Genomic DNA, 144,179 nt, shown 5'->3' on the forward strand with positions numbered 1-144,179 from the left:
GGTAAAACCTGCTTACCGCCGCGCAGAAGACCGCCAACATACTGCTGCAGCCGCGAAATTCCGCTACAGGTATTATGACCCAAAGCTTAGAATCTGCCACAATACAGACACCCACACAGGTCTGCCACACCAAAGGTCAGTGATAAACTGGCGATAGCAAAACCGACACCGTCAAGCCAACAAGAATACGCCCACACAATCAAGACCCACGAATCAACAGAGTGGTCTTTTAACCGCGGTAAACCATTGGCGGTACACACCACCGCCCTCAAAATACACACACATTTACAAAACACAACCACATCGGACAAATCAAAATACACACACCTGATACACATACACACACGACACCCACACACCCAATCCAATATAAAACACACACCCACATTACCCACAAACCCTTACTACCAGAAATTTGAAAGCAGGCCAGAGAGAGACACTACCTGAAACTACACCAGCATCCACAGACACACAACACCATCATTTACACAACATCCACGCACCTCAAACAACACACACCAACACATCCCCTCACACATCACAACAGACACCACCTCACACATCACCCACACCACATCATGGCACCTCAAAGACACCCCAGGTTCTCTGAGGAGGAGCTCAGGGTCATGGTGGAGGAAATCATCCGGGTAGAGCCGCAGCTTTTCGAATCACAGGTGCAGCAGACATCCATTGCAAGGAAGATGGAGCTATGGCGCAGAATTGTCAACAGGGTCAACGCAGTGGGACAGCAACCAAGAACACGGGATGACATCAGGAAGAGGTGGAACGACCTGCGGGGGAATGTGCCTTCCGTGGTCTCCAGACACCAGATTGCTGTACAGAGGACTGGCGGTGGACCCCCACCTCTTCCCCCATAACTAACAACATAGGAGGAGCAGGTCTTGGCAATACTGCATCCTGAGGGCTTTGCAGGAGTAGCAGGAGGACTGGACTCTGGTAAGGCAAATCTTTACTACATTATCACCCCCACCCCACCTGCATGCCATCACATACTCCCACCCTTACCCTCACACCCATCACCCCAACAACCCACAGATACCCCACCAACACAACCCACACATCCCAAAATCAAGCCCTGCATGTAACACCAATGCATGGACACCCATCACCCAAGCATGACCAGTACACAGACTCACTCATGTCCCAAAATCACCAATCACACAAGGACCAAGCCAATAATGCAAGCACAGGAGTAGAGGGTTACTCATCCATTGCACACAATGGCACACACAGATATAATAACTATGCATTTACACCCCAAGAGGACCCCTACCCAACGTCACCGGACAGGAGGTGCCAGACATATCTAGTCGCCCCACAGAAGAGGCCCACAGTGATGACAGCAGCTCTGCACGCCTGGATCAAGATAACCAGCCTGGCCCATCTGGGACCTCGGGACAGTCAGTTCCCCTGCCACTGTCACAACCCACCACAAAGCCTCCCCCTCAGGAAACACCAGCACAGCACCCACCCAGCGGGCCCATCCCTCTGACCCCAGGACACGTCAATCAGCAGTGTGTCCACCACTAAGGGAACCCAGGCAACCCCACTAACACAGGATGATCAGGGACCTGGGGGCAGTGGCAGTGGGAACACGGTTCGGGGGACAGAGGCACAGAATAACAGGGAAACTGGGAGGACTGCTGTGCGACGGGGGACAGGACCAGGGAACGACACTCCACGAGGCACTCTCCAACATCATGGGAGCATACCATCATTTCCAGGAGACCATGGCAACGGTACTGGCCAAGTTTCAGGAGACCCAGCAGCTGCAGGAGGAACACTATCTTGGGATAAGGGAGGACTTGAAGTCCATTAACACCACCCTGGTCACCATTGCAGGGGTGCTGGCAGACCTTCTCAACACCAGAAGGGACACAGTGGCACAACAAGTGGCCCCTAACACTAGCCTGGACGATGAATAACCCTCCACCTCCGCCGGCACTAGTGGACAGGAGGCACCGCCACAGGAACAACAGGACACCAGCACCCCACCCCTTGCAGATAGAGAACCACCCCGCAAACGGTCCCTGAGATCCAGGAACAAGACAGAGAACATTGCCAAGACCCCCGCCAGGAAATGAGACCCCCCAGAATGTCACCCTTCTGTCCCACTATGTCACCCTGTCCATCCTTAAACTGCCATTGCTCCACTTCCTATGCCCCTTTGGACAATGCACCTGTGAAACAAATAGACTGGACTCTGAAATGGACATACCTCCACCATCACCCTAGCCCATTTTACAACCCCCTCCACTTATTTGCACAGCAATAAACACACTTCAATCACAAAACAATCTGGAGTCAGTCTGTGCTTTCACAAATGTGTAATTGCCATAACTATGGAATATAGCAATGTCAATTTACTTGTTCACATACCAATGTAACACAGCTGTAGGCCAGGAGTAAACAGAGCAGAGGGCACACAGTGGGACCCAGATCTGTGAAATGGAAAGGCAAAGTAACAAGTGAGGGTCCATACACTGAATGAAAATGACAGTCTTATGCTAGCTCAAACAATAGTATGAGATGTGGGAAGCAGTGACATCTACTTACCTGTGTCTCAATGGAAGTATTGCATGATTCGGTTGTCGATATCCTCTTCTTCTGCCTCCTCTTCTTCACTGTCCACAGGCTCCACAGCTGCCACAAGACCACCATCTGGCCCATCCTCCTGCAGAAAAGGCACCTGCAGTCGCAAAGCCAGGTTGTGCAGCATGCAGCAGGCCACGATTATCTGGCACACCTTCTTCAGTGAGTAGTATAGGGAGCCACCTGTCAGATGGAGGCACCGGAATCTGGCCTTCAGGAGGACGAAGGTGCGTTCGATCACCCTCCTAGTTCGCCCATGTGCCTCATTGTAGCGTTCCTCTGCCCTTGTACTGGGATTCCTCACTGGGGTCAGTAGCCATGACGGGTTGGGGTAACCAGAGTCACCTGCAAATGTCAAGGGACAACTGTTAGACACACACTAACCCTAAGGGACAGCCCCATACCCAGAAACCTATGTCAACTGTACTGGGACCTTGCCCTCACCTATTAGCCACACACGTTGCCTCTGGAGTTGCCCCATCACATAAGGGGTGCTGCTTTTTCTCAAAATGTAAGCGTCATGCACAGAGCCAGGATACTTGGCATTGACATGGGAAATGTACTGGTCTGCCAAACACACCATCTGCACATTCATCGAATGGTAGTTCTTCCGGTTTCTATACACCTGTTCATTCCTGCGGGGGGGTACAAATGCCACATGTGTCCCATCAATGGCACCAATGATGTTGGGGCTATGTCCCAGGGCATAGAAATCACCTTTCACTGTGGGCAAATCCTCTACCTGAGGGAACACGATGTAGCTGCGCATGTGTTTCAGCAGGGCAGACAACACTCTGGACAACACGTTAGAGAACATTGGCCTGGACATCCCTGATGCCATGGCCACTGTTGTTTGAAAAGACCCACTGGCCAGGAAATGAAGTACAGACAGGACCTGCACTAGAGGGGGGATTCCGTGGGATGGCTGATAGATGAAATCAGGTCTGGCTCCAACTGGGCACACAGCTCCTGGATTGTTGCACGATCAAGTCTGTATGTGACTAGGATGTGTCTCTCTTCCATTGTCGACAGGTCCACCAGGGGTCTGTACACCAGAGGATGCCGCCATCTCAACACCTGCCCCAGCAGACGTGCCCTATGGAGGAGAACAGCGAGCAGAGAGCCATCCAAAACTGAGGTATCACAATTTGTTATTTGCAGAAACGTTATTAATCCGCAATGTGTCGGTATCTGTCTATATTCCCGGCCTAGATAGGTGTGACGCAGTTAACATCCATCCCATGTGGCCTCCTGAAATGGCGGCTGCCTGACCTGTAAAGTGGGACAAGGGGAAATGAGGTAACTGTGCTGGCGTTGTACACTGTTGCGGTGGGGGGTCGAAGACCGCGGCGCAATTCTGCATTGGTTAAAATTGGGCCCTATGGGTCCCAGGAGCCAATGACGATGTGCGCCGGGGTGGTGACGGTACGCACCGGCGCGGACGTGACCGCCATTTTCTCTCTGTTCCCTCACTTGATACCTGACCCTCAACAGGAGAGGACCTACACTGCAAGTGCTGCTGTGACCTGTGTCTGGAAGCGACAATGGCTTGAGTGTCTGTGGAAAGGGCCTCTGCCTTCACTTCGGAGGAGTTAGAGAAACTAGTGGATGGGGTCCTCCCCCAGTACACGCAACTGTACGGTCCTCCAGACAAACAGGTGAGTACACTGTGAGCATGCTGCATGGGCAATGCTTTTATTGAGTGGTGTGGATGGAAGATACATGGGGGGGCTGAGGCCTGCATGTGCGGATGGTGAGTGTATGTGCGTCAGGGTATGGGTGGGAACTGGTGGGCAATGAGTATGATGGTCCGGACAGGTAAGTAATTTCCTTTCCCCCTGTACCATTCCTCTAGGTCAGCGCCCACCAGAAGAAGGGTATTTGGCGTGCCATCACCAAGGACATCTGGACCCTGGGTGTCTACCACAGACGGAGCACCCACTGCCGTAAAAGATGGGAGGACCTGCGCCGCTGGAGCAAGAAGACGGCGGAGGCCCAGCTGGGGATGACCTCCCAACATGGGAGGGGTGCCCGTCGCACCATGACCCCCCTGATGTTCCATATCCTGGCGGTGGCCTATCCGGAGTTGGATGGGCGCTTGAGGGCATCACAGCAGCCACAAGGGGGTGAGTACACTCTCATTCAGCTGACTCTGCGCACATTACGAGGTGTCTGGGTGGGGGAGTTGGGCTGTGGGTTTCCCTAGGCCAGGGCGAACTTGATAGGCAAGGTCCCTTGTGAGGCAGGCTATGTGGCACCCCAACCCCACCAGTGGTAAGAGCCATCTACACCTAGTCAGGCTCCTGTGACTTCCAGGTGTGCAGCAATTGGTCTTAGGCCTCGTACCTAATGGTCAGCTGAAATTTCTAGGAACTGTCAGTGCATGGCGTAGTGCAGAGGGCTGCTCCATGTGTGTTGTGTCCGCCAACTGTATTGGTGTTGAATGCACTGAACATGTCTTTCTTCTGTCTTTCCCCCCCCCTTTTTGTGGTCTCCCTGGTCTTGTGTGCAATAGCATCATCAGGCAGAGGAGCATTGGCACCGGAGCAGGAGGGAGCTGCAACCCACTTGGCACTGGAGGGTGAAGCAACGGAGTCTGAAGCCACCAGTGGGACAGAGGGCGAGGGGAGCTCCAGGGCGGGGACAGGAGCAGACAGCAGTGACAGTGACTCCTCCTCTGATGGGAGCTCCCTTGCGGTGGCGGGCACCTCTGTGCCCACTGCATCAACAGGTACAGCCGCCACCCCCCCTACCAGCACCACCCTCCCAGCAGCCCCTCAGCGTGTGTCCCATGCCCGCTCACCCAGGAGGGTGGGCATCTCCTTTGCCCCAGGTACCTCAGGCCCTGCCCCAGTCAGCCCTGCTGCCCTCAGTGAGGAGGCTATTGAACTCCTGAGATCCCTCACTGTTGGGCAATCTACCATTGTGAATGCCATCCAGGGTGTACAGAGGCATTTGCAACAAACAAATGCATACCTGGAGGGCATTCATTCTGGGCAGGCAGCCCAACAGAGAGCATTTCAGGCTCTGGACTCAGCACTGATGGCAGCTATTGTCCCTGTGTCCAGCCTCCCCCTCCAACTTCCTCCACCCAGACCCAATCCCCTATACCTCAGCCTATCCCAAGCACACCATCAGACTGGCATGCACACTTATCACCACACAAGAGTTGACATGGCAAACATAAGCACCACACATCCCACAGGCACTCACACAAGCACCATCCCCATGCAGACATAGCAACATCCACTGCCTCCACTGTGTCCCCCTCCTCCACATCCTCCTCCTCCCTCCCTGTCTCGTCTCCACCCACACCTGCATGCACTACATCCTCAGCCACTACCTCCATCACCAGCACACCCATCTCCACACACCGCTCATGTGCACTCACCACCCCCACTACCATTCACACATCCCCAGTGTCCTCTCCCAGTGTGTCAGTGAGCCCTCTGCCCAAAGTACGCAAAGGCAGGCACACACCCACCCAACAGCCATCCACCTCACAACAGCCTCCGGCCCATGCACCTTCACCCAAATTCAGCAGACGTACACCTCCTACAACCACTACCTCTACCTCCACTCCCAAACCCCCTCCATCTTCCCGTCCCAGTGTTTCTAAAAAACTCTTCCTGGCTAACATTGACCTCTTCCCTACACCTCCCCCCGTCCTTCCCCTAGGGCCAGGCTTTCCAGGTCCCAGCCCAGCACCTCAGCCACCACATCCCCAGGCACAGTGGTGCCAGCAACTGCGGGGTCATCGAGTGTGCCACCAATCAGGGCTGCCAGTGTGCCACGTAGTGAGGGCAAGGACATTCCGCCACCTGCCAAGGTGAAAAAGGTGCCCACATCCCGGAGGGAGAAGCCGAAACTGCCAGCCACCAAGGGCTCTGCAAAAACAAAAGGGGATAGTGGCAAGACACCTGCGGCACCATCAAAGGTGGGGAAGGGCCAAAAGCAGAAGAGCAGGTCAGGAGAGGGCATGGTGGCACTGACTGAGGGACCAGTGTCACACCTTCTGTCCACGACCACGCCTACCTTTACGGCTGCGAACACCGCTAGCTGCCCCGCCACCACAACCGCCACCTGCACCGCCACCTGCACTGCCCCCGGCACGTCTACAGCCTCAGTGACAGTCCCCAGCCTCTTCCCCAGTGGGCAGCCATCCGAGGCTGCAGGAGACGTCCTGCTTTGTCCCTTAGCAGGTGCTGACCCATGCACCGCCGCCAGCACTGCCACCACAGACACCGCCGCAAGCACCACAGACACAGCCGCCAGCACCGCCGCCACAGACTCTGCCACCTGCACTGCCACCTGCACCGCCCCCCGCACGTCTACAGCCTCAGTGACAGTCCCCAGCCTCTTCCCCAGTGGGCAGCCGTCCGAGGCTGCAGGAGACGTCATGCTTTGTCCCTCAGCAGGTACTGACCCATGCAACACCGCCAGCACCGCCGTCATAGACACCGCCGCACGCCCTGCCACCACAGACACCGCCGCAAGCACCGCCACTGGCCCGCGGCGTCCTCAGACAGTGGCACCACCACTGACATGGCTACCATCCCCAGTGGTCAGACGTCTGAGGCTGGAGGAGAGTTCCCGGACCCTGGGCAGCTTCCATGAGGCATGACTTCCATCACTGTTTGCACCTGCAGGTGGAAGGCGAAGCCACAGCAGTATGGGGTATGCCGCTGCCTCCATGGCGTATCATGCTACCTGAATCTCACCAATCTCGTGGTACGCACACCCAGGTGAGGGAATTGTACAGGCCACACTGCATGTGGAGCACTCTGGGCACCAGGCCCCCTCCAGAACCATTGGAGACTTTTATCCACTTGAGAGACTGTGGCTTTGCACTCCCCAGGATAATGCAGTGGGCAAACCACCCACTGGAGAGCCTTGAGAGACTATGGCTTTGCACTCCCCAGGATAAAGCAGTGGGCAAACCACCCACTGGAGAGACTTGAGAGACTGTGGCTTTGCACTCCCAGGATAAAGCAGTGGGCAAACCACCCACTGGAGAGACTTGAGAGACTGTGGCTTTGCACTCTCCAGGATAAAGCAGTGGGCAAACCACCCACTGGAGAGACTTGAGAGACTGTGGCTTTGCACTCCCCAGGATACAGCAATGGGCATGGAGCCCCCTCCTGCAGCATTGGCGTCGTGCGTTCATCAGGCTGAGGTGCCCCCAGCCCCCTGAGGTGCCTGTGTATTTTCGATCTGATGCCCCTGTGGTGTTCTCTCCATTTCCAGTCAGGTATCATGTGTGGGCTTTGCCCATGCATTTTGGGCCCAGTGGTCCATGGACAATGATTGGTACACTATCCGGATGTGTGTAGTTGGTGTACATATTTGTATATACTGAATTTTGACTTTTGACTAATGGATTTTTCATGATTACACTGGTTACAATTATTTCCTTTTCTCCTTGCGTTCTTCCAGGGGGTGGGGTGTGTATATGCAATGTTGATGCATGTATTTGTGTGTATGTTGTTGTGTGTGAGGGTGGGGGTGTTGCGTGTGTGTGTGTCACTCTCTTTCCTCCCCCCCTCCCCTGTGTTGTAGGTGCAGTACTCACCATAGTCACCGCCACCGCCGTTCATCTCCTGGTAGAAGAGGAGGTAAACCAACATAGGTAACACCTGCTCCATAGCATCCTGGTTCCTCGATGGGTGTCGAGAGGTGCATGGTTTCCCTTCTGTGTACTGTTTCCGCCGTGCTCTTGATAGCGTTGGTTCCGCCCCGGAAAAGGTGGCGGATAGGCGTCTTCAAATACAGTGGGCGGTACTTTGTCTTCCGCCTGTCTGTTGGCGGTTACTGCTGCGGTGTTTGTTTCTACCGCCGTGGCGGTCGGAGTGTTAAAGTGGCTGTCTATGTTGGCAGTTTCTGCCACGGTCGTAATCCCATTTCTTTTCCGCCGGCCTGTTTGCAGTATTACCGCCGCTTTAACACCGACCACCAGGGTTGTAATGAGGGCCTTAATTTCTGAGGGGATCTGTCATATTTTTTAGAAGGAACTAGAGTTGCTCTTGACATAGAAGGACCAAGCATTAGAATTAGAATGGATGTTGTACTGGATTGTGTCTGTGCACTTCCAGATTCAGAATTCACACTAAATTTCTGTGATCTTATTTTATTAGAAGGTTTGTTGTCTGGTTAGATCCAAATCTGCTTGGATATTATAAATAGCTTTTGTAAGAGTATGGATAGGATTAGTTATAAATCCATTTCATTTATGGTCTCACATGCTGTGAGGGTCTGATTTTGACAAGAACAACTTGTTGGATAGGGATGCTAATCCCCTAGCATCCACATCAGGAGAGACAAAGTAGCCACAAACTTAGAGTAAGATTAAAAACAGTGCAGTGCTCTCTATTTGCTGAAGTGGGTGTGAGGGGTCATGAGAGAGAAAAAAATGTAGGTGTCCTCACTAATTGTATTAAGGCATAGCAGGTAGGTCATTTCTCATCAGGCCACAGGTCATCAAGCTAACACACTTTTCAATGATTGTTGGAAGGTGGGTCATTATTTGTGTGGCCTGCACAAGTAACGAGTAGGGTAGCGTTGCAGAGCAGTCCAAGGCTTACTCAAGGGAGGTGGTGTGGGCTAGTAATCACCATTCACAAGCACGCAAGCATGACTCTTAATAAATGAATGTCCAGTCTGTGCTTTTTCTTTTGATAAAGTAAAAGTACATTTATTTATCTCACACACTACTCAATACTATGCAATAATCTACAAATATATACAAAGAGATAGAATCACTCTGGGCAAACAGTATGTAATCTCTCAGGTCTCCTTAAAGGAGAATATAATCCAACAATCCACATGGCAAAACAATCCCAGTGCCCCCCTTGAGACATTTGAACATTACAGTGCAATGATGACACCTACATTTGTGATTAAATATTTTCATCTTGCCAACAGATGACTGTCAGTATCATTATTCAAATTAGCATAATCAGGGAACCTAAAAGACCACATTCTAGCATTTTAACCATCAGATTACTCCTACTTAACCATACAACAACAGTAGAATACATGGGGCCATGCCAACCTACACCTATGGAAGGCCCCCTTGCACAAACAGGAACAAAAGTTCACTGAAGCTTGTGCTTTAAATATCCATCCAACCCTTGAGGGGTTATCTCTCATGTGTCCCACCCTACCTAGGGTGGGGACACCAACAGATGTTGGGGGGAGGCTGCACTGCTCCTGCAGCTCCCCCTGTCTCCTACTACTCCGTTGATGGTGGCCCCCATCTCCCTGGGACCACCACAGGTTTTTTAGGGGCTCAATAAGCAGCCCCGGCCCCGCAAAGCATGCTGGGGCGGCTGCATAAATGATTAGCGGCTCTCCCGCTGCGCTGGGGGGAGCCGCTGTGCCCTGTTCTTTCTGTTTTTCCTTTTTGGGGGTGCCAGTCCCACCCGGACACCCCCACACCACAAAGCGGATCCCTCGTTGGAGGGCGGCCCAGGGAGCCCACCCATGGCCGCCCCCGCCGGCTCCCCGCACGGCCAGCACCTCCGGGTGCTGCAGCGGGAGCCGGGCTGCTGCATTGGAGTCTGCCCCCTCCAGCGGGCAGACTCAGGGATGCTCGCGGCCGCTCGGGCCACGCGGGGGAGTGCAGCGGCACTCCCCCCCTTCCTCCTCAGCTCTTCGGGGGCCCCTCCTCCTTCGGGCGGGGAGCGCGACGACACTCCCCGGAGTTGGCCTCTTCTCAGGGCCCCTGGATGGGGTCTGGGGCCCCTCTCCTCCTTAGTGGGGAGCGTGACGGCGCTCCCCCAGGCCCTCTTCTGTTCGGGGCCCCGGGATGGGGTCCGGGGCCACTCTGGCCACATTCATGGGGAGCGCGGCGGCGCTCCCCCACTTCTCTTCGGCTGGGGGTGCGCGACGGCGCACCCCCACTCCTGCCTCGTCTCGGGGCCCCGGGATGGGGTCCGGGGCCCCATTTGAGCCATCTTCACGGGGAGCGCAACAGCGCTCCCCGACTTCCCTTCTGCTGGGGGGTGCGCGACAGCGCACCCCCCCATAACTCCTTTCTTCGCGGGGAGCGCAATGGCGATCCCCGGCTTGTCTTCGCCGCCGGGGGCCCCGGAATGGGGTCCGGGGTCACCTTTCCACAGCGGCAGGGGGGTGCGCGACGGCGCCCCCCCCCATTTAATGCCCAACACGGGACCAGGCTTCACGGGGCCCCGGGATGGTGTCCGGGGCCCCTTCTTCTGCAGAGAGGGGGAGTGCGACGACACTCCCCTGTTCTCCTCTTCTTCCTGGGCAGCCCCCAGGCCCTGGCCCACCCTGGGGGCACAGTCTCAAGCAGCTGCGGAGCTCCACGCACTTCGTAGCTGCTTTCCCAAAGGTCAAAGGTCGCCATCCTTTGTCTGGTGATATTTCGGGCCCCCAAGGGCCGATTTTCATCATTCTTGTGTCGTTCCGCTCCTGGTGACAAGCTCTTGCCACCAGGAGCACTCTCCCTAGGCCTCCTGGCCTGGAAGGGTCCCAGATCATCAGGGAGCCAGTCCCACTGACTCCTGCGCCAATCTTTCCTCTGGGTTCCCAATTTTCCTTCTGGGCAGCGCGCTCTCCTTGCGCTAGCCCAGTCCTTCCCCCAACTAGTCCTCTGGGGGGGTAAGGGGGCCAGCTTGCCTGGCCCTGGCATTCGCCTTGCTGACCTGGGATCCTTCAGGGGCAGAGTCCCTGCCCCAAGGGCAGTCAGGAGGTTCTTCCTTCCAGTTGTCCATAACGCCTGTCTGCAGTCCCAGTGTCCAGCAGTGAAGCACAGCCAAGAGAGAGAGCTCTCCCCTGTGCAGGACCTTTTAAGTTGGGGCGGAAGTGTCCAGCAGGTCTGCACCCCTGGCCTATCCAGATGTGCCACATCACTTCCTTGCCCCTGTCCCCTCCTTCTTGCACAGTCTTCTGGGATAGCTCAAGATGGCATCCTCCAGGAGTTAGTTGCCACATGTGCTCTGAAAGTCTCAGCCCCTCCTCCCTGACATTCCTCGCAGGGCTTCTTCAGCCTGCTCCTGGCACGGAATGAAAGCTGGCTTATTGATGCTAGGCCCTGCTCCAGCAACTTGACAGAGCAGTGATTGGCCCTAATCCTGAGCTGAGGCAGAGAAAGATGACATCCCTGGATGACCCATAAGCTGTACAACTATGCTCCTGTAACCTACTGCATCATTCTTTTCTTACAGGTTACAGTGTACTTTGGTGTGACTCTGGTCTCGGTGGACCCCAGAGAACTGGAGTTGCACCCTAGGCCCTCCTTTCCCATTGACATTCAGTGGGGTATCCCCCCAATGCAAATATCTTAAGCACCCGGACATTGGCATTGAACTGGGTGTCCCTACAGTGAAAAGACAGTAAGCACACTGACTCTCCCTCACATGTATACACCCCTCTCATGAGACCTACTCCAGGTCACCACCCACTCTGCATAGTTCCTCCTGCACCAGGACTACCTAAGGGCAGTTCTTGGGCTGCGCACACTAGGAATCCTCCTCCCACAGCCCTCACATGGGTGCACATCCATGCACACACATGATCACATGTAACCTGCCCGGGGCCTCCTGCCTTGCTGCGCCACAGCAGCCTTTCCTTAGCACGGCGACACCAGCGGTAACCACGTGCAGTCCATTTTACCAGGTGTTTATTGTGCGGGAGTCACCTCATAGGAGGCTTCCTCACAGTAAACAGTCAAAAACCAGGTGGTCAAAAATCGAAAAATCAGGGCAGACCTGATGGTCAGAACCGTCCTCTAACAATGATACATTAGTAGATGGTATTAGTGAGAGCAATCCAATTAGGATTCTCTTATATGGCACTTCAATTCAGCACTTACCAGATCTCATCAGAAGAGTGCCAGTAATGAGCCAAAGATTGCCAGTAATCCTTTCTGCAACTCCAAGAATCTGGAGGCTGAATACGATTGTGGTCAGGTACTTGGATGGTATTTGGACAGGAAGATGGTAAGACTGGAAAATGCCAGCAAAAATAATAAGTTCGGTCAGCAGTGAAGGGTCGTCAGAAACCTTCATAAGCACAGGAGAGCTTGTGTACATTATTCCAAGTACCAGAAGTAGAATGGGGACAAACAACAAAAGTTCGTGAAATGGAACACTGTTTTCAAATTATGATCGAGGAAACATACAACTGAGCAGTGGTAAGGCAAATGATTACCACTACTGCCTCTTCTTAAATTCCCCAGGAAGTGCCAGACTTAACTCAGGTTGGGAGCAATGCATACTCTGTTCCTAAAAGCTATATGACATCTCTTTTCTTTCCTTACTTACCTGCTAGACATCTTTGTTCTAGCTCACTACGCTTAGTAAATATTCCTAAATTCAGTAGCTTGGGCAGACACAGGGCATGCTTTCTCTGTTTTGACCATTCAGGCTTGTAACAGACTTCAGCCTGCCATTCATGCAGAACCCAACCTTCTGATTTTGCTCAGGCAAGACCCATCTATTTCTGCTGTGAGCAGTGCATCTCTTTCTTTTTATCTCACCAGGACACTCTTCTGGGTGTTTGCTTTATGTATACATTTCAAATCAGTTTAAAATAATTTTTCTGATTGGCCCAGTTGCTAGTGTGACCTGGAAGCTTTACTTTGTCCATGTGGGCCCTCACTGCCATAGTCCCGCCATCCACATTCGCCATTCTCCTTTGTCCCTGCACGGTCCTCTCCTGATGTGTTTGTGAATTCTGGCGAATGAGATAATATCTGAGCTCCTTCCATATTTGTTTATGAGATTTATACTGGCTATACCTCCAATTCCACAGTCACCTTTCACAGGGTGAAGGCTGTGGGATAGATTCCTCTTTGTAAATGTTATACCACCCTTGTAGGATCCTCGTATCTGTTCATTGTTTTGCATTAGCAGTCTAAAAGGACTGACACATCTCATCACTAACAATGGGGAGAAGGGATGACCTTTTCAATCCCCTCTTTCTTGTGATTTAGAATCAGGTGCAAATTACCATTGGTGCATAGTGACTTGAGATTTGCTGTTGGAAACCATGTGATTTTGTAAATGACAGGCTTTGTGACTGCAACAGGAGAATGTACTTCGGCCCCAAGATCTCTTATAAAATCTGCTTGTGCTATTCTTTTTGTGTTTTCAGAAAAACTATAAAATATGATTATTTTATTAAAATTTTATCATTGTTTGCCTTGATTTACTCCTTTGTTTTAACATTTGGATGCAACTTATTTTACTGTTTATGCTACACAAATTTGCAAAATCAAAATGAAAATGTGTGAGTCAAATTGTGAATGATTGTGTGAGGGATACTAGAAGTTGAAGAGACAGAGGATGGGCATGAGGGGAAGTTCATATTCACTTATCATCATGCCTAAAGGTAATACAAATAAAAAATATAGACACTGAGGGGTACTTGTGTGAAATAGTTGAGGAGTGATTACGTATTTGTGAGTTTTTGCAACTCACAATTAGGTCATATACAATGTAAGAAATTGGTCAGGGTTGTATTAGTGACTTAATATTTATTCAGACCACTATTCAGGGAGTGCCAAACAGCGATTACCTAAATAGTGAATCAGCTCACCAATAGCGAATGCTACCTGTGCCACTCTTTGATTACATCACATTCAGGAACAGTTCAGCAGTGAACATTAGATAAGATCGCTGTTGGAAGATTGGCTGAGAATCCGCCCTGAGGGCTTTCCATCCACCCCTAAAGAAGTAGTAATCATGTCACATAAGGACACTGACAAGGAGGCTCCGACCATAAAACAGAAATTAAAGTTTTCAGAAAAGAAATTGGAGATCCTGACAGAGAAGTGTATGGCCCACCATGATGAACTGTTTAAGAAAACCCACCTTGCTGTGCCTGATTCCAAAAAAAGTAAAATATTGAAGGCAGTGCAGGAAGACATTAATATGATGGGAGTCACACAGAGGTCCATTGAAGAGATTAGAAAAATATGGTATTACCTAAGATCCAGGACAAAGAAGAAGGCTGACTAAGGCCAGAGAAATGGGATGAGGTTCCCTTAATGTTAATGCACTTGAGTAACTTGTTGAAACAACATTGGAGGCTGTGGAAGGCTTTGCAACCATTCATAATTCTGAGATGCTAGGTATCTCTCAAGGTAAGTGTACTACAAAATTTTAATCACCACACCAAATAAATTTTAAGCACTAACCTTTAGCACATGATAGTGAAAATGTGTATGTATCAAACATTAAATTCATATGTTTTGTTGCCCACACAGAAATGCCAGTGTTATTAAAATATCCTTGCACATGATAGTACATCATGGGAGATGTAGTATGAAGGAAAGTGCCCCTTTATGTATGGTCACCCCCCACCCACCTTTTGCCCCCATAGTTGATGTGTATGACTCTGTTAGTGCACAGGAAGCCTGCTATCCAGACCCCGGTGCCTGTGCTCTCTCCCTAAATTGTTATGTTGACATGGTGATTCCCTGATTGTCAAGGCTTTACCCCCTTAAAAGTCCCTAGTAAATGGTACCTAAGGTACCCAGGATATAAGTGGTAAAGGGGCCCCCAGGGCTGCAGCATGAGTTGGTGCCACCCCAGGTGACCCCCATATATATCATGGAGGGCAGGCCTGCCATTGCAAACTGCTCAAGCTCGACTGTGCTCTGACCATGAGTTGCATAGTTCCATGCACTGTCTTAGATGTATTTCAGACATCCCTAAGGTAGGCCTCTGCAACCCAGGAGGCAGGTTGCATTATATTCAAGGTGCTGACATATAAGCACAAGCTTATATGCTTATAGAGCATCCTTTCCATTAATGTACACTATAAGTGCAGGCCAGTCCATAGGATAACATAGGACTTAAACATGGGCGGACCCAGGCTGCTAGCTCCATGATGTCAAACAACTTGCTTTCTCTCTTCCAACACAAATCTAGTTTTGAGGTATATCTGTAATGTACCTAGGTGGCACACTAGTGGTTGTCCAACTTTTTGACACCATTCTTTGTTCTCTGGCCAAACAACCCATGCTTTTTGCACATATGCTGCCAGCAAGGCCTCTGACCTCAAGCAAGGCCACCTGGGTGCTTCCAGAGGTCAGGAACAAAGGCTGAGGCGGGAAGGAGGTGACACCTTCCGCCGCCCCCCCCCAGCTAGGCTAGTGAATAGAGCCATCAGGACAGTGAGCTTCAAAGGCTTCAATGCCCCTAATAGCCATCTCCGCTATCCCAAAGTGGAAGAAACAGCCCTCCCCTGCCCCAGGCACATTTGCCTGTGTTCAGGCCTGAAGTTATCTATGGAGGTCAGTGCACTCCTCCAGCAGGCTGACCACAACTCTAGGGTGAGCAACATGGTCTGTGCACAAAATGTTGATTTCTGTCATCTCAGGAGTGGCATTATAGAGGATTCTGGTTAACTAAGTGTGACCTGTCCCACGGGATGTGGTCGCCTCAGGGATGGATTAGCTATAGGCGCTAGCAGCCTATTGACCACTAGTCACCACACCTCTAACTCCTCTATCCAGAATTTGAGCGTCACCCCTGACACCAGAAACTCAGTTCTAACTGACCAACTTCAAAGAAGGACAACAAGAAGCTCTGCTCACCAACTGGATTCTGACCACTGCACCAAGGCAAAAGAAGGATACACTGCCCCTGAGGCAAACTGGGAACTGCGTGGTTGACTCTCATCCTTGGCTGAAATGCATCACTCCCGACCAGAGGGACACTTGTGGAAGCCAGCAGAACCCTCAGGCTCCCCTGAACTGGTGGCACCAGTCCCCTGCAAACTACAGATAAAAACACTTGCAGGAACCTAATTCTTAACGGCCATTGGGCCCGCAGTGGGACCGATGAAAGCCAGGTGGTCCAGTGTCTTCTGGGAGTTGTAGTCCAGCCTGCCTCCAAGTTTCAGGCCGATACGCCATTCCCTCGGGCCCCGGGAAGTTCCCAAATTTTTTTTGCACCTTTACCATTGCCAAGGCTTATTGGTTACCAGTCTGGTAAGGAACCCCCACACACGAAGCTGCAGGTGAATGGCACAGCGTTCAACCTGCATTCAATTTCTGCAACCCAGCCCCAGCTGTGATTTTGCATCCTCTTGCCAGCACCGTTGTGTAAACTGTAAAACAAGCACAAGTCCCGTTCAGCACCACGGATAGCCAGGACAACTCTGCACTTGTACCCCCAAAGACCAGGGAGAAGTGAACTGACTGTTGTGGTCTAGTCCTAGGACCCGCACAACCTTAACGCTGCATGGGTTCCCCGCAGCACAACCTCCAGTTGGTTATTTGCCATGAGTGGCTCTCTGCCATTGACTTCAACGCGAGTCCAATTCAGTACCACAGACAGCCACAACAACTCTGCACCCGGATGCCATGGGCCAGGTGCACTGACTGTCATAATCTGGCCCTAAGGACTGCACAAAATTACTCCTGTAAGGGTTCCACGCAACTTGCTTTCTAAGTATGTTTTTGCAACCAGTGATATTTCTCCCGTAGACTTCAATGCAATGTTTAAATGCCAGTTCTGTTGTAATGTAATATTTCTCCTAGAATCTATAACTTCAATTATACCTATTTATTTCGGTTTGTTTTGGTGCCTAAAACAAGATAAAAATAAGCTCTATTTTACTTCCATGTTTGTGCTGTGAAATGCTTAACACATATTCCTCCATGTAAAGCCTGACTGCTCTTTGCCACAGTACCAGGACTGAGCTAAGGATTTGCTAATGTGAATCCAAAAACCATATCTGGGTTATAGTCAGAATATAACATGGTGAGGACTAACTCTCACACCACATAATACTCTTCTTTCCTACATTGATGTTTCAACGGTGGGATCTTGAACTTGTGTTTCACACTACCACTTGGTCATAAAAGTATTTTGAGCAAGAAATCCACTAAATTGACTTTAGCATCAAAAATGATTTGTGCAAAAGTCTTTTGATTCTTTTAATTGGCCTGCAAACGTCTTGATTCTTCTATTTGGCCTGTAAGGGCTCTGTGTAGACCCCCCATTCCAATAAACATTTAAATAGGCCTAGTGAGTTTGCTTTCTTAAAATGTTTTAATAAGGTCCCAACTCTTAGGTTAAAGAGCTCAATGGATACTGACAAGAGCCTCGACTTGTCTATCCTGCCAGCCCTCAGGATCAGTAACCTGATAGCTCTGTGAAAAGCTAGTGGCATTTTCTGTAGAATTACAGCCAAAAAGGAGGAACTGGAGAAGGCACTCAGCCTCTATAAAGAAGAGATCCTACAGAGGTGAAGGAAGATGCCCTTGCCCCAGAAAATGAAGGGGAAGAAGGTGAGGACCACAGTTCTCAACTCTTCGTCAGGCCCCTACTCACTGGTAATAGGGTAGGACTCCTAGAGGAATAGTTAGATTTAATCTCCTTGGAGGAGAAAAAACTTGAACTTGAGGAGAGGACACCAGCCCTAGAGGAACGGAGGGCTAAGTTAGGCCTTAGGCCCTAAGATGGTGGCAGCAATAATAACAACATGGAGGAATCCTTAGACCCAAAAATCCCCAAAGAGATTGTCCCTAGGTATAGTGATGGAGTTGACACTGGCAAAAGGTTTGCAGCCTATGAGAGGGCTTGCAGAATGAGGAAGGTACCATCTCATCACTGAGGCTTTCTTCTTTGGGAGTTATCCCCAGTTAAGGGCAAAGATAGACTTCTAACCCCTCCTGAAGAAGTGGCTGGGTTGTACACGCATATGAAGGACACTCTCATAGAAGTACCCTGGCCTGAGAGCTCCTAAGTGAGTTCAGAGGGGTGCCCCTCCATGTGCTTTGCTGAAGCGTCCCCTCACGTTTCATTATGTCACTGACCCAGAAAGGTCAAAAACAGACCTGGGTGGACTTTGTGAAGTGCTCAGTGAAAGCACTAGAGGGCTGGATTGAAGGCAATAAGGTGGACACTTATCATGTTGTACAATTTGCTCATGAAATAGCACATCCTAACTAATTGCGCCACAGAGCACTTGTGTTAGCATCTAGTAGATTCTGAGTTGTCTTCTCTCAGAGAGCTGGGAAAGATAGTTGGCAAATGTGTCAGATCCAGGGTACCTAACAAGACCAAGGGTGGAGGTGACCATAAGAACGTTTCACAGGGTTCCCAGGAGGAGAAATAGGTGAGGAAGGAGGAAGATAAAAATGAGGAGTTCTCTAAAGGACCCTAAAAGACTTGTCAGGAGAAAGGGCCCCAAGACTTCTCACAATCCAAAAAAAAGAGGTATCAGGGTCAAAACTGGGACCCAAAGAAGGCTCCTGGGCTGTGTCATGACTGTCATCTGGCAGTTAATAAAAAGGAGATGCAGCATGCTCCAAAACATCCCACTATGGAGGACTATCCCAAGGGTTGGCTATTATAGGAGTAAGGATGGAAGTGTACTCTGGATGGGCCAGAGCCTACACTGAAGCTTCCTTAGTGTCCGTGGGTGGGGTGAATATTGAAAGCCAGGCTGTCTCATCTCCCATCATGGAGAAGTACAGGCAATGGCCGAAGATCAATGGGACTGAGGTAGAGTCTATGAGGGATACAGGTGCCAGTGTCACTATAGTGCCTGCTAGACTGGTTTCCTCAGACCAAATGTTGCCTGGTGTCAGTCACCAGTTCACCAATGCTGACAATGAAACTAAGCTACATCCCATGGTCTTGGTGAGCTTAGAAAGGGTAGGGGTTACTCGCCTAAAAAGGTGGTTGTGTCCCCTGCCATCCCAGTGGAATGTCTGTTGGAAAATTATCTAGAGACATCTGCTTGGGTGAAGTAGAAAGGAAGGCTCATGCAGAAATGCTGGGTCTCCCTTAGTGGGTGTGTATGTCCACCAGAGCACAGGCAGCACATCAGGAAAGGAAAGGGTAATTGAATCCTGAAATAGTGGACCAGGTAGCACCTAGCAAGAGAAGGGGCAAGAAGCCTGCTAAGGTGGCTTCGAAGAGGTCACAGGACCAGGGGGAGACTTTTCCAGAGTGAGATGCCCTGTTGCCTGAGGAGGGAACTACAACCGAGGGGGCCTGGCTTGACCCACAGAGCTTCTCAGGGCAGGGGACCACTCCAGATAAGTCCTTTCCCAAGGGCAAAGAGAATGCCCTTCTCCTTAGGGCCTTAGGCACTAGCTGCGTGGCAAGAGGAAGGCGATATCAGTAGTACCCTCAGGATTTACTGGAAGGATGGACTTCTCTACATTGAGGCCAGGGACCCCAAACCAGGGGCATTCAGGATAGTGGTGGCCCCCTAAAATTACAAAGAATTTATCCTCACATTGGTCCATGACATCCCCTTAGCTGGACATCGGGGACAACCAAAACCTGGGACAGGTTGGTTGCCCATTTTTATTGGCCCTAGATATCTGGAAAAGGGAAGGAGTTCTGTCACTCCTTGTGACCTGCCAAGCCAGTGCCAAGACAGGCACACACCCAAAGGTGTCTTTAATTCCCCTACCTGTGGTTGGGGCACCTTTTGAGTGGGGAATGATGTTGTTGGCCCCATGGACCCTCAGACTGTATCTGAAAATCGTTTTACCTTAGTGGTAGTGGACCATCCAGCTAGCTTTCCAGAGGCAATTCCTCTTAGGACTGCAACTGCTCCTTTAGTAGCAAAGGCCCTACATGGTATCTTCACCAGAGTTGGGTTTCCTCAGAAGTAGTGTCAGATAGAGGGACTTATTTTACTTCTGCCTAACTGAAAGACATGTGGTATGAATGTGGGGTGAGATACACGTTTACCACCTCTATCACCCCCAACACAAATTGCTTGGTTGAGAGAATCAACAAAAGCCTGAAAGGCATGATAATGGGACTCTCCCCTGTTACCTTGTCTGTTGTTTGCATATAGAAAGATACCACAAAATGGGGTTGGATTCAGCACTTTTTAACTGTATTTGGTCATCCTGTAAGGGGTCCATTGATTTTTGTTAGCAGGATGTAGTGGAGTATGTACTAGGCCTTTATTCACACTTGCAGAGTACATGAAAAAGCTAACTAGAACCTCGAGACTGGCCAGGAGCTTATTAAGCACTGGTATGATCAGAAGTCACCACTGGTGGAGGGCCCTCCAGAGCAAATGGATTGGGCCCTATCCGGTTTTAGAGAAAAAGGGGGAAGTCAGCGGAAGTCACCTACTTGGTAGACTTAGGCACTCCCAGGAATTCTCACAGGGTGCCACATGTAAATTGCCTAAAACCTCACCAGGACAGAGTTGATATGGCCATGATCATGGTCACTGATCAAGGACAAGAGGAAGAAAGTGAACCCCTCCCTGACCTTCAGTCAAATAACCCCCAGAATGGGTCAGTGGAAAGTGTGATCTTGCCTGACACCCTCACTGCCCAAAAGCAGACTGACTGCAGTCAAGTCCTAGGCTAGTTTTCAGATATTTTTTCTTTAACCCCTGGTCATACAACATGGTGTGCCCATGATGTGGACACTGGTGACAGTCTCCCTGTCAAGAACAATATATAGAGACTGTCAGACCAAGTTAAAGCTTCCATTAATACTGAGGTCAGCAAGATGTTAGAACTTCTGACAGTCCCTGGGCTAGCTCAATGGTGCTGATCCCCAAATCTCATTCAAAAGGTGGAAAACCTGAGATGAGGTTCTGTGTGGATAAGAGAGGCCACAATGCAGTTACCAATAGCAAAACTGATGCTCATCTCATCCCTAGGGCAGATGAGCTGATTGATATGTTGGGTGAAGCCAAATTTCTAAGTACCTTTGATTAACTTCAGGGTACTGGCAGATTAGACTGAAGAGAGGTTTGCATTTTCCACTCCAGAGGGCTACTCCCAGTTTACGATGATGCCTTTTGGTCTGAAAAATGCAACTGCCACCTTCCAAAGGTTGGTGAATCGAGTTTTCTCAGACCTGGACGACTTTAGTGTAGCATACCAGGATGAAATAGCTGTCTTTAGCTCTACCTGGGGGAATCCACCTGAAGAAACTGTAACAGGCCCTAAAGCAGGCATGTCTAACTATCAAGGGCAGTTAAGTACCAGATAGGGCAGAGTTCTGATCTGTACCTGGGCCACCTTGTAGGTGGAAGTTAAGTACCACCTCTCCAGCCCAAGATTCAGACCATTCTGCTTGGGGAACCCCCTACAGCCCAGACTCAGGTCATGGTCTTCTTTGGCGTGACTGGGTACTATAGGTGGTTTGTGAAGAATTATAAGACCATTGTGGCTCGCCTAACTGAACGTACCTCTAAGAAACAGCCTAAAAAGGTCATATGGACTGCAGGATGCCAAAAGGCCTTTGATTCCCTGAAATAGGCTATGTGCTCAGTGCAGGAGGCTGGCCCTCTATGTTGTATGCAAAGCTAGACACACTGTGCAGATGGTCCAGGCAACCACACGTTGGTTTACAGGGGGTAAAAACTAGACCACCTAATGCTCTAATTTTTATGGTAGCTTGGTCTAGTAGTTAGACTAATCTTGGAGAAGTGTAAAGCATTTGTTGTACTCACAGTATCAAGAAATCAAGGCACACACTCAAAAGAATAACTCAAGACCCTTGACCCAAGGGTAGGTCGCTCCCCCTGCCACTGCAGCTCCTCCAGCTCCTCCAGGTTCCTGAGTTCCTGAGACCCACCTCACAGTAAGTACCCCCCACCCCCAGCCCCTCGCCCTGCCCCGCGCTACTCACCCTCTCTCCTGCTCCTGCTTCTTTTCCTCCTCTCTGTCTCTTCCTCCTCGCTCCTCCTCTGCAATCTTCTTCTGTACTCTTCTTCTCCCCGTCTTCTCTCTTCTTCTGTGTGCTCCTCAGCCTCTCCTGTCGCCTCTCTTCTTCCTCATCTTGCTCTGTGGTCTTCTGCCTTCTGCTCTTCGTCTTCTGTATCTTCTTTGTTGATATTCTGTTCGTCTGCTCTTCTGCTTCTTCGTCCCCCGCATCTTCCTCTGTGTTCTTCTGTTCTTCTGTGTCCTTCTCTTCTGTTCTTCTGTGTTCTTCGGTTCTTCTGTGTTCTTCTCTTCTGTTCTTCTGTGTTCTTCCGGTCTTCTGTGTTCTTCTCTTCTGTTCTTCTGTGTTCTTCCGGTCTTCTGTGTTCTTCTCTTCTGTTCTTCTGTGTTCTTCCGGTCTTCTGTGTTCTTCTCTTCTGTTCTTCTGTGTTCTTCCGGTCTTCTGTGTTCTTCGCTTCTTCTGTTCTTTGGTCCTCTCCGACTCCTGTCTCTTCCCGCCCCTGTCTCTGCCCTCCTGCCTCACCCCCCTCTATCTCTCCACCTATCTCTCACTATCACCCACATCTACCCTTTCGCTACCTGCCTCCCTCACTCCTCTACCTATCTCTCCACCTAACTCCCTCACTCACCCCCTCCTCCTATCTACCTATTTTTCTATCTCTCCATCTATCTATTTCCCTATCTCTCCCCCGTCCCGACACCCCCTGCGTTACCTATCTCCCTATCCTCTCACTCTACCTCTCACCCTCACCCACCTCTACCACCCCCCTCCCCTATCTTTTCAACCCTACTCCTATCTATCTCCCTATTCTCCTAAAACTCTAACACTCACCCCCCACCACCCTTAAACCCCCCTCCCCCAGCTCTTCTCACTCTACCTGTCCCCCCTCCCTCGCGCTTTCCCGCCGCGACCTCCTGCACGCCCCCGCCCCCCCCAGCTCCCATTCGCCCCCAGCTGACCCCTCCCCCCCTCCTCCCTCTTATGGCGGCCGCTGCGCGACCGCGCCGCTGGCGCGCCGGAGGCGCTCCAGAGGCAAGCCCGTATGCGCCCGTCTGCGCCCGTCCGCGCCTGGCCCGCGCCCAGCGCCACGACCCCTGGTCCCCAGCCCTCCCCTACCCCGCTGACCCGCTACGACCCCACCACTCTCCACGCCCTCAACCCCGGGCGCTCCAACACCTGCTTCCAAGCCCACCCCAAGCGCACCCATGGACCCTTTGCCTGTAACTCCTGCAAACGCATCTTCCACCACGCAACTACCACGACCACCAGCCCACGCGCCATCAACCACCTCAAGTGCATCCTATCAACGCTCGCTCTGTCCACAAGCACGCCGTTGAACTCTGGGACCTCCTGGACTCCACAGCTCCGGACGTCGCCTTCATCACGGAAACCTGGATGAACGCCTCATCAGCTCCAGACATCGCCACTGCCATCCCCGAAGGCTACAAGATCTCCAGAAAAGACCACACCAACCAAGTAGGAGGAGGTATCGCCATCGTCTTCAAAGACTCCATCAGCGTCACCACCTCCACCGAAGACACCCCTCTCGCCGCTGAACATCTGCATTTTCAAATTCGCACCGACCCCAGGACCACCCTCAGAGGATCCCTCGTCTACCGTCCCCCCGGACCGTGCGCCCCTTTCAGCGACGCCATCACCGACTTCATCTCCCCGCACGCCCTCGCCTCGCCGGACTACATCCTCCTAGGCGACCTCAACTTACATCTGGAACAGAACAACGACCCCAACACCACCGCCCTGCTCGACAACCTCACCAACCTCGGCCTCAAGCAAATGGTGAACACCGCCACCCACATCGCCGGACACACGCTCGACCCTATCTTCTCCGCCAGCAAACACATCTTCTTCAGCCACACCTCCGCTCTACACTGGACCGACCACAGCTGTGTCCACTTCACATTCCGACGCGAGACCCGCCACCTCCGCACTCAACCCATCCCTCGTCGACAGTGGAACAAGATCCCCGAAGAGCAACTCTTCTCCGCACTCGCCGCCAACCAACCCAGCCTCACCACCGACCCCAACGACGCAGCCCTCAGCCTCACAAACTGGATCTCCAACTGCGCAGACAACCTTGTTCCCCTCAAACGCACGCATCGACAGACCAACACCAAAAAACCTCTCTGGTTCTCTGACACCCTCAAAGAATCAAAGAAAACTTGTCGCACCCTCGAGAAGGCCTGGCGCAAGGACCACACCGCTGACAACATGACCGCCCTCAAGAACGCTACCCGCGAACACCACCACCTGATCCGCGCTGCCAAAAGGAACTTTTTCACCGACAGACTGGACAAAAACAGCCACAACAGCAGAGAACTTTTCAGCATCGTCAAGGAGTTCTCCAACCCCAACGCCAACGCCGTCATGCCCTCACAGGATTTGTGTGAATCCCTCGCCACCTTCTTCCATCGCAAGATCAGCGACCTCCACGACAGCTTCGGACACCAGACCCAACCAAACATCACCGAACCCGCACCCCCGGCCTTCACCCTCAACAACTGGACCCACATCCACACTGAAGAAACCAAATCCATCATGAACTCTATCCACTCCGACGCCCCTTCGGACCCCTGCCCTCACTTCATCTTTAATAAAGCCGACGACATCATCGCCCCGCACCTCCAGGCCGTCATCAACTCTTCTTTTTCTTCTGCTACCTTCCCCGAATGCTGGAAACACGCCGAAGTCAACGCCCTCCTAAAGAAACCTACGGCTGACCCGAGCGACCTGAAAAACGTCCGCCCCATCTCTCTCCTGCCTTTCCCAGCCAAGGTAATAGAGAAGACCGTCAACAAACAGCTGACCACCTTCCTGGAAAACAACAACCTGCTCGACCCTTCACAAACCGGATTCCGAACCAACCACAGCATGGAAACCGCCCTCATCTCAGTCACAGAAGACATCAGAACCCTGATGGACAACGGTGAAACAGTCGCCCTCATCCTCCTCGACCTCTCGGCTGCCTTCGACACTGTCTGTCACCGCACCCTAATCACCCGCCTCCGCTCCACCGGGATCCAAGGCCAGGCCCTGGACTGGATCGCCTCCTTCCTCTCAAACCGTTCCCAAAGAGTTTACCTCCCACCGTTTCGCTCAGACCCCACCAAGATCATCTGCGGCGTACCTCAAGGCTCATCGCTCAGCCCGACACTCTTCAATGTCTACATGAGCCCCCTCGCCAACATCGTACGCAAGCACGACATCATCATCACCTCCTACGCCGACGACACCCAACTTATACTCTCCCTCACCAAGGACTCCGCCAGCGCCAAGACCAACCTACAAGAGGGGATGAAGGACGTCGCAGATTGGATGAGGCTCAGCCACCTAAAGCTGAACTCTGACAAAATGGAAGTCCTCATCCTCGGCAACACCCCGTCCGCCTGGGATGACTCCTGGTGGCCCACGGCCCTCTGCACCGCACCGACCCCCACAGACCACGCCCGCAACCTCGGCTTCATCTTGGACCCCCTTCTCACCATGACCAAGCAAGTCAACGCCGTGTCCTCCGCCTGCTTCCTCACCCTCCGCATGCTCCGCAAGATCTTCCGCTGGATCCCCGACGACACTAGAAAAACCGTGACCCACGCCCTCGTCACGAGCCGCCTGGACTACGGCAACACCCTCTACGCTGGGACCACCGCCAAAATCCAAAATCGCCTGCAACGCATTCAAAACGCCTTGGCCCGCCTCATCCTCGACGTACCCCGCAACAGCCACATCTCCGCACATTTGAGACACCTGCATTGGCTCCCAGTCAGCAAAAGGATCACCTTTCGACTTCTCACCCACGCACACAAAGCCCTCCACAACAAGGGACCGGAATACCTCAACCGACGCCTCAGCTTCTACGTCCCCACCCGCCTCCTCCGTTCCTCTGGCCTCGCGCTCGCTGCCGTCCCTCGCATCCGCCGCTCCACGGCGGGTGGGAGGTCTTTCTCCTTCCTGGCAGCCAAGACCTGGAACTCCCTCCCCACCAGCCTCAGGACCACCCAGGACCACTCCGCATTCCGGAGACTCCTAAAAACCTGGCTTTTCGAGCAGCAGTAACCCCCCCCTTTCCCCTAGCGCCTTGAGACCCGCACGGGTGAGTAGCGTGCTTTATAAATGTTAATGATTTGATTTGATTTGATTTGATTTGAAGACCAATTTACAAAAATACTTCAGATTTTTATAAAATGTTTAAGAACAAGATCATCTAAATTGGGTAAGCACTTTTTAAGTTATGAATTTTTAAAGTTTTAATAAAGTTAATCCTTTTGTGAGTAATTATGCAATGTAGGAATCAATGGGGAAAACTTTGAAAATTCACAGTAAATCAGGCAATGTCTTTACCAATATCTCCTTTTCCAGGTATGTTGAGGTCATTAATGGGTACCCTGGACCAGCTAGAGAAGTTCAGGCAACTCCCGGCTCTGGCAGGAGCAGCTGCAGAAAGTCAATGGAGCTGGTGTCAGGCCACTGCAGGGGACCACTCGGAAAAGCACTCCACAGGAGGAATTAAAGGTAAGTCCCGTGGCTCCCCTTGGGGTGTCGAGGTCGCAAGGGGTGTGGGACCCTTAGGGCAAAGCTGGATATTTATTACAGGGCACAGAGCGGCCAGGAGAAGAGCAAATTGGAGAGCCAGGAGCTGTGCACTTAGCTGCCCTTGGAAGCATGAGGTAGGTCACTTTGAGGGCTGATTGCAGGTGAACATGAGCCCTCTGGTGGGAGGTCCAGGGTGTTGCTGAAGTCTCTTGACTTGGGCTACCTCCTAGTCCATTTTTTTTAGTCCAGTATGGACTGTCCTTCTGGGTGTCTGACGTGACCAGTACCTGCTATTGGACCGTATAGCCGTTGTAGGTCACAGTGTCACCAAACTTGGCACACTGGTATGTTTTCTCCTCACAGTCCCATAGGTGGAGTTTGGTCTGGCTGCGGCATCTGGTCCTGGTCTGCAGCCTGTCAGTGAAGTGGCCTTCACTGGGTCTTTGGTTCCTTGGGGTTGCATTGTGATGCCTTCACTCTGAAGGGAGATCTTTCATAATTTTTGAAGACTGGAGATCCTCTGGGGGTTTGTAGAGTCCATCCGATGTCCAAGCAACCCCTCAGTGGTGATTGTTGAGTCCTGGGTGCAGCAGGCAGGGTTTGGTACCTTTTCTTGGTGTAGCAGGGCTTCATTTCTTGAGCCTTGGGTCTTCTTTGTTGCTGGTCTTCTTTGGTCCTTAGAATCTGATTTCGTGGCCTAGGGATGCACACTAAATACTGCACACGACCGCGGGAGCACCGCCAACAGGCTGGCGGTGCTCCCAAGGGCATTCTGACCGCGGCGGTATGGCCGCGGTCAGAAAGGGAAAACCGGCGGTGTCCCGCCGGTTTTCCGCTGCCCTGAGGAATCCTCGATGGCGGCGCAGCTTGCTGCGCCGCCATGGGGATTCCGACCCCCTCACCGCCATCCTGTTCCTGGATGGCGGTGAGGGGTGTCGTGGGGCCCCTGGGGGCCCCTGCAGTGCCCATGCCAATGTACTGCAGGGGCCCCCGTAAGAGGGCCCCACTAAGATTTTCAGTGTCTGCCTTGCAGACACTGAAAATCGCGACGGGTGCAACTGCACCCGTCGCACCCTTCCCACTCCGCCAGCTCCATTCGGAGCCGGCTTCCTCGTGGGAAGGGGTTTCCCGCTGGGCTGGCGGGCGGCCTTCTGGCGGTCGCCCGCCAGCCCAGCGGGAAACACAGAATAACCGCGGCGGTCTTCTGACCGCGTGCGGTATTCTGTTGGGGGAACTTTGGCGGGCGGCCTCCGCCGCCCGTCAAAGTTGGAATGACCCCCTAAATACTGTATTTTAGTTTTAGGGGGGAACCTAGTGGTGACCAATTGCTACACCCACTAAGTGACCACTTCTTGTGGGCAGAGGTCACTTCCCAATACCTGATTGGCTATTTTCCATCCATGCAAGATGGAGGAAAATGAAATGGAGAGGTCACCTCACATGCAACACCTTAGGGGTGGTGCAAGCCAGGACTGACCATTCCTCCTGTCCTTTGTCAGGTTTCCTGCTTTTGTTCCTGCCAAAATGGGGGTTTGCAATGGGGGTGGTCATCTGCTGCTAGCAGATGGCCAGGGGGTTGAGATTCAAGGGCAGTAAGCCCTTTCATGCTCGCCAGCAGGGCAGTGCACATTCCTGAGGGAAGGGGTATTAGCACCACCACCCAGGAAGAACTTTGTTCTGAATCCCAGAGAGCAGGATCTCTCACCCTCAGGGATTCAGACTATTGCCTGGTGGTGGCAGGGTGGTTGTGACTGGTCAGCAACCATGCCAGGGTAGTTAGCTTTTGCAGGGGCACCTCTAAGGTGATCCCTGGGTATATTTTGCAATAAATCCAATTCTGGTACCAGGTTGGATTTATTATTCTAAGTTGTTTGATACCAAACAACCCAGGGTTCAGAGTGGCTATCATGTAGCTGTGAATCTCGTATTGACCAGTGTCCAGCACAGGCACTTAAAATGGTTGCTTTGTTCACTCACTATGTCCCAGGTTTGGCAATAAAACAGTGGGGGCATATTGCTCATGCAGCTATGCTCTCACACACAGTGTAGTATACCCTGCCTTAGGGCTGGAAGGACTGCCAGAGAGGTGCCTTACCTATACTGCATGCAGTGGGTAGTGGACAGGGCACACAGGCAGTGTGCCATGTTGAGTTTGTCTTTTGGGATTGCATCATGACACTCAATGGCAGTCCTGGGTGCATCTGAATACATGGCCCTAGAGGGTGGCACAATCAGTGCTGCTGCCCTGAGGGGCCTACCCTTAGTACCCCATGCCCTGGGCACCTAAGTACCATTTACAAAGGACTTATAGTGGCAGCTAAAGGTGTCTCCTATTGTGCCAATGCATCACAACAGTTTTGGGGAAAGAGATCTGGCCCAGGGAACCTGGTGAGCAGGGGCCCTGGGCTCTACCAACTTAGAGGCTACATAATTTACCAGGCAAAAGGTGGGGGGCTAGCAATGTCGAAAGAGGCCTTTTCTCATACTCAGCAGCAGTACTGAAAACACCTAACTATACCAAGGAGTTTATTGTCCAGACAGACACTTCTGAACTTGGGATTGGGGCAGTGTTAGCAAAAACAAATGATGAGGGCCAGAATCAACCAGTTGCCTGTATCATCAGGTGACTCCTCCCCAGAGAGCAGCATTGGAATGCCATTAAGAAGGAAGCCTTTGCTGTGGTTTGGTCCTTGAAGAAGCTAGACCATACTTGTTTGGAACCCACTTCAACGTTCAAACCGACCACAAGCCTCTCAGATGGCTAATGCAGATGAGAGGGGAAAACCCCAAACTGCTGAGGTGGTCTATTTCCCTACAGGGTATGGACTTTAAAATGGAACACAGACCAGGGACTGACCACGTCAATGCAGTTGATTTTTCAGGTATTTCCACTTAGATGATGAGAACTACCAGGGAGTAGGTTAGTTGCTCATCCCCTTTCGTCTGTGGGAGGTCATATAGGAAAGTGTCCCTTTTTGTATGGCCACTTCCCCCCCACTTTTTGCGCCCAATACTGATGTGTGTGATTCTGTTAGAGCACTGACAGTGTTCTCTCCCTAAAATGTTATCTCAACATGATGATTCCCTGAATGGCAAAACTTTACCCTTTTATAAGCCCAGTAAATGTTACCCAGTGTATCCAGGGCATAGGTGGTATAGGAGTCCCTAGGGCTGCAGCACTAGTTGATGCCACCCTACATGACCCTCACAAATTGCAGAGAGCAGGCCTGCCATTGCAGACTGCCAGAGTGGTGCAAACTGCTTGTGTTCGACTGTGACCTCACCATGACTGGCACAGTCCCATGTGCTGCCTTACATGTATGTCAGACACCCCTAAGGTAGGCCTCTGCAAACCAGGAGAAAGGGTGCATTATATTTAAGGTGCAGACATATAAGCATGAACTTATGTGCGACTATAGGGTCATTTTCGTTAAGGTACACCTTAATTGCCGGCCAGTCCACAGGATAACATGGGACTTAAGCCTGTGCACACTCGGGCTGCTAACTCCATTATGGTACTGCCTAGATATGTCGAGTTTGGTGTAAAAAAACGTGCTTTCTCTCCTCCACAGGAATCTGGTGTCAAAGGACGATTGACATGCACCCAGGTGGCACTCTAAAGGTTTTCCACCTGTTTGACACACTTCTTTGCACTCTGGCAGAGCAGCCCATGCTTTTGCACATGCTTGCTGCTGTCAAGACAGGTTTCCGACCTCTTACCAGGTAGTCTGGGTGCTCCCAGAGGTCAGGAACAAAGACTTAGGCAGGAAGAGGTCACTAGCTGAGCTAGTGAACAGAGCCATCAGGGCGGTGAGCTCCAAATGCTTTACAATCCCTGATAGCCATCTGTGTTATACCCCAGTGGAGGAAATAGCCTTTCCCCTGCCTCCAGGCACATTTGCTTATGGTCAAGCAGTGAATTAGCTATGAAGGTCAGTGCACAACCCCAGCAGGCTGACCACACCTCTAGGGTGAACAGCCCGGTCTGTTTTTTTGATTTCTGCCATCTTAGGAGTGGCAGAATAGAGGGTTCTGGGTAGCTAGAGGTGACTTGTCCCACCCAATGTGGTCACGTCAGGGGCAGATTAGCAGTAGGAGCTAGCTGCCCATTAGCCACTAGTCTCCACATGTCTAACTCCCCTAAATCTAGGATTTAAAGGACACCCCTGACACCAGAACCTTACTTCTGACTGACTAACTTCGAAGAAGGATAAGGAGAAGCTCTGCATCACCGACAACCGAACTCTGCCCACCGCAACAAGGCAAAAGAAGCATACTCTGTCCCTAATGCAACAGACTGGGAACTGCGTGGTCGACTCTCGTTCTTGGCTGAAACTGATAACTCCTGACCAGAGAGACACTTGTGTAAGCCTGAAGCACCCTCAGGCTCCCCTGGACTGGTGGCACTAGTCCCCTGCAAACTGCAGGTATAAACACCTGCAGGAACCAAAGTGTCACAGGCCATGGGGCCCGCCGTGGGATCAACGAAAGCCACTCCCTCAGACCCAAGTAAGTTCCCAAAGGATTTCTGTACCTTTACGGCTGCCAAGGCTTGTTGGTTACCAGTCCAGTATTTAACGCCCATACTCGATGCTGCAGGTACAGGGCACAGCATGCAATCTGCATCCAACATCTACAACTCAGTCCCAGCTGAGATTTTGTATCCTCTTCTCAGCACCGTTGTGTAAGAGGTAAAACCAGCACCAACATGGGTGGCGTTCAGTACCACGGATAGCCAAGACGACTTTGCACCCAGGCCCCACCAACCAGGTAGAAGTGGACTAACGGCTGTGGCCTAGTCCCAAGACCTGCACAACCTTAACTCTGCAAGGGATCCATGCGACTTGTGGAAGTACAGTCACAGTCATCCAAGGTTATGGGTGCAGGAAGTACTCTGAGCCTAGAACCTGTAGTCAGGCCATGAGAACACTAGGGAAGATGTAGACGTCACACTTGCTAAGTGTCCACTAATCTACCCCCATGCAAACCTTAAAAGTAGTGACCTCACAAAGTGTTATGGGGTTTTGAGAATTGGAGGTATCAGTTCTGAAAGTTCAACACCTACAACTGAGGTAAGTAAAGCAGATTAATAGCAAATTTATTAATAGTGAGAATAGAATGGCAACAAGTTTGAGGAACATTGCAGAAAAATGGGCTGATCATCAAGAGCACTTGAATGCTGAGGTTGATGATTTGACAGAAGTTGTTGAAGATCCTTTGTCTAGATATCAATGCTGACCATGTACAACACAGAGGTATCAAGATGTATTTCCAGTTTGAAATTGGATAATACAGCAGGGATGTAGCCCTTGGACTGATGGAGATAACAAATGCTGTTGAGACCTTGCAAACCACTCAGATAGTATGTGTGAGTCAGGTAGTGTCACTCTACTATGTCTGTCAGTGACAGCATGTGTCATACTGCTGCAGGTGAAAATCTGTGTGCCAGCACTTCTAGTCATTCCAAACGGAAGTCCTAGTCTGATATCCTTGTGCTTATATTGATTGTACTATTTGTCATAACCCACATGTCAAAATATATCTCTATACTACTGGTGACATAAAGTAATGTCATTTTCTAGTCCAAGTAAAAAGCAGTATTAAAAAATTGATTTTTGGTTACCTGCACAAAATGGCTTTGAGTTTTATTTAGTATTAGTTTGTCAAGAATTCACTCACAAGTAAAATAATTTTCAGTAATGTTGACCTTCTGCTACTCCCAATTCATCATGTTACAGACGCTGTGGTAGCACTTTTTCATCCTCATCAGTTTCAGAGTTGGATACGGTAACAGTTAAACCTCTGCTTTTTGCTACATTGTAAAGAATTGTACACTTTGCAACAATCTAGCAGTAGATGTTGGGAGACTACTGTAGGGCACCACCACTCTTATGCAGGCATCTGTCTTTCTTTTTGAGATTCTCAATCAAACTTCTGGTTTTTGTATGTGCCACATTGTTGTAATACTCACTGTGTTTATGTGGATTCATATATGGAGCCATTATCCAGGGTCATAGGGCATATGCGCTCTCACCTGAAATAGTAATGTATATTGTTACACATCACATTTAAAAACAAGCATTTTCAATGCAACGGGTCCCGCATTTGCCCGAGTTAGAGCTATTAGCATTGTAAACTCCTAACTGGACTTTTCTTGCCACACAAATTAAAAGAAAAGAAAACGCAGCGTGATCACACTGTAAAATGCAGCGCAATTGTGCTGAAATTGAAAACGGAAAAACAGAGCGTGATCACGCTATGTAAACCCCAGCGCAATCACGCTGCATGGAAAATAAACAGAAAAAGTAGTCCGGAAACCATGCTGAAAACCTCGAGCCTAGTATGTTTTTAGTAGTTTACCGGTGCTGTGTATGTGGGCCAAACACCAGAAAAGGCATGACGTATGCATGCCTTTCACAAATGAAAGCAAGTAAATTTTAAAAGGCAAGCCCACGAACCAATGAAAGTGACTGATGTGACATGGGTGTGGTTGGAAGCCCAAAGAGAGATTACTACAGGGGACGGAGCGCTTTGCGCTCGCCCCTAAAGATGTTGTGCCAAAAAAATAACTTAGGCTTATTCTCCAAAATGTGTATGTTACCAAACTCTCCACTTTGTTGCCTTTCATGGATGCCATTGTGTCGGAAAATTAATGAATCATGGGTGCTACCAGGAAAATGTGCTACTATGTCTATGATCACATGTTTTGCATCACACAGAACTTGGATATTCGTAGAATGAGTATTTTCCTGTTGTGGAATAAATACTCAATAGTGGAAGGTGGGCAGATTGACACGTGTACCGTCTACACATCATAAGGCATTTTGGAATGTTGCTATCCTGTAACAATGAAGCTTGGTTGTATGCAGTTTATGATCATTTCTAGGCGAATATATGTAGGTATTGATTTGCGTTAACAAAGAATTAAGGAATGCATGGAAAAATCGCAACAGCGAACTCTGGGCACACCACCATCTGCTACAATCACACTTTGATAGATACCGGACTCTAATTGATGCAAACTGCATAACACCTGCAAATGGGTGGTGATGGACTTACTACATAAGGTGTCCCTCAAGCTGAGACTTAAATTCAGCAATTAGATGTATGTTTATTTCCCTACTTAGCCGATAGTTGGTGTATATTTCTTCCCCTGTTAGTTGAAATGGAGTGACCCTCAGTCTGAAAATCATCTCCTGTCTTCTCCCCCTTCTCTCCAAACCAGCCAAAATCCACATTCTCCGTGCCATGACATACAGAGCAACCATTTTGGAAAAACTCTGATGCATTCTGGGGCACTTCATATAGTTTGCAAATGATTACCTCCTTGCTGGAGGTGGTGGTAAATTGCATGTGCAATTTGCTGTTTGCAACTTTGATGAACGTATGAATAGCGAATCGATAATCGCTTATAACAATTTCTTATTCATGATTTGCTATGTGGAATCACTAAATTACCAACTCGGAAACCATTTGCAACATTAACTTGAGGACTGCCAATGGGTTCCATACATTCCATATCTGCTATTTAGCGACTGGTATTCAGTTTGCGACTGAATACTGATTTGCTAATGTTCTGTACATATGGCCATGAGTTATTCCAGTATGTCCAGTACATAACCGTACCCCTGCAAAGTACCATCAATTAGAGAGTCTTGTCACTACATAAAAAGCTATTATAGATACCACCTAACAACCCACAGACACTAGGATTACAACTTTTAATAAACTACATTAAACATGACATGGTTTAGAATAATTATTGTGTGCTAAGTGCATCAAAGGAACACTGTGCAGAGCAAGCACTACATACAGTACCTGCATTACAAAGATTAACAGCTACTGCACCTTTTTCCATAGCACAACATCCCTCCAATCCAGCAGTAGCAACATTCCATCTTATTAACCACCAAAAAGCAGATCTCTAGCAGTAGGTAGTAATAAGTAGAAATTGTGAATGTGCTCCCATCTCAAATCCCACCTCAAATACAAATTACAATGCCATTTTTGCAAACAAAACAAAAAAAAGAGAGAGAGAGAGGACAAAAACAATAATTATTAAATAGCAACATTATAGGCTTGATTTAGATATCAGCGGAGGGAATACTCCATCACAAAAGTGAGAGATATCTCGTCCACTGTATTACTCTCCTCATAGGATAGAATGGGATCATAAAACAGTGAACGGGATATCCGTCACATTTGTGATGGAGTATTCCTTTCTGCCGACATCCAAATACGGCCCTATGTTTCTTAGGCAACCTTTAACAAGAAAAGATGATGTTCCTAAATAAACTAACAGAAATCTCTGGCAGGTGACTAAGAAGAATTTCTGCTGCACTAACCGAAGCCAATATTCTCCCTACTCCCATCAAGCGAACAAACATTTCAAAATGATTCTTATAACCAGCATAAAAGCCGGAATTGTTCCTTTGAATTTATTGAAAGAAAATATTGATAAAGAAAGTGCCAGCTACAGAAAGGGATAGTGAAAGTGGTTTATACTGATAGGTAGCTGTCAACTAGCAACGTAGCAGTTCACTAGTTCTACTTGCCAAGTTACACATCTAGGCCAACAAATCCCAAAATGCTCTGTGGAAAAACAAAACATGACTACTGATTCTATTGTTCAGTAGTAACGGTTTCCTGTTGAGGATTAATTGCTACAGTAAGAGACCCCAGCATCATGTCACATTGACATCATTCATGCAAGTTATTCAACAACATCTCTTTGCTCTGAAGATGCACATACAATCCTATTGATAAAACCACTTTTTTTCTAATTGACAGCGTAATAACTCCGATGACAAGCCAGATCAGATGGAATTCTAATGTGGAGATCAGGTGGCATTCTATTTTAAATCGGGCAGGGATGAAATAGTGGTTCCAATATTAACTATTCAGTGAGGGTGAAGCCATTGTTGGAGTGTAGCTTTTATAATCAAAAATTAACATGAACTGCTTGCAGAATAGTGTGTTACGAAGCTGCATAGAAAACGCATCAATATGTTTCTAATGTACGCATTTGAAATGTGCCCCGGGGAGTGGCCACCAATGTATATGATGATTAATTAAATTGACTAATAATTAATTATTAATGTACTAATGTATGATTCTGTTTTAGCATTAAGAGTTATATGTTAAGGTTTTGTTGAATAAAGCATTAGGCCTTAGATAGCAAGAGCCTGGGCCTAGCTGCCTGGTCTCATATTAAATTTGTTTTTTTCCTAACGTGCAATGTGCTGGCTTCCTGAAGGACATAAAGCTGTACTTTTCCAGAAGTTAGAGATGTGTGTAACCGTAGTAAATTCTTTCTCATGAGACCCGACTTGCTCAAGGAGACATTTTTGTTCAATGCAACAGTGCAATTCTCAACAGGTACAAGGTCGCCTGAACTGATAAAGACAATGGAGCTACTGACTGAAGTCGTGCGTGTAACTTTTCCTACCTGCCATCTCACCCGATGAAGACGTAAATCACAGGAGCCAATGAACTGTATGAGAACTGTCTTAGGTGAAAATTCTAGTAAGGTGAATACTCAACCATTGGATAGAGATAGTGGTGCACCAAATACTGACCAATGGGGAATTAGAGACTTGTATGGCAAATTCAATTTAACGTTGTGTCACAAGGAGACATCAGCCATTAGAGAAACACCTCCTGCTGTTACTCTGATATTCTGTTTCTACCTTTGCTGTTTGATTCTTTAAAACCATCCTCACTTTGTCTTGCCCGTGATCCTTTTCTCCTCCTCCTTAAGAGGGAAGAGCTTTCTGCCCTCTTTGCTGAGACTTTGCTGTTCTACCCTGGCTAATGGCGGATCGACTACTGTCCTGAGGATGAAGACTGACTCTGTATGCTGACCCACTAAGGAGGGTAACAATATGATAATGAAATTGTAATTGTCTACTTGCCTTTCCTTTCTAGGTACCAACTGCTTTTGACAGAGCCATAGTTAGATGTTTTCCACATTTGTGTTACTAAATTGTTTTGCATGAAGCCCAACATGCTGATGCTAATTCGAGGTTAGTCAAGGAGTTCACAAATATTGGATGCAAACAGACAAAACGACTGAATCTTTGCTGTGTTGAATAGATGCGCTAATGATACTCTGGTAAATAGATACATGTTGATGCCGTGTTTTGTTCTAATGTTTTTAATCTTTGCTTTGCTCAAATCTTATTCAAGTTGCCACATTATAACACTGTTGATGTGTTTTCTGGTGTTGAGACTAATAAATTTACTAGTAGAGTGTAACTAATAGGGAATAAATATCATCAAATTTACTAAATTTGTGTGGTTATTCATGGCTGAAAGCTCACTTTGCATTTCAAATTCATATTGGTGTGATTAACTATTTTGATTGATGTGCTGTTGTGAATATTGATGAGACTATTGATCTATTGATTGACATGCTGGACAGGGATCTCGTCTTAAGGTGTCTCCAATCAGGGTCAAAAGGTTCATTGGCTTAAAACAAGTCCCAGATTAAGTAAATTACCTAGGGCGGGACGAGTTATCAGTTCTGGTAGCAGAGGACGGTTTCGGCCCTTTGGGGGCCCTAGGTCGAGGGTCCATTGTTTTAGGATTGTTTTTTAAATAATGCAAATTGGAAAGATGATGTTCCCCTAAGCCCAAATAACTTTCCCGGGACCCCGGAGCTTGCCGAAGTGAGTTGGGTATGTTCTCGGCGTTCTAGTGATGGTGTGAGGGAGGTAGAATTTGCGATTGCACAGCTTATGCATATCGCAGGTGTATTGTGAAGTTTGTGAGAATTTTAGGCCAGGTGATGTTTTAGTAGGAGTGGGCGTACTCCGCAGGATCAGAGTAGGGAAGCCGGCGAACTTTATGTGAGTGTGGCGCTTTGTGCTCAAAAATTGTTCACGTGGTTGTTGGTGATGTACGGACCCTGCGTGGTCTAAGACTCCGGAGTATACTGATGATTGTATGAGACACTTGGTTTATGTTGTAATTTGCGCGGTTTAATAGGTCAATCGGGCGTGGTTGACGAGTCGAGTTTGAGTCAAAGTGTGTGAGTGAAAACCTTTGATGGAGATTTGGTAAGTTCAAAAGTGCACTAGAATGAGCCATTGACAAGTTGAGAGTAGAATTTGCGGGTCAAATTTTGCTTGTAAGTGCGGGATCTGAGAAGGAGAGAGTAGCGGCCGAGGCTTCAAGTGAAATCTCTGTAAAGTTCTGAAGCGATTGTGTTACCCTTCCTGTAGTAAACCGGCAAATTTGAGTTTTGTTGTTAAAAGTGCTCGCAATATATTGCATTAGTTTTGCATGAACAGAGAGTGAGGAAGACAAGCCGCAGGACTTTGTCAGCCTAAGTATGTGTGAGTGTGACGTCATTGGAGCCGCACTGGGATAGGTCAGTTAGTGAGAAGGGTCGCGCACGGATTGGCAGCAGTCCGTGAGAGGCAATTGGTTGAGAAGGTAAGCGAAGGTGTTCTGGGAATGAAAGTCATTTCCTGATTCAGTTATAAACGAAATAAGAGATGCAAAAATGAAGTTCTTCAAGGCTTTAAATAGCGCTTTGAGGAGAGATGTGTACATTACAGCGAGTGTGGGGGAGCCTACACCGCCAGAGGATACCCCGGCTTATGCCGTGATGGGGAGAAGGGAGTCACGCCATGTCTTTGAATTTGGCGAAAATTCGCTTTGGCGAAAGCAATGGTGCAAATTAACAGAGAAAGATGGGTGGTTGGCGTTTCCAGAGAATGGGACGTTCAACATAGGGGTTCTAGAGAATTTGCGGAAGGCGTTAAATGAGCAGAAGCCGCCTCCAAGGCCAGCACAGTTCGAAGCGTTAGCAATTTGGGAATTAATGGCCATACGACAAAGGCAGCAAAAGTTTGAGAGGAGAATGAGAAAAGCAGAAAAGAAGCTAGTGGAGGCTAGGTGGGATAGCGAGACCAGGATGTGGAGAAGAGAAATAATAGATGGGGTCAGAATGTTTCCCGCAATAACTAAAGAAGCCGACACACAAGGAAGAAAGGCCACTTGTAAAACAGACAAGGGTTTGAGTAGAGGGAAAGAGAATAACAAATCTTGGGCAGACGCAGATGACTCAGATGATGATGAGTTCCTTAATTAGTTGTTACATGATCGTCCACCGCCATATGCCATGAATGAGAACAGACCAAGTACTAGTGCAGGTCCTGTAAATTCAACGCAGAATCAGGGAACAGAGCATACAGCTCAGGTAAATGCAGTGGCGACACCAGCTCCAGTGCAGAATAGTGTCAGCGTATCCACTGCGTCATGGATGCAGACACAGTTGCAGCCACCTCCGGTTCAGAGGCTCTACCCCGATGTCCCAATATTACAGACCAATATGAATTTGATGGTGCCGCCCGATCAAGCATATGCAAGATCAAAGGTGGTACAGATGGAGCCAACTCCACTTCTGCTGCCCTAGCCGCAGCAACAGATGGTTCCGAATTATGCTTCGGTCACAGGACCACAGTCAGTCACAGCACCCGTAATGAATCAGACGGTGGGAGCTAATGCTCCCCAGGGTTTGGGAAACAGGCAGGCGCCAGTTGCTATATCTTTGCCGATTACAGTCGGTCCACCCGTACCTTTGTATGCAGAGGCAAAGCCTAGTGTATGTGACCAAGGGTTATTGACTCAAGAGGTGCTAAGAGGAGGGTTCACAGGAAGTTCTCAAGGGATGACACCAGGAGAACAGATAGCGGAGAGATCTAGGTCCTTGTTGGATTTCAGTCCGATTGGGGTTCCTCTAGAGACAATGAGACAGGCTGGGTTGGGACTACTAACTCCACAGATACCCAGTACGAACGTGTCGCAACCACCAATGATGCAGGCTGGAAATATTTTGTTGCAAGGTCTGACTGCGCAACAACTGAAAGAATGGCTAGACAAGCTGAGTTCACCGCAGACTACCCCTGCGACAGCAGAGCGATCAGAGAGAGAGGAATACCTGAATTTTGTCAGGTTGGGTGTGGAAGCAGCCAAGTTAGTTGAAGTGAGCATGGGAGTGAATAGGCTAGAGTCGTACAATGAAGCAGAATTGAGGTACCTGTGTCCAAAAATAACTAAAGAAGTGAGCAAGGTGCACCAAAGGTTGGCGAATCTAGCAGACAAATATGGCGTAGACTTGGACAATACTAAGCATCTAAAGAGGAGTTACAGATTAGACTTTGAACCTAAAGATTTTGATCACATGTGGTCTACTGGGATGAAAGCACACCTTAAAGAAATTTTACAGAGCGCGCAGGTTTGGGGAGCCTTAGAGAAGTGGGAAGGCAGACGGGCAAAGAAGAGAGACAAAAGGAAAAGTGACTGCTTGGAGCAGCAACAGCCGCAGGCAAAACCGGTGCCAGATACCGGTACCATAAAGATGTTACCCATGAGAGAAACAGCTGGAGGGGTTCTTGTTCATGTACCATGGTCCAGGGGTGACATTCTGTCATTCACAAATGACTTCCCCAGGCTGAGGGAAAAGCTGATAGAGTGGTATCCGCAGACAGATAGATTTCTGAAGCTTGCGATGTGTCTTAGGGAAGACTTAAATACGTTGTTTGAGATTATCGTTCCTGCTGATTTGTGGCTCGAGTGCAAGAGAAGTGTTGACTGGCTGACCGCAGAAACGGCAAAGGATAGGGCTACTGGAGCACCCTCTTCGGAGGTCATGAATCATTACTGTAAGGTAAGGTTGAGTTTTTGAAGCAGAAAGTGTCACCGCAGAATATTGATTGGCAAAAGATTGATCGAACGGCACAAGAAGGTAAAGAGTCGATACATGCTTACTATGAGAGATTGTTGAAAGCATTCAAGCATTACAGTGCCATGGAAGACATAGAGCCGAAAGACATGAATCACCTTGTGTTCAGGTTCGTTGAAGGGCTGAGACCAGAAATTAGCCAGATGATTAAGAATCATTTCATTTGCTGGCAAGTGAAGCCGATTGATGAGGTGTTACAGTATGCAAAATACTGTAGTGACTAGATTGAACTGAAACAGAGAAAGTTGAAGGAGAAAGTGATGGTGATGCAAATTAAGGCAGTGCAAGCAGGGATGCAGGGAAACAGAGTACTCTATAAACAAAGGTGGGGACTGGGAGATTATTGGTCCAGTGCACAGTCTCCCAAAATGAACCTATAATATCAAAACAAGTGCACTGTTCCACAAAGGAGAGAAATAAGGAAACTAATCCAGTTTGGAAGTGGCGAATCTGTACTGAGTATTCTTAGGAGGGCCCTCAAGCACCCATTTGGGTGACAGGTATCATCATCGGGCTCACTCCTCGCCAGACTGGTGCTGCAATGCCTGGCGGGCCACCCAACATTCTGGGTGGCACTCAACCATTGTAAAATTGCTAACAACAAGGGTCTGGGAAAGAAACTGAATCGGAAACGGAGAGTGTAGAAAAAAGAGACAAAACTCTAAAATTGGCTCTGAACCTGATCCACTATTTTAATGTGATAGAAATTGGGTTCAGGCCAAGATTAAAAGCAAAAAATATTAGAGTGTTACTGGAAATAATGTACCGTTACACTCTATAATCTAGGAAGGTAGTTCGCCTAATCCTACATGGTCAACATGTTTCGCGACTGTGTTTGGTCACAAAGTGATCCAGTGACGCTTCTTCAAGGCCCACGAAAAAAGCCTTTGATTATTAAACTACTTCTCCTATGTGTCAGTAATTTATCAAGTGCACACCAAGTCACTTACAGTGTAGAAGACAGAGTATGTCTAAGTCAGTCGGTCAGTATAGTCGCCCTGCATATAATCAAAAAGACACAAAACAGTTAGTGCCAATAGTCAACACAGAAAAAACACAATTGAAAACAATTATAGTGACAACCACCCTTAATCAGTGTATAATACATAAAGATGAAAAGGTTTTTTGCGATGCTTACCATCCCATATTAGAGATTGGGCTCCCTAGGTCTGCGCTAGCATCAACCAAGGAAAATGAACTAAATAAAAATATTAATGATATGTAATAATGTAGCACCGCATAGTAATACATGGAGACATAGTATCGAACAAGTCTGAGTATTTCCGTCTGAATTTTATCACTAAATTCGATATTAGATACACCTGTGCATAAAGATGTATGTGTACACATCTATAGTGTTTGTTAAAAAGCAGTTATATGGAGAAAAGTGACTTCTAATGCACTTGATGGAAATATCTCTGATCTTAAAGGTTTTACTGCTATTTGGCTTCACAGTCCTCTGGAAGTAGGTTACCCTGTAAATATACCTGGGTTATATTGCCAAAAACACATATAGCAAACACACACCTGTTTTGTCTATGCCATAATTGACCTTTAATAAATGTGGTATATGCTGCAATGCCCCAGAAGGGACTAGTGCTTATTGCCACACGTCCATTAATTATTTTGAATGGGAAAAATATAGAGTATCATGATCTTAATCAATCATGGCGGTCGGTATATGCTGCAATGCCCCAGAAGGGACTAGTGCATATTGCCACACGTCCATTAATTATTTTGAATGGGAAAAATATAGAGTATCCTGATCTTAATCAATCATGGCGGTCGCCCGGTAAAGGTAGAGGGACCATGCAAGTCATAAATCAGACTACGTGAATGTTAAATGGTCTAATATGCTCGTAAAGCGCAACAGATCTTGCCCGTTTTCCCCTGCTTACTTTTTCGATCCTCAGTCACGTCCGGGAACCTGCCCCCTGCTGCGCGCCTGAAAACGGCGTGTTGATGAGGCAGGGGGTTATTTATGCTAGCGCTGAGTAGCGCGAATCGCCCGGAACATACCAGCCGGTTGTTCCGGGTACTGGAAATAAAAGAAGGACTAACGTCTCGGCGGCCATCTTACGAAGTTAATCAGTGAGACAATCGAGTGGTTGTCGAATGTTGTTATTCCTGTCCTGGTACCCATAAAAAACGGGGGGGGAGTTTGGGGGTTATTATGGGGGCCATATTTTATTAACAAAAAGTAGTAAAAAGGACCATGTAATAGAACTCGAATAGCAAAGTAACCGGAGGCACCCTTTCTTTATGTAGTTCAAGACTGGGATAGACTCTCCTCTCTCAAACGCGATTTAATTAAAACTGTCATGCAGGGCACGATAATGACAGAATATCTGAGAGCAAATATTGCTCCTAGCGGTCTCTTGGTTGCCAATATACCCAGGATCTTTCTACACGATCTGGCATTTAGAAAAGACTGGGCACAGATCGCTTGGAAATGCACCAGAGATTGGCTAGTATTAATCATCAATGCTTCAAAGCGGCTGGCCGAATCAATTATGATACAAATCACCTGCATTGAAAGCACCATAAAAACAACAATAACTCTGTCTTCTTTAAAAAGCCGTCTTCTCGAGATCAACACAGAATTGAATGAGACGAGGGAGTTTTTAACTCAGCAGAAAATAACAAAACTACAGAAAGACATTAGGAGATTCGATCGTGAAAAAGTCTACCCTTATATTAAGGAGGACTACGATACGGATACACAGTCTCGTTCATCTGATGACTCTACAATTCCCAACAGAAAAACTCGCAATTATAGTAACAGTTCTTCATCCGATGGATGGAGCACTGATGACGGGATGCAACCACCCGTATACAACCACCCACCCATATATAACCAACCACCATATAACCAACCACCATATAACCAACCACCATACCCCCCTAACCAACCTCTGTTTTGGCAACCACCTTACCCCTTCTTCCAACCTCGCCCTATGCCACCCTATGTACCTTTTTTAGGCCGCGGCCAGGGCAGAGGAAGAGGAAGAAGGAGAGGCAGAGGCAGACGGGTCCACTGGAACAGAGAAGAACCTCAAATGGTTACTCGAAGTCAGGGCAAAACTCCTCCTCCACCGAGAACTTAGTGGTTAATCTCTCCAATAAAAACCTTTCTATTGATGAACTTTCAGCCCTGAACAAAGGCTTGGGCTTCGTCCCCACTCCATCTGAAGACACCTTTCGTCTTAACTGTGAACTTGCGCAATTTTTCAGGAAAATACGCCTTCACTTTTTCTTCTTGGATAGGCCGGTTTCTTCAGGGAATAACGATACGGGTCTTAGAAAACCATCGACTTTTATTCCCCCCACACATTCCCTCCCTGTCGAGGTGTTGACTTTCGAAAAAGCTGTCATGGCAGATTTAGACACCATTACTCCCAACAGACCGTTCATGAATTTGCCTGCCACTGAGAAGAAGGCTCTAAAAGATCTAGCCTCTGATCAATCAATCACTATCAAACCAGCTGACAAGGGTGGAGCGATCGTGATTATGAACACTGAAGATTATAGACAGGAGTGCCTACGACTTTTAAGCGATAGAATTCACTATGCCCACTTGACTCATGACCCTACTACAAATCTACAGAAAAAAATCAGAAGTATGATAGAAGAGGCTAGGAACAACACATGGATCTCCCCTAAGGAAGCCGAGTTCCTAGATACTACACACCCTAGGACTCCATACTTCTATTGCTTGCCAAAAATACATAAAGGGATTCTCCCACCTCCTGGGCGACCCATTGTATCCGGCATTGGATCTGTTCTAGAACCCCTCTCCGCTTTTTGTGACTTCTTTCTTCAACCACTGGTAAAAGAATCAAGCACTTTTTTGAAGGACACGACTCATGTTCTTAACTTGATTGAGAACATTAACTTATCTAATGAAGCGAAAGCCCTCATCACACTTGACGTGGAAGCTCTATACACGAACATTCCACAGGACTCGACCTTACAAGTGGTGGAATCCGCCCTACTTGCTAGTACTTGGACATCCTCCACCCCAGTCCATTTTATTATGCAGTGCGCTACTCTAGCAATGAAAAACAATTTTTTCCAATTTGAAGATTCCCTATTTCACCAAATTCAAGGGACCTCAATGGGAAGCACTTTTGCCCCCAGTCTGGCATGTTTGTATATGTATAATTTTGAGAAACTCTTTATATTACAAACATCCAATCCATTCCATAATAAGATTTCTTTATGGAAGAGGTATATTGATGACATTCTTATCATCTGGGATGGTCCTTACGATGAAATTGACGAATTCACTATTTGGATCAATTCTCTGGATCCATTCCTAAGATTCACTGCCCACTCATCTCTCACACAAGTATCATTCCTGGATCTGGTGATAAAAATTGACAATGGCATACTTACCACCACTACTTTCCATAAGAGTACTGATCGTAACAGTTTACTTGTGTACGATAGTCATCACCCAAAAGCATTGCGAGATAATCTTCCATTTGGGCAATTTTTGAGGTTACGACGGAATTGTAGTACTACCCAAACCTTTGATATTCAATCCCGTGATTTGAAATATAAATTACAGGATCAACACTATCCGAACAAGATCATTAACGCAGCTTACAAAAGAGCTCGCAACAACCATAGGGAGGCTCTGTTAACTTCAACACCTAAAGATCCGGAAACACGTCTGACGTGTGTCTCTACTTTCACTCCATTGTCCAATACCATCAAAAAGTTGATCAATAAACGATGGAATATACTACAGAGTGGTGGAACGGTAATTCCCAAACCTCTTTTTGCTTTTAAAAGATCAACAAATATACAAGACCTACTTGTTCATACTCGCCCCCGTATGCCCAATGAGACACAGACACAAACTACATTATGGAATTTACCTCCAGTGATGGGTCACTATCCATGTGGCACATGCAATGTATGTCCCCTCACTAAACGCCTAGACAGCATTGACCTCAATCACTTCGGGATTTGGCATCTGAACAAACATACTAATTGTAATACACGACAGTGTATCTACCTAATCTCCTGTCCTTGCAAATTAAAATACATTGGAATGACTACCCGTCCAGTTAAATTACGCATTAATGAGCACCGGAGTAATATCAGATGGTCCTGCATTACCACGAAGCTCAGTGCGCATTTTTTGGATGCTAAACACGGCCCTGACGATATGTGGTGGATAGTACTACAAGTACCAAAATATGACAGCAATAACCCTAACTATTTATTCAAGATCGAACAGAGATGGGTTTTCCGATTGAAAACTCATAAAGAAGGACTGAATGATGACATACCTTGGAATTTATTATCACCTTAATTTTCGAAAGAACAAGGGTCATTATACTCCAGTTACATTACGTTCAACCCTGACAGATCATTGTTCACCAGTTATTTGCCCCCTTTTTCTAAATTCAATTGAAATGTCTCAAAACTACTAGTTGAGAGATTCTAACAGATCGGGCAGTATATGTATATATATATTTTTTCATCAATATGGATGATTTACTTTTTTGATTATGATAAGGATACTTTTTCATTGCTAATTTAATCATTTTTTGAACTACATAAAGAAAGGGTGCCTCCGGTTACTTTGCTATTCGAGTTCTATTACATGGTCCTTTTTACTACTTTTTGTTAATAAAATATGGCCCCCATAATAACCCCCAAACTCCCCCCCCCCCGTTTTTTATGGGTACCAGGACAGGAATAACAACATTCGACAGCCACTCGATTGTCTCACTGATTAACTTCGTAAGATGGCCGCCGAGACGTTAGTCCTTCTTTTATTTCCAGTACCCGGAACAACGGGCTGGTATGTTCCGGGCGATTCGCGCTACTCAGCGCTAGCATAAATAACCCCCTGCCTCATCAACACGCCGTTTTCAGGCGCGCGGCAGGGGGCAGGTTCCCGGACGTGACTGAGGATCGAAAAAGTAAGCAGGGGACAACGGGCGAGATCTGTTGCGCTTTACGAGCATATTAGACCATTTAACATTCACGTAGTCTGATTTATGACTTGCATGGTCCCTCTACCTTTACCGGGCGACCGCCATGATTGATTAAGATCAGGATACTCTATATTTTTCCCATTCAAAATAATTAATGGATGTGTGGCAATATGCACTAGTCCCTTCTGGGGCATTGCAGCATATACCGACCGCCATGATTGATTAAGATCAGGATACTCTATATTTTTCCCATTCAAAATAATTAATGGACGTGTGGCAATAAGCACTAGTCCCTTCTGGGGCATTGCAGCATATACCACATTTATTAGAGGTCAATTATGGCATAGACAAAACAGGTGTGTGTTTGCTATATGTGTTTTTGGCAATATAACCCAGGTATATTTACAGGGTAACCTACTTCCAGAGGACTGTGAAGCCAAATAGCAGTAAAACATTTAAGATCAGAGATATTTCCATCAAGTGCATTAGAATTCACTTTTCTCCATATAACTGCTTTTTAACAAACACTATAAATGTGTACACATACATCTTTATGCACAGGTGTATCTAATATCGAATTTAGTGATACAATTCAGACGGAAATACTCAGACTTGTTCGATACTATGTCTCCATGTATTACTATGCGGTGCTACATTATTACATATCATTAATATTTTTATTTAGTTCATTTTCCTTGGTTGATGCTAGCGCAGACCTAGGGAGCCCAATCTCTAATATGGGATGGTAAGCATCGCAAAAAACCTTTTCATCTTTATGTATTATACACTGATTAAGGGTGGTTGTCACTATAATTGTTTTCAATTGTGTTTTTTCTGTGTTGACTATTGGCACTAACTGTTTTGTGTCTTTTTGATTATATGCAGGGCGACTATACTGACCGACTGACTTAGACATACTCAGTCTTCTACACTGTAAGTGACTTGGTGTGCACTTGATAAATTACTGACAGATAGGAGAAGTAGTTTAATAATCAAAGGCTTTTTTCGTGGGTCCTGAAGAAGCGTCACTGGATCACTTTGGGACCAAACACAGACGCGAAACATGTTGACCATGTAGGATTAGGCGAACTACCTTCCTAGATTATAGAGTGTAACGGTACATTATTTCCAGTAACACTCTAATATTTTTTGCGTTTAATCTTGGCCTGAACCCAATTTCTATCACATTAAAATAGTGGCTCAGGTTCAGAGCCAATTTTAGAGTTTTGTCTCTTTTTTCTACACTCTCCGTTTCCGATTCAGTTTCTTTCCCAGACCCTTGTTGTTAGCCATTTTACAATGGTTGAGTGCCACCCAGAATGTTGGGTGGCCCGCCAGGCATTGCAGCACCAGTCTGGCGAGGAGTGAGCCCGATGATGATACCTGTCACCCAAATGTGTGCTTGAGGGCCCTCCTAAGAATACTCAGTACAGATTCGCCACTTCCAAACTGGATTAGTTTCCTTATTTCTCTCCTTTGTGGAACAGTGCACTTGTTTTGATATTATAGGGAAACAGAGTACAACAGATGGTACAACAACCACAGGGAAACAGAATGTTTCAGATGCAAACGAGAGGCAGAGGTCGAGGAGGTTTAGTGAACAGTGGTCCAGATTTGAATACCGTTGTGGTACAAAATGATGTGCAAGGGATGAAGGAGGTCTTACCATGCCATGCGTGCGGGGGCGTGGGACATTGGAAGCGGGAGTGCCCGATGATGGTGCAGGAGGGTGCTGTTCAGCAAAGCAATGATATCAGTGCATTTCAAAATGTTAAAGGACCAAGAATGAGGGGTCCTAAACCAAATTTCCAGAATAACATGGTTCATATGCAGGGTCTTCAACCCATGCAACAGGTGCAGATGCCACGTATGCAACCAATGCAGATGCAGCAAGTGCAACCGCAGATTCCAGTGGTACCTAAACAGCAAATGCAGTTGCCCTTAGCGCCAATGGGACAGCAACAGGTGATGCTTCCTCAACAGGTCACAAGTCAAGGAATGGGTCAAACTAACACAGTACAACAGTTCCCATTGCGTGGTGAGAATGGAATAAATGATGAATGGTCGGATGACAGTTCAGATAGTGAGGAGTGAGGAGTGCAGGCTTGCAGCGTCCCTAGAAGTAGATCAGAGGGGACCCTATGTGCAAGGGAAGGTGATGGGTCACAAGGTCTCATTTTTGGTTGAGACAGGAGCCACACGCTCTACAGTCAGAAGTGCAGAGGTTCCGAAATTGCCCCATTCAGGACGCACAATTAAAGTAGTGGGAGTGGCAAACCAGCTCCTGACCAACCCAATCACAGATCCGGTTCAAGTCAAAATTGGTACCTTTCAGGGATTGCACAGGTTTGTAGTCTGTGATTCAAGTCCCATGTCCCTACTGGGAAGAGACTTAAGGCCAGATGTAGCATTATCCGAATTTGCGATTCGGATGCAGAACGGTGTCTCAGATACCGTCTGCGAGTCGCCACGGGGTCGCAAAGACCCACCTCATTAATATTAATGAGGTGGGTCTCATTTTGCGACCCCATAGCGAGTCCCTGCAAGACAGCAGACCTCCATGTCTGTGACTCCTTTTTAAACAAAGCAGTTTTTTTATTTTTATTTTGCAGCCCGTTTTCCTTAAAGGAAAACGTGTTGCAAAATAAAAAAAATTACGAAACTATTTGGTTTCGGTTTTTCAGAGTAGGCAGTGGTCCACTGGACCACTGCCTGCTCTGAAAACCCCTTTTTGGCAACATTCACAAAGGGGAAGGGGTCCCATGGTGACCCCATCCCTTTTGCAAATGGGTTACCACCAGTGTGACACTGGTGGTAACTGCGAATTGCTTTGCGACCGCATTCGTGGTCACAAAGCAATTTAGCATAGCGATGCGAGTCGCAAAGAGGAAGGGGACACCCCTTCCTATTTGCGAGTCACATTCACAATTTTTCGCAAATTGTGAATGAGCATCGCATTCGGCATTTTGCATGGCGCAAACTGCGATTTTTGCAGTTTGCACCATGCAAAATGCTTGCTACATCTGGCCCTTTCTGTGTAAGACGAGGTGTTCTATCACCTGTTCGAAAGAGGGAATCGAGGTGCAGACAAACAGTGATGACGAGGGGGATGATGGTCAGATCTCAGAGCCAGAAACAGAGACTACAGATGAAGAGTACCCCTTTATAAGCTTCTTCCCGATGTTCACAATGACTGATTTGCCCGCAGACCTGCAGGGGACAGTCACAGAGAAGGTGTGGGACTTGACAGGAAAGGAAGTAGGATTGATAAAAGCAGTAGAACCAGTCAAAGTTGATGTGAAGCCAAATGCCGTGTTTCCCCAGGTTCCGCAGTACCACATGGCACAGGATGTCCTTATACAGGTGACGCAGATAATTGCAGATTTTGTGAAGCAGGGAGTTTTGAAAGAAGTAATGAGCAGTCCATGTAACTCACCTATAATGGGCCTAAGAAGGCCCTGTGGGAAAGTCCAAATTGTTCAAGACATGAGAAAGATCAATGACATAGTGGTAAAGTGTTGCCCAATAGTGCCAAATCCAGCTGTGATTATGTTTCAAGTTCCATGCTACGCAGAATGGTTCTCAGTCGTTGACTTTTCCCAAGCATTCTTTTCTGTGCCTCTTCATGAGGACAGTCAATTTCTCTTCAGTTTCAAATTCCTGGACAAGGTCTACAGTTGGCGTCGAATCCCTCAGGGGTTTTCGGAGTCACCATCTATTTTCAATCAAATTCTGAAGAAAGATTTGGAGTCATTAGAACTACCTTTCCAATCGACTCTAGTGCAGTATATTGACGATTTGTTGATTGCCTCCAAAACAAGAGATGATTGCAAATACAATACTATTGCCCTATTGAATCACTTGGGAAAGAATGGACACAAGGTGTCCCCGAAGAAGCCACAGTACTGTCAGAAAGAGGTGAAATATCTAGGCCATTTAATTGAGAAAGGGTCGAGGAAGATATCTAAGGAAAGAGTGACTGCCATATTACAGATGAATCCACCGACATCCAGGAGAGATGTCAGGATGTTTCTGGGAATGGTGGGCGACTGTCATCAGTGGATCCCGAATTTCTCCATTATCTCCAAGCCCTTGGTGAGACTGACAGCTAAGGATGTTAAGGATGGCCCAGATATCCTAACTATGTCAGAGAACGAGATAAGGGCGTTCATTGAGTTGAGGGTGTGTATGTGTAGGGCTCCAGCTTTAGGTATGCCTGATTACACAAAGCCTTTTGTCCTCTTTTTTTATGAACGTGATGCTTGTTCTTTGTCTGTCCTGACCCAGGTCCATGGAGGTGCAAACCGACCAGTAGCATATTTTTCAGCTACTTTGGACCCAGTAGCAGCAGCCTTACCGGGTTGTCTGCGTGCAGTTGCAGCAGTTGGTCAAAGCATCACTCAGTGCGAAGGCATAGTGATGGGACATCCCTTAACAGTAATGGTCCCACATTCAGGTGAAATACTATTGACCCGAACTAAGACCCAGCACATGACAAATGCTAGATTGACCAAGTATGAGACAATTATATTGGGGTCACCAAATGTGTCACTAAAATGTTGTACTGTGTTGAACCCGGCAACTCTGCTTCCCAATGAAAATACAGATGTTGATGATGCTGAAGAGGTAGAACATGATTGTCTTGAGGCAACAGAACTGTGCACCAAACTGAGACCAGATATCAAAGACACCCAATTGGAAGAAAATGATTACATTATCTTTGTTGATGGCTCATGTCTGAGAGACTCAGTAGGAGTACTGCTAGCCAGATACGCTGAATGTACAATCACTGATATTCTAGAAGCATCTTGGCTTGAAAGAGTATACTCTGCTCAAGTGGCTGAGTTGATTGTTCTTACTAGGGCATGCCATGCCGCTGACAAATTGAAAGTGACTATCTATACTGATAGCAGATACGGATTTGGGACTGTCCATGATTTTGGCCAGCTGTGGTCCCAGAGGGGTTTCATGACCTCTTCTGGCTCTCCAGTGAAAAATGGTGAAAGAATTAAGGAGATGTTGCACGCAATTCAGTTACCTCTTGAAATTGCCGTGGTGAAATGCAATGCTCATGTGAAATCACAAGATTTTGTGTCAATGGGAAATGGATATGCAGATCAAGTCGCTAGGTTTTGCGCATTGAACTGTATATCGTTCATGGATCAATGGAAATTGTTACCTGAAACAGAAAATGAGACATGCACAGGTTACGCATTGAGGGTGGTTGACATGATGGAAGAACTAAAATTGTTGCAGGGACATGCCAGCAGAGAAGAGAAAGGCTCTTGGCTTAAAATGCAGTGTATACAAAGACCAGATGATTTGTGGGTTTCAGACGAGTGGAAAATGGTTTTGCCGAACAGTCTTTTGTCTCAGTTTGCAAGGTTTTACCATGGTCAAGCGCATATTGGGAGAGACGCCATGATCAGATTGTTCAAAATTGATTGGCTCAATCCAAAATTCAGACAAGCTGCAGAAGTGATCTGTCACAGATGCATCATCTGTCAGCAGATGAATGCGGGGAAAGGGACAGTGGTGAATCTGAGCCACATTGGGAGAGCTGGAGGTCCATTTAGCATGATGCAATTGGATTTTATTTTGATGCCTGCGTGTGGAGGTCTGAGATACGTGTTGGTGATTGTGTGCATCTTTAGTCACTGGATTGAAGTTTACCCTACATGTAGGAATGACAGTCTCACAGTAGCAAAGTTGCTGCTTAGGGAATTGATACCACATTTCGGGTTTCCAATCTCTTTAGAATCAGATAGAGGAAGTCACTTCAGCAATGAGGTGGTTAAGCTCTTGTGTGCTGCACTGAACATTGAACAGAAGTTGCATTGCAGTTACCGCCCTGAAGCATCAGGACTAGTGGAACAAATGAATGGTACTCTGAAGTCTAGAATGGCAAAAATGTGTGCAGCTACAAATTTGAAATGGCTGGATGCATTTCCCTTAGTGTTGATGTCAATGAGAAACACACCCAACAAGAAAACAGGACTGTCTCCTCATGAAATTCTCATGGGCTATGAGATTGCTCGCAGTACCTGCAAATGCTCTTGTGAATATCACAGATGATATGGTGTTGGACTACTGCAATGGTCTGGCTGATGTGGTCCACTCTTTCTCTCACCAGGTGGAACAACCACACTGCCACCGATAAATGATCCAGGTCACAACCTGAAAGCTGGTGACTGGGTTGTTGTCAAGAAACATGTGAGGAAGTCGTGTTTGGGGTGACGTTGGAAGGGGCCGTATCAAGTGATACTAACAACTACCACTGCTGTGAAGTGTGTGGGAATTCCAAATTGGATCCTTGCCAGTCACACAAAGAAGGTGACGTGTCCAACTGATGAGGAAATTGAGTTATTGAAAATAACAACTACAGAAAAGGAAGTCTCAGGGCCGGAGAGTAATCAAAGGGAAACTGAGACTGGAGGAGAGCCCGTTGAGGACGGCTTGGTCACTCAAACAGCAACAGGTATCCAGAGGGGTGACAGTGAGCCTATCTCAACTGAGGCACCAGGAGGACCGACGCAAAGAGACGTTCTCCCAGAAGCAGACGGATACGGGTTTGAAGTTGAACCCTTGACAGATCCAAAAGGCGAAGGACTTGAGACAGAAGGAGGTCTGGGTATCCAGACTCCTCGTGAGCCACTTGCAGATCCAGCAAGAGAAAACACCATAGCACAAGAGGAGGACATTGGACAGCAACCAGAGAGGCCGAATGATAAAGGGACACTTCAAGGAGATAAGTGGCCAGAGTCGCGAGTAGCAAAAGGAAAAGTGGTCATTGGTGAGACAATTGAAGAGGAGATAGATACAACGAGAAAAGAGGACCTGAGCGAAAGAGAATTGAAAGGTGGTGGCAAGTTGAAAAGAAAGAGAATAGAAAATCGAAGATACGCAGGTCCTGAATTGGCTTATGCAACGTCAGCTGAATGGCATCAAGAGTTCTTAGCATTCTGCTTTGATCGAGAAGTTCCAGGTCAATACTATGGCACCTGAATTGGCCACCAGGAAATGAGACTGTGTTAAGTTGGAATCAAGTTGAGAAACCTGAGGAAAGAGATTGATAAATTACCGGATGTGTCATTGTTAACCTGAATTGACTTTTAAAAAAATTGATTGTGACAAGCTGCTAACTGGATTGACAAAGGACCCTGGGAGTGAACTCTGTAAATACTAGCTAAAGAGAGACTTTGCTTAAGCCTTGTTGTAAAAGAAAAAAAAAAAGAAAAGAAAGCAGAAGGAAAAAGAAGCTTTAGCCATCCTCTGTTGATTGTTATTTGTAGTTCTTCACTTCTGATTCTTAACAGATCATGCCTAGTACAGGAGATGATAGTGAGGGGAGTAAGCGTTGTAAATATTTGGGTGTTGCTTTGGGTGTTGTGTGTGTGATATTCATTATAGCTTTATTTGTGGAGATGCATTTGTGGATGAGAATGAAGCTAACACTGCTACAGTTTCTGAGACCGCTACACTAACACCTTGGGAGAAGTTTGAGCAAGATACAAAGTATCTGCATGACGAAACTTATACAAAAGGTGAGCTGTCTACTAATATTTTCTATCACTTGCTGAGTGAGTATGTTTACACTATGGATGCAAAGGTTTGTTATGTGTGTATACAAATTCCTCTTTCAGTCCAAGAGGGAGTGACATATCACAGCTTGCCACTAACCTATGGGATTAGTTGTAGTCTGCAACTAACACGTTTCTATAACCAAGAAGAAGTGCAATATTTTTACTTTAACTATGATCTTGTATTCTCTTATGTGCCTATCATAGAAGATCTGAATAGTGTAGCTAAATATTATGCCATAAAATTGATTAAGGGGTTCTTTAAACCTAGAGTAGTAATTAGTACATCATATGCACACCGCAATAACTTGACATGCTTGCTTACACCCGTAGAGAAAAGCTTTCTAGATCACACTGAAGATAGAAGGAGGGTTTTAAAAGGGAAATTAGAAAAGGGCTTGCAGCAACGATCATTTCTTAGTAATAGCAACAATGGGATTAGGGAACAAGGGAAACTAGCTTTAGATGCGAAACATGTAGGTAGGCTTTGCATAACACAGCCAAAGTCATATTAAGACAATGGGGGTCATTACGACCTCGGCGGTCTTTTCAAAAGACCGCCGAGGCCGCGGGAGACAGAATACCGCCATTGCCGGTGGTATTTCTGTCTCCCTATTATGACATTTCCACTGGGCCAGCGGACGGTAACAGTGTTACCGTCCGCTGACCCAGCGGAAATGTCACATCAACATTGCAGCCGGCTCGTAATAGAGCCGGCGGCAATGCTGATGTGCAGCGGGTGCAGTAGCACCCGTCGCGCATTTCACTGCCCGAAATTCGGACAGTGAAATGCGCGACGGGGCTATGCCTGGGGGCCCCTGCACTGCCCATGCCAAGTGCATGGGCAGTGCAGGGGCACCCCAAGTCCCCTTACCGCCGGCCTTTCCATGGCGGTGTGTACCGCCATGGACAGGCCGGCGGTCGGGGACTCATAATCCCCAGGGCAGAGGTGCTGGCACCGCTGCCCTGGGGATTATGACCGCCAGGCGGAATCCTGGCGGGAAAGTGGAGGGGCCGGCGGTATGGCCGTGGCAATTCCGCCACAGTCTTAATTGCTGGCGGAACACTGCCAGCCTGTTGGCGGTGTTACCGCCAACATACCGCCGGCCGCCAGGGTCGTAATGACCCCCAATGTGTTTGTGGGAATGAGTGAGTGTAAGCATGTGTTTTTGTTTCAGAATAAATGGACGTTCATGCTAAATGGAATGGATCAAGCGATCCCAGGGGTTTATTATATTTGTGGACTTAATGCTTAATACCATCTTCCAAAGGGATGGTATGGGACATGTTACTTGGGAATAGTTTTCCCAAAGATTTACCAGCTAGAGGACTTAAAGAAATTTCCGAAAGTTACAGAATTACTTCGTGCTAGACAAGAGAGAGACTGCTGCTGGTGTAGTAGGAGACATATTTGGAGCGATAATTCCTTCAGTAGGAGTTATCTTAAACTCCATAAAAATACATAAGTTATCTACTATTGTGGATAACATGTTGACAAACTTCACAGGGGCTATACTCCTGATGGAAACTGAACTTGCTGCGGAGAGGGCTATGACTCTTCAAAACAGGCTTTCGTTAGACATTCTTTTAGCAAAAAGTGGCGGAGTCTGTAAGATGCTTAATGAGCGTCACTGCTGTACCTACATACCCGACAATAGTAATGAGATTAGAAGTATGCTTACTAACCTAACAAGAGATAGTACAGACTTGAAGGAACTGAAGGAACCCGTTTGGGAAAAGGTTGGAAAAGTACTTGCTAGTGTGGGAAGTTGGTTTAGTAGTCTTTGGCATGGGTTACTGGGAACATTAATACAGGGAACAGTGATTATTCTGGCTTGTTTATTTGGACTATGGCTATCTTGCAAATTTACCAACAGGCTTAAAGCAAATTTGGCAAAACATAAAGAAAGGGGGGAAGAAAAGAAAAGGGAGAAAATGTTCAGAGCAAAATATGAAAAGGCAAAACAAAAGGAAGAAATTGTGATGAAGGAGATAAAGAAGTGAAAAAGGTTGTTGAAGGAAGGAATTGTGTGATGACAAGAGTCATCAGAGGAGGTATTGTTGGAGTGTAGCTTTTATAATCAAAAATTAACATTAACTGCTTGCAGAATAGTGTGTAATGAAGCTGCATAGAAAACGCATTAATATGTTTCTAATGTACGCATTTGAAATGTGCCCACGGGGAGTGGCCACCAATGTATACGATGATTAATGAAATTAACTAATAATGAATTATTAATGTACTAATGTATGATTCTGTTTTAGCATTAAGAGTTATATGTTAAGGGTTTGTTGAATAAAGCATTAGGCCTTAGTTAGCAAGAGCCTGGGCCTAGCTGCCTAGTCTCCTATTAAATGTGTTTTTTTCCTAACGTGCAATGTGCTGGCTTCCTGAAGGACATAAAGCTGTACTTTTCCAGAAGTTAGAGATGTGTGTAACCGTAGTAAATTCTTTCTCATGAGACCCGACTTGCTCAAGGAGACATTTTTGTTCAATGCAACAGTGTAATTCGCAACAGGTACAAGGTCACCTGAACTGGTAAAGACAATGGAGCTACTGACTGAAGTCGTGCGTGTAACTTTTCCTACCTGCCATCTCACCTGATGAAGACGTAAATCACAGGAGCCAATGAACTGTATGAGAACTGTCTTAGGTGAAAATTCTAGTAAGGTGACCACTCAACCATTGGATAGAGATAGTGGTGCACCAAATACTGACCAATGGGAAATTAGAGACTTGTCTGGCAAATTCAATTTAACGTCGTGTCACAAGGAGACATCAGCCATTAGAGGAACACCCCTGCTGTTACTCTCATATTCCTTTCCTATCTTTGCTGTTTGATTCTTTAAAACCATCCTCACTTTGTCTTGTCCGAGATCCTTTTCTTCTCCTCCTTAAGAGGGAAGAGCTTTCTGCCCTCTTTGCTGAGACTTTGCTGTTCTACCCTGGCTAATGGCGGATCGACTACTGTCCTGAGGACGAAGACTGACTCTGTATGCTGACCCATTACGGAGGGTAACTATATGATAATGAAATTGTAATTGTCTACTTGCCTTTCCTTTCTAGGTACCAACTGCTTTTGACAGAGACCATAGTTAGATGTTTTCCAAATTTGTGTTACTAAATTGTTTTGCATGAAGCCCAACATGCTGATGCTAATTCGAGGTTAGTCAAGGAGTTCACAAATATTGGATGCAAGCAGACAAAATGACAGAATCTTTGCTGTGTTGAATAGATGCGCTAATGATACTCTGGTAAATAGATACATGTTGACGCTGTGTTTTGTTCTAATGCTTTTAATCTTTGCTTTGCTCAAATCTTATTCGAACTGGAATTATGCAGCCAAGAAGAACCACATAATGCAACAAGAAAAGGCAAATTATCCATGCTTAAGTTGAACCACTGGTTGCAGGCAGGGCTCACCAGCACTCATTTTTGTGGACTTGCACTTATTTTTCATAATCAGATATTGACCCGGAACAAGAGAGATAAATTAGAAAAGGAAGAAAGAATGAAGGAGAGAAATACGGGAAAACAGTGGTGAAGGGAGAAAGCAGGTATAAAAAATAACCTACAAATGTGACATAATGGGGATGGGAGTGAGCAGTGCTAGATAAAAGAGGCAAGATGTGAACTCAGTACTGGACAGCTTTGGAATCCAGCACTCTTGACATTCAGTAGCACAGATTATGGGCTTTTAGGTAAAAGTTTGGGCCCCTTCACTTTTTTATTTGTACAGTAGGCACTGCAAATTGTCAGGCCTAATGTGACACATTTTGGGCAGTTTTACCATACTGTTTTGTCATTTCTACACGTTAGTATTATATGGGCAAATATTTGACTTCCTTAATATCAGCTTAACAGATAAATACAGCAAAAATCAACTGAAAGGTGGCCTGCTTAGGAATGACAAAAGGTAACGTTTTATCCATGTGGGCTACAATTTTTTTTTTAAATCTTCAAATTATGCATTATATGATGAACTTATGTGGCAAGTTAGTAGTAAGTAAGTATACCTTTCCTCATCAAACTCAAAAGTGACAGCTGCCCCGCGCCCTCGGAAATGACGTCACATCCGTTACTGGGACTTTTGGTGCCCTAGACAGCCCGCCCCAGAACTGACATAGGTGTACGGGTGTCACGTGGGTTGTGACATCATGGGGTCACGTGTTAGTCATGTGCCAGGGTCCTAGCCCCTGTGTCTAGGACTGTGTAAAATGGGGGCCATGCTGGTATGCACCCTGTTCCTGCGCCCAAGAGTACAAGTCTGGACACGTCAGACATTCAGGACCAACTGGCTGCTTGGGTGCCTCCTCACACGGTGGAGCATTGGGAATGTAAGGCCAAACCTCCACACTGCTGGATATTCGAAAAAGAGGGTCAGGGCAATTGTTGCTTTTGTTAGAGCCAGCCAATCAATTTAGAAATGTAAGGCTAAAACATATGCTTGCTCCAAAATTTCCAGTACTAGGGCTTAAGGGTGTTCAGCAGATGTCAAAGTATAAAGTGACCACGTAATTTAAAACACGTTTTGAAATAGCCAGAAAACAAGCAATGCAAAACTAAAACAGATGTAGCCCTAAGAGTTCCCAAGTCAGGGTTTAAAGGTGTTCAGCAGATGTCAAAGTATAAAGTGACAAGGCAATTTAAAAAAAGTTTTGAAATAGCCCAAAGACAAGCAATGCCAACCTAAAACAGATGTAGGCCTAAGAGTTCCCAGGCCAGGGTTCAAAGATGTTCAGTAGATGTCAAAGTATAAAGTTACCAGGCAATTTAAAAAAAGTTTTGAAATAGATAGAAGACAAGCAATGCAAACCTAAAACAGATGTCTATCTGTAAGCCCCACCCAACACAAAGCCTAGGCATAATTAGCACAATGTGGCTGGTATAAAAGGCCACACATTCACAGACCGCTTTTTTTCTGCTACATATTTGAAGTTTGCGGAGAGCAGGTGCCATCAGGACCTCAAGGCTGAAAACATAATGTAATGATGTGTTCCATGTATATGTTCTATTGTAGTTTAACCTAAACGTTACCTCCACTGCGTTTCCAACTCTGCCCGGTGAGAGCATAACGCCAATGTTTTTACTCAGAGTTATCAGAGATATACGTTTATAAGGCGATGAAACAGTTGTTTAATTTGTAGAGGTGTACAGTATGTTTAAAGGCGTAAAAACAGGGGTTGTGGTAAAAATAGAAGGGTCTGAATTTATAGTACAATATACATGATAATTAAATGGTTTTTTAAATATTGAAAGCCCTAGATATATAGTTAGGCCCGTACAATATTACTACTATGCTGTTTTTTAAAAAGGTTTATCAAACACTGTGGCCCTTATTATGACATTGGTGGTAAATTCCACTTACCGCCATGCTGACTGGCGCCAACATACCGCTGCAGATATCCACCAACCATATTATGACACACACATACCAATCCGTCACTATACAGCCAAACACACAAGTCCGCCAGCCCAAAGGTCAGTGATAAACTGGCGGTATCCACACCCACACCGTTACGCCAACAGAACAACACCCACAAAATTATGACCCACGAATCACCACGGGGGACATTCAATGGCAGCAAACCATTTTCGGTACATACCGCTGCGCTCAAAATACACACACACATACATACAAAACAACACCACATTGGTCAATTTAAATAACACACACCTGACACCTATACACATACCACACCCACACCACTATAAAACACACACCCACATTACCCACAACCCTTTACGACTACAAACTATTGCCAACAGAGAGACAGCAAGAGCACCCACACAGCCAGTCACATACCACCATCACCTATGCACCACCCACGTACCTCACAAAATACACCCCAACACATCACCCTACACACCCTTACCCACACCACTCACACCACTCACACCACACTCATGGCACCACAACGACACCCCAGGTTCTCTGAGGAGGAACTAAGGGTCATGGTGGAGGAAATCAGCCGGGTAGAGCCACAGCTATTTGGATCACAGGTGCAGCAGATATCCATCTCTAGGAAGAGGAGTTATGGCAGAGGATCGTGGACAGGGTCAACGCCGTGGGACAGCACCCCAGAACAAGGGATGACATCAGGAAGAGGTGGTACGTTCCATAGCAGCAAGACACCAACTCACTGTACAGAGGACTGGCGGTGGACCCCCGCCTCCTCCCCCACAGCTAACAACATGGGAGGAGCAAGTCTTGGCAATCATGCATCCTGAAGGCCTGGCAGGAGTAGCAGGAGGACTGGACTCTGGTAAGTCAATTCCCCATTACTACCACCCCCTACCTGCATGCCATCACATACCCCACCCTCACCCACACTCCCATCACTCCACCACCTCCCACACACCCCACCATTACAACCCACTGATCCCAATGCCAAGCCCTGCATGCAACACCAATGCATGGACACCCCTCATAGACCTGCATGGACACCTATCACCACAGCATGCACACTAGAGAGAATCACCTAGCCAACCAAATAACAACTCACACAAGGAAAAGCTGCCAGAGCAAATCCAACCAAAGAAAGCAACACACCTATGCACAGTATGTCACACACAGAAACAATAACACTGCATTTACATCCCCACAGGTACCCCAGCCAATGTTACCAGCAAAGAAGTGCCAGCAACATCCAGTCCCCCCACAGAAGAGGCTCACAGTGATGACAGCAGCTCTGGTCGCCTTGACCTGGATGACCAACATGGCCCAGCTGGGACTTCCAGACAGTCGGTTACCCAGGCACACTCTTACACTACCACAGAGCCTCCCGCCTCAGGAAACACCACCACAGCACCCACCCAGCGGGCCCATACCTCTGTCCCCAGGACACATCAATCAGCAGTGTGTCCACCACTACAGGGACCTCAGGCCACCCCACAAACACAGGACGGTCAGGGACCTGGGGTCAGTGGGCACACGGTTCAGGGGACAGAGGCACAGTACAACAGGGAAGCTGGGAGGAGTGCTATGCACCTGGGGGAGGACTGGTCCAGGGAACCGACCCTCCAGGAGGCACTCACCGCGATCCTGGGAGCATACCAACATTCCCAGGATATGCTGGGCCAGATTCTAGCAGTTGCAGGAGAACATGAGGCTGCAGGAGGGACAGGACCTGAGGATCAGGGATGAGGTGAAGGCCATCAACACCACCCTGGTCTCCATTGCAGGGGTGCTGGCAGACATGGTCAACAATATGAGGGAGGAAGTGGCACACCACCGGGCCTCTGACACTAGCCAAATTACTGAACAGCCCTCCACCTCCGCTGCCGCTAGTGGACAGGAGGCCCCGCCACAGGACCAACAGGCCACGAGCACCCCTCCCCCTGCAGAAGAAGAACCACCAGCAAACGTTCCCTGACATCCAGGCAGAAGCCAGAGACTATTGCCAAGACCCCGCCAGGAAATAAGACTCTCCTGATTGTCACCCTTACGTCCCACTCTACCACCCTGTCTACCTTGAACTGCCATTGCTCCCCTTCATATGCCCCCTTGGACAATGCACCTGTGATACAAATAGACTGGACTCTAACCTGGACTTTCCTCCATTGTCACCCCAGTCCCATGTTGTGCAGGATTCTGATGTGAAAGTCCTCCAACCAAGCTAGTAGACATCCACTACTGGGCAGGGGTCTGTGGGTCTCAGGTATGCTGCAATTTGTGTTAGATGTCTCTATCCATGGGCTGGTGACAAGCTTTGCCTAATGCGTAGGGCTGTTCCCTGTGTGTGAGTGTGTTGTGTATGCCAACGGTGGTGTTGTTGCCGCCATTGACGAAGTGTATCCTTTGTCTCTTCCCCCCCTTTTTGTTGTGTCACCCTGTCCTTATGTGCATTAGCATCATCTGGCTGAGAAGCAGAGCCACCAGTGACAGAGGGAGCTGCATCCCACAGGGCCCAGGAGGCCGAATCCACCGACAGTGAGGGCACCAGTGGGATGGAGGACGAGGGGAGCACCACAGCGGAGACAGGAGGGGACAGTTCGGACACGGATCCCTCCTCAGATGGAAGCTCCCTGGTGGTGGCAGACACCTCTGTGCCCACCCCAGCTACAGGTATAGCCGCCACCCCGTACCAGCCGTTCCCTCCCAGCAGCCCCTCAGCGAGTTTCCCGTGCCCGCTCACCCAGGACGGTGGGCATCTCCTTCACCCCAGGCACCTCAGGGCCTGTCCCAGTTAGCACTCCTGCCCTGAGTGAGAAGGCTATTGACCTCCTGTGATCCATCTCTGTTGAGCAGTCAACCATTGTGAATGTCATCCTGGGGCTGGCAGCCCAAATGCAACAGTCCAATGCATTTCTGGAGGGCATTCACACTGGCTTGGCATCCCAACAGTGATCAATCCAGGCTCTGGCCTCCTCTCTGATGGCAGCCATTGTTCCGGTTTCCACCCTCCCCCCTCCAACTTCATCCACCCAATCCCATTCCCCTCAATCCCAACCTATTCCAAGCACACAGGCAGATGAGCAGGCACCCAGGACAACACACAAGAGTGGACATGGCAAACACAAGCATCACACTTCATCCCACAGGCACTCATACAAACAACATCCAGAATCAGACATACCAACATCCACTGCCTCCACTGTGTCCCCCTCCTCCTCGTCCTTCAGCTCCCTCCCAGTTGCGTCTACACTCACACCTGCATGCACCACATCCTCATCCATTACCATCATCACCAGCACACCTATGAGTACACACCCCTCACTGGCACTCACCACCCCCACATCAATGCACACGCCCCCTGTGTCCTCTCCCACTGTGTCTGTGCCCCCTCCCCCCAAAGTACACAAACGCAAGCACTCAGACACCCAACAGTCATCCACCTCACATCAGCATCCAGCCCATGCACCTGCACCCAAACACAGCAGACTGACACCTCTGACCACCACTCCCTCTTCCTCTACTCCCAAACTATCTCCCTCTTCCTGCCCCAATGTTCCTAAGAAGCTTTTCCTCACCAACATTGACCTCTTCCCTAGCCCTCTCCCCGTCCCTCACGTCAGGCCAGGGTGGTCAAAACCCAGGCAAGCACCTCAGCCACCCAGTCCACGGGCACAGTAGTGTCGCCCAGCTACTCCGGGTGGGAAAGGATCCCGGCCACCAGCTAGCCAGACGGAAAGGGTGCCTTCCCCAAGTGCGTTGAGGAAGGGCAAGGAGTCAACCCAGCTGCAGGAAGGAAGGGCATGGGGCCTGCAACAGCATGCAGTAGAGACAAGTGGCCTGGTGCTGGGACTCAGTCGGAGCCCCCACCACCAACCATGGTGATGCAGCTGTCCGAGGCTGCAAGGGATGTACTAGAGCCTCCCCCCACCACTGCCAGCACCGCCACCAGCAACGCCAGCAGCAGCCCCAGTGGGCAGCCGTCCAAGGCTGCAGGGGATGGGCTGGAGCCTCCACCCACCACTGCCAGTACCAGCATCAGCAGCCCCAGTGGGCAGCCATCAGAGGCTTCAGGGGATGGGCTGAAGCCTCCCCCACCACTGCCAGCACCACCACCAGCTCCACCACTGCCACCACTGAGCAGCCATCACCACAGGCGCACAGTGTGTAGTCCCGCGTCCATGGGCTGTTGTGCGGCCTGGCCCCTGAAAATCCTGTGGGTATGACACATCACAGGGCACGATGCCCCCTCCAGAACCAGTGGGCAAGTCACCCACTTGAGAGACTGTGGCCTTGCGCTCCCCAGGACAGAGTAATGGGCATGTTGCCGCCTCTAGAGCATGTGGGCAAGTCACCCACTTGAGAGACTGTGTCCTTGCACTCCCCAGGACAGAGTAATGGGAATGTTGCCCCCTCCAGAGCATGTGGGCAAGTCACCCACTTGAGAGACTGTGGCCTTGTACTCCCCAGGACAGAGTGACGGACAAGTCACCCACTTGAGAGACTGCGGCATTGCACTCCCCAGGACAGAGTGATTGGCATGTTGCCCCCTCAAGGACCAGTGGCGTTGTACCATCTTCCAGCTGAGGTACCCTCCCCATTCCCCGTCCTCCTGAGGTGCCTGGCTATTTTTGACCTGATGCCCCTGAAGTGTTCTCTCCGTGTTGTTGCAGGAGTGAGGTGGGGCCTTGGACTTTGTGATGTGGCCCTGTGGCCCACGAACATTGAGGACTGGGCATTGCCCCTTGATTTGTGAATATGTATATACTTTCTGATTTGGATGCTACTATATTTCTCCTATTACACTCTTTTTACTCTTTTGTAGTTGTCCTTGCATTATTCCTGAGTGGTGCGGGGTGAATATGTAATGTTACTGCATCTGCTTGTGTGTATGGTGTTGGGGGTGGGGGTGTTGCGTGTTGCGTGTGTGTGTCACTCTCTTTTTCCACCCCTCCCCTGTGTGCTAGGCGACAGTACTCACCGTGGTTGTCTTCGCCGGAGGCCGGGGACCTTGGCCACGTGTGGTCCGGCTCCCCGGCCTCCATTACAAAAGTGTTGTTAGGGTCGGGCCCCCAAACCCGGCCCTAACTGTGAATCTGTAATGGTGGCTGAGACCTGGGCCGCACAAGGTCCAGGTCCCCAGACGCTATTACAAAAGTGTTGGTAGAGCCGGGCCAAGGTCCCGGCTTTAACTGTACATTTTTCATGGAGGTCAGGGATCTGGGCCACGCGCGGCCCTGTGCCCTAGCCTCCATTTCAAAAGTGTTGTTAGAACTGGGCCATGGTCCTGGTCCGAACTGTGCCGAGGACCAGGGCCGCATGCGGTCCGGGTCCCCAGCCGTCATTACAAAAGTGCTGATAGGGCCGGGCCTGAGGTCCCGGTCCTAACTGTGCATTTGTAATGGAGGCCGGGGACCAGGGCAGTGAGTGGCCCGGGTCCCCAGCCTCATTACAAAAGTGTTGTTAGGGCCGAGCTGGAGACCCGGCCTGATCACCGCCCTAACAGGCATGTATGTGAGGGTGGCCAGGGACCCGGACAGCGCGCGGCCCATATCCACGGCTTCCGTTACATAGAAGCCTGTCAGGGCCGGGGCGAGGACTCGGGCAGAGCATTGCCTGGGTCCCCGCCCTCCATTATAAATGAATTGTTAGGGCAGGTCGGAAATGCCGACCGGCCCTCACACGTCGTTTGTAATGGTGGACAGAGATCTCGACAGCGATTGGTCGGGTCCCTGCCCAAACCCTCAAGCCCACCCATAGACCCCAGAGCCCCAGCTTACCCCATAGTAGAGGTCTAAATATTTAATTTAAGACCGAGTAGGGGCATGCATGCGTTTTTTAATCGTACCCTCTGGAGTGGGGGTTAAATACTAGACAACAGTGGGGGCCGCACAATGGGTATATGTTCTAATGTTTTATAATTATGAGATGGTGTATTACAAGGACTATAAATTATTATAGTAATGTGTGTAAATAAGGTTTTGAAGGTTCTGGAGCCACATAAATATTGTCCTATTGAAGGAGCCCTACATCATATGTTATGGATCAGCACCACCATGTGTTTTTTTTAAAGTTTTTTTTTAGTTTATTTATTTATTTATTTTGGATAAACAGCTAGATTGTTTGAGAAACGTAAACAATAGTTTTTTTTCTGTATTGTACTTTCAGAACCTATGTATGGATTGCAAGGATATTTAACATCGAGCATCATGCGATAGCATGCTTAAAATGAATTTTATTTTTAATTGTATATCTAAGTCTTGAATGTGACATATGTATTAGTATATACCTCTAAAAGTGTGTGTATACCCTGATAATTAATAAGGCTTACAGTCGTGAGGAGTTGTAACGCTTCAACTAATATTTATTTGCATGGATACCTTGCAATTATGTATATAACTTAAAAGTCATTATGGTTTAAAAGTCCTTTTTTTGTCTATTCTGTACGTAGGATCCCTACGAGCTAATGTTGTCCCCAGAGGAAATGGATGCCTTGCAACAAGGTATATGTATCTAGAGATTTATAGTTCAGACACCCGTGTCATCATCCATCCTAAACAAAGGTGTTTTGATTGTTATTTTTTAAATTTTTTTATTTTTTATTTTTGTCATTAATGGTTTCCTATGTGTTTGTGTGCTTTTACAGGTTATGATGCGGAACTACAGCTGGCAGTTGGTGCTCTACAACAAATCCTCCAGGCTCAAGATGGTCCAGGTACACTGTCTCAGGATGCAGCTTTTGCAGGTAAATAATATGAGTCCTTGTGTAAACGCTGTGAAAACCTAAAAATCCCCATAAAAACAGCATAGAAGGCACCTTCAGAGAGCATGTATAGTCTGTGTATTATATTGTAAATGTGACATTTTATTCCTTTTTTTTTCTCCAGATGCCCCTGAGGTACAAGCAACTCCCATGGTAACGACCCAGAATGTAGTAGGGGTCGCTCAAAAGACAGTCCACAAGAGGAAGTCCCCACCGTCTAAGGAAGGTCCACCTATAAAGAAAGGCCCCTCATATAAGAACACTGCAGGTGAGTTTTTAGAAACTGTAGAGCCAGATAAATTCAGTCCTTAGTGTCTCTCAAACCTCTTTCACCTTTAGGATATCGCTGCTATAGCAACACCTAATATGTATGTTGTTATCTTTACATCCTAGAGCAGTGGTTCCCAACCTGTGGTCCGAGAACCCATGGGGGCCCGCGAAGCCTCCTCAGGGGGTCCGCGACTGCTTAGAAAGTGTAATACTTTTAAGAGATTAGGTACTCAGCTTTGAGTAATAACTCAGTTGGGGGTCCCTGCATTCCAATAATGATTCAGTGGGGGTCCCGAGGTTCCAGAATTGGTTCAGTGGGGGTCCACAGAAGTAAAAAAGTTGGGAACCTCTGTCCTAGAGTCATCACAAAAGAGTTCTGGCAGAGTCTGCCATCAGGCTAAGCAGACGGCACAGTCTATAAAGGACAACAACGTGACCCTTCAAAACCCCAAGGCACCGGCAGCATCCGTGAACAACACAAGGCTTATGGACAAACCGTGCACCGGTTCTACAGATAGATGTCATGGACCAGGTAGAGCCCTTCCAACAGTAATAAAGGCTGTGCCCAGTACCGTGAACACTTCTACAGTCACTACCTGTATACATGGGTTTGGACAATCTGACAGCTTAGCACCAGCAGCCTCAGGCACACAACATCCTGTACCATGTAGAACCTATGGGTGGGACCCTAATCAGTGCAACACGCCTAAAATAAATCAGTTGTCCTTACAGAACTGTAAGAAGAAGCTGCAGACCCCTGAGCTACAAGCCTTCCCTTTAGACCTGTCTTTTAAAAATGTTGTTAAGGCTCAGACTGTTCCACCTAGCCCCCAGCGTTCTAAATGCTCAACATTTGAGGAGTCTAATATAGTGGGGTCTGTCAATGCCCTAGTACCACCAGCCTGTATAACTAGCCCTCCCAGTTTACATGTCACACACATGGAAACAGATAGCCCCATAGAGGAATCTTATTCTGGGGGTATAGGACTTCTAAAGGCACTAGCGGGTCTGGTAGAGAGTTCTGAAGCCATAGCAACGCCTTGTGACCCTTCTTATGCACTCACCAAAGGGTTGCAATCATAAGGGTCTTAATCACCCACACCCAGCCACAGCGCTTTCTATACATCAGAGACCAACATTTGACTTCCCCATGTCTGATGTCACCAATTACACCCCCTGGAGCGTACGACCCCACCAGCCTGACACCAAGTGCCTGCGCGCAATGGTCTTCACCCTCCTCCTCAATATATCCTGACAGCAGTACAGGCTGCAGCGGTTCACAAAATCAGAGTTTTGGAACTACATCTAGTGATGATCAGGCCTCCGAAGCACTGGGGTATTCACATTGGGGCCCTGTTCTTTTGACCCGTCCCGACCCACCCATTCAAAAAGGGCTTATTGCGGTTAACAGTGATCAGACCACCAGGATGACTAGGGGTAATATACACCACACAGCTAATGACACACATAGCGGAACAAAATGTGGCGCCCTGACTCCCAACAGAGTTTTGGAAATATACCTGAAAGAAATACAATACGCCGTTAAGAAACTAAAATCATGCCTGAACCTCAAGACCTCAAAACTGGGGAAGTTGAGGGTCGATACTGGGTCCTCCAGACCATCCCAGAGAGCGTTGATCCTGCAGTTAGCAAGGTGTAGAAGGGAGGTGTCATAGCTTGTGAATCAGCCAAAGCCGACATAGACAATATATCAGCATGACTAGGCAACTGTGTCCCCCTAAAGATTGTAAGATCCGCTTTTTGTAATAAGGGTGCCCATAGGTCTAAATACAAAAGCAAAACCCTAGGCATACTCACTAGGGCTCTACAGTTATTATGTGCACTCAAAAGCAATAGGCAGGTGGAACCCTCCAACAAATCCTTAAAAGCCTAAAAATCCAACACCTTGATATATAAAATGGTCCCTGTACTGTCTCAAGAGGTAAAGTTGCTGGTACACAGCCTGTAAATACAACAACTGCTGTTCAAACAGGCTATGGGCGCTTACCTATAAACAAGTGGTCTTGTAATAAGTAGAAGTGGGCTAGTAGGGCTAGACAGTGTAGGTGTCTAGTAAGGAAATTAAAGAAAGCCAAACTATGGGCCTGATTACAACTTTGGCGGAGGGGGTTAATCCGTCCCAAATGTGACAGATATCCCGCCCGCCGTATTATGAGTCCATTATATCCTATGGAACTCGTAATACGGTGGGTGGGATATCTGTCACATTTGGGACGGATTAACCCCCTCCACCAAAGTTGTAATCAAGCCCTATGTGTTACAAGGAGGCATAAAAACACTTCAGCACAGAGCCTTAGTCCGCTACCCCAAAATGACACTCAAGATACCATACCTGCTAGTAGTGATCCTCAAGCTGAGGATTCAGAACCTCTGTTTTTAGAAAGTGTTAGAAGGTACAGTCGTACTATAGAACGGTTTAGCACTACAGAACACTACTAGGAATTGCTGTTTGTTAACCTAGACTGTATAAATTCCTCTGATCATAGTGTTTTAGCCATCCGCCAAGCTGTACAAACACTAATAGAAAAGTTGTTACACAATGTGGGTCCTAATGATTACTTTCAACTCCGTTTCAGGGGGCAGGTATTGACAGTCGTTTGTTCACACGTAGAACTCCCAGGGATATGTTTGACGCTGTGGAATTTCTCTAGAATCTCTGTAAACTGTTGCAGAGCAAGGCAGAAATAGTAGCATACGGTACCTTCAGAGTTATAGCCCTCATTGTCAGGGGACGTGAGGGTGGTGATTCCAGACCTTTAAAGGGTATCTTGTATAGCCAGATCATTGGTAAGAAACAACGATGGTTGCTCAATTTTAACACAGGAGCAACCAACACCTCTCTGGCAGCCAGCATAGTGAGATTACTGTTAGACGGAACTACGGCTGATGCTCAAATAATGTCAAGAGCTGTTGAAGCCTACAGGGCTCTCGAAATGCCACACAACAGAATGGTCGGTTTCGGGGACCTAGGGCTTTTTGAGAACTATTTTGCAGTTATAGTGAAAGTTCGTTACCACAACGGTTCCTGGAAGTACTTCACAACAGGTGAGCGTGCGAAAAACAAGACGTTTATGTTCTCCATCATGAAAACCACTTTTATGATATTTTGAACTTGAAGGGTTTTCTAGGAGCCAAATACGTATGCCCCCACTGCGACCATAACTACAACACACATCAGTGTGGAATGCACTGTAAAATGTGTCAGCGGGATGGTTGTGTGGATGTCACTGAGCAGAAGGTCCAGTGTTGCACGTGTAATCTGTTTTGTCGCTCACAAAACTGCTTGAGCATCCACACCAGACTTGCACGTTGCATACCTAAAACAGACTGTAGGGCTTGCGGCCGTTACACCCCCTATGAACATAAATGTGAAGGCATGAAATGTCCCAGGCGTAAGGTGTATTTTCAGGTGGGAACACGGCACAAGTGTTACATAGTTAAAGGGCTCCCTCAGACCAAAACTGAAGACTACATAGTGTTTGATATAGAGTGTACACAGGAGACAGGTGTACATCAGCCGAATTATATTCATGCTCATCATCTAACTTCCTATGACAACTGGGAGTTTGAAGGGCGCACATGCATGAGTGACTTCCTCACCACTTTCATGCAGCCTAAATTCAAAGGGTATTCTATGCTGGCTCATAAATCTAAAGGGTATGACTCCTTCTTTATGCTACAAACCATGATTGGTGAAAAGATGGCTCTAGAACTCATAACCCAAGGCTCCAAATTCATGCTGTTAATGGCTGTGCCTTTTCAAATAAGGTTAATCAATACCTTAAATTTTCTACCCATGAAACTAAATAAATTACCCAAAGCCTTTGGTTTCACAGGTTATAAAGGTTATTTCCCCCACTTTTTCAACACATGGGCCAACCAGAATTATGAGGGTCCCACGCCTCCAACCTCCAGCCACAGTGTTGAGTATATGATGCCTGAGAAAGACAGCTTTCTACAATGGTACAGTGAAAAACGTGAAAATAACTTTAATTTTAAAACCGAGTTGAAAGTGTACTGTCAAACGGATGTAATGATCTTGCGAAAAACCTGTAGCCTTTTCAGAGATGTAGTGGTGGAGATGACCAAAAAGGTGAAGGTTTGGAAGCCCAAAATGCCCAGATGACAAAGACTCTAGAATACATAGACCCCTTCCAGAATATCACTCTGGCTTCCATGGGTATGTCTATCTACAAACTCATGTTTTCGAAACAATACAGCATCGCCCTAGTACCGCCAGACCTGTATAATGGTAAGCAGAAGCTCTATCGAACCCCTTCGATCCAGTGGGTCATGTATATTTCGGACATAGAAAACAGCCATTCAGCATGCATTACAGGGTGGTGAATACCGCTTGGGGCCTTAATATGTTGACGGTTATGCCATAATTAATGGCGTGCCAACCGCCTTTGAATACAATGGGTGTTTTGACCATGGTTGTCCCCGTTGTTACAAACCCCACAAGTTTAACAGGCCGTTGGGCACCAAGTTTGAGCACCTACACCATCTCATTCTGATGAAGGCGCAATATGTTAAAAACTGCTGCTTTGTCATGAAAACCCTTTGGGAGCATGAATGGTTAGATATGTTAACAACAAATGTTGACCTCGTGTCTTTCATTAAGAGTTGCCAGTTACCAGAGCCTATGGAACCCCACAACGCCTTATTTGGGGGGGCCTACAAACGCTGTACAGCTGTACAGGGCTGTGGGTGCTGGTGAGAAAATGCACTATTATGACTTCACAAGTCTGTATCAGACGTTATACCTTGTAGGTCACCTAATCATCATATACAGGGACTTTAAGCCCATTGGTGAATACTTTGGGATCATTAAATGCCAAATCTACCCACACTGCCGTCTATACTTCCCGGTACTACCGTACAGAGTCAACGGTAAGCTGATGTTCCCACTATGCAGTACATGTGCTGAAAGCAAAGAGATTAGCGTAAGTAGTCACAGTGAAGAGCAAAGTATACTGACCGGAATGTGGTGTAGCACTGAGGTACAAAAGGCTCTAGAGAAAGGATACAGGCTTGGCAAAATAGTGGAAATATGACACTTTGAACAAACAACAACACAGTTGTTTTCTAACTATATCAACCTGTTTCTAAGAGACAAACAGGAGGGTTCAGAGTTCCACAGTGATGTGTTGATGAGGCCTCTAAACAAAGATACATAGGTGACTACTGCACTCACGAGGGTATACGATTGAGACCCGAATTGATCGAGGTCAACCCTGCCCACCGCCAGTTAGCCAAACTACGCCTAAACTCATTATGGGGAAGATTCGCACATTGTACAAACTTGTCAAACACAACCATAATACAGATCTTGATGAGTTGTTTAAGTACCTTTTTGCCCCCAATTATGAGGTGTCCAGTTGCGAGTTTATTGATGATGAGACAGCTGCTCTGTGTTGGAAGTACACTAAAGAGTACCCCATAACGTGTAACAATATAAACATCTCCATAGCATGTTTCACAACCGCTCATGCCCGTTTAGAGCTTTACAGAGTGTTAGATAAACTGCAGGACAGGTGTCTGTATCATGACACAGAGTCTGTTATATTTGTGAGTAAAGTAGGTGATGAAGGCCCACCATTAGGCGATTATCTAGGGGATTTGACCAGTGAACTACAAAAGGGCGAACACATAGTGAAATTCACCTCATCAGGTCCTAAAACCTGTTTGTAGAAAACCTCAAACAATACTGTATGTTTGAAAGTCAAATGTATCACCTTAAATGTTAACAATACAGTAAAAGTAAATTTTGACAGTCTTAAGGACCTGGTGAACGAATGTGCTAAATCCGGTACCCGTGCAAATAATAAAACAATTGTTGTACATCAGCCGAGCATAGTGCGGTCCAAAAAACTGTGAGAAATCACAACCCAGCCTTTACATAAAACCTTATGTGTAGTGTTTGATAAATGGGTCCCGACTAAGGACTACAAATCCCTACCGGATGGTTATTAAAAGGACATTAGACTCTCGAATCCCCACGACTATGGACACCCGTTTGCAACATCCGTTCTCCTGCGTTCTAGCAGGGCCTTCAAATTGCGGTAAAAGTTATTTTATTAAGAAGTTGTTAGAAAATGCTCCCATGTTCTATCCCAAAATCCAAACAATATTGTATGGCTTTATTCATGCTGGCAAGATTGTTATACAGAACTATCCCTAAGATTTCCCCACATCAAATTTATAGAAGGCATACCTGATAATCTCAATGATGATGCACTGTTATCGACACACCTCGTAAACATGGTGATTGTAGACGATCTCATGCATGAGGGTGGGGATCATCCAGAGATGGAAAAAACCTTTACCCAATATTCACACCATCGTAACCTGAGCATATGCGACATTGTGCATAACTTGTTTTACAAGGGTAAGAGCAGTCGTTCTATAACTCTGAAGGCCTCATACCTTGTTTTATTTAAAAACCCCAGGGACAAACAACAAATAACGATCATCGCTCAGCAGATGTACCCTGGAAACACTCAGTTTTACTTAGAAGCCTGTAAAGACCTTTTGGTAGACTTAAAACCGAAGACTCTAGAAGACTACAGACTACGTGCTGATATTTTTCCACCAGATCTCTCTGTAGATTACACCCCTAAAATCAGACCCAAGGCGTATAAAAAGAATCACTAAAAAGACTTTTGTAACATTTACTTTCTAAACCGTATCATATAAGGTGTTGAGCATGCCTACACCTGTACGCCATAATTTAGCACTCCTAAAAATGATGGTCACAGCTAGCCCCCAACAAAGAAAGGCCATCCTTGGCTCGGCTTTGGATGACATAGTGACTGCTATTTCAGAAATCACCCTAAACACCCTAAAAGGTAATGTCCCTATATCAGAGAGGCAGTTCAGTGTGCTGAAGAAGAAGCGTAGCCTTATCAAAAAACTTAGTAATAAAAGGGCATCCCTTGTTTCTAAGAAAAAACTTGTAAGACAGTTGGGCGGCTTTATAGGAGCGATTCTGGGCATAACGATTCCTTTAATTACAAACCTCCCAACCGGGAACTAATGGATCACACCGAAAAGATGTACTTGGAACCGCACCAACAACTGGAACAGTTGGACCCTTCTACTAGCAACGCTTGGGATATACGAAAAAATGAAACACTGCATTTAGATGTGGAAATTAAAAACAGTTTGAAACCGAACTAATTTAAAACCTCACGACAAAGCTGATCTTTACTCCAGAGTTCTCCAAAACTTTCTGCATTATTACAAACAATGTCAGTCAGAAAAAAACACCCTGACTCTATTTACCCCCAACTGTGATCCGCCACCACCAGCCCTCGCCTCTCCTCAAGCTCAGCAGCCCCCACAGCCGTTGGTCCCGTCACCAAGGCCCGCAGACGTCTTTGTTGAAGAACTTTTAAAAAATGTAAGTCAGAGGTGCAAAGGTGCAGCGCAAATGTTACTAAGCACCATGGCTGCTTCTAAAGATCTAACCTCTTGTAATGAACGGGGTGAATTCCACTACAAAGGGCAGCCAGTTGCTGGGTCTCATTTGTATGACCTCATCAAAGGTTTCAAACACCCCAAAGCCCTACCGCTCCAGAAAGTGCCTAGAGGTTGGTACCCGTTTCTACAGGCCACTGCAGAACTCAATGTTCCTTCTACGCTTGTTGGTAATACCGAACACCGTAGGCTGCTTGAAAGTTTGAAAGATTCTACTTACAGCCCCCTAGGTACAACATCAGCGCTTGTTTTGAAACCAACGTCTGCCCCCAACTAGCCCCCTCATGGAGCACCACACCCCTACCTTCAGCGGCTAAAAACTCATTGTAAAAAAAAAGAAATTGTGGTTACAGGTGTGATACTTGTGACCCTCTGTATTTTGTTTTACAATGTCTGTGTTTATAGTTTTACAAATGTTAATATACTGATTGGTTTTCTTTCACCATTTATTTTCTTTAGTATATTTGGATACCTATTGCTTGTACTAAAATTATGTGTAATAAACACTTTTTAATGGTTTCATCACTCTTTTGTCCTATTTTAACATTTGTTTTTAATGTGCGTCTTCCCGTATGAATGAAAATGTATAGTCCGGTATTGAGCTTAAATTCTTTTATTGTAGACATTTAATGTTACATGTACATATGCACTACAAGGTCTTACACTTTTGACAAATGGCGTGTTCTGTTTGAACAGAGCGCGACGTAGCCTGCAAGTTTTCTTTTACATATTTCACAACAATACCATCATTGTTTACTATCTCATTCAAATACAAATTTAGAACATTTCTAAATGTCATACCCTCAGACATTTTAATAAAATATATACAGTGCTCCCCACAGGTGATAGCTAGAGGATCCTGCACCTGCATCTCGACCATAACAGCAGCTTTCTTTAGATACTTGAATACATGTTTTGTATAGATGCTATGCTCCGGGAAAGCTGCTGAACTGTCAAACACTGTAACCTTGTCGTTATCCAAAAACATTCCCACCCAGTGTGTTCCACCCTTGTAATGTGGATCTGTGTTAAAGACTAGCAATCAAGGTTTTTCTACACCCATTTCTGCGGGTTGCTTGGGAAAACATCTAAAAAGTATTTATTTGCATATTTATGTCTGCTTAAGAACTCACAAATCTGTACAGTGTCCGTTGTACAGTGCTTTAGAGATAGTCAAACGTAATCTGCCGTACGTGGTTGACTTGAATGACACTGTCAAACACCACAAATACAACCATGTTCACATTGGTAGCCAGGGGTTGACTAAAACATATTTCAGCTTTTAGATTTCTGCTTTTTATCAGACTATAGTGATCTCCGTCTTCCATGTCTGGCGTCAGATTAAAAGTGAAAAGGGTGTAACCAGCCCCATACCCTTCTCTTGATACGACAACTCTCAAGTCCCTCAGATGTTTTCCTATTATCAACACCAGGCCGAGATATTCCCTGATAAAATTAGATGTTCCAAAGCTCGGCGTGTACGGCTTTGCAGGAATCACAACACCATCATGTACCAGCGCCGCGTAGTTGATGTCGTAGTGCTTGAAATTGAATGGGTTTTGAGGTATACAGCCCACTAAATGCTGTTGTCCACAAACCCTATGATAATAAGCTTTGGTAGTTGAAACAGAAATACATTTTTCTGTTGGGTTAAGTGGGTATCTATGGGTCTTCTGAACATCTTCAGACCCACTCTTTCCACAGCGTACTTGGCGTCTGATAGCTGTAGTGCCTCTGCATGAGCCAGTCTGATGCTTGGTGACCCTTTCACTCTCTTTACAAACAAACTGGCTGACAGTATAACAAGCTTATACTGTTCTGTATTCCCACTGGTGAGACAGAATGAATCCTTGTTGCGGGTTAGTTTGATCTTAAGATAGATACCATAGGCGAGAAATTTATCTTGGTAGAAAAGGTCTGAATGTATGCATCCTAGGAGGTCAAACTGTCTACTGCCTGCGGCAAAGAATGCTCTTTTTATAAAACCCTGATTGTTACCATTCAATACCATAGCTTTGAAATGACCATAAGTATCTTTGTAGAAGAGTCCTGCTGAAAGCTGAGTGTCCAGGGCATTATGGGGGTCATTCCGACCGCCAGGGCCGCGAATGACGGAAGCACTGCCAACAGGCTGGCAGTGCTTCCATGCCCATTCTGACTGCGGCGGTAAAGCCGCGGTCAGAAAAGGGGATCCGGCGGTTTCCCACCGGATTTCCCCTGTCTGGGCTGAATCTCCATGGCGGCGCTGCAAGCAGCGCCGCCATGGAGATTCCGACCCCCTTCCCACCACCCTGTTTCTGGCGGTGTTTACCGCCAGGAACAGGATGGCGGGAACGGGTGTCGTGGGGCCCATGCACTGCCCATGCCACTGGCATGGGCAGTGCAGGGGCCCCCTAACAGGGCCCCAGTATGATATTCACTGTCTGCATAGCAGACAGTGAAAATCGTGTCGGGTGCAACTGCACCCGTCGCACCCCTGCAACACCGCCGGCTCCATTCGGAGCCGGCTTCCATGTTGCAGGGCCTTTCCCGCTGGGCCGGCAGGCGCTCCTTTGGCGGGCGCCCGCCGGCCCAGCGGGAAAGCCAGAATGGCCTCCGCGGTCTTTTGACCGCGGAGCGGCCAAATGGCGGTGACCGAATGGCGGGCGGCGCGGTCAGAATGACCGCCTATGTCTGTAATTCAGAATACTCTCAATGTATGCCCTATACGTGTACATGTTATCACACTGCGTGATAAATCGATCCCTGAGGGTGATGTCCACCTGATTAAACATGGTTGCTATGGGATAAGTAATCATCGCCACTTTAGCGTTGTTCTCTATATTGGAACCATCCGCGTTTACAATTTTACAGATGAGGTGCAGGAGTGTATTGTTGAGATCAGATACATATCCGTGGATCCTGACACATAAAACTCTATCGGCGCCAAAGGTGTTAAAGCGGCTAGCAGCGATACCTCCATGAAAAAAATTGTTTTGAATGGTGGTCTGCGTGGGTTTTAGAGAATACAAGTCTGACTCCGATTTAACGCATTCACCCGATGCACAATGTACGAAGACCATGTTTGCACAGTGTTCAGTTTTTAAAAACAAAAATATTTACATTAGCATCCCTTCTCTTCCTGTTCTTTGTAGCTCTCTTCCGAATTCCAGATCTTCGTTTGTGAGCGCTTTTTGAAGATCAGTGTCTTTTTTTATAGGGGCAGGCGGGCCCTTGCGTTTTAGAACACTACGCTTCCTTTTAACGCGTGTGCATGACTTGTACACCAACCTCGCTCCTTCTTAGGGGTTGTTTATTCATACGTTCAACAACCGCAGATGTCACGGAACCCACAACATCCTGTGTAATGTTCGTAGCAGCCGCTTTGACGTGTGGTTTTGCAATTTCATAGCCTCATCTCAAGAACAGCATAGCTCTTCTAAACAAACTACGGAAGAAACCCCACAGCCCTGCCCCGTACATAACCAGGGCCCCTTGAAAGTACGCCAGCGGGAATCCAAATCCAGGCTGGTTTCTGTAATAATCCCTATACCATATGTTTTCATGTTCACCATGATGACTCGTTAATAGTTGCTCTTGTGTCGCGGTCTTAACTGAAGCTTAACAATAACTTTTCCATATTTAAAGGACACCGGCTCAACCCGATCGTCGTAGATCATAATCATTATGGTGTCACAATTGTTTTTAGAAATTGATACGTAGTCTGGTTTGTTGTATTGGATATTAACCATTGTGTTATTTTCACCCTTTACCTGGATCCATCTGAGCAATGGTGAATAACAATCTCGTATCCTCTGGGACTCTACGATATGGCTATACATGTAGAGTGTATAGAAACCACCATTAATATCGGGGCATGAATGGTCCAGTTCTACATGACTTCTGATATGCTGCACTGTTCCTAAAACCCTTTTTAATTTACCCGAACAGAGAAACACAGACTTGCTATTTGGAGCTTCAAGAAACACCTTCCGTCTAACGTTATCTAACACTAACTGCATAGTCGCACACAACTCAATGTTGGCTATGGTTTTGTTGATGGCTGAGACCACCGATGCAACAGATGAGTAATAGCTGTGAGGAAACCCCGTACGGATGGTTAAAGCTTCCTGAGCACGCTTTATATTAAATACGGCGTCGTACATTGAAAACGTATTCCACATTCAGGGTATTAGATTTATGATAGGGCTACCTCCCAATCACCTTTCAGATCTACGAGTTTAGCCAATTTCACTGTATAATTAGTTATAATTATAATTAATTAGGAACATGTCCTTTGAGGCATTGGACGGCAGCGTGATATAAAATGGCGCTGTATCTATCTCTGTGTCTACAACGACCCCCATAGTACTCACACAACCTGCATGGAACTGGCCAGTACTCAACTGTTACATTTTTCAGGCCACCCCGGCCATTTGACAGAAACCTGGCAGCTAGAGCTGCTACCTTTCCTTTTCAGAATCTTTTCAACCCTTTACATCCTGTGCAGGTCATTAGGTACCTTCTGTAGCTCCTCCTTGTAAAGGACACCCAACACCTTTTCCCCATCATAGTCCTATACATCCTCTTTAAGCTCCACACTTTCCACTATAAATATCGCATCACTAAAAGTCTTTTGGTAACCCTTTGGAAAGACCCCTTTTAATTTTGAAACCCTAACATGGTTGCCTTCTTTTGAAAGTGGCTTCTTTACACCAGCGGCGATCCGGTTTCTGTACACCATTCTCCATACCTCTATTGACTTATCTGATGCTACATTTACGGGTGCTGTTTTGATAGTTTTGTGGTAAGTGGCGTTATAAACGTCTATGAAAGCCTGTAGAACATCCACGTATCAGTAAGTGTTATAGGCCGTTAAATATCTCCACATCTTATACTTTAAGGTTCTGTTAAAAGTTCTATAACAGCCGCTTTTACCTCAGTGTGCATTACAGAATGTTTAACATAGTGCTGTTTAATAATTTCTTAAATGTTCGGTTTAAAAACTATTTTCCATTATCTGTTTGTAGTTTCTGAGGTGTTCATCCGTTCCTGAAGTTGGCTGTAAAGGCATTGGTCTCACTGCTCCCACTTTTATGGAATAAGGTTTCTGCATGTGCATACTCAGATAAGACATTGATGACACCTAATATATATCAAGCACCGTTATTGTGTTTTGCTAAATCTTGAAGACTGATTATTTTTGCCTGCCATTGATAATCTACTTGAGCGTGAACGATTGTAGGTCTTCTGTTAAATCGTTTCCGGGCAGGTTTATGGAGTGAATACACCTCTTCCCCTGATAACCACTTCTTCACCTGGGCTCTGTTTAATGGCTCATTTTCAACTAAAGACCTTCTGAACAGTGCTTCGGTACCCCCGAAGCTACCGACACCCCTTGTATAGTAATAAAGCTTCCATAACCCCACCATCACTGGACATGTTATCAGCTGTTACAATCCTTAAGATGAAAGACAACTGGTTTGTGTGAGGCCATTTTATTATCAATAAAGAATATTAGCACAGCATAAAGACAACATACTTTACAGTTGCTAGCTACTGGTCTTATGAGAGGCATTGTCGTCAATATGTTGACTTTTCACTAGGTGTACATAGTATGAGAGATGTTACATACATTACTAGGACCCCACTGCTTCTCGGGTCTCAGCATCACCAGTTTTGCTATTTTTATAGATATACACTCAATAGCTCTAGACACAACTTCCCTCTCACCCCGCATATAACTACACTCACAACGCTGACAGCATTCATAAGCTTGTACAGTTCTAGGCCTGACAATACAAAACCCTTATTTTTGAAATAATCATCAGTCAGGAGCTCCAAAGCTGGGCATAACGCAGTCGTCAGAAAAAGTCTTAACTCATGCATACACCCTTTGTACACGCTCCAGTATTAATCCACTGTAGGCATCCATGCCTTGATACACCACAGCCCCGTAGTTTATGGCTCAGAAATGTTCAGATACTGCAGACTTACAGGGTGTATTTCAGCTATTCTTTCTTTAAGCAGCACATATACCATTCTGCAATACATATGTATCCAAGGTGTAACTCATAAACATCTTGCACCGCGTCATTCTGATTCTCGTCCTAAAAGTGAGTAAGTATGTAGCGTTAAATAACACAGTTATGGCCCACTACCCTTGACATTTTTTTTTTTTAACAACCTCCATGGTGCTAAAGACCCAATTCTTCTATTTTCATAATAAATATCACACATTCGTCTTTCTATGACCCTTTCTATCAGTCTTCTGTCAAACTAGGTACACATCCCTTGCATACGTTTGAGTTTTGACTAGGGTTCGCCAGCGTATCGGATCTCATTGATCGCTGCTGCTAAGACCTTAATCATATCAGCGTGGACATATTTCTTCACAACAGACAACCCTAACACAACCCTTCACAATTATTTACCTTATGCGGGTCTAACCTGCTCCATATGTGTCAAATTGTTCTTGTTCTATACCAGTGGTTCCCAACCTGTGGTCCGGGGACCCCTGGGGGTCCGCAAAGCCTTCTCCGGGGGTCCGCGACTGCTTAGAAAATTAAAAAATATTAACAAATAATGACAAATTAGGTCCCATGCTTCCAGTAATGACTCAGTGGGGGTCCCCGGATTCCAATGATGATTCAGTGGGGGCCCCTGGGTTCGATTAATGATAAAGTGGGGGTCCACAAAAGTCAAAAGGTTGGTAACCACTGCTCTATACGACTCGTATAGACACTCGTGAGCCCCCGGTTATAGTTTGTTAACTTTGTGCCCATAAAGTAGGTTATAATAGTCACATTTAACACATGTATTCACAACAGTCACCGCAAAACCTTTAACGGGCCATATGGTGTCATAGGGTACACCCGAAGTTTCCTTTTCAAAATCTGTGCTATTGTAGGTGCAAACACATTTCTAACGTGGCTCTTTGTTCTGGCTAGTAATACTTTCAGCCTGTTTGGAACACCATAAGCAGTAAAAATTTACGATGTTAACCTTAGATGCTGACCCCTCTAGCGCATCTCTTTTTGCGGTTGTTTTCAACAGATCAAACAGAAAGAAAAGACAAACTATTAGTTAAAAGTATGATATCAACGTATGCATGACAAGTGTCTATAGAGTTTTTCTTTTTGCTAACCTCAGCATTTTCGCTACACTCAGCGGCGGCTCTGAAATCTTGCGAGTCACATAGGTCCACTGTTGCATAAGTGGTGTCGGAGTTTACACTCAACGGGTATACAATCAGGGTCCTCCTGAACCCACATATCTTCATAGACAGGCGAATTCGGTGGTGCTATACCTTCTTCATCATCTTCAGTGTTGATGAAGTTGATTCCAACATTTAATTCATCTTTTGGGGCTTCGCTGTCACTGGTGTCAAACTTAATAGAGGATATCATTTGCGGCAAATCCTTGAGGCTGAGGTTTTCAGGCTGATGGCAGAGTTCCTCTTCAAAGTCGGTAACGTTGGAACCCCCATCTTTTTAGGGGCAGCCGGCTGTGAATTCTCATCCATCACCACAGGTGTTAAGGTACGATAATATCTATTGATAGTGTTCTGGGCCCCTGAGTAGATGTCTTTTCTGGTTAGAGGATTGTATCTCTTCATTGTGCCCTGACAACCTATTTCAGCTATGGTTCACGGTTTGGCACGCAGCTCTAGCTGACTCCTTTTATGTATTCAGTGGATCAAAAAGGACGTATGTCTCTACAACACATAGCAGTCACATGCTCTCCTTGATGGCTCTGATATGTTGAGGGGCTACACGTAACGCTAACCATGTGTCATGACCTTTGCAACATTTTGCCCAGCCCCTCTTTTTGGATTAGCCAGCAGTGTGGAGGTTTGGCTATACATTCCCAGTGCTCTGCCCTGTGAGGTGGCACCCACGGAGCCACTTGGTCCTGAATGTCTGACATGTCCAGACTCATACTCTTGGGTGCAGAAACAGGGTGCACACCAGCCTGGCCCCCATTTTACACAGCCTATAGACCTAGACGCAGGGGCTAGGACCCTGGCACATGACTAACACGTGACCCCATGATGTCACAACCCCTGTGACACCCCTAAATGTACATCAGTTCGGGGCGGGCTCTCAGGGGCACTGGATGTCCCAGTAACAGATGTGACGTCATTTCCGAGGGGGTGGGACAGCTGTCACTTTTGATTTTGATGAGGAAAGGTATCCCTACTTACTACTCAAGTTCAACAAATCCACAATTATACATAAAACACTGCACAATCACATCATTCCAAAGCACAAGAACCACAATTATTCACTAAATTAACCTATGCTTAACCCCTGGTAGCTTGGCACAAAAAGCAAACAAGCTTACCTTAGAGGCAATGTGTTAACTATTTATGCAACACAAAAAGTAATAAACTGAAAACACATCAAAAGAAAAATCCTACACCAGTTTAGAACATTTATGCAAACACTAGCACCTAAACGTTTAAACTGTCAACCATGGACATATAGGGGGTTATTCTAACTTTGGAGGAGGTGTTAATCCGTCCCAAAAGTGACGGAAAAGTGACGGATTTACCACCAGCCGTATTACGAGTCCATTATATCCTATGTAACTCGTAATACGGCTGGTGGTATATCTGTCACTTTACCGTCACTTTTGGGACGGATTAACACTCCTCCAAAGTTAGAATAACCCCCATAGTCGCATGAGACCGGGTCAAAGTAAAAAAATATGTTCAACCATGTTGGGGTATGTTTCAAGTACTAGTAGTGGATTGGGCCCGATTGGCCCTTACCTTCTTAGTTAGAAGAATCTTCAAGAAAACATCTCTGACAAGGTAAAGTTCAGTGGGGCAAGGCTTCAAGAGGTGTCCTAGGAGGAAGTGTCATTGTTGAGGAGCTGCTGGACAGAGTTATGCTGAATATTTCTACCTTAGAAATGAGTCCCTTTTTTGAAGTTGAAAATCTCCAGCAGGACGAGGCAGGAGGCTGAAGCTGAAGACAATTCCAGAAGTTCGGATACCCATTTAGTGAAGGACTGCTGAACAGGATTTGCGGCTGCAGAAAAGCCAGGAAGTCAGCCCGCCTGGCAATGCACCTTGTGTGAATTAACAAGCAAGTTGGTCCCAGTCTTCTCTCAGTTATCAGGGCAGTTTTTGGCTAAATTGTTTTAAGTCCAAGTTTGGGATATTGGCTACCTGGGCACCTTAAGCACCACAACCAAGGGTCCTGAACTGGTGGAACACCATTTGGGGGTTCAGGACTCCCTCAGGATGGGTCCAGGTTCAGGGTCAAGATGGTGGGAGCATTTATGTCACAAGCTGGTCAGCAAAGGAGACCCGTTTGGGGCCCGTGAATAATGCCTCCAGAGGGTGGGTCCAGAAAGCCGCAGGAGGTCTCAAGCCCACAAAAATGGGAGAAGGAGATTGGTTGACATTATTTGAAGCCACTAATCAGGTATCAGTACAATGGAGGCCTGCAAGGTCAAAAGGGGAGTGCAGGACGGCACCCCCAAACAAGAACTGACCTTGCAACTTCAGTTGGTATCTAGAGGGTAGTGGATTTCCTTGGCACGCTGCCGGGGATCACGGGTGAGTCCCATATCTGTATTCACTGGCTCAATCATGCAGCCTGTCAAAGACAGACAAACCCGCGATCGTAAAGGACTCCCTCAGTTTGTGTGTGGGAGGCGAAGTGAGTTAACATGTGAGCGGCGCCTAAATATTAGGGACAGTTTGCATACAAGTCATCTTCAAGGCTGCTGCGGCACACAAGCTCTGCATCGAAGGGACACGGCATACCGAGGGCAGGCTTGCACAAGAAATGGTGTTTGAGGCACTGGTACATAAGATATAAAGATGTTTCTCTCTTCTTGTTGATGTAATTCAGTGATCTTTATGAGAAAACGAGCAAACACTGCTGTTGGAGTCTGTATCCCATCAGGGCAAATACAGCATTCCATCTTTCCTGAGTCAGTTTACCTTGGGCTCTCTATAACAGGGTCAAGCGATAGCGGACAGGGCAATACAATTAGCCAGCGTCCATCCTCACTGTTTATTGTTTGTGGTTGAGGATCAGGATAGCCGGAAACATCATTGTAGGCCAAGTCCAGTCACGGTGCCATGATATGACCTAAAATGTATGTCGCACAGTAGGCAACGGAGCAAGGCACAGTTGTTACTAGTGCGTTCACCTCTTACGTATTTTAAGAAAGGGGAAAGGAAGCTCATCCCTGGTACTACCTACCAAAATGGGGCTCACATGGTAAACATTATCCCTACACTGGGTAGGCCGAGTTGAGTGTGAATGTTGTGCCTGATGCTTTGGAAGAACTGATGTGACATTACAGCGAGAGCTGATTATTGGCTCCTGGGGAACCAATGAATTATGGTTGCTGCCTTTTCAGCTCACGAAGTTGGCACCTGCCCACATGGGTAATCGAATCCTTTGTGCCAGTTCTCATTTTCAAAATGTAGTGAGTGAATTGGAATGAACTTGTAAAGCGATCTCATGTAAGATGTGAGCAGCAGATCCATACTTGTTTTTGGTGCTCCTTACACGTCGTCTCAACATCCTGTGATTCTGGGCAAATCACTTAATCTACCCATGACAAAAGTAGGAGATGAGAACTATGCTTCACTTCCAAGGCAGTGTAGCATACTGTGGCACTGGTTAGTGTATTCCAGGTGTAGTCAATATCAGTGGTTTGAGGGAAAGTGCAACAACCCTGGGCAAGGGAGTGTCGCAATTCCTGACCTCTTATTTGACTCTGGTTGTCCAAGTAAAGATGTGGCATGCTGAGGCATTGCACATTTCCTTTGACCGCTCCATATGTCCGAGCACACAGTGCTCCTTACTGACCATGTGTACAATGAGTTATGTTAGGCTTGGCATCCTTGTCATGGTTTGCCCTGTCTTTTTTGCCTCTGCTTCCTATGTTTTGATTGTGTGCTAGACTTTGTTTTTTGCTGGTTTTGGTACTCTGGGCACTTTACCACTGCTACAGTGCAAGTGCTCTCTGTGTAAACTGCATGTGCTTTTCCATGATTGGCATATTTGATTTACTAGTAAGTCTCTAGTAAAGTGCTCTAGAGTGTCCAGGGCCTGTAAATTAAATGCTACTAGAGGGCCTATAGCAGTAATTGTGCTACCCACATAAGTAGCCCTATAAACATAGCTCAGATCTGCCACTGTAGTGTCCGTGTGTGCAATTTTAAACTGCCAGTTCGACCTGGCAATTCTACCCACTTGCCAGGCCAAACCTTACCTCCCCTTTTGTACATGTAAGGCACCCCTAAGGTAGGCACTAGGAAGACCCATGGGCAGGGTGCAGTGTATGCGAAAGGTGGGGCATGTTCTGATGTGTTTTACATGTTCTGACAGTGAAATACTGCCAAATTCGTTTTTCACTGTTGCAAGGCCTATCTCTGTCATAGGTTAACATGGGGACTGCCTTTAAATATCTTTTAAGTGCAGTTTCCCATTGGGAAAGATGTGGAGTTTGGGGTCTCTAAGCTCACGATTTAAAAATACATCTTTTGTTAAAGTTGGTTTTCAGATTGTCAGTTTTAAAATGACACTTTTAGAGGGTGGGCATTTTCTTGTTTAACCATTCTGTGCCTCTGCCTGCTTGTGTATTCCACGTCTAGGTCAGACTGACAGTTGGGCTGTTGTGAATTCCCTCTAGACAGTGACACAATGGGAGCTGGGCTGTAGCCTGCGTATCCGGATGAGTCTCCTGGCTAGAGTGGTGAGGGAGGGGCTGACACTTACACTTGAAACGGCTGTGCCTTCCCTCACAAAATGCAGTCTCCAACCCCCTGGTGTGTGTCTGGGGCCAGGCCTGGGCAAGGCTGGATCTTGTGAACAACAGAGACTTTCCTTTGAAGTTTGCCTACTTAAAAGACAGAAAGGTGTATAAGTAGTGGACCCAAAACACCAGATTTTTAGATTACTTCTGGACTCAAGAGGAACCTCTGCCAAGGAGAAGAGCGGAAGACCTGGAGGAAGAGTACTGCCCCTTTGCCTGGGACTGTGCTTTGCTGGGTTGGCCTGCAGTTGTTGCTTCTGCCTGACTGAGGACAAAGACTGGACTTTGTTGTAGATTCCTCCTTGTGAAGTGTCTCCAAGGGCTTGGACTGAGCTTGCCTCCTGTTTTGAATCTCAGGGCTATCAAGGACGTTTTCTGTCAGCACCGGGACTCTCTGCTGAGACTCCTACCCTGCCAAGTGGTGCCCACTCCAGTCCCTAGGTCCTTGAAAGTTGAAGCTGGTGGAACCAAGGCAGAAATCCATTCACCAGAGCCGTGTGGGGAAACATTTGAGGCATCACCTACAACCCAGCTGTCAAAATGACACACCACCTGCATTGCGGCTGATAAATCGACGCACCACCTGCATCGCGGCAGGGAAATTGATGCATCACCTGCATCGCGGCTGGAGAAGTGATGTAACACCCGCACAGTTCCTCATCACCGTGCGGCTGGATTTCGTAAACATTGACGCTGGGCGTCAAAATCAATGTGAACCTCTGGGAGCTATGTCTGCAAATCGATGCATCACTCTCTTGCGGGAGAGAAAAACTACGCATCTTCTACCCGACCAGAGAAGACAAGATGCACGGTCTCACTTGCAAGTAAGGAATCGGCACATTGCTGACTTTTCCAACATACGCTCACCCTTGAGGCTTTATTTCCGACATAAATCATGTACTTTGTGTAACATCAATGTATCCATTGTTTTCCATGAAGTAAGGCTCTTTTTAATTTAAAAATGCATAACTTTACTTGTGTATGTTGGATTTTTGTTATTCTGGTCTTGTTTTATTTAGATAAGTATTGGCTTTTGTTCTAAACTGGTGTGGTGCCCACTTTCATGATTTTACTGTATTACTGTGTGTGTTGGTACTAATACTTTACACATTGTCTTTGAGATAAGCCAGGCTACCAAGGGTGTGAGCAGGGGTTATCCTAGGCGTGTATCTCCCTTACCCTGACTAGAGTGAGGGTCCATGCTTGGACAGATGACATACTGACTGCCAACCAGAGACTCTATTTCTAACAGGTTAGAATTGAAAACACTAAACAATTAGCACGGGTCCGTCCATCTCTGCATCCACGGTGACCCAACCCCCTAAGCAGAGTAGATCTTGGGAGATCTGTTAGACTCTTCTCCTGCCAGGCTCTCCAGCTCTGCCTGGGCCCCCATGATGGTCACAACCCTGGCACCCACCAGTGGACCAACAGCATGCAGTTACCCCATGCAGGCAGGGGAACCCAGTGCCCCCTGGTGCAACAAGCTGGCTAGTGGGACAACCCCGTCCTTTGTCTCTGGTGGGGGGCTGGAGGGGGAGGGGTGAGTTGAGGGAATCAAGTAAGCTGAATAGAAGAGGAGAAGCGCTCTGAGGCCCACTGCTGCCAAACCAGGAAAAAAGGTGTGGAGCTGTCTTCCTGAGCTGAGCACTGCCACCCTGTCCGTTGTGAACAGCAGTGACCTAGCATTCAATGAAGAAACGATGGACAGCAAAGATCGATATGTATATATTTTAGAAAGTCCTCTTTTGGCCAAGTGAATCTTCTGAATTGGTGTTGAATTACTGGACTCTCTGCTCACCTTCAGGAATTTTATAGTCATTGCATTTTAGGGTAAAAGGATAATTAGCAAACTTCCATTGGCCCCACAAAATACAGGGGGAGCTGCACAGTTTACTGTTGTCCAGTCTACCGTGGCTATTTGTCAGATGCGCATACGCTATAAAAGTCATTGGGAGGCACATAGGGCCAGATTTATACTTGTTCACGCAAAACTGCGTTAGCATAGTTTTGAATGAAAAAGTATAGCGCCATTCCAAGACATTTGCCGGGCGCCATATTATAGGATGTTAACAGGGCAGGGGAGGCGTATGGAAAACCGGGGCTTGTGCACCGAATTATGGCGCTACACTGTTTAGAGGCAGAAAAATGCTTCAAAGCAGTGTAGCGCCATTTTCTGGGTCATAATCCCCATGGACATGGCGCCTGTCTTAGTATAGACAGGAGCCATGCCCACCACCCCAATGGCCATGCCCAGGGGACAAATGTCCCCTGGGCATGGCCATTGGGGCCAGCGCCGTGCAGGGGGCCCCATGTCAGGGCCCCTGAGCGGGGAAAGAAAATACTTCCCAGGACTTACCTCGGATGGGTCCCACACCCTGTGGTGTCCCTCTGGTGTGGGTGGGGGTGGGGAGGGTGTCCCTGGGGCCAGGGAAGGGCACCTGTGGGCACTTTCTATTGTCTCTGACCATGGAAATATGCTTACAGGTCCCCTTACACCTGCCCATACCCAGGCGTTAAATCATGGCGCTAAGGAAACTTAGCGCCATTATTTAAGGCCCCCATCCCCCTGTGCTGGATTTTAGCATGGGGAGATAAATATGGCACAAAGGCCATATCGTCCTTTTTTTGGACTGGAACACCTACCTTGCATCTCATTGACGCAAGGTAAGTTTTCATTTCCAGAAAACAATGTTAACTCCATAAATATGGAGTTAGGCTTGCTCTGAATTAGCATAAAAAAATGATGCTAATTCAGTGCAAACCAACTATAAATATGGGCCATACTGTTTAACATTGCACTAAGGTTTTATGGGCTTAGTGGAGGCTATCGACTATAATAAGAAAATGATTTCTTGCAAGCATTCTCTATAAACGAAAGCATAGTTGAGATGGAAACAATTATTCCTTTACTTATCAAGATGCACCCTGTGATAGAAGCTTCAGGTCGAATGTGCGACTCCCTTGTACCATTGCACAATAGACCGGATCGGGCTAGAGGCTATCACATGACATGCATGTCAGCTTAAGGAACCTGCTCTCGAGCATGAGTAGGAACTTTGTCGGGCTTGGCGGGTTTAGAGGCAGGCGGAAAGGCGAGATCAATTAATGTTGTTTTCTTTAGGGTCATGTCACAAACAAGGTATGAGGGCATGTTGCTTTCACAAGACTTGGGCCAGTTACACAAAACTGGCGATGGGTCGACATCACCAATACAGAGAGGGATTAGGGAGTCCTAGTTCCTGGGTCTACTCGTTTCCATTCAACACACATGGTATACCTATTGCAAGTGTTCAGGAGGCAGCAATCACCCGCAGTATCTGTCTGACCCAGGAGCCCAGAATGTTGGCTGTAATCAGTTTATACCTACAGAAGGCAGCAGCAACCCTCTCTTGTTAAACTACAAGAGTGTCAGGAGTCGAGACGCAAGGGCTCTTCATCAGGACATAGACTCTGACACCCTTAGTTTTAGTGTAAAAGGCCATTTATTAGGACAGGCCTGCTTATCATGATACACAACATTATAACCATAACTTGAATGATAACTTTATCTTAAAACTTGTAACTCCCATTTGTACATCCTCACTTCAATCCACCACATATCCTTGCTCACCCAATTTCCCCTTTCATTCCCACACATCCCCTTTTCTTCGTAACCCCTGCCTGACTCGGGTCTGTCACCCTTCACCTGCTTCTTTTTCCCCCCTGGAAAAGTAGACAAGCCCGCACCTGACTCTCCATCCTCCCCTATCCACTGCTCGCACCAAGCAACCTGCCCTAAAGCTGGCATAACCACCCCCCCAACCTAGTCCTACTCCGTCCAAACCCCTTCTTCCTCCGTTTACTTGTAGGGCGGGTGGGCGGCCAAAGTTCACTCAGCGTGACAACCAGCACCGAAGAGGCCGATCGTTCCACCCCCACCCCCTTTTATCCTATCCCTAAAGACCCTCTCCCCCACTTTCCCCAGCCTATCCTTTCTCCGGCCGTCGACTTCCAGCCCCGAACGCTCCCGCAGAAAGACTGACCTGTGTCCAGCATTTTTGGGGGGCCCCCATCGGGACATAGACTCTGACACCCGTAGTTGTAGTGTAAAAGGCCATTTATTAGGACAGACCTGCTTATCATGATACACAACAGTATAACCATAACTTGAAGATAACTTTATCTTAAAACTTGTAACTCCCCATTGTACATCCTCACTTGAATCCACCACGTATCCTTACTGATCCACTTTCCCCTTTCATTCCCACACATTCCCTTTTCTTTGTACTCCCTGCCTGACTAGGGACCTCCCCCCAGTCTGTCATCCTTCACCTGCTTCTTTCCCCCCCTGTAAGGGTGGACAAGGCAGCATCTGACTCTCCACCCTCCCCCATCTACTGCAACCCAGCACAAACCCAGTTGGCGATTTGCTGCCCCACCAGCGAACCCTCTGCAACTCATCAGGCCTGTTCATTGCTTGCACAACGCCAAAATCTTTCCCCCATCAAATCAGTCTGCATGAAGCGCAATTCCATCAAATAATGTTAATTCCCCATGTCTGAGAGATCCACACCATCGTCCCTGAAAAGCACCTGAACCTCTTCTTTTAACCCTTTATGTGTCAATACCTTAATGCCCTGCGCCCAGCAGAAAACCCTCATAGCCCTATTGACCTTCCTCTGGGCCCTCTCAATAGCCCCATGTTTCTGTGCTTCCCGCCATTTCCTTCTGGGCACAAATTCCATCCATACTAAGCAAGCCCCATGCATGTTGCGCTTCATCAGTACCAAATCACGTTACAAGTGTTGCAGAAGCGTGAGCCCAGAGAGACGCGCCAGGTCATTCTCTCCCAGATGTAGAACCAAAACGTCAGTGTAGGAGGCTGGACTGGCTTGTAGTGGGTTCCAAGGGGTACTTACACTTTGCACCAGGCCCAGGTATCCCTTATTAGTGTAGAGGGGTGTCTAGCAGCTTAGGCTGATAGAAAAGGTAGCTTAGCAGAACAGCTTAGGCAGAACTAGGAGACGAGTGAAGCTCCTACAGTACCACTAGTGTCAACACAATACACAGATATACTAAAAATAAAGGTACTTTATTTTTATGACAATATGCCAAAGTATCTCAGTGAGTACCCTCAGTATGAGGATAGCAAATATACACAAGATATATGTACACAATACCAAAATATGCAGGAATAGTAATGGAAAACAGTGCAAACAATGTATAGTCACAATAGAATGCAATGGGGGCCCATAGGGATAGGGGCAACACAAACCATATACTCTAGAAGTGGAATGCGAACCACGAATGGACCCCAAACCTATGTGACCTTGTAGAGGGTCGCTGGGACTGTAAGAAAACAGTGAGGGTTAGAAAAATAGCCCACCCCAAGACCCTGAAAAGTGGGTGCAAAGTGCACCTAAGTTCCCCAAAGAGCACAGAAGTCGTGATAGGGGAATTCTGCAAGGAAGACCAACACCAGCAATGCAACAACGATGGATTTCCTGACGAGAGTACCTGTGGAACAAGGGGACTAAGTCCAAGAGTCACGATCAAGTCGGGAGTGGGCAGATGCCCAGGAAATGCCAGCTGTGGGTGCAAAGAAGCTGCCACTGGATGGTAGAAGCTGTGGATTCTGGAAGAACGACAAGGGCTAGAAACGTCCCCTTTGGAGGATGGATGTCCCACGTCATGAAGAGTCGTGCAGAGGTGTTTCCGTGCAGAAAGACTGCAAACAAGCCTTGCTAGCTGCAAGGGTCGCAGTTAGGGTTTTTGGATGCTGCTGTGGCCCAGGAGGGACCAAGATGTCGCCAATTGCGTGAGGAGACAGAGGGGGCGTCCAGCAAGACAAAGAGCCCACTCAGAAGCAAGCAGCACCCGCAGAAGTGCCGGGACAGGCACTATGAAGTGGAGTGAACCGGAGCTCACCCAAAGTCACAAAGGAGGGTCCCACGACACCGGAGGACAACTCAGGAGGTCGTGCACTGCAAGTTAGAGTGCCAGGGACCCAGGCTTGGCTGTGCACAAAGGAAATCCTGGAAGAGTGCACAGGAGCCGGAGTAGCTGCAAAACACGCGGTTCCCAGCAATGCAGTCTAGCGTGGGGAGGCAAGGACGTACCTCCACCAAACTTGGACTGAAGAGTCACTGGACTGTGGGAGTCACTTGGACAGAGTTGCTGAGTTCAAAGGACCTCGCTCGTCGTGCTAAGAGGAGACCCAGAGGACCGGTGATGCAGTTCTTTGGTGCCTGCGGTTGCAGGGGGAAGATTCCGTCGACCCACGGGAGATTTCTTCAGAGCTTCTAGTGCAGAGAGGAGGCAGACTACCCCCACAGCATGCACCACCAGGAAAACAGTTGAGAAGGCGGCAGGATCAGCGTTACAAGGTCGCAGTAGTCGTCTTTGCTACTTTGTTGCAGTTTTGCAGGCTTCCAGCGCGGTCAGCAGTCGATTCCTTGGCAGAAGGTGAAGAGAGAGATGCAGAGGAACTCTGATGAGCTGCAGTGAAACCCCGGGAAAGGTAGTTTGGCAGTACCCGGGTCTGTGCTAGAGACTCAGGGGATCATGGAATTGTCTCCCCAATGCCAGAATGGCATTGGGGTGACAATTCCATGATCTTAGACATGTTACATGGCCATGTTCGGAGTTACCATTGTGACGCTATACATATGTCGTGACATATGTATAGTGCACGCGTGTAATGGTGTCCCCGCACTCACAAAGTCCGGGGAATTTGCCCTGAACAATGTGGGAGCACCTTGGCTAGTGCCAGGGTGCCCACACACTAAGTAACTTAGCACCCAACCTTTACCAGGTAAAGGTTAGACATATAGGTGACTTATAAGTTACTTAAGTGTAGTGGTAAATGGCTGTGAAATAACGTGGACGTTATTTCACTCAGGCTGCAATGGCAGGCCTGTGTAAGAATTGTCAGAGCTCCCTATGGGTGGCACAAGAAATGCTGCAGCCCATAGGGCTCTCCTGGAACCCCAATACCCTGGGTACCTCAGTACCATATATTAGGGAATTATAAGGGTGTTCCAGTATGCCAATGTAAATTGGTGAAATTGGTCACTAGCCTGTTAGTGACAATTTGGAAAGAAATGAGAGAGCATAACCACTGAGGTTCTGGTTAGCAGAGCCTCAGTGAGACAGTTAGGCATCACACAGGGAACACATACATATAGGTCACTCACAAACTTATGAGCACTGGGGTCCTGACTAGCAGGGTCCCACTGACACATAACAAACATACTGAAAACATAGGGTTTTCACTATGAGCACTGGGCCCTGGCTAGCAGGATCCCAGTGAGACAGTGAAAACACTCTGACATACACTCACAAACAGGCCAAAGGTGGGGGTAACAAGGCTAGAAAGAGGCTACTTTCTCACAGTCAGGACATCCTCATGTTGGTAAACTTGATGTGATAAAAGGAAGCAAATTGCCCAACCTCATGCCTCTCTTTCCCCACCACAGCACTTCATGCCTGCTGCTCGGGAGTCCCAAAGATCGTCCATAGACCTGTCTCTCCGCAAACTTCGCTGCCCAATGAATGAAAGAATGCCTGACCAACCACGTGCTTGCCTTATGTTTCTTCGGGCCACCCACGCAACCTGGAAAATAAAGAAATATCAGGAAGTACACAACCCCCTCCTCCCAACAAGGTCGCCCCTTAGGAATCACTCTCTACCCCAAATTGCTCTACCCATCCCCTCAACCGTTCAAGCCCGTACATATCTCTCACATCACTTTGAACGCAAACGACCAATGTGCCTGATCCTACCATAATCCCACCCCAACCTGGCAGCTTCCGTTGCTACGCTAATCCTAAAACAATGCGTACCAAAAGTTCCCCTGTCTACCCAGTCATCTCAAACCCATTCTCATCATCAACAAAAGCTGAAAAGATGTAACCTTCGTACCATTCTCATGAATAAACACACCATCTCTTGTGTCCAAACTGGCTTCCCTGAAATTGTCCCATTCCCGTACTGGGCATGCTTCTGACACTCTCCCTTGTTCCAACCATATCTGCTTACCTTTACCCAATTGATCCATCTTCGAGCGCCCAAACCAGATACCTAACCTGTCACTCAGATGATGAACCTCACTCATTTTCAAACCGACCCATTTTCCCACCCCCAACAGTTCAGACACACGAAAAGCACCAAAAAACATCCATATCATACATAAACGAAAAAAGCCACTTCATGTGCATTATAACAGCAAACTGGCAACACGTGTAGGATCTCAAAGAGTAACTTGAATGTAATCGCTTCACAAACATGAACTACCCCTGCGCAAATTCTCCAACACCCCTTCAACATCTTGCCCAAAATATCACTCAGAGCTGGATCCCATCCAAAAAGCAATTTTCCATAAAAAGACACTCCTGCCAACTTTTCCCTGATCATGGCAGGCGATAGCCCCTTCCGAATCAGGAACACCACAAAACGCATCACCTTGGCCTCTAACATTCGCTGTTCCTGATTCCAAAACTTCCCTTTGTAGACTTAAAAATCCTGGAATTCCAGCCATGCAAGTCGGTAACTCCTGAGGGTGGAATCCGCTAGTGACCACTCCACCAGTCGCATGACCGTCACGTGCCCCACTCCCAAATGTCTGCCGGGACTGCCATCTTGTGTTCCTCTGCTCCGGGCGCCAACTGCCGGAACCGCTGCCACTGTGAATGAGACAGGGAATTTGCAATAGAATTGATTACCCCAGGAATATGCGCAGCCTTAAATATAATATTTAAAGTTAAGCAACGCAACATAAACCTCCTGAGCAACTGCAGCACCCTCAGATCCTTGGCTCTCTGTCTGTTCACCAACTCAACCACCGTCAATTATTGACATGAAACATCACTGACCTGTTCACCAGCTCATCCTCCCACACTGCCAATGCCACGAGCAGAGGAAAGAATTCCAGAAATGCGATGCTCCTCCCCTGCCTCAACCACTGTGCCCCCCATGTCTCTGCGCACCAGCGAACATCCCAAAATAGTCCAAAACCAGCTGCACCAGCTGCGTCCGAAAAAATCTGCACCTGCCACACTGTGTCCTCTTCCCAAAAAGACATGGAGACGCCGTTGAACTGCGTCAAAAACAGGTCCCATACATCAATGTCTTCCCGCAGATCAATGGTCAACCTGATCCTGTGATGTGGTAGAGGAGCACCTTACATCGCCAAACCCATACGCCTACAAAAAGTCCTGCCACCCCTGACTACTCTGCATGCAAAATTCAGAAAACCAAGCCGCTTCTGCGCCACTCGCAATTCAATTTTATGCGTCACCCTGATTCCATTAAAAAATAGCAGAATCTCCTCCACTTTTGCTGCCGGCAGACGTGCTATGAGTTCTTCTGTGTCCAGTTCAATGCCCAAAAAGGTCAAAATGCAACTTGGGCCCTCTGCCTTTTCTGGGGCCAACAGTACCCCAAAGTCCATAGCCAGCCTCTCAAACTGCCGCAACGCCTTGCCACACGAGCCCGACTGTGCTGTACCTACAAACAGGAAATCATCTAAACAGTGTGACACCATTCGGTGCCCACTGACCTGAACAAAAATCCACTGCAAAAAGTTGCTAAAAGCCTCAAACAGCACACAGGAAATGGCACACCCCAGGGGAAGTACCCTGCCCACAAAGATAGCCCCCCCAACTGCATCCCCAGCAAAGAAAAATCATCCTGGTGAATGGGGAGCAGCCGAAAAGCTGTCTTAATGTCACACTTGGCTAGTTCAGTCCCTTTTCTACAACTTTGGATGAGCCGAATAGCATCATCCACTGTGGCGTATGCCACTCTGGTATCCTCCTGCGCAATGAAGTCATTCATCAACGCCCTTTCCGGCCATGACAAATGATGTATCAGCCTATAATCTCCCTTGCTCTTTTTCGTCACTACCCCCAAAGGTGAGATCGTTAAATTCTCCATTGGCCACTCATGAAAGGGGCCCAATATTCTACCTTCCGCCACTTCCTTGCTCAATTTTGCTGCCACCACCTCCGGCATGGCTTTAGCAGATTGTAAATTATCAGCCCATCTCCTTTGCCTTGGTCCCTATTACCCACTCGGAAACCCTCTCTGAAACTCCATTCCAACTTCAGCGCTGTGTCCCTGCGCGGGTACACACGCAACAAATAAAGTAACCTCTCCAACCTAATTGGAGTAGGCTCCCTTTGGCCCAGTAGGTCCTTGTCCCCCTCTGCCCCTGGTCTACCTCCATTGCTCAGCCGGGCTGGTGAGGGAAAAACATTGCATGACTGGGTGTTTTCTCCCACATTTAGAACACTCATGTTTGAACTTACATGCGTGCCTGGAGCAAAACCCCTTGTTGAAATTCCAACACGCTCCGAGGTGGATACCTGCACCCGCTGAGGCATACCCCCCCCAAGAGCGGGACACTGCCGAAACAGCTTATAGACTACCAGGAGACCACTAGCTGTGTGGGTGGAGGCTGCAGAATGCGATGAAGCCATACATTGCATCCACAGCTCCGAATCCACATCCCCCAAGGTTTCTCAGGGTTTATGCTAACTCGGGCCCAAAACTCCTCATCATAATTTAACAATGCAAACCCCCCAAAATGTAATTGGGCTTTCCGGATAATGTCCATATATTTAAACATGGCAATAGCCCTGTCAATCTATTTCTCATGGTATATACTGGCGTAGATCAAAAAGGCAGAGGTCCACTTGTCCATAATAATTGGAACACGTGGCCTCCTCGCCAATTCCCACTCTTCTTCCTTGGACCCCTCTTTTGCCTGGATGTCCCAATGCAATAGTTTAAAAACATCCACATATTCATGTTTCCAGATTTTTGCCTTGGTGACCCCAAAGGCATAGCAAGACCCATGTATGGGAGCCTCTTCTTATGTCCCACCCCCCCTTTATCCTGCTCTGCCTTCTCCCCACTAGCCCCTGTAACTCCTTCCTTGCTTTGCGTCGCAGTCTCAATTCCCCTTGTTGCCTCCCTGCTGGCCTCTACCGCACCTGTAGCAGGCTGCATGTGTATGGAATCTTCCCCCACACCAATGGATTTGTATTGTGCCGCACAAGCCTTTCCCTTCCGTTCACCCCATGGCGCCCACCATTCTCCCTTACCTTGAAAGCCACAACCAGCCCCTGCGGTGTCCAGCCTCGGTCTACGCCTGCCTCCATCCTTGTGGGAGACCTCTTGTCCTTGGGCGGTAGACGTTGAAGCCTGCAAAACATTAACGGAAGATGGTGTTGCGCCGCTCCTGGGTCCCTGCCCCTTCCCTGGCCCTGCGCTCACCTCGTTCTCCTGCAGTTCACCTTCCTTCCATTCGTCAAGGTCCTCCTCATAATCCAGCTCAATCATTTCGTCCTCACCCACACCCATACTGTCATGAGCGCCAGTTGTATCTGCCATGCCATATTCATCATCCAACCTGAAACCCCTTTGGCGCAAACCAGCCGCATGCGATCCCACGGTGTGGAGAAGGCTGCCGAAGACCCCTCTATCGCCTGCGACCAACGTCCTGAGGCCGTGTTGCGCCCCGTTGGCTTCGCCACCTTTCCGTCAGCCTCTGCCGCTGGCATTGACTGCCTGCGCTGCACCTGGCCATATGCACCAGATGCCACTGTCACGCTGCCAGATCCACCAGCCGCAATAGCTTCCTGTCCTGCCTCCTGCTCATATGGAATCCACACCCAACTACTCTTCTTTTCCCCACACCCTTTGTCCTGGCCCCCACCAACCCCAGCTGACTTTCTCTTAGCTTTTCTGGACTTCCCCTCATCCTCCCCCTCTCCCTGCACAGCATGGCACACCTAAGTTCTGTCTCCACCACCAATTTGCGCTGTTTCTGTATCCTGGCCTCTGTATCCACAGACGCCCAATCCGTGGCAAGTGGTGTGCAGTGCCACGACCACCCCGCTGGCCCCACTGGCCTCTTCTGCCTGGACCCCCTCCCCTGTACCAGATGCCTCAGCTCTGCCTGGTCCTGCTAACCCAGGGGCCCCTAACCCGGGGGAAGGGTCTTTCCCTTACGGCCCCCCAGCCCTTCCCCCTTACTCTCTTTTTGACCCTTGGCTGGGGCCCCAGCCAAAGTAAGGTCCAGGGGCTGCTCCAGGGGGCCTGTGTCACCCCCAGATGGCACCCCCTCTCCCCAAGGCCTCACCTCCCTGCTGCTCTGGCCCACGAGGTTCCCCCTGCGGCCCGCTATCTATAAAAACGGGAGGGGGGTGGACGCAATGCATCCCTGCCCCTTCTTCAATTTCTTTTTGGATTCCCTGCTGGGGGAAAGGCAAGCAGCATTTGCCTGCCAGTCCCACTGCATGCCTCCAAAGCACTGAACCAATGGGTGTTTTCGTCCACAATTGGAGCAATCATGCCTAAATTTACACTGCAACCTTGTGCATGAACCTCTATTGAATGACCAACAAGATCTGTTCTGAGGGAATTGACCTCTAACTGCAGTTCCCACCTCTCCCTGGGTGGGACGTCCTTGAAAGGGCTTATGAGGGACAGGGAGCCCACTCGCCGTGTGTATACCCAGGGCCGTTTTGGAAGTACGCAAACATTGCATCCAAAGATCATTATCAATGTCACCCCACTCTTTCTCCCGAAATAATGCCATCTGCGCTCTAATATCATCATCCTATCTAAACCACCCAAAACCACCATAATCCATTTGAGCTCGCCTCACAACATCCATGTGTTTAAAAAGAGAAACACATCACTCCGGATGCTTCTCGCAGTAAACACTATCGAAAATTAAGAAGGCAGATGTCCAATTCCCAATTGTGGTGGAACTCTTGGCCTCCTCAACAGCTCCCAGTACTCCTCTTTAGACCCTTCTTTTGTTTGCACCTCTCTATGTAATAGCTTAAAAATGTAAACAAGCTCACCTTTGCATATGTTCTTTCTCATAACCTATATGAGATGCGCCCCCAAAGGCATCAACACCCCCATGTATGGTAACTTCTTATTCTTCAGACTTCCCCCAACTGCCCCCACCTTACCTTGCTCCACTGAGGAAGATTCCACTCCAATACCCACCTCTTTGCCATCCACGCTCACCTCTGCAGTGACAATGTTATTGCCTTGAGACCTCGCTCCATTACCATCGCCTTTGCCCCCAAAATTACCCACACCTTTTGATGTCACTGCAATTGGACTGTTCCCACAGCTACAGATACCAGTCAAATCACACTTGTAGTATCACATCCCCGCCTAGTTAACAAAATCTCTTTGTTCTCACCTTTTTTTAAAGATCCACCGCAGCAACGTGCCTATCCTTTTCACACGTCTGATTGTGCTGGACCGTCCGGGATGACAAACCCTGTAAGACACCAATGCTCTTCTCCTTGTTATAATTCATACCCTTCGCCTGTTGTGCTCCCACATGCAACACACCCTCCTCATCACCACAAATTTCTCCTTCCTCTATCTCCTGATCATCATCATAATCTAGAGTTTCATCAGCTAGAGCAAATTGAACATCACTTATATCAGCGCTCTGGCTGGTTGACGGTACCTCCATGGCAAGCCTGTGTTCTGAATCTGCCGATTCAACAGGCCACTCCCTTGAAGTTAAGTTTCCCGCTCTGGGTACAACCCTTTCTTCTGACCGATGTCCTGAAGGTGCCCGGACCCTCACCGGAGCCGCCAAAGTCACTTGCCTCTTCCTCGCTGCAATCTGATCGGTCATATCCTTAGAGCCATGAAGACCTGAGGCATTGCCACACCCCTTTCCAAATACATCAGCCGCCCTGTGCTGTGTCTCAAAAAACGAACCTTCCCCATGCAGACCGCCCTCCTCAACCTGCACTTGCCAAACATCAGAAAAATTGTCTTCACCTCCTACTAACTGATTACTTCTACATTCAGGCCTCAGTGTCAAATCCACCAGTACCATCCCAATCTCCTTAACATGCCTTCTTTGCACTTTATTTATAACAGGGCTGACCCGCCTTTGCAGTAATTGTGGTTCCTGGTGTGCAGCCTCAACAAAATTCTGCTCCTGTCCCAAAACTGCAACATCGGTGTGAAAATCCTCATTAAACAAATCATTATCCATCTCTGAGTCTGATATTACGATCGGCTTGTTTAATTTTATGGAGGCGAACATCTTTGCTGCCGCGCCCCAGTGCCTTTCCTCTAATGAGCCAGACAGGCCTTGTGTCTGACGTGACTCGAGACCAAAGCCTTTGTCTATTTCACTGCCTAATTCATACTGCGCATGCGTGTCCACAAAGCGAGCCCCCAAGCAGCTCACTCTGTACACCACAGTCCTCCCATGAGGGCCTCTCCCTCTACCTCCCCACACGCTGACTTTCTGACATCCCTGAACGGCATGCTAATAAACGCCCTCCGAGCAGACCAGACTCAACAGCAAACACCTTTCCAACATTATGCCCCTCACCATGAGCGTCCAATTGATCAGGTGAGCCACGCGCCCGCCGCCCTGTGATACTTTTTAGCTTATATTTTTTCTGTCACGAACAGGTCAAGTACATGCCATAACTGCCGCCACCACACCTTTTGCAGACTCTCTTCTAGGCCTTTTAAGACCAACCCAAGCTCATTCCAGAACCCCTGCCTGTAACAAATCCTCCCTACCCTCACCCATTAATATTTTCAAAGCTTCCACAACCTTATTGCTACGTGTTAACAAAACTGAAACTTTTCAGCAAAACCGAAACTCACAAACAAATCCGAAACTCCCAAAAAGGCCTACCTACAGCTCAAAAATGTACACACCCTGACTCTTGAGGGGTGATACGGCCAAAAGAGGCTGCCCCAAACCCCGCTCTAAGTATAGATATCCCTAAACAAGTCCCGCCCCAAAACCTCTTACACCAATCCTAAACTCCTGCGTGCCGGATTGCATCATCCGCACCTGATAAACCCTCGCTCCCCTCACACCCCCATTGCCGTGCTGTCTTTTAGGCAAGCTAGGTTATGTATGCCTTTAAAGGCACTAGTGGGAAGTGATCTGTAGTATTGGAGGTCTCTACCCTGTATCTGTGCAACCATCACAGCCCTCACTTGTAAAGCACCACTTGGGAACTGTAAAATTAATTACTGAATTACCAGGAGAGGGACCTTGCAGCTCATTTTACATAAAAAAACACATTCAGTCCGATCATCACATTTTTAAAGCCAAAAACCAATCCATATACCAAATACCAAGCCATGAGTTTAATGAGATGCCAACCTTGAACCCCTGGCCTCCACGTACTAGCCCATTCATTGCTAGACCAAGAGCAAGACACAATAGTCAGTGTTTAAACGTGCAATAAGCAGGCAGAAAGAACAAACTGAAGGTTGTCATTATACAGGTAACACTAACACAGTGAGTCATCATCAAATATGCAAGCCTGTCATCTATGCAACCAAGATTTTAAATACACAAACATATGATGTGACTTAACATGGATACCCCCGAACAATGATATTTCCTAACTCTTAGCCGGGTAGGCTGCAGCAACCGCAAGACTTGCCCTTGAACCTGTAACTCCGGCAGCTAGTTTGTGGTTGAGAAGTTGGACCACAAGACACCTTCAATGGTTTGCCCTTAAGCCAACTCCCAATTGCTGGTGAAAGCCAGTAAATGGAATCCACGTAGTGTATTAACAATGAAGAAAACAAGAGCCCAAATTTGCGACACTCTCTATGCCCTCATGTAATGCGCGTAGATGCCCAAATTAGGTGGTTAATTGTGCTAGTTGGACCTCCTCTGCGCTCATGGATGTTGTCACCTAAGAATAAAGGAGAGAGAATGGGAGCCCCACGGAAATGCTGGATGCAGTCCAGTCTTTCTGCGGGAGCGTTCGGATACAGAAGTCGACGGCCGGAGAAAGGATAGGCTGGGGAAAGGGCGGGGGACGGTCTTTAGGGATAGGATAAAAGGGGGTGAAACAATCGGCCTCTTCGGCACTGGCAGTCATGCTGCACGAAGTTTGGCCAATCGTTAGGAGCTGGTAGACAGGTTTTTCTTTAATTAGCACTGGCATAACATCATGGCCGCAGGCCACGTTCTGGATACCATTAGGGCCGCACTTCACCTCCTAGGCGAAGCCGGCCAAGGAGACCTGCTCAGGCCTGGTATCCTTGACCAGGCCTGGGTAGGTATGACGCGCTCATCTCGCACACCGTCACAGGGGGTGGCATAGTTTGGAGGCATGCAGCGGGGCTGGCAGGCAAATGGTGGTAGAGGAGAAGACATGGGTAGGGGTCAATTTCAGCAGGAGGTGGGATAAGGGCCCTACTCCTATTAAGTTGGAGATTTTGGGGGTCATTCTGACCCTGGCGGTCGGTGTTAAAGCGGCGGGCAAACCGCCAACAGGCAGGCGGTAATAAAAATGGAATTCTGACCCTGGCGGGAACCGCCAACAAAGGCCGCCACTTTAACACTCCGACCGCCACGGCGGGACAAACAAACAGCGCGGCGGTCACCGCCAACAGACAGGCGGCAGACAATGTACCGCCCACACTATCACGACCCACCAATCCGCCACCTTTTCTGGGGCGGGCGCCCCGCCGATAAAAACACGGCAGAAACAGACTACGAACGGGAAAACGCTCACCTATACACACTCCACGAGGAATCTGGACAGCATGGAACCCGAATTAAACATCCTACCAGCCATTGTCTTCCTGCTCCTCTACCAGGAGTACGAACGCCGACGCAGAAGACAACAGTGAGTACTGCACCTACGACACAGGGGAGGGGGGAGGAGAAAAGGTTACGGGCACACACATACGCGACACACCCACCCCCCCCCCAAATACCTACACACCAATGCAGAGCAACAAGTCACAGTGACCCCCCCAAACCTCCAGAATAATGCAAAGACAAAATAAAATGTTCATTAAAATTGAAGTATATTAAAGCATATTTGAACTTAAGTGAAATATGAAATTTATCAAATAAATATATTACAACATGAACAATATATACATAGTCCAAACGTCCGGCACATATTGGCTACATTCCATTGTTCGTGGGCCAATGTGCATAAACACATGGGCAAAGCCCACACACGAGACCCGATTCCATTGGAGAGTACACTGCTGGGGCATCAGATAATAAAACCACAGGCACCTCAGGGGGAAGGGAAGGGGGGGCACCTCAGCCACATGAGTCCACGACGCCAGATCCACGAGGGGCCTCCATGCCCACTGTACCATCCTGGGGAGTGCAAAGCCACAGTCTCTCAAGTCTCTACAGTGGGTGGATTGCCCACTGTACCATCCGGGGGAGTGCAAAGCCACAGTCCATCAGGTGGATTACAGACTCCACTGGTTATGGAGGAGGCATGTTGGCCAGAGTGCTTTGTGAAGCCCTGCCCGACACAGATCCGGCCCTGCCAATGGGCCAGCGGTGCTTGAGATGAAGGGCCCAGCGGAGCAGTTCAGAGACGGCGGTGCCCAGCGGAGCGGTGCTTGAGATGAAGGGCCCAGCAGAGCAGTTCAGAGACGGCGGTGCCCAGCGGAGCGGTGCTTGACAGGAAGGGCCCAGCGGAGCAGTTCAGAGACGGCGGTGCCCAGCGGAGCGGTGCTTGAGATGAAGGGCCCAGCGGAGCAGTTCAGAGATGGCGGTGCCCAGCGAAGCGGTGCTTGACAGGAAGGGCCCAGCAGAGCAGTTCAGAGACGGCGGTGCCCAGCGGAGCGGTGCTTGACAGGAAGGGCCCAGCGGAGCAGTTCAGAGACGGCGGTGCCCAGCAGAGCAGTGCTTGACAGGAAGGGCCCAGCGGAGCGGTGCTTGAGATGAAGGGCCCAGCGGAGCAGTTCAGAGACGGCGGTGCCCAGCGGAGCGGTGCTTGACAGGAAGGGCCCAGCGGAGCAGTTCAGTGACGGCGGTGCCCAGCGGAGCGGTGCTTGACAGGAAGGGCCCAGCGGAGCAGTTCAGAGACGGCGGTGCCCAGCGGAGCAGTGCTTGACAGGAAGGGCCCAGCGGAGCGGTGCTTGAGATGAAGGGCCCAGCGGAGCAGTTCAGAGATGGCGGTGCCCAGCGGAGCGGTGCTTGACAGGAAGGGCCCAGCGGAGCAGTTCAGTGACGGCGGTGCCCAGTGGAGCGGTGCTTGACAGGAAGGGCCCAGCGGAGCGGTGCTTGAGATGAAGGGCCCAGCGGAGCAGTTCAGAGACGGCGGTGCCCAGCGGAGCGGTGCTTGACAGGAAGGGCCCAGCGGAGCAGTTCAGAGACGGCGGTGCCCAGTGTAGCGGTGCTTGACAGGAAGGGCCCAGCGGAGCAGTGCTTGACAGTAAGGGCCCAGCGGAGCGGTGCTTCTCACGGCGGGCCCTGTTCAGCGGTGCTTCTCACGGCGGGGCCCTGTTCAGCGGTGCTTGTCTTGGCGGGGCGCAGTTCAGCGGTGCTTCTCACGGCGGGGCCCAGTTCAGCGGTGCTTCTCACGGCGGGGCCCAGTTCAGCGGTGCTTGTCTTGGCGGGGCCCTGTTCAGCGGTGCTTCTCACGGCGGGGCCCTGTTCAGCGGTGCTTCTCACGGCGGGGCCCAGTTCAGCTCTGCTTCTCACGGCGGGGCCCTGTTCAGCAGTGCTTCTCACGGTGGGGCCCTGTTCAGCGGTGCTTCTCACGGCGGGGCCCTGTTCAGCGGTGCTTGTCTTGGCGGGGCCCAGTTCAGCGGTGCTTCTCACGGCGGGGCCCTGTTCAGCAGTGCTTCTCACGGCGGGGCCCAGTTCAGCGGTCCTTCTCACGGCAGGGCCCTGTTCAGCGGTGCTTCTCACGGCGGGGCCCTGTTCAGCGGTGCTTGTCTTGGCAGGGCCCAGTTCAGCGGTGCTTCTCACGGCGGGGCCCAGTTCAGCGGTGCTTCTCACGGCGGGGCCCTGTTCAGCAGTGCTTCTCACGGCGGGGCCCAGTTCAGCGGTGCTTCTCACGGCGGGGCCCAGTTCAGCTGTGCTTGTCTTGTGTTCCTAGGGAACCAGATCTGGCCAATAATTCCCGCTCAGTCGCCATCCGACCTTTCGCTTGCGGGCCCTCCTGTGCTGGAGTCCTGGGCCCGTGGGTGTCCTCCGTCACACCCCAAATGGGGCTGGTGGGGCCCTCCTGGGCAGCTCGCCTGCTGCCGGACTTGTCCGCCCTGCTGCCCTTGCCCTCCTTGGCAGAAACTCTGGGGCCCTTGCCTCCCTTTGTGGATGGGCCAGGTGACGGTGCAAGGGTGGTGTCCTTGGGGGCAGCCGTCTCAGGCCTGTCGCGCCGGCCCTTCCCTTTTTTGGTTCTTTTCCCAGGGGGTGGGCTGGCTGTCCCCTTGCTGCTGGCCGATGTTCCTGCCCTAGGAGCTGGTGGACTCCAATAGCCCTGAATGATGGTCCTAGTAGGTGCAGGGCTTGTGGTGGCTGAGGTGCTGATTTGAGTCTTATGAGATGGAGGGGGTGGGTTAGTTGTTGGAAAGAGGTCAAGGTTGGAAAGGAAAATCAATTTAGAAAGACAGGGACGGGTAGTTGTAGTGGGTATGGGAGTGGAGGAAGAGGACGTGGTTGTAGGAGAGTGAAGTCTGGTGTCTTTGAGTGCAGGTGCTTGTGCTGGAGGCTGTCGTGAGGTGGATGGCTGTCGGGTGGGTGACTGCCTGCGTTTGTGTGGTTTGGAAGAGGGGGTGACAGACACACTGGGAGAGGACACAGGGGACGTGTAAATGGCAGTGGGGGTGGTGACTGCACGTGTGCGGACTGTTCTGGTGGGTGTGGTGGTGATGGACGTACTGGCTGATGGTGGTGTGCATGCAGGTGTGAGTGGAGACGTCACAGGGAGGGAGGAGGGAGACGAGGAGGAGGGGGACACAGAGGAGGCAGTGGCTGTTGGCATGTCTGCATGTGGATGTTGCTTGTGTGAATGCTTGTGTGATCTGTGGTGCTTATGTCTGGATGAGCTGCCCTTGGGTGTTGAGGTGTGTGCAGGCTGGTCTGTAGGTGTGTCTGGGATAGGCAGAGGAACAGGGGAGTGGGACTGGGTTGAGGAAGTTGGAGGGGGGAGGCTAGACACAGGGACAATTGCTGCCGTCAGTGCTGAGGCCAGAGCGTTGAACGATCGCTGATGGGCAGCCTGACCCGAATGAATGCCCTCCAGGTATGCATTGCTCCGATGCACCTCCCTTTCTACCCCCTGGATGGCATTCAAAAGGGTAGACTGCCCAACAATGAGCGTCTGGAGGAGGTCAATGATCTCCGCACTGAGGGCAGCAGGGGAAACTGGGGCAGGACCTGAGGTGCCAGGGGCGAAGGAGATGCCCGGCTTCCTGGCAAAGCGGGCATGGGGCGAAAGCTGAGGGGCTGCTTGGAGGGCGGAGCTGGTGTGCTGGGTGGCGGCTGTACCTGTTGTTGCGGTGGGCACGGATGTTGCCGCCACCACAAGGGAGCTCCCTTCCGAGGACGTGTCGGTGTCGCTGACGTCTCCACGGGTCCCCGTTGTGGAGCTCCACTCGCCCTCCATCTCACTGGTGTACTCGGAATCGGTTGCATGGCCCTCCCGGGCCATGTGAGATGCAGCTCCCTCGTGCGCCGATGCCACTTCTCCTCTGCCTGATGATGCTAATGCACACATGAAGAGGAAAACCAAAAAAAAGGGGGGGAGAAGAAAGAAAGACATGTTGAGTGCATGCATTGGCGGCACCGTTGGCGGAGAGGACAGACACAGAAGCCCCCTGCACTACGCTGCGCACTCGGGGTACACTACTCAATTATTGTGACTTGGCCTACAAGTCTATGGACGACAAATGCACACATAGGTGAGCCCGGACCATGGATAGCTGTACTTAGCACCCTACAGAGGTGGGGGGCGGGGGCACAGGGCCATGCCTAACGGAGGGGCCTAGCCTACAGAAACCGCCCTCGCCTAGAGATAGCCACAGCCCTCCTCCCCCACCCAGACACCTCCACTGTGCGCTAATATAGCAGAATGTGCTGATACTCACCCCCTTGTGTCTGCTGTGATGTCCTCACGCGCCCATCCAAATCGGGGTAGGCCACCGCCAGGATCCGGGACATCAGGGGGGTCAATTGCCGTGTGGCACCCCTCCTAGGTTGGGAGGCCATCCCCAGCAGAGCCTCGGCGGTCTTTCTGCTCCCGCGGCGGATGTCCTCCCACCTCTTGCGGCAGTGGGTGCCCTGTCTGTTGTGGACCCCCAGGACCCGGACGTCCTTGGCGATGGCACGCCAAATGTCGATCTTCTGATGGGCGCTGACCTATGTGACATGTACAGGGTGGAAAAAGAAATATCATCACTTTTCTGCATGCTCGATGTGAGTGGCCCCCCCTCCCCAACCTTGCCATGTGGCACATGCTCTCATCTGTCGTGCGTTGCACTCCTCATTCGCTCCCCTCCCCACCATCTTACATCCACCCCACTCAACACAGGCATAGCCCATACTACGTGCTCCCTGTGTACTTACCTGTTGGTCTGGAGGACCGTAGAGTAGCGCATACTGGGGGAGGACCCCATCAACAAGTTTCTCCAATTCCTCAGATGTGAAGGCAGGGGCCCTTTCCCCAGTCGCAGCAGCCATTGTATCTTCCAGACCGAGGTCACAGCAGCACTTGCAGTATAGGTCCTCTCCTGTGGATGATCAGGTCTCGAATGATTAAGCAGTTAGAAAATGGCGGTCACGCCCGCTGCGGTGCGTACCGCGACCGCCGGCGCACATCGTCATTGGCTCCTGAGACCCATAGGGTTCAATGTTAACCAATGCTGCTTTGCGCCGCGGTCTTCGACCGCCACGGTGTGCCACGCCAGCGCATTGACCTCACATCCCATTGTCACACTTCACAGGTCAGGCAGCCGCCATTTCAAGGGCCCACATGGCTTAATTTCTACTGCGTCACACAGGCCTAGGCCTTGCATTGCCACTATTACAAGCCATTCAATGCATAGCGAATCGTGTTCTGTGCAAGCTGTGGTTACGTACCTGTGGGTTGCTTGACTCTGTGCTCCATGTTGTCCTTCCTAGGCAGAGTCCGCTGTGACTTGCGAGGAGATGGAGGAATCCTCCCGTGTACAGACCGCTGGTGGACCTGTCAACAATGGAAGAAAGACATGTCATACTGACATACAGACTTGACCGAGCCACTATACAGGAACTGTGTGCCCAGCTGGAGCCAGACGTGATGTCCCCCATTCGCCAACCCACAGGGATTCCCCCTCTGGTGCAGGTTCTGTCAGTACTCAATTTTTTGGCAAGTGGATCATTCCAAACAACAGTGGCCATATCATCTGGGATGTCTCAGCCTATGTTTTCTAAGGTTTTGTCCAGAGTGTTGTCTGCCCTGATGAAATACATGCAGAGCTACATTTTTTTCCCTGAGGTGGGCGATTTGGCTACAGTGAAGGGTGATTTCTATGCCCTTGGACATATCCCCAACATCATTGGTGCCATTGATGGGACCCATGTGGCTTTGGTTCCCCCCAGTGGAAGTGAGCAGGTGTACAGGAACAGAGAAAGTTATCATTCGATGAATGTCCAGGTGGTCTGTTTGGCTGACCAGTACATCTCCCATGTAAATGCCAAGTTCCCTGGGTCAGTGCATGACGCGTACATCATGCGAAATAGCAGCATCCCTTATGTGATGGAACAGCTACAGAGACACCGTGTGTGGCTAATTGGTGACTCTGGTTACCCCAACCTGTCGTGGGTACTTACCCAAGTGAGGAATCCCAGGACAAGGGCAGAGGAACGCTACAATGAGGCCCATGGGCGAACTAGGAGGATTATAGAAAGAACCTTCGGCCTCCTGAAGGCCAGGTTTAGGTGCCTGCATATGACAGGTGGATCCCTAATGTACTCACCAAAGAAGGTGTGCCATATCATCGTGGCCTGCTGTATGCTTCACAACCTGGCTTTGCGACACCAGGTGCCTTTCCTGCAGGAGGATGGTCCAGATGGTGGTGTTGTAGCAGCTGTGGAGCCTGTGGAGAGTGAAGAGGAGGAAGACGACGGGGACGACACAGACAACAGGGACACCGTGACACAACAGTATTTTAAGTAGCACACAGGTACGAATCAACCATGCCATTTTACATTTACTTAAAGTCTCCTGCCTCTCTACTGTCTGAGTTCCCCCCCAGTTCCTGTTAACTGAGTTGTGACTTTCCCTTCCGTTTTCAGAGCTGTGGGCCCCACTGCGTGACCTCTGCTTTGTTTACCCATGGACTACAGCTGTGTGACAGTGATATGTTGTCATCACAATGTAACTGAACATTTTTGCACCGTTATGTCTAATACATTTGTTCAAAATACAAGCAGACTCCAGATTTTTTAAGTGCAATAAGTGATTTAATTAAAGTGCTACATTTAGGAACATGATTGTAAAACGGTGATGGGTGATGGTGGAGTAATGTCCATGGCAGAGTCCAGTTCTCAGTCTCACAGGTGCATTGTCCATATGCCTGTGGAAGGATGGAGCAGGGGCAGTTCAAGGTTGGACAGGGTGACAATGTGGGACAGTGGGATGACATCAGGGGGTATTGTTTGCTGGCGGGGGTCTTGGCATCCTACTCTGTCTTCTTGTGAGATCTCAGGTTCCGCTTGCGGGGTGGTTCTTCTTCTGCAGGAGGTGGGGTTCTGGTGGCCTGTCGTTGTGTGGGGGCCTCCTGTCCACTAGCGCCGGCGGAGGTGGTAGGCTGTTCCTGGTCCAGGCTAGTGACAGGGGCCCTTTGTGGTGCCACATGGTCCCGCAATGTGGTGACTATCTGGTTAAGGGCCATGACGATGGTCCCCATTGCGGAACTAATGTTCCTCAGTTCCTCTCTGAACCCCATGTACTGTTCCTCCTGCAGTACCTGGATCTCCTGGAACCTGGCCAGTACCGTAGCCATCGTCTCCTGGGAGTGGTGGTATGCTCCCATGATGGAGGAGAGAGCCTCTTGGAGAGTCGGTTCCCTGGGCCTGTCCCCCCCCTGTCGCACAGCAGCCCTCCCAGTTCCCCTGTTTCCCTGGGCCTCTGTCCCCTGGACGGTGTGCCCACTACCACTGCCCCCAGGTCCCTGTTGTTGTTGGGGTGGTGGGTCAACCTGGGTGCCCTGTAGTGGTGGACACACCGCTGATTGACGTGTCCTGGAGACAGAGGCATGAGCCCGCTGGGTGGGAGCTGTGCTGGTGTTCCCAGAGGGGGTTAGGTCAGGTGTAGCCTGTGGCTGTCTGTGGGGAACCGACTGTCCCGAGGTCCCCGATGGGCCGGGCTGGTCATCTGGGTCCAGGGAGACAGAGCTGCTGTCGTCACTGGGGGCCTCTTCTGTGGGTGGGATGGACATCTCTGGACCCTCTGTGGCGGTGTGGTGGCGTTCGGGTCCTGCAGGGGTATAAGAGTATGATTATTGCTTCTGTGTGTGGCATTTCGTGTAATGGGTGGGTGGCCGTGTACCCCAGTGTTGGCATTCCCTTGTGGGGGCTTTTGTGACGGTGGCTTGTGGGGGTGATGGGTGTGTGCAGTGGGCATGCTTTGGGGATGGGTGTCCATGCTTTGGGGACGCATGCAGGGCTAGGTTTTGGGATGGGTGGGATGTGATGATGAGCCATTTGCAAGGAGTTGGTGTGATGGGGGTGGGGGTGAGGGTGGGGGTATGATTTGGCATGCAGGTGGGCTGGGGGGAATGAAGTAGTGGAGATTTGCCTTACCAGAGTCCATTCCTCCGCCTACTCCTGCGAGGCCCTCAGGATGCAGGATGTGCAAGACTTCCTCCTCCCATGCTGTGAATTCTGGGGGAGTAGGTGGGGGTCCGCCGCCAGTCCGCTGTACCGCGATGTTGTGCCTTGATACCATGGAACGCACCTTCCCCATTAGGTCGTTCCACCGCTTCCTGATGTCGTCCCGATTGCGTGGATGCTGTCCCACAGCGTTGACCCTGTTCACTATTCTGCTCCATAGCTCCATCTTCCTGGCAATGGTGGTGTGCTGCACCTGTGCCCCGAAGAGCTGAGGCTCTACACGAACTATTTCCTCCACCATGACCCTGAGTTCTGCGTCAGAGAACCTGGGGTGTCTTTGGGGTGCCATGGGGTGGTGTGGATGAGGTGAGGGGTGGTGTATGTGTTGTAGAGTGTGGTGAGTGTGGTGGTGTATGGTGTTTTGTGCGTGGAAATTGTGTGGGTGATGTTGTGATTTGCCTCTGTGTGATGGTCTACGCTATGCTGTGCTGTCTCTCTCTGTCCTTCAGTCGCAATTGTGGTTGTAAGGGTTTGTGGGTGATGTGGGTGTGTGTTTTATATTTAATTGGGTGTGTGGGAGTGGTGTGTGTATGTGTCTCAGGTGTGTATATTTTGATTTGTCCAATGTGGTAGTGTTTTGTAAAGGTGTGTGTATTTTGAGCGCGGCGGTGTGTACCGCCAATGGAATACCGCCGTTGAAAGACCGCTGCGGGGATTTGTGGGTTGGAATGGTATGGGCGTATTTCTGTTGGCGTGACGGTGGACGTTTGGTCATCGCCAGTTTCCCGCTGACCTTTGGTGTGGCGGACTTTTGTTGGTGTCGGGTTTTTGGCGGTTTACCGCGACCGCTGCGGTGTTATGGCGGTCTTCTGACCGGCGGTAAGCGCCTTTTACCGCCGAGGTCAGAATGACCCCCTTTGTTCTTTTGGCTGCAGTTTTATGCCAAGATTGAGGAGGCGAAGTTGTTATATTGGTAATTTTTAGAAGGTTTCAGGTTATGTTATCAAGGACCACAAGTGCGTAGATGGGCAAACAATTTGAAGTCTGCATGCGGGAAACAACCAGAAGTTGTAAGGGGGAAATTAGTGAAAGAATTGAAGGCTGGGAGAATAGTGGGTCCTTTTGATGTCTGTCCTTTTTCTAATTAAAAAAATTTCTTCTTTGGGCCTGGTTGAGAAGAAACAGCACGGCACGTTTTGTTTGATTCATCATCTATCATGGCCAATGGGTGAGTCTGTCAATGATTTCATTCATTGCACAGGAGGATTCTATTCTATTACTCGTCAGTGGATGAGGTGATTAGGTTAGTCAGAAAGTGTGGGAGAAATGCTTTGATGGCAAAGTTAGACATTCAGGGGGTTATTACAACTTTGGAGGAGGTGTTAATCCGTCCCAAAAGTGACAGTAAAGTGACGGATATACCACCAGCCGTATTACGAGTCCTTTATATCCTATGGAACTCGTAATACGGCTGGTGGTATATCCGTCAATTTACCGTCACTTTACCGTCACTTTTGGGACGGATTAACACCTCCTCCAAAGTTGTAATAACCCCCTCAGTCTGCGTTTCGATTGTTGCCAGTTCACCCTGAGGTTTTTTTCACTGTTAGGGATGCAATTTGATAATAAGATTTTTGTGGATAGAGTGTTGACAATCGGTTGTTCAGTGCCTTGTTCTTTGTTCGAAATTTTTTGTTGTTTTTTACAATGGTTTTTTCAACAGAAGACTGGTTTCAGAAACATTATTCATTATTTAGATGATTTTTTCCTGGTAGGTGATACAGATTCGAACTTATGCAACACAGGTTTGGTAGATTTTCAGGATTCAATGAATATGATGGGTGTGCTATTGGCTCAGGATAAGACTGAAGGTCCTGCCACTATTAATATGTTTCTTGGCATTGAATTGGATTCACAAAAGTTGGAAGTTCGTTTACCGGTGGAGAAGGTACAAAAACCGATTGCTTTATTGGAAGAGGCAGTTTCTAAGGATAAGTTTGAGCTGCATCAGTTGCAGGTTTTATTAGACCATTTGAATTTTGCTTGCCGGGTTGTAAGTGTTGGGAGAGCTTTTTGCAGACGTTTGAGTTTTGCAGTCAAGGGAGCAATTTTGCCACACCACAGAATTTGGCTTAGGGCATCTATTAAAGCAGATTTAAGGATATGGATTTGTTTCCTGAAGGGTTTCAATGGTGTGAGCATGCTGTCTGTTGATGATGAATTGTTTTGGCATGTGCCGATTTTTTCAGATGCTGCTGGTGCACATGGCTTTGGAGTTTCTTGGGATGGACATTAGGCAGTGGAACCATGGCATGAGGCTTGGAGGGCTGTGCGCCATACAATTGCCTTTTTGGAATTCTTTCCGTTATTGGTGGTTTTGGTTTTGTGGGGGGGGGGACTTTTGATGAATCGGCGAGTAGTTTTCAATGTTGATAATCAGACTGTGGTGAATTTGGTTAATTCTCAAAAAGCGCGGTATGAGATAGTTTTGAAGTTGTTGCGTATATTCTTTCTTTAATGCTTGAAATTTAAGATTCTGTTTAAGGCTTGTTATGTTCCTGGTGTAAACAATGACTTTGCTGATGTGCTATCTCGTTCGCAGCGTCATACATCCAGTGGACTAGCGCTGGGAGCAGATTTTATGAAGACACCGCTGCCAGCAGAGCTTTGGGATCTAGGAATGTGAGATTATTACAGTTGATCCATCAATCTATTGCTCCTTCTACTTTGAGGGCTTATGATAAGGCTTGGGCTGAGTTTATTGATTCAGGGGCAGCAAATAGAGCGGAGGGTCCCCACATGTTTTGGTATAGAAGGGAGGATGCCATTCATTTTAAAATGGCTCAAATTTAAACGGGGTCTCACGGCACTACCTATCGTGGGTAAGTTATCAGGTGTGTCATTTTTTGGTAAGTATTTTTGGGGCTATGATCCTATGGAAGGGGAAACTTGTAGAAGGTTGGTGGCAGGTTGGGCAAGGGAGAGAGGTATGTGTTGGGATCATAGATGCCCTATTTCTAGGGCTCTGTTATCGGAGATTTTGGGGATGCTGAATCAAGTGTGTTTTTCTGAATGGGAAATAGCTTTACTATCTTTATGTATGTCATGGCTCTATCATGGGGCGTTTCGAGGTTCAGAGTTACTAGGCACCAGGGGTTTTAGTGGGTTACCTCGGTCTCAGGTAAATTTGGTTAAAGGGGGACTGAGGTTATGGTTACTTTCCTCTAAAATGGATTACATTTAGGAAGGTAGAGAAGTATTTTTGAATCCTTCAGTTACCCCAGTTTGTCCAATGTATTGTTGGTTGGTGCTTTCATCGTAATTCCTACCTAATGAAAGTGAATGTATATTTTAGCACAAGGATGGTTCTTTTCTAAATTCATCACAGCTGTTAGCAGTACTGAGAACTGCTCTTGGTAAGTTGGGTTTATCACAGAATGTTTATGGTACGCATTCTTTCCGTATTGGAGTGGCCACGGATGCTAGAAGGGACGGTAAGAGTGACCAGTGTATAATGGATGTGGGGCGATGAAGTCACAATGTTTCAGGCGATGTATTAGGTTTGGGCCTATTGATGTATGATCATTTGTTTTCGCTCTCATTCTTATTTCCTCTGGTAATTTTGTTTTTCTTTTCAGATTGTGGGGGTCATTCTGACCCTGGCGGTCTGTGTTAAAGCGGCGGCCAACCCGCCAACAGGCTGGCGGCCCAAAAAATTTAATTCTGACCCTGGCGGGAACCGCCAACACAGACCGCCGCTTTAACACTCCGACCGCCACGGCGGGACAAACAAACAGCGCAGCGGTCACCGCCAACAGGCAGGCGGGAGACAATGTAGCGCCCACCCTATCACGACTCACCAATCCGCCACCTTTTCCGGGGCGGGAGCCCCGCCGATAAAAACACGGCGGAAACAGACATCTCCAATGGAAAACGCTTACCTCGACACACTCCACGCGGAATCGGAACAGCATGGAACCCAAACTCCACATCCTCCCGGCCATTGCCTTCCTGCTCTTTTTCCAGGATCACGAACCTCGGCGCAGACGACAACGGTGAGTACTGCACCTACGACACAGGGGAGGGGGGGAGGGGGAAAGGTTACGGGCACACACAAACGCCACACACCCACCCCCACCCCCGCCGAAATACCCACACACCTATGCCGATAAAAAAGTCAGCGTGACACCCCCAAACTCCCCCCCAAAAAAGCAAAGACAAAAGGCAATGAATGTAAAAGTAGAACTATATTATTGCAAAAATAAAGTATCGCGACCTTAGCAATATATGATGAAGCAATACACATCTAGAACCATATCCACACAAGTAGCAAAAGTCCGGTCCAGTCATTCAAAGTTCAAATGTCCGTGGGCCAATGTGCAGCAACACATGGGCAAAGCCCACACACGAGATCGAGTCCATTGGAGAGAACACTGCTGGGGCATCACAAAAATAAAAAAACAGGCACCTCTGGGGGAAGGGAAGGGGGGGCACCTCAGCCACATGAGTCCACGACGCCAGATCCACGAAGGGCCTCCATGCCCACTGTGCCATCCTGGGGAGTGCAAAGCCACAGTCTCTCAAGTCTCTACAGTGGGTGGCTTGCCCACTGTGCCATCCTGGGGAGTGCAAAGCCACAGTCCATCAGGTGGAGTACAGAGTCCACTGGTCATGGAGGAGGCATGGTGGGCAGAGTGCCTCGTGAAGCCCTGCCCGACACAGAACCGGGACTGCCAATGGGCCAGCGGTGCTTGAGACTGCGGTGCCCAGCGGAGCGGTTCTTGACAGGAAGAGCCCAGCGGAGCGGTGCTTGACAGGAAGGGCCCAGCGGAGCGGTGCTTGAGACGGCGGTGCCCAGCGGAGCGGTGCTTGACAGGAAGAGCCCAGTGGAGCGGTCCTTGACAGGAAGGGCCCAGCGGAGCGGTGCTTGACAGGAAGAGCCCAGCGGAGCGGTGCTTGACAGGAAGTGCACAGCGGAGCGGTGCTTGACAGGAAGGGCCCAGCGGAGCGGTGCTTGAGACGGCGGGGCCCAGCAGAGCGGTGCTTGACAGGAAGGGCCCAGCGGTGCGGTGCTTGAGACGGCGGTGCCCAGCGGAGCGGTGCTTGACAGGAAGAGCCCAGCGGAGCGGTGCTTGACAGGAAGGGCCCAGCGGAGCGGTGCTTTTGACGGCGGTGCCCAGCGTAGCGGTGCTTGACAGGAAGAGCCCAGCGGAGCGGTGCTTGACAGGAAGGGCCCAGCGGAGCGGTGCTTGAGACGGCGGGGCCCAGCGGAGCAGTGCTTGACAGGAAGGGCCCAGCGGAGCGGTGCTTGAGACGGCGGTGCCCAGCGGAGCGGTGCTTGACAGGAAGAGCCCAGCGGAGCGGTGCTTGACAGGTAAGGCCCAGCGGAGCGGTGCTTGAGACGGCGGTGCCCAGCGGAGCGGTGCTTGACAGGAAGAGCCCAGCGGAGCGGTGCTTGACAGGAAGGGCCCAGCGGAGCCATGCTTGACAGGAAGGGCCCAGCGGAGCGGTGCTTGACAGGAAGGGCCCAGCGGAGCGGTGCTTGACAGGCAGGGCCCAGCGGAGCGGTGCTTGAGACAGCGGGGCCCAGCGGAGCGGTGCTTGACAGGAAGGGCCCAGCGGAGCGGTGCTTGACAGGAAGGGCCCAGCGGAGCGGTGCTTGACAGGCAGGGCCCAGCGGAGCGGTGCTTGAGACGACGGGGCCCAGCGGAGCGGTGCTTGACAGGAAGGGCCCAGCGGAGCGGTGCTTGACAGGAAGAGCCCAGCGGAGCGGTGCTTGACAGGAAGGGCCCATCGAAGCGGTGCTTGAGACGGCGGTGCCCTGGTCAGCGGTGCCTGTCTTGTGTTTCCAGTGAACCACACCTGCCCAATACTTGCTGCTCAGTCTGCATCTGACCTTTCCATTGCAGGGCCCTCCTGTGATGGAGTCCTGGGGCCCTGGGTCTCCTCCGATAGCCCCGGAATGGGGCTGGTGGGGCCCTCATGGCCAGGTCGGCTGCTCCCTGCCTTTTGCTCCTTGCTGCCCCTGCCCTCCTTGGCAGACTGTCCGTGGCCCTTGGCTCCCTTACCCGATGTGGCAGGTGATGGTGCAAGGCTCCCCTCCTTGGGGGCAGGCGTATCAGGCCTGTCGCGCCTGCCCTTCACTTTTTTGCTCCTCTCCCCAGGGGGGGGCTGGCTGTGCCTTTGCTGCTGGACGATGTCCCAGCCCAAGGAAAGGGCGGACTCCAAAAACCAGGCACAACGTTCTTGGGAGTTGCTGGGCTGGTGGTGGCTGAGGTGTTTGTGGAACTCTTACGGGATGGAGGGGGTGGGTCAGGTGAGGAAAAGAGGTCAAGTTTAGAGAGGAATAATTTCTTTGGAGCCATGGGAAGGGGAGCTGGAGTGGGTATGGGAGTGGAGGAAGAGGATGTGGTTGTAGGAGAGTCAAGTGTGCTGTCTTTGGGTGCAGGTGCTTGGGCAGGAGGCTGACGTGAGGTGGATGGCTGTTGTTTGGGTGCCTGCCTGCGTTTGTGTGTTTGGGAAGCGGGGGTGACAGACACACTGGGAGAGGACACAGGGGACGTGTACATGGCAGTGGGGGTGGTGACTGCACGTGTGCGGACTGGTCTGGAGGGTGTGCTGGTGATGGGTGCAATGGCTGATGGTGGTGTGCTTGCAGGTGTGTGTGGAGATGTCACAGGGAGGGAGGAGGGAGCCGAGGAGGTGGGGGACACAGAGGAGGTAGTGACTGTTGGCATGTCTGCATCTGGATGTTGCTTGGGTGAATGCTTGTGTGTCCTGTGGTGCTTATGTCTGGATGAGCTGCCCTTGGGTGTTGAGGTGTGTGCAGGCTGGTCTATAGGTGTGGATGGGATAGGCAGAGGAACAGGGGAGTGGGACTGGGTGGAGGGAGTCAGAAGAGGGAGGCTGGAGACAGGGACAATCGCTGCCGTCAGTGCTGAGGCCAGAGCGTTGAACGATCGTTGATGGGCAGCCTGACCCGAATGAAGGCCCTCCAGGTGTGCATTGCTTTGATGCACCTCCCTCTCCACACCCTGGATGGCATTCAAAAGGGTAGACTGCCCAACAATGATGGTCCTCAGGAGGTCAATGACCTCCTCACTGAGGGCAGCAGGGGTGACTCGGGCAGGGCCTGAGGTGCCTGGGGCGAAGGAGATGGCCGGCTTCCTGGCCTTGCGGGCACGGGCCGAAGGCCGAGGGGCTGGTGGGAGGGCGGAGCTGGTGCGCTGGGTGGCGGCTGTACCTGTAGGATCGCTGGGCACGGATGTTGCCGCCACCGCAAGGGAGCTCCCTTCCGAGGACGTGTCGGTGTCGCTGACGTCTGCACGGGTCCCCGTGGTGGAGCCCCCCTCGCCCTCCGTCTCACTGGTCATGTCGGAGTCCGCTGCATGGCCCTCCGGGGCCATGTGAGATGCAGCTCCCTCTCGCGCCGATGCCACTTCTCCTCCGCCTGATGATGCTAATGCACACATTCACAGAAAAACAAAGAAAAGGGAGGGGGTGGAAAACATAAAGACAAGTTGAGTGCATGCATTGGGGACACCGTTGGCGGAGAGGACAGACACAGAAGCCCCCTGCACTACGCTGCGCACTTGGGGTACACTACTCATTCACTGGGACATGCCCTACAAGCCTATGGGCGACAACTGCCCACACAGTATACACTGGTCCATGAATTGCGTTACTAGGCACCCTTCAGAGGTGGGGGGCGGGGACACAGGACCATACCTCACGGGCGGGCCTATCCTACAGAAATCGCCTTGGCCTAAGGATACCCACAGCCCTCCTCCCCCACCCAGGCACCTCCACTGCACGCAAAATAGCAGAATGTGCTGGTACTCACCCCCTTGTGTCTGCTGTGATGTTCTCAAGCGCCCATCTAAATCGGGGTAGGCCACCGCCAGGATCCGGGACATCAGGGGGGTCAAGGTACGACTGGCACCCCTCCTAGGTTGGGAGGCCATCCCCAGCAGAGCCTCTGCGGTCTTCCTGCTCCCGCGGCGGATGTCCTCCCACCTCTTGCGGCAGTGGGTGCCCCTTCTGTTGTGGACCCCCAGGGCCAGGACGCCCTTGGTGATGGCACGCCAAATGTCAATCTTCTGATGGGCGCTGACCTATGTGACATGTACAGGGGTGGAAGAGAAACATCATCACTTTTCTGCATTCTCGATGTGAGTGGCCCCCCTCCCCAACCTTGCCATGTGGCACATGCTCTCATCTGTCGTGCCATGCATTCGTCATTCGCTGCCCTCCCCTCCATCGTACATCCTCCCCACTCAACCCAGGCATTGGGCACTATGCATTGCCCCCCGTGTACTCACCTGTTGGTCTGGAGGCCCGTAGAGTAGCGCATACTGGGGGAGGACCCCGTCCACGAGCTTCTCCAACTCCTCGGAACTGAAGGCGGGGGCCCTTTCCCCAGTCGCAGCAGCCATTGTCTCTTCCAGACCGAGGTCACAGCAGCACTTGCAGTATAGGTCCTCTCCTGTGGATGCTCAGGTCTCGTGTGATCAAGCAGATAGAAAATGGCGGTTACGGCCGCGGCGGTGCGTTCCGCGGCGGTGCGTACCGCGACCGCCGGCGCTCACCGCCATTAGCTCCTGAAACCCATAGGGTTCAATGTTGTCCAATGCGCCTTTGCGCCGCGGCCTGCGAACGCCTACCGCCACGGTGTGTCACGCTTGCGCAATGACCTCACTTCACATTGTCACTCTTCACAGGTCAGGCAGCCGCCATTTCAAGGGCCCACATGGCTTAATTCCTACTGCGTCACACATGGCTAGGCCTTGCACCGACAATCACACTAGCCATTCAATCCCGAGAGATTCGTGTACTGTGCATGCTGTGGGCACTTACCTGTGGGTTGCTTGACTCTGTGCTCCATGTTGTCCTTCCTAGGCATCGTCCGCTGGGACTTGCGAGGAGACGGAGGAATCTTCCCGTGTACAGACCGCTGGTGGACCTGTCGACAATGGAAGAAAGACAGGTCATACTCACCTACAGACTCAACCGTGCCACTGTACAGGAACTGTGTGCCCAGCTGGAGCCAGACCTGATGTCACCCATCCGCCAACCCACAGGGATTCCGCCTCTATTGCAGGTGCTGTCAGTACTGCATTTTTTGGCCAGTGGATCATTTCAAACTAACGTGGCCATTTCATCTGGGATGTCTCAGCCTATGTTTTCAAAGGTGCTGTCCAGAGTATTGTCTGCCCTGATGAAATACATGCGGAGCTACATCATTTTCCCTGAGGTGGGTGACTTGCCTACAGTGAAGGGTGATTTCTATGCCCTTGGACACATTCCCAATATCATTGGTGCCATTGATGGTACCCATGTGGCCTTGGTTCCCCCAAAAGACGATGAGCAGGTGTACAGGAACCGAAAGAATTATCATTCGATGAATGTCCAGGTGGTCTGTTTGGCTGACCAGTACATCTCCCATTTAAATGCCAAGTTCCCAGGGTCAGTGCATGACGCGTACATCATGCGAAATAGCAGCATCCCTTATGTGATGGAACAGCTACAGAGACACCGTGTGTGGCTAATTGGTGACTCTGGTTACCCAAACCTGCCTTGGCTATTGACCCCAGTGAGGAATCCCAGGACCAGGGCAGAGGAACGGTACAATGAGGCCCATGGGTGTACCAGGAGGGTCATTGAGAGGACCTTCGGCCTCTTGAAGGCCAGGTTTAGGTGCCTGCATATGACTGGTGGATCCCTAATGTACTCACCAAAGAAGGTGTGTCATATCATCGTGGCCTGCTGCATGCTTCACAACCTGGCTTTGCGACGCCAGGTGCCTTACCTGCAGGGGGATGGTCCAGATGGTGGTGTTGTGGCCGCTGTGGAGCCTGCGGAGAGTGAAGAGGAGGAAGACGAAGAGGACGACACAGACAACAGGGACAGAGTGATACTGCAGTATTTCCAGTGACACACAGGTAATAAGCTACTCCTGCATTGTATTATATCTGTAACTGTAGTGGCTCTCTACTGTCTGACCTTTCACCCCAATGTATGGTAACTTAGTTGTGTATATCACTTCCTATTACAGTGCTCTGATCCCCACGGAGTGCCCTCTGGTTTTTATCCCCATGGACTACCGCTGTGTGACACTGGTATGTTGTCATCACAATGTCACTGGAAATGTTTTGTTGGTTATATCGATTACATTTTGTTTAAATAAATAGATAGCAGAATCCAGTTGGTTTTTGTGCAATAATTGTGTTTATTGAAGATTTCAAATAGGTGTAGAGTTCAAAAAGGGTGCTGGGTGATGGTGGAGGCATGTCCATGGCAGAGTCCAGACTCTTGTTCGCACAGGTGCATTGTCCATATGCCTGTGGAAGGTGGAGCAGGGGCAGTTCAAGGTTGGACAGGGTGAACAAGTGGGACAGTGGGATGGCATCCGTGGGTTTCCGTGCATGGCGGGGGTCTTGACATCCTACTCTGTCTTCTTCCTAGATCTCAGGCCTTTCTTGCGGGGTGATTCTTCTTCTGCAGGGGGTGGGGTCCGGGTGGGCCGTTGCTGTTGTGTCGGGGCCTCCTGACCACTAGCGCCGGCGGAGGTGGTGGGCTGTTCTTCCTCCATGCTAGTGGCAGGGGCCCTTTGGGGGGCCACATGGTCCCGCAATGTGGTGACAATCTGGTTGAGTGCCACCAAGATTGTACCCATTGCGGAACTGATGCTGCGCAGTTCTTCCCGGAACCCCATGTACTGGCCCTCCTGCATGGCCTGGATTTCCTGGAACCTGGCCAGGACCGTCGCCATCGTCTCTTGGGAGTGGTGGTACGCTCCCATGATGGTGGTGAGGGCCTCTTGGACAGTGGGTTCCCTAGGCCTCTCCTCCCTCTGTCGCACAGCAGCCCCCCCAGTTTCTCTTTGTTCCTGGGCCTCTGTCCCCTGGACGGTGTGCCCACTACCAGTGCCCCCAGGTCCCTGTTGTTGTTGGGGTTATGGGTTACCCTGGGTGCCCTGTACTGGTAGACACACCGCTGCTTGACCTGTCCTGGAGACGGAAGCATGGGCCCGCTGGGTGGGTGCTGTGCTGTTGTTTCCAGAGGGGGGTTGGTCTGCTGTGGCCTGTGGCTGACTCAGGGTAACCGACTGTTCAGAGGTCCCCGATGGTCCGGGCTGGTCATCAGGTTCTAGGTCGACAGAGCTGCTGTCATCACTGGGGGCCTGTTCTGGGGGTGGGATGGACAAATCTGGACCCTCCTGGACAGTGTGTTGGCGTTCGGGCCCTGCAGGGGTAAAAGAGTATGGTTATTGATTTTGTGTGTGCCATGGCGTGCGATTTGGGGGTGCCCTTGTCGCCCAGTGCTGGCAGTCGTCCCATGTGGGAGGAGTTGTGAGGGTGGTTTGTTGGGGGGGATGGGTAGGGGCAGTGGTCATGCTTAGGTGATGGGTGTCCATGGTTTGTGTTGCCATTCAGGGGTTGGGGTTGGGTTGGGTGGGTTGTGCTGGTGAGACATTAACAGGGAGTATGTGTGCTGGGGGGTTAGGGGTGAGGGTGGGGGTGTGGGTTGGCATGCTGGTGGTTGGGGGGGGTGAAGTAGTTGAGATTAGACTTACCAGAGCCCATTCCTCCGCCTACTCCAGAGAGCCCGTCAGGATGCAGGATGTTCAAGACCTCTTGCTCTCATGCTGTGAATTCGGGTGGAGTGGGTGGGGGTCCGCCACCAGTCTTCTGCACAGCGATGTTGTGTCTTGACACCATCGACCGCACCTACCCCCGTAGGTCGTTCCAGCGCTTTCGGATGTCTTCCCGATTTCTGGGATGCTGTCCCACAGCGTTGACCCTGTCGACGATCCTTTGCCATAGCTCCGCCTTCCTGGCTATTGTGGTGTGCTGCACCTGTGTGCCGAAGAGCTGGGGCTCTACCCTTATTATTTCCTCCACCATGACCCTGAGTTCTTGGTCCGAGAACCTTGGGTGTCTTTGGGGTGCCATGGGGTGGTGTGGATGAGATGTGGGGTGGTGTTTGTGGTGATGTGTGTGGTGGTGTGTGGTGTTTTGTGCGTAGATGTGGTGGGGGTGATGATGTTGGGTTCCTGTCTGTGTTGTGGTTTGCGTTCCCTGTGTTCTCTCTCTGTGTATTGCGCCTTGTCTCTGATTTTCGTATTGTGGGGGTTTGTGGGTGATGTGGGTGTGTGTTTTATATGGTGATGAGTGTGTGGGAGTGGTGTGTGTACGTGTATCAGGTGGTTGTATTTCGATTTGGCCAATGTGGCTGTGTTTTGTAAAGGTGTGTGTATTTTGAGCGCGGCGGTGTGTACCGCCAATGGAATACCGCGGTTGAAAGACCGCTGCGTGGATTCGTGGGTCGTAATGGCATGGGCGTGTTTGTGTTGGCGTGACGGTGGAGGTTTGGTCATCTCCAGTTTATCGCTGACCGCTGATGAGGCGGCCTTCAGTGGATGACGGATTTTTGGCGGTTTGGCAGTTGTGGGTCAGAATGACCGTGGCGGTTTACCGCAGCCGCGGCGGTATGTTGGCGGTCTTCTGACTGGCGGTAAGGGCCTTTGACCGCCGAGGTCAGAATGACCCCCTTTGTGTTTAGTCCGCAAGCGGAAGGCGCCTCGTGTGGATCATCGGTCATTCCTTCATTTGTTGGGCTGCTAAACAAGCGGAGTTGAGAGCTTTTGGGAGACAGTTGAGTTTTGACGGGTCACGGGTGAACGTTTTTTGGATGGGATAAAGTGGTATGAGGTGGGGAGAGCTTTTGGCTATTCTTTCTGCAAGATTAGCAAGTGGGTTTTGTCCTGATTTGTTGCATTCAAATGAGAATGATTTGGTGCATCTGTCGAGGATAGGTCTTATCAGAGCCATGAAGTGAGGTTGATTTCTAGTTGGTATGGCACTCATTTTTTATGGACTGAATTGATTCCAAGGAGATTTTGAAGGGGTGCCAGGAGTTTTGATGGGAACGAGAAACAAAGGAAAAAGGTAAATAGGGAAATGAAGGAGTTCTGTAGCCAGCGAGTAATCTCAGTGTTGCAGCATTCAGAAATTGTGCATAACAATGCATCCTTATACTGGCAGGACGGTGTGCATCTTTCCTTTTTGGGTAATGAGTTATACATTTTAGAGTTGAGGATCAGAATTGCTGAATTGTCAAGTGAATTTGTGGGGTCATTGATATTGAGTTGTAATATTTTGTTGACACAGGAAAACACCTTTGGGCTTCCCTTGTTGGCGGAGATGAGAGAGATTTCAGTGGTTGGGAGGGAGTATGGAAACACCATGATGGGAGGGCAAGGATATTGTGAAGGTCCAAAGGGATAGAGGGGCAAGGGTAACAACACGAAGGGAACACTAGGGCACAGTGGTACTGGTTTTGGGGCAAGGTGATATTGGAAAGGACCATGATTTTAGTAGAGGGTAGGGGTGGGGTTAGGTGGATTTGTTATGCATTAGTGAGGTCATGAACTAGTTTGGTTAGGCTTTATGCCAAGATGTGTTTATAGTTACCAGACCTGTTCTATTAAAGCAGCCTTTTACGCCTTATTCACTTTCTAGTGTGCCTTATTGCGTCGTTTTCACCTGATGGGGGCTTGGAGGGAGTGAGGGCTTGCCCGGTCTCCCCCAGGCTTATCGGGTGCAGATGATGCAATCCAGCACGCAGGAGTTCAGGATTGGTGTAGGTGGTTTTGGGGCAGGGTTTGTTTCGGGCTAGGTATGGTTAGGGCGGGGTTTGGAGCAGCCTCTTTTGGTCATGTCATACCTCAAGAGACAGGGCGTGGTCGTTTTTGAGCCCCTCCCACCCTGCCCCTTATCTGGCAGATCTGCTTATTTTATGCTTTAGTAGGGCAGGTCGGTTGTTATGTTATTTACCACTGTTAGAACGGTCTGGAAGGTGGAGATGAGAGACATTTCAGTGGTTCGGAGGGAGTATGGAAACACCATGATGGGAGGGCAAGGATATTGAGAAGATCTAAAGTGATGGAGGGGCAAGGGGAACAACACAAAGGGGACACTAGGGCACAGGGGTATTGGTTTTGGGGTAAGGTGATATGGGAAAGGACCATGGATTTTAGTAGAGGGTGGGGTTAGGTGGATTTGTTATGTATTAGTGAGGTCATGAACTAGTTTTGTTAGGCTTTATACCAAAGTGCGTTTATAGTTACCAGACCTGTTCTATTAAAGCGGCCTGTTACCCCTTATTCAGTCTCTAGTGTGCCTCACTGAGCCGTTTTTGCTCGATGTTTACTGGTATTAATTTTAGTTCAGCTCAACCCTACATGTCTAAGATTCACTGGCTGACCTCAGTGGTGCTTTCAGGTGCTGCCGCTAAAACAATAAAATAAATGCACTTGTGTAAAGGCCATTAGGAGGGAGTTTACCTACATGGTCAGAGCAGGAACTTCTGATGCAATGGTCAGCATTATCGCGGGTGCAGCAATAGTTTATGTCACACGTTGATGCTAACATTGAGCTTTGAAACCTTTTCAGTCAAATAGTTTTGTCATGTCTATGGATCACAGTGCAGGTCAAGCAGTCATCTCTGATCAGATCTGAACAGTCAATCTCTACTGTAAGTGTTACTCGAAAGGGCAATGTGGTTGAGGTATTCAGAACCTCACTTTGCCGTAGGATATGTTACTTTCACACTGTTCAGATTTTCTTGAAATACTTGTATGACTGAATGTTCAAAAGACAATTCGATCCTTGCTTTTGTTTCTGAGGAGCATTGTGCTCATGTTAATAGTGTAATCTGTTTTCAGAAGGTGACTGGATAGCTTGCCGCATGTTTGCTAAGCTATCATTCTTGGACAAGAGCTCTTCTCTTGGATCCCAGGAAAAGTCAGCCTAAAAGTTTAAAACCTCTCTTCCAGACACCAGTGGAAGTCTGGGAGACATTTTACATTTTGTCCAACAGAGGGTGGCACAATCTATGATGCAGCCCTGGGTGGACACCCTACCTCACCTGCCCTTACTATCAAATACCAAATAAGTTAGCCTCTGCCAGTTGGGAAGGAGCCAATTTGACATGTACTCTGTAATGAGTTAGATCATCAGGCACTGAGGGTTGGGTAGGAGGCCTCAGTGCTTTCTGAGTCAAAACCAGCAGCATTAGCCCAAAACCACGGGGTGAACATGCAAAAACATGCTTCTCACTCCCCCGCAGGAGACAGCAGCATTAAGCGATATCAGGAACACTCACTGGCGGCTGGAAGGCCTAAAGAATAATAGGGTTTGCTGAACTGGTGGGCCTTGAGATGCCTAACGGCAGGGACACCCGGGGAAGCAAAGGGGGAGTGTAGGAAAGTCTTCCTTTTTGTCCTGATCACCCCCAAACTTTTTGGACAGATACTGGTGGTTACTGACTCTGGGCTGTGCCTTGGGTACTGATTACCAGTCCTAGGGCCAGTGCTCTATGTAAAGTGGATATGCAAATTAGGCTAATTAAAATTGGCAGTATCAACCTACCTATAAGTCCCTACTTTATGGTAGGGCATGTAGGTTTAGGGACCACAGCATAGGTAGTGTAACCTTAGGTGCACTGCTGAGGTGCCCAGTGTCCTTTTAAAGACAAGCCTGCCTTACTGGCTGCTTTTAAACTAAAGTTATATGCAAATTCGACTTTGGAATTAAAAGTACTTCAAAAGTCTTAAACTACCTTATTCTTACATATAAGTCACCTCTAAGGTGTGCCCTATGTGCCTCCTAGGGTTGGGTGCCATGTAACTATAAGCAGGGACCTTGTAAACATTGTTTTATTATCCCTGGTGAGGTAAAACAGACAAATTTGTTTTTTTCCTCACTGTAGTGAATGGCCTCTATAGGCTAAAATGGGGAAACATTATTTTAATTATTAAAGTCCCCTTAAGTGTCAGATACTTTGGGTTTGGTATCACATTAATTGTTATGACAAATCTCATAACTTCCAATTGTGGGATTTAATATAGCTAGTCCAGGTAAAGAGTTTTAAAACTCTACCTGAAAGTTGACAGCCCTGTAGTGTCCTTGTCTGATTGGCCAGGCTGCTTTGATGAGGTGTGAAGTGGCCTGGACTGAACACAAAGAATGTACCTGGGGGAGGAGATCTGCCTCAGCAGATGGGGAAACAGGAAGGAGGGAGGGAAGCCAAACTGGTCTTCAAAGGCAGGGAAGGACATTTGGAGCAGCCCAGCACCACCCTCATATCCTGCAACCCCAGACAATTAGGTCCCCTCTTGATTAGATTAGGAAAGGGGGGTGTTTAGGATTTTTAGCCACACCAGTGGGTGGGCTCAGCCAGATCTAACCTCCAAAAATCACTTTCAGCCATGTTGGATTTTTGAGGAATGATGCTTCCTGGGACTGATTTTTGCCACACTTCCCAGGAAGTGGTCATCAAAGAGGGAAGGAGCCTGCCTGTGATTGAATACCCAGGACCACTCTGTTTTTCACCCAGGAGCAAGGATAAATATGGCAGAGCTGCACCCACACCTCGGATCACTACAAGGAAGAACATCAGAAGAAGACGGACTGCCCAGCTGGACCCGTGACCTGCACGTGGACACTGCACTTTGAAGGACTGCACCAGCTGCACACTTGGCCTTCACCACAAGAATGACTTTGCCTGGCTTCAACTGGTTCAAGAAGGGACTCCCTGTTTGCTACAGGTAGAAAATAGCTACCCAGAGTCCCCTACATCAACTCCTGAAGAAACTGACCAGCTGACCACTGTCCAGTAGCCATTTTGGAGTTTGAGCCAGGCGCATTCTGGGAGTTGAAGTCACACCCTCAAGGAGCAACTCGGAGCTTCTGGAACCTTGAGGTGAGCTGTGGACTCCTAAAGGACCTTCAAAGACCTTCTGGTAAAGATCCAGAAGTTTGGAGAAGATTGGTGAACATTTTCGAAAAAGCTCCATAGAGGGACCGACCCACCGTGGTGAGTCTAGTTCGCTTGCCTCAACTGGGACCCGGCCTGACTTGCAGGTTTATCCCGCTGAAGAAAATCTCCAAAAATTTGACCAAGCCCGAACGTAGAAAGCTGAACAGGATCTCCCAGGCAGTGCACCCGAAGAGGGCTCCAGAGACGTCGGATCAAGATTCAGGTTTGGCCGGGGTCGAAGGATTTTCGTCTCGAAAAATCGTCTAAGTCCAAATGTAGAAATCTTCACTAAGGTCTCCTGCGACGCATATCCGAGGAAGGGCTCCAGGGAGGTCGGATCAGACTGGCGACTTCGTCCCGCTGAAGAAAATCTTCAAGAAAACAACTAAGTCTGAGGGTAAACTTTTGACTGATGCCTTCCGCTTGCTGTAGCTAAGCAGGGCTCCATCGCAGTAGGCCTCAAACTTTGACTTTGCCCCGGTAGTGGTTCGACCAGATGACCACATTGGTGCTATTCGTTTCTATGTGCTAAAAAACACTAAGGCCCTCATTATGACATTGGCGGTCTTTTCCAAAAACCACTGTGGTGACGGCCGCTAGCAGACCGCTGCGAATCTAGGAATCCGCCCACCAGATAATGACACACAAACACAAAACCGATAGAAACCAGCCACAACAACAATTCTGCCACACCCAACGGAGGCGAAAAACTGTCGGACCCACCACCCTCTCCACTACGCCAGCAACACACCGCTCTCCAAATAATGGACCACGAATCACCACAGCGGACACTCAATGGCGGTCACCCATTGGCGGTGCACCTGCCGCGGTAGAATTGGGCACCCAACACCAACAGAAGCCAACATTGACCAGATAGAAAAACTCACACTTGACACATATATACACACCGGACACAGCCACCAACAGCACTATAAAACACCCACACAACCCACAATCCTTTGCAAACACGAAAAAAAGCACACCTTGACAATACAAGAACTGTACACACAAACCATAGCCACCTATTCACCTCTCACGAATCACACATCACACACCATACCCCAACACCCATCAGACCACACAATAGGCATATCCCCACAGAAGAATCCCCGTTTCACAGATAGGAGTTGCAGGTGATGGTGGAGAAAATCGTCGGGTAGAGCCACAGCTGTTTGTTGCACAGGTCCAGCAGATATCCATTGCCAGGAAGATGGTGTTATGGCAAAGGATCGTGGACAGGGTGTACTCTGTGGGAACATATCCACACACAAGGGATGACATTTGGAAGAGGTGGAACGACATACGGGGGAAGGTGCGTTCCATTGCCATCATGAGGACTGGTGGTGGACCTCCACCTCCTCCCCTACAGTTGACTGCATCCTGAGGAGTCACTGGAGGGCTGGACACTGGTAAGTCACCCTACCTTTACCGATACCTCTACCGATACCTGCATGGCATGTTACCCTCTCACCCCGACTCCCTACACCCCACTCCATCCCATACAGTGCACCACCCCAATAACCATCCTCAACTGTATACCCCTGCATGCCTTACCCACTGCAAGCACACCCCTCCCAGCTCTGCATGCACACACAACAGCAATGCATGGGTGTAGGAGGCTGGACTGGCTTGTAGTGAGTACCAAGGGGTACTTGCACCTTGCACCAGGCCCAGTTATCCCTTATTAGTGTATAGGGTGTCTAGCAGCTTAGGCTGATAGATAATGGTAGCTTAGCAGAGCAGCTTAGGCTGAACTAGGAGACGTGTGACGCTACTACAGTACCACTTAGTGTCATATGCACAATATCATAAGAAAACACAATACACAGTTATACTAAAAATAAAGGTACTTTATTTTTATGACAATATGCCAAAGTATCTTAGAGTGTACCCTCAGTGAGAGGATAAGAAATATACACAAGATATATATACACAATAGCAAAAATATGCAGTATAGTCTTAGAAAACAGTGCAAACAATGTATAGTTACAATAGGATGCAATGGGGAAACATAGGGATAGGGGCAACACAAACCATATACTCCAAAAGTGGAATGCGAACCACGAATGGACCCCAAACCTATGTGACCTTGTAGAGGGTCGCCGGGACTATTAGAAAATAGTGAGAGTTAGAAAAATAACCCTCCCCAAGACCCTGAAAAGTGAGTGCAAAGTGCACTAAAGTTCCCCTAAGGACAAAGAAGTCGTGTTAGAGGAATAATGCAGGAAAGACACAAACCAGCAATGCAACAACTGTGGATTTCCAATCTAGGGTACCTGTGGAACAAGGGGACCAAGTCCAAAAGTCACAAGCAAGTCGGAGATGGGCAGATGCCCAGGAAATGCCAGCTGCGGGTGCAAAGAAGCTTCTACTGGACAGAAGAAGCGGAGGTTTCTGCAGGAACGAAAAGGGCTAGAGACTTCCCCTTTGGTGGACGGATCCCACTCGCCGTGGAGAGTCGTGCAGAAGTGTTTTCCCACCGAAAGGACGCCAACAAGCCTTGCTAGTTGCAAATCGTGCGTTTGGCGTTTTTGGATGCTGCTGGGGCCCAGGAGGGACCAGGAGGTCGCAAATTGGACCTGAAGAGAGAGGGGGCGTCGAGCAAGACAAAGAGCCCTCACTGAAGCAGGTAGCTCCCGGAGAAGTGCCAGAAACAGGCACTACAAGGATGCGTGAAATGGTGCTCGCCGAAGTTGCACAAAGGAGTCCCACGTCGCCGGAGACCAACTTAGAAAGTCGTGCAATGCAGGTTAGAGTGCCGTGGACCCAGGCTTTGTTGTGCACAAAGGATTTCTGCCGGAAGTGCACAGGGGCCGGAGTAGCTGCAAAGTCGCGGTTCCCAGCAATGCAGCCCAGCGAGGTGAGGCAAGGACTTACCTCCACCAAACTTGGGCTGAAGAGTCACTGGACTGTGGGGGTCACTTGGACAGAGTCGCTGGATTTGAGGGACCTCGCTCGTCGTGCTGAAAGGAGACCCAAGGGACCGGTAATGCAGCTTTTTGGTGCCTGCGGTTGCAGGGGGAAGATTCCGTCGACCCACGGGAGATTTCTTCGGAGCTTCTGGTGCAGAGAGGAGGCAGACTACCCCCACAGCATGCACAAGCAGGAAAACAGTCGAGAAGGCGGCAGGATCAGCGTTACAGAGTTGCAGTAGTCGTCTTTGCTACTATGTTGCAGGTTTGCAGGCTTCCAGCGCGGTCAGCAGTCGATTCCTTATCAGAAGGTGAAGAGAGAGATGCAGAGGAACTCGGATGAGCTCTTGCATTCGTTATCTAAAGTTTCCCCAGAGACAGAGACCCTAAATAGCCAGAAAAGAGGGTTTGGCTACCTAGGAGAGAGGATAGGCTACTAACACCTGAAGGAGCCTATCAGCAGGAGTCTCTGACGTCACCTGGTGGCACTGGCCACTCAGAGCAGTCCAGTGTGCCAGCAGCACCTCTGTTTCCAAGATGGCAGAGGTCTGGAGCACACTGGAGGAGCTCTGGACACCTCCCAGGGGAGGTGCAGGTCAGGGGAGTGGTCACTCCCCTTTCCTTTGTCCAGTTTCGCGCCAGAGCAGGGGCTAAGGGGTCCCTGAACCGGTGTAGACTGGCTTATGCAGAATTGGGCACATCTGTGCCCAAGAAAGCATTTCCAGAGGCTGGGGGAGGCTACTCCTCCCCTGCCTTCACACCATTTTCCAAAGGGAGAGGGTGTCACACCCTCTCTCAGAGGAAGTTCTTTGTTCTGCCATTCTGGGCCAGGCCTGGCTGGACCCCAGGAGGGCAGATGCCTGTCTGAGGGGTTGGCAGCAGCAGCAGCTGCAGTGAAACCCCAGGAAGGGCAGTTTGGCAGTACCAGGGTCTGTGCTACAGACCACTGGGATCATGGGATTGTGCCAACTATGCCAGGATGGCATAGAGGGGGCAATTCCATGATCATAGATATGTTACATGGCCATATTCGGAGTTACCATTGTGAAGCTACATATAGGTAGTGACCTATATGTAGTGCACGCGTGTAATGGTGTCCCCGCACTCACAAAGTTCAGGGAATTGGCTCTGAACAATGTGGGGGCACCTTGGCTAGTGCCAGGGTGCCCTCACACTAAGTAACTTTGCACCTAACCTTTACCAGGTAAAGGTTAGACATATAGGTGACTTATAAGTTACTTAAGTGCAGTGAAAAAATGGCTGTGAAATAACGTGGACGTTATTTCACTCAGGCTGCAGTGGCAGGCCTGTGTAAGAATTGTCAGAGCTCCCTATGGGTGGCAAAAGAAATGCTGCAGCCCATAGGGATCTCCTGGAACCCCAATACCCTGGGTACCTCAGTACCATATACTAGGGAATTATAAGGGTGTTCCAGTAAGCCAATGTAAATTGGTAAAAATGGTCACTAGCCTGTTAGTGACAATTTGGAAAGAAATGAGAGAGCATAACCACTGAGGTTCTGATTAGCAGAGCCTCAGTGAGACAGTTAGTCACTACACAGGTAACACATTCAGGCACACTTATGAGCACTGGGGCCCTGGGTTACCAGGGTCCCAGTGACACATACAACTAAAACAACATATATACAGTGAAAAATGCGGGTAACATGCCAGGCAAGATGGTACTTTCCTACAATGGGCAGCATTAAGTACTACCGATCCCACAATCCATCACCATCCACTAGCCAAAGGAGGGAGGACAACACCAAACCCATAGGGAAAGCCAGAAATGCAGAATATGTGACGGACAATGACTGAAACAAATCACTTACATGTCCACAGGTGCCCCGGACAATGTCAGCGGCGAGCATGTGCCACGGCAACCCAGCCCTCAAACAGAAGATGTCCTCAGTGATGACAGCAACTCAGGATGTCCCTATCTGGATGAATTTCCTGGCCCATCTGGGACCACTGGTCAGTCAGCTTCCACATCCCACACCCAGTCCACCACAGGCCCCCCCCTTCCAACTCCAACACCACAGCAGCCAGCCAACGTCCACAAACCTCTGTTCCCAGGACACGTTGATCGATAGTGTGGCCACAAGTACAGGGACACGAGTCGAAACCACACAGGCAAGATGATCAAGGTCCTGGTTTAAGTGGGAGTGGGCACACCGTTCAGGGACAGAGGCACAGGGGATCAGGGCCAGTGGGAGGGCAGCTGTGCGCCAGGGGGAGGAAGGACCCAGGGAACCGACTGCCAAGGCGGCATTCACACTCACACATGTCCTGGGGACATACCAACAATCCCAGGACAGGATGGGCCAGGTGATTACCATCTTGCAGGAGAACCAGCAGCTGCAGGGGGCATGTAACAGACTGGCTGTTACAATCAGCCCCACTAATTGATTAACAAGTGCCTCGGGGGCGCATCAAACAACCTCCCATCTCTCTTGGAAGTAGAGGGTGGCACGGGGATGCCGGGAGTAAGAAAAATTGCCGGAGTATGAACAGAGGCGCAAATGTCATCGAAGGAGGAGGTGGAGAACGCCAGACCAAAGACGGAGGGAACCAACCAGCAGAGGATCGAGGAGACCAGCGCAGAGTCAGCAGTGATGGAGAGAACTGGGGGATCGGAGTCCTCCACCAAAGCTAACTCTGGAAATGAAGACACTGACACCAACCGCCACGTCTCAGGAGGGATGTGGCTATTACAGGTACGGGCATATTTGCCAAACCTGTACTCTTATGTTACGGGCATGAAGGGAGGGGAGGGGGAAGAAGCCTAACAGAGTAGAAATGGGGAAGGGGGAGTGAAAGAAGCACTAACAAAGACTTCTATCTGTTATATAGCACAAGCACTTGGGCACTCATAACAAAAATTGAGATCTTCACTTTTTAAACACAACCTCACAACCCTCCTCTCAGAGATAAGGAAAGGGCATAAAGAAAAACAAATATACTTACCTATCCCCTATTTCCTTTTTCCCTTTTTTATGCCTCTGGGAGTAACAAGCTTGAATCAGAGAGACCTGTAGGAAAGAAGAGACAAAAGAACTATAAATAAAAGAAGAAGATAACCACAGAGACAGAGAAAGAGAGAGAAAGAGAGACTAACTGGGAACAGAAGAACGAACAAAATAAAAGAAACAACAAAAAGGAAAAAGAGAGACTATAAAGAAGGAAGAACAACAAAACTATTGAAATAATCGATTAATTCAAAGCCAATAAAAAAGAGAATATTTAGTAAAAGCTTGCTTGAGCTCTGCTTTTTCAGACTAAAACCCTGACACATACATACACCCACAACATATTGGTGTCAGAAGTGAGATTTGTGAATCCTAAAAATTGACACAAAACCTACCCTGGAGGACATGATACAACAATTGGCAGAAGGACAGAGACACGTTCAGGTGGTATGGGAAGAACAACTACGAGAAGCCCGGAGTGATAGGGAAACCCTACAAAATGCATTTAGGAGCCAAGCAACCATAATTGCTAACAGCCAATTGGTACATGAAACTGCTCTACAAGAATTAACGGATATCATTGCCACCACTAGATTACACCACAATGTACCTAGTTTGGTGTTACAAATGTTTCAGGAAGGGGAAGACCTGATGCATTTTTTACTAATTTCGAAAGGGTTGCTTCTTCGGCAAACTGGCCCCAAGAGTGATGAGGTCAATATATAGCCCCCCTTTTGACAGGGACTTTACAGTCCGCATATCAGGCTGTAAACCCTGGAGGTACAACTACCTATGTGGAGATAAAAAAGCTATTTTAGAGCAAGTGGGTTATGATACAGAATATTATAGAATAACATTTCACAAAACAAAGTGGATACCCATGGAAAATCCTAGAGCTCTTTATTATTGAGTACAAGATTTAGGATTAAAGCCAATTGTAACAAATAGGGAAGAAATCATACAAGTTGTATTACTAGAACAATACCTAGAGGCCATTCCTTTACAAACTCGTAATTGGATAAAACAGCATCCCAACCACAGCCATAGATCTGGCCTGTGCATTTCATAGAGCTCCAGAATTTAGGGGCAGCCATCAAAAGGGTCCATCCCTTGGAGGGAAAACCTCTCCCAAAGCACGGGTAATGTGAGAGACTGAAGAAAGCACCAGTATGCATGTCCCAGATAGACAACCCAACCAGGCACCCAATGTTATAACTGTGCAGAGTGGGGCCATATAGTGTCAAAGCCCAGCTCACCTGAGTTCTTGTTCAGTTCTGATGGAGGTTGAAGACAATCCGACCCCACCCTGAAACTGCTTGTTCCAGCACACTAGTTTTTAAAACAGTGCACTAAGAACAGAAGCTCAAGGGAAGGGGGGAAGTGGATAAAATAAAAAAGAGAGACAACACCGTTCTTGCGTTTCCACTGTTGAAGTGCTGCACAAATCTGCGGCCCTTTCTGACTTCTGTAGAAACTGGTGCCTCTTGGATCCTGGTCTCTAGTTTCCAGGTTTGGAATGTGTTACTGCTCTGGGATGTGTTTTCTATTACTGTAAAGCTTTTTTCCCATATTTCCAGAATCTTTTATAAAACAAATACTGTACTTTTACATCAAAATACAGCATGTAATTTGTGCAAGTCCTTGATTTACTGTTTGCCTTGCTGTTAATGGTTTCCACTGTTCGATTCTTAAAAGTTCCATGAGAAAAAACAATGTTTGCTTCACAAAGTTCTGCAAAATATTCTTGTAACAAAGAGTTTGAATCACAATGTTCGTGGAAGGTATTTCGTTTCAAATTGTCTATACACGAATCCAGAAATTGTTGTCAAAGTTCTTTCAGGTAATAAAAGGTTTTGCACTTACTTGTTGCTGGCAAGAGATACTGATCAGTCTAACCTTGTATTCTTTCTCTTTTGCAGGTTACTCATAGGAGAGAGGCTGAAGCAAGGAGGAACCGGAAACCGGAAGAAGGAAGAGCCAGAAGCTGCGCCCATTGAAGTCAATGAAAGTCTGTAAAGAGCAGGAGTGCCAGCGCCGAGGGATCTGTTCTCAGGTAAGCGGGAGGTAGACGAGCACAAGCACTGGGTGAGGCTCGGGGGATGCCTTTTATAGACAGGGCTGGGTGTGGTTTGAAGGGCTGGGTGTGGTCTTCACATGCTGCACATGTTCTTGGAAGGTGTGCAGAGCTGGGTGTGGTTTGAAGAGCTGGGTGTGGTCCTCACATGCTGCACATGTTCTTGAAAGGTGTGCAGAGTTTCAGTTATTATACAAATGAGTTGGATTAACACATGGCCTAGGGAGGAGTATTTTAAAGAAGCCTTGGTAAAAGCAAGGCCCAATGTGTAAACAAAACAGCACATTAAACAACATACACAGAAGCCTAGGGGGGGAAGGTGAGATAACAAGAAAGGCTTTCAATAGTAAGTTTAAAAGGGAGCTATTACAGAACCCACTAGTGCAGTGAGAGGGGACATGCTCTTTGCTGTGTACAAACCCTAACAGTTGCCCCCCTCAAAGGCCCTCCTACAGGACGGGGTTTTCCTGGATTTTTTAAATAAAGCCGTCTAATCAGCTGTGGGGCATGTACATATGATGCTGGTTCCCATGAATTCTCAGATTCATCATATCCTTTCCATTCTACTAAATAAAACAGACGTCCACTAATTCTTTTTGAGTCTTTTATGCTTTTCACTTCATATTCCAGATTTCCCTTAATTGGTATGGGTGGAGGTGGTGGTTCAGGTCGGGTTTTTGAGTTGTACGGCTTAAGCAAGGACACATGGAATGTAGTATGTACTGGATATTCTTTTGGTAAATCTAATTTTACTGTTGCCGGGTTTACTATGGCAGTTATACTAAAGGGTCCAATGAAACGTGGTTGCAGCTTTCGGGATCCCTCTATGTTTAGGTTCTTTGTGGAGAGCCATACCTTGTCACCAATTTTATACATTGGGGCCTCAGACCTGTGTTTGTCTGCTTGTCTTTTCATGCTTTCCTTGTACTTTAATAAATGTTTCCTGGCTTTGTCTTGTATGTCACCTAACCTCGTTAGTCTATCCGTTACTGTAGGCAACAGGGAATCTTCCAAAAAAATGGGTATAGCTCTTGGATGATACCCCTGCAAGAAATAGAATGGTGAGCAAAGTAGAGCTGAATGCTCAGTATTATTATAAACAAACTCTGCTACAGGGAGAGCTTCCAACCATTCACTAGAATAATCAGCCAATAAACAACGTAGCGTTTGAAGTAAGGTTTGGTTCAGTCTGTCCATCTGTCTCTGGGTGGAAAGCAGTGGATAAGGCCACATCTATTTTCAGTTTTTCACATAATTTTTTCCAAAATCTGGAGTTGAACTGGCTCCCTCGGTCTGACACCACTTTGCTTGGCAAACCATGTAAACGCACAATTTCCCTTATAAAAATATCGGCAAATTCTGCCGCCGTGGGTAATTTCCGTAATGGTACAAAATGTGCCATTTTAGATAAAAAAATCCACTATAACCAACACTGTTGTGAAGGATTTTACAGGTGGTAAACCTACAATAAAGTTTACGCTCACAGTGTGCCAAGGTTGTTTGGGTGTTGGCATTGGTATTAACAAGCCGTCAGGAGCCTTATGAGAGGATTTATGTCTTGCACAAATTGGACAGGTAGTGACAAATTGCTTAATGTCCTTTCTTATAGTGTCCCACCAAAAGTGTTTTTGCACATTTTCCAGGGTTTTTACCCAACCAGGATGACCTGCCAACGGTGAGGCGTGATGCCAAATTATCACCTGTGTTTGTAATTCAGAGGTGGGCACTAACAGCATGTTGTCGTGATACAATAAACCTCGTTGTATTGTGTTATGGGAATCCTTTAACCAATCCTGAGGTGCTATTTGCATGTGTGCATTATATAGATCTGTGATGAAATCCTTCTGTTGTACTGGTGCCAACAACTTTTGGGGAGGAATAATGGGTTCTCCTATTTTATCTTGTTTCATGTCTGAGGTATGTCCGTATCTAGATAACACATCAGATTGAATTTGTTGTGCACCTGGTCTATAGGTTATAACAAAGTCAAATGTGCTAAAAAAAATTAACCAGCGCATCTGACGTGGTGTTAGTGCTTTAAGTGATCCAAAAAACTGTAGGTTCTTATGGTCAGAAAAGATTGTAACTGGGTACTTGGCTCCCATTAAATGGTGCCTCCATTCTGAAAAGGCTACTTTGATAGCTACTAGTTCCCTTTCAGCCACAGTGTAATTTTGTTCAGCTGGCAATAACTTTTTAGAATAGAAGGTTATAGGATGTAACTGGCCATCTACTGCATCTCGTTGAGAGAGAACTCCTCCTAAAGCTACTTGTGAAGCATCCGCTTCAACAAAAAAGGGCAAGTCAGGATCAGGATGTTTCAGAATTGGGGCTGAAGTGAACTTTTGTTTTAGGAGTTGAAAGGCGTGTGCCGCCTCATCAGTCCAAAGAAATTGTTGCCCTTTCCGCAACAAGGTAGTTATTGGGGCCGCAATGTATGCAAAATGTGCAATAAACCTCCTATAAAAATTGGCGAAACCCAGAAATTTCTGAATATCTTTTACAGAGGATGGTTCTGGCCAATCAGCAATAGCACTGATTTTCTTTACATCCATAGTTATTCCTTGAGGTGACAGGCAGTATCCTAAAAAGTCCACCTTGTTGACATTAAAAGTACACTTTTCTAACTTAGCAAAAATATGATTTTCTTTTAACTTTGATAATACTGCACGAACATGTTGGGTATGTTCTTCTGAGTTCTTAGAGTAAATGAGGATGTCGTCTATGTACACTATGACACAAACGTCCAGGAATTCGTGTAGGACCTCATTTATAAAGAACTGAAAGACCGCAGGGGCATTACATAACCCAAAGGGCATTACTGTGTACTCAAATAAACCAAACTTTGTCTTGAAAGCTGTCTTCCACTCATCCCCCTCTTTTACTCGGACCAGGTGGTAAGCTCCCCGCAGATCTAGTTTAGTGTATACAGTAGAATGTCTTAATTGATCCAACAACACAGGTATTAGAGGAAGAGGATATTTATTCTTTATTGTAGCCTTATTTAGTCCTCTATAATCGATACACGCGCGCAGGGATTTATCCGGCTTCGGGATAAAAAAGAGTGGAGATGACACCGGAGATGTGGAATGACGGATGAACCCAGACTGTAGTAGGTCATCTAGGTAGGTTCTTAAGTATTTGGTTTCTTCGTCAGTCAAAGCATATACTCTGTTATTAGGTAAAGGAGCCCCTGGGATAAGATCTATACGGCAGTCATAAGACCGATGTGGGGGCAGCACACTAGCCTTTACTGGATCAAAGACGTCTTTAAAGTCAGAATATTCAGGAGGGAGACTTGGTTCATCTTGTGTAACACTAGCACAGTGTAATACTGTGCTCTGTTCTGTACCTGCTTCTTGATAGCAATTGGTTCTATAGAAAGAGGAATCCAAAGTAACAGTTCTATTCACCCAATCAATTTTTGGGTTATGAGTTGTTAACCAGGGTACCCCGAGAATCAAACCAAAATTAGGAGTATCTATCAGATCAAAGCTAGTCACCTCTGTGTGCCCGTTCTGACAGACCATAACAAGTGGACTTGTTTGTTTTGTGATTAATCCAGAGGTCAATTCTGACCCATCCACTGCACATACTGCTTCTGGACAAGGCTTTAGGCACATAGGAAGTCCTAAGATTTCAGCTAACTTATTATCCACAAAATTTCCTGTCGCGCCTGAGTCCAGTAGGACAGGGAGAGAATGCCTCACTTGGGTAGTAACAATTAAAATGACCTGAATTATGAAATGTCTAGGTATGTGCGGTACCCTGAAGGCTGCAGCATTAGAGGTTTGATTAAGATGTTTTCTCGAACAAGTAACCTCTCCCCTTGTCGAGCTTAATCGTTTCCCGATTCAGTTGAGGAGGTGGAGGAAACAGCACCCTTTCGTGGAGTTTTAGGCTTTACTGGACATTCTCTGGCAAAGTGACCTGCCCTGCCACAATATAAACATAATTGAAATTTTCTCCTTCTTTCTTTTTCCTCTGATGTGAGTGGACCTCTGAGTGTCCCTATTTGCATAGGCTCTGGTTCAGGGAGTTTATTATCTGTGTCTTTCTTCTCGTGTCTAATAAAAGTTAACCGTAATTCCAGTTTGTATTTATCTCTCTTTCTTTCTCCTAGTCTATGTTCTAATTTCACAACTAAATCTACAAAGTCCGAATAGTCTTTTGGCAAATCAACGATATGAGCCAGCGCGTCTCTTAACTCGTCTCTCAAACCTTTATAAAAAAGGGAGACACGCTTTTCTTCTGGCCACTGTGTCTCGGTGAGTAAACGATTAAAACTAGTGAGATAGGTCAATAAATCCTTGTTGCCTTGTTTAAGATTTAAAAGCTCATTATCACTTGCCTGCATGAAAGTGTGTTTTGCAAAAAGGCTGGTCATGGTACGTTTAAATTGATTCCAATTATGGAGGATGGGATCATCTCTATCCACGAAAGGAATTGACCAATTGGCTGCTGTGGCACCCAAATAAGACAAGACGAATGCCACTTTCGTATCATCAGTAGGGAACTGTTGTGGCTTACAAATGAAGTGTAATTGACATTGATTGATAAAAACATGGAATTTGTTACTATCTCCATGAAAACGTTCAGGTGCTGCTAAGGGCACAACATTAGGAACATTAACAGTAACCTCAACTGGGGGAAGGCAAAGTTGTATGTTTTGATGGCGCCCCTGTCTCTGAGGAGGTTTTAAACAAAGGCGTAGAAGCTGTGTTCCACTGAGATCCCCTAAATTTATACCTGCTTAAATCCTGTTTTAAAGAGGTATTCTCCATCTTTAATCTCTCTATTTCCTCTTGCATATGTTGCAAGATGCCAGACACTGATTCATTATGAGCCAAGTCCTCATTTAGGGCCTGCGCCATATCCGTGACGTCAATGCCCTCTATTTCTTCCCCGGTATACATTGTCCACCAGAACTGAAATTTTTTAAGGCTTGTGCTTCTGTCAAAGCCCAGCTCACCTGAGTTCTTGTTCAGTTCTGATGGAGGTTGAAGACAATCCGACCCCACCCTGAAACTGCTTGTTCCAGCACACTAGTTTTTAAAACAGTGCACTAAGAACAGAAGCTCAAGGGAAGGGGGGAAGTGGATAAAATAAAAAAGAGAGACAACACCGTTCTTGCGTTTCCACTGTTGAAGTGCTGCACAAATCTGCGGCCCTTTCTGACTTCTGTAGAAACTGGTGCCTCTTGGATCCTGGTCTCTAGTTTCCAGGTTTGGAATGTGTTACTGCTCTGGGATGTGTTTTCTATTACTGTAAAGCTTTTTTCCCATATTTCCAGAATCTTTTATAAAACAAATACTGTACTTTTACATCAAAATACAGCATGTAATTTGTGCAAGTCCTTGATTTACTGTTTGCCTTGCAGTTAATGGTTTCCACTGTTCGATTCTTAAAAGTTCCATGAGAAAAAACAATGTTTGCTTCACAAAGTTCTGCAAAATATTCTTGTAACAAAGAGCTTGAATCACAATGTTCGTGGAAGGTATTTCGTTTCAAATTGTCTATACACGAATCCAGAAATTATTGTCAAAGTTCTTTCAGGTAATAAAAGGTTTTGCACTTACTTGTTGCTGGCAAGAGATACTGATCAGTCTAACCTTGTCTTCTTTCTCTTTTGCAGGTTACTCATAGGAGAGAGGCTGAAGCAAGGAGGAACCGGAAACCGGAAGAAGGAAGAGCCAGAAGCTGCGCCCATTGAAGTCAATGAAAGTCTGTAAAGAGCAGGAGTGCCAGCGCCGAGGGATCTGTTCTCAGGTAAGCGGGAGGTAGACGAGCACAAGCACTGGGTGAGGCTCGGGGGATGCCTTTTATAGACAGGGCTGGGTGTGGTTTGAAGGGCTGGGTGTGGTCCTCACATGCTGCACATGTTCTTGGAAGGTGTGCAGAGCTGGGTGTGGTTTGAAGAGCTGGGTGTGGTCCTCACATGCTGCACATGTTCTTGAAAGGTGTGCAGAGTTTCAGTTATTATACAAATGAGTTGGATTAACACATGGCCTAGGGAGGAGTATTTTAAAGAAGCCTTGGTAAAAGCAAGGTCCAATGTGTAAACAAAACAGCACATTAAACAACATACACAGAAGCCTAGGGGGGGGGAAGGTGAGATAACAAGAAAGGCTTTCAATAGTAAGTTTAAAAGGGAGCTATTACAGAACCCACTAGTGCAGTGAGAGGGGACATGCTCTTTGCTGTGTACAAACCCTAACATATAGCTCGTAATTGTCCCCATAAAATGTCCAAAACCAAACCAATGGAAATAGGTGTTACCTGAGGAAGGGTACTATGTACAGCCCGGGGAACAACTCGCTTTATGAAAGAAATGTTGGTCAATCAGAAACACATTAGAGTTCTAGTTGACTCTGGCTGCAGTCAATCGGTAGGTAAGGCGGACTTAATAAACCCTGAACAAATAAAGGCTGATGAATTTGTTTCAATCTGCTATATTCACGGAGACATGCAACACTGTCCCTTGGCCGAAGTTTAAGTAGAGTGGAGAGGAAGGGAAGAATCGCTTGTGGTAGGGGTTATACCGCACCTCGTAGAAGAGATGATCATAGGAACAGACTACAGTGCTTTTCATGATTTGTTAAATAACATAACACAAAACGAAGTGTTAAATTCATGGCTAACAGAAGCCCCCTTTAGCCAGTTAACCATTAAGAGGGGCAAGGTAAAGGTGAAATTATCCAGATCTGAAAAATTAGAACAAAAGAGAATACACCGTTTAACCACTACTTCTCCGTTTGTACCCTCATCCTTGACAGAGAAACCTGTCCTAGCTACATTACCAACCTTCCGGGCTAGCCAAAGGGGAGATCCCACTTTACAACATGCCTGGGTCTCGGCACTGACAGAGAAAACTGGACAGGTAGGTCCATATTTTATCACCCAAAATGGGTTATTATACAGGGTGACATGACATAATGATCGGGAGAAAAAACAACTAGTGGTACCCACCCATTACCGTACTAAGGTATTGCACTTAGCCCATAGTCAAGTAGGGGGTGGGCATTATGGGAGAGTGAAAACGGAAGAATATCTGCTCAGACATTTTTATTGGCCTGGAGTTTTTTCAGATATTCGAAGGTTTTGTGCTCACTGTCCAAAATGTCAACTAGTTAATTCTGGAACATTCAAGAAAGCTCCCTTATATCCATTACCAATTATTGATATCCCTTTTTCTCCAGTGGGTATGGACCTTGTAGGGCCCCTGACACCGTCATCCAAGGGAAACATGTATATTCTTGTGCTAGTCGATTATGCAACTAGGTATCCTGAGGCGATCCCTCTTTCTAGCATGACAACCAAGAACGTGGCACATGCTATGATCGGGTTTTTCTCCCGAGTTGGGTTTCCCTGAGAATTATTAACAGATCAGGGTACCCCATTTACATCCAGATTAATGGCCCAAATTTGTCAACTGTTGGGGGTGAAACATCTTTGCCCATAAGTATATCACCCACAAACAGATGGTTTAGTGGAGAGGTACAATCGAACCATCAAAACAATATTTAAAAAATCCATAGCCGACTCTGGACGTGACTAGGATAAAAAACTACCATTAGTGTTATATGCCATAAGAACACACGTACAGGCTTCAACTGGACATAGTCCATTTGAACTTGTTTTTGGTTGACTACCCCGAACCTTATTAGATATGGCTGCTGAGAGTTGGAAAGAGAAAGAAACAGAAGATAAAGAGATACTAGAATATACACAACAATTAAAAGATCAAATACAGACAGTATGGGAGGATGTCAGGATACATCTAGAGGAAGCCCAAGGTAGACAGAAGATGTATTACAATCAAGGAACATCACTAATAAAAATTAAGGTGGGGGAGAAAGTACTTGTACTTTTACCTAGTTCTGACAACAAGCTCTTAGCAAGATGGCCCTATGAAATAGATGAACAGATAAATCCTGTTACATATAGCCTTGAAATTTCCGAATAGCCTAGAAAAACACAAATCTACTATATAAACTTATTGAAGAAATGGGAGGAACCAGACATCTCTTTCCCACGTTTAGACACTGGGTATTTCATAAACAAGGTAAAACCCCTAGACATACCATTATGTCCCCAACCAGATAATTCTGGACACTGGCTTCCTCATATCAATCCTCACATATCCCCTGAACAACAAGAACAATATTAAAGATAACTGAGCAGAATAAAGGATTATTTTCCATAAAACCTGGTAAAACCTCCTTGGTATGTCATAGAATCAAAACAAAAGAGGGGAAACTGGTGTGTCTTAGGACATATCGTATTCCTGAAGCTCGTAGAAAATTGGTAGAACAAGAGGTACAGTGTATGTTACAAATGGGTATCATTGAACCCTCCACCAGTCCCTGGTGCTCACCGTTGGTACTAGTTCCCAAAGCGAATGGGACCGTTCGCTTTTGTATTGATTTTAGACAATTGAAAAACATATCCTACTTTGATACATATTCAATACCAAGAGTGGACAAATTAATTGAACGTCTAGAGAAAGCACGGTATATGTCCACTTTAGACTTAACAAAAAGATACTGGCAACTACCCTCAAACCTCACAGATAAAGAAAAGACCACCTTTTCTACAGCATCAGGGTTATACCACTTCACAGTTCTCCCATTCGGTTTACATGGGGCTCCGGCTACGTTCCAACGCCTAATGGACAAGTTATTACGTGTACATACAGGGTATGCATCCGCCTATTAGATGACATCGCCATAGATAGTGAGACCTGGAAAGAACATCTACATCATTTATCCAAAGTTTTTCATACCTTAATAGGTGCAGGTTTAACCGCCAATCCAGAAAAATGTAATCTTGCCAAAGAATTAATCTCATATCTTGGCTATATTATTGAAAGGGGATGTATACAACCACAACTCAACAAAGTAAAGGCTATTCTCAAGGTACCGCCCCCACAAACAAAAAAAGACATTCAATTGTTTCTGGGACTGGTTGGTTACTATCGTAGATTCATTCCTAACTATTC

This window comes from Pleurodeles waltl, chromosome 2_1 (assembly GCF_031143425.1).
Source record: "Pleurodeles waltl isolate 20211129_DDA chromosome 2_1, aPleWal1.hap1.20221129, whole genome shotgun sequence".
Classification (NCBI taxonomy): Eukaryota; Metazoa; Chordata; class Amphibia; order Caudata; family Salamandridae; genus Pleurodeles; species Pleurodeles waltl.